General features: G+C 46.7%; 2 protein-coding genes across 2 annotated transcripts; one reads left to right on the forward strand and one right to left on the reverse strand.

Annotated features, from left to right (window-relative positions):
• The first annotated feature begins 1,762 nt into the window (after window positions 1-1,762).
• ISM2 (isthmin 2) lies at window positions 1,763-69,197 on the forward strand. The gene is made up of 6 exons (XM_069637918.1): window positions 1,763-3,453; window positions 28,843-29,097; window positions 31,332-31,650; window positions 48,174-48,314; window positions 52,849-52,926; window positions 65,339-69,197. Exons 1-6 carry the CDS (start codon window positions 3,331-3,333, stop codon window positions 65,854-65,856), a joined length of 1,434 nt encoding a protein of 477 aa, XP_069494019.1. The 5' UTR covers window positions 1,763-3,330; the 3' UTR covers window positions 65,857-69,197.
• Window positions 69,198-82,333: 13,136 nt separating this feature from the next.
• LOC138527215 (golgin subfamily A member 6-like protein 7) lies at window positions 82,334-83,282 on the reverse strand. The gene is made up of 2 exons (XM_069638334.1): window positions 83,031-83,282; window positions 82,334-82,963 (listed from the first exon to the last, which is right to left on the reverse strand). Exons 1-2 carry the CDS (start codon window positions 83,280-83,282, stop codon window positions 82,334-82,336), a joined length of 882 nt encoding a protein of 293 aa, XP_069494435.1.
• Between the last annotated feature and the right edge of the window lie 60,897 nt (window positions 83,283-144,179).

Below are 144,179 nucleotides of genomic sequence, written 5' to 3' on the forward strand. Positions count from 1 at the left end.
ATAATGACAAGCTGGCACTTTGGACTCATCTTAAATTTTTACATGCAGTAATTTCAGAATTCAAGGTTGATCAAGACATAAGCCTCGCTGTCTTCTTTCCAATCCTGACAGGTGTGAGGGTACAGTAGTGAGAGATCGTTGTTATAGACTTTTATTAGAGGAAAAATGTGGTTGTGGAAATGCCATGTTAGCCTTAAAACTAAGAGGGGATTCCCTGCCTCAATGTAAATCTTAAAGGGGTCGTCAGGATGTCAAAATAAATCCACTGTTGTGTCAAAATCCTAACTGTTGCCCTCAAACTAATAACTATATATAAGATGCAAAGGGGTTGTCTGCTCAGCAGGTTTTTCTTCTCAGAGTTCGAAACACAAAGTTCCACAGGGATCAAACAAATGTTCCCCTTCTCTTGACTTCTCACAGTATTTCACAAGTTCCAAGAGGAAGAACCTACTTTCTCTTGGTTCCACTTCCTTAAGATAAGAGAATATCTCCCTTCTTGAAGGTTTGTCACAATGTTCACAATCCCAAGGTTTCTCTTCCTTTTACACAGCCAACTGGGTTTACTCTTCTCCCCAGTACTGTGGTTAAGAGGAGGAGTTTACAACTGTTCTTATATGGGTGCGAGATCCAGACTCTCGTAGCAAATACAATTCTCCTTTCAGCTAGACTTTGTATACTCTCCAACCAAGTACTACCTTCTTCACCAACTGTCCTTTTTATATGGGTGTGAGTGTCAGATTCGCCTGGCTTTAGCCGTTCTCCTTCTAGGTAGACTTGGTGTACTCCTCCTTCAGCCACAGTACTCTTGCTGCTTCCAGTGGCCCGGCTTGGTCTGCAGGGGCTCCGCAGCACCAACTTTCCTTCCGTGAGTTGTGTTGCTTCCCATCCCATGGGATCGCCTTCCGTCCAGTACTTTGGGGGCAGCTCCGGAGCTCTTCTCGGACGTCCTGGCGTTCACAGGTACAGCAAACTCGGTACTCTTCCTCGCGGCTCCTCCAGGAAGGACTGGTTTCTGCTGTAAGTCCTTCTTCACTTTTTATTTGTTTGCCGGGCTCAGGCAGATTGAATAGGCTGCACTGCGTTCCGCAGGTTGATCTTCTGCGCTCTGCATCTTCTTCGTCTCAGTATAAAAAGGGAGGACAGACTTCTGTCGCTCCTATGGTGTCATCTCCTCATCACATGAGGTTGTTCGCTCCCCATCTGATCCTCCGGCAGTGCACCCCCTCACCCCCCCCCCCCCCCCCCAAGGGGAATTATTGAACTGTGGCTGCACCGCCCTGGCTACATGAGAAGGGGACGACATCCAAGGATTGCTCACACAGCCCAAACGTGCTCTGCATGACTTGGACCTCAGGACAATTCCATCTATTAACTTCCAGACAATACTATCTGCAAAGAGGCGGGGGTGTGAGGACCACTAATCACGAGTGTGTGGCTTATGGAACCAGAAACATATCTATGGGTTAATAAAAATGTGTTCAACTTGAGAACAATGCCCTTTTTGGGCAACATAGAACAATAAGATAAATACGAAATAAATCGGCACAGAAAAAAAGTTACCACAACTCTGGCAGAGCTGAAGGCTGAGTCTACTTTACAGGGACCTCGCGTGCAGGTGGGGGACTTCTTGGGCCCCCCACGGGAAGCCCGTGGTCGGAGAGGGGTTAGGAGGGGGATTAGTTTCAGGGTCCTGCATGCGCTTCGGGGACAGATTGCTGAGGCGCGCAGGGGACCAGAGAATCCCTGAACTCGCCATCAGAGAAAGGCAGGCGGCTCTGGGGCAGAGGGGAGTGGCCGGCAGCAGGCCGAGGCTCCCCCCGCAGCGGAGGAGGGGACCCTGCATAGAGAGGAGCGAGCTCCGTGCGGGGGGCGAGGGGCAGGGAGTGACAGGACAGCAACAGGCAGAAGGAGTGAGCGCCCTGATGCACTGACGGTGTGGAGGGAGAGCTCCATTCGGGTGACGAGGGGGACATGACCGGACAGTCTGAAGGGGTGAGCGCCCTGCTGCACTGAATGTGTGAACGGCCGAAGGAGTGAGCTCCGTGCTGGGGAGGATGAGCAGAGGGTGACAGGACAGCAACAGACAGCGGGAACGAGATCCGTGCTGATGAGCAGGAGAGTACTCAAGGAGTGAACTCCGTGCTGCGCTCACTGCAGGGAAGGCGAAGAGAGCGTGAGACAGCACTGCAACAGACTGAAAGAGTGAGCTCAGTGCTGCACTGACTACGCGAAGGGGCGCTCCAGTCAGGTGACGAGAAGAAAGTGACCGAACAGCCACAGGCTGAAGGAGTGAGTTCCACGCAGGAAGGGGGGCAATGACTCTGGAAGAAAAGAGCTCCCTTCAGCGAAGTGGTAGGACCCGGCAAGCCCTGGAAAATAGAGCTCACTGCTGAGGGGGGGCGGGGTGAGTTGAGCACGAATGCAACAGGCTGTGAAGTGAAGTTGCAAGGCCGGGGACCCACTGCGTTGGAAGGTCCCGGGGGTCACAGGAGAGCAGGCGAGAGCGGACCCTGAAGAAGAGGAGTTTTGTGGCGGAAACACGGGAAGGCGACACCCCCGAAGAAGCGAGCTCCCGGGGCGCAGAGGAGGAGAGGACCCCCGCGGGGAGGGCAGGGCCCTTCTCGCCGCATGGGGTGCACAGGCTCCACCCCGTGAATTTCTGGCCTCTGCTTTTAATTTCCTGTCACTGGAACTGCAAGGGATCCAACCCCCTGCAGGGGAGGGGAGAAATGGGCACAACTGTGGAAACGTGAGGAAAACGGGAACACCTGTGCAAAAGCCGGGCACTGGGCGGAAAACTCCGAGACACGCGAGGCAAACTATGGAAAACCCTGAAGAAGTGACGGGAAACGCACGCCAAGCAGTGGAAACAACATAGCGGTTTTGGTTTTCTGCGGATGTTTTCTGCCCAGCTGCCTGAATCCAGCGTGGGGGTTGCCGGAGTGAGGGAGGGGGGCCTCGCCTATAGTGCAACAACGTGTTGTACGGCAGTGTAAGAGCTGGTGTGTGCCCCCCCCCAACCCCTACCCCCTCCCACAAGGGGTGTTTGCGAGCATCCGCTGGTGTCGGGACTACCGATTGTCTGCTATCCACCCCACCCGAAGACTGGACTGCGCTATATCTGCAGCCCCCACCCCCTTGGATTTGTCTGGATTGTATCTGCGGCCCCCTCCCCCGGATTGTTTGGAATGGTGCCTGCTGGTGTCTACGGGCCTTGCCCGCGATTGCTCCTGGCTGGAGAGGAGTAGTCTCTACCCAGGATTGTATCGGGTGATTGCTGCCTCCTCCTACCCCGGGGCAGTTCGGCGCTATATCGGCTCTGCGGGGGACATGTCTCTTCTCGGCTTCTGCCTGCTCTCCCTGCTCACCACCCTGCTGTCCGTGGGGAGGGGGCTGCCAGTGAAGGACTCCCGGAGTAACAGCGCCCGGCGGGGGAGCATTGGACTGCCGGAGGTAAGTCCCTCTCCTGGGCCTATTCTCACGCCCTCTGTGTTATACTCCAATGACCGCACGGCGCGCCGTGTTATCTTGGCCACATCACGCTCACCTTCACGGGGAAACCGGTTTTGTATAGATCTTGTCAGAAAACGGGGAATGCCCACGGAGTTTAGTCAGACATGTACCCCAAAAAGCACCCGTGATGCAATATGTGTTGCTATCTTTTCTGTGGACTGCCCCTTGCTAAGGTCTGTGGGCACAGCGGTCGTCTCCAAGCAGAGAGGGGTTCCCCGGAGCGCCGCAGCGCCTGCGCTCTCAGTTGTTCATTGAGTGCTGCTCGAAGGAGCCGACCTGGTAGTGGGCGCTGATATGACCGCACTGCTGTTCTGTGCGGTCAGTGAAGTATAGTGCTGTCGAGTTATGCTCTTGGAGGGTTGGTGGGCAATGCAGTGCAGGGCTTAAGGGCACACTGCTGCCAGTGCCGTGCAACCCTTACAAAAACTCTCCATAGTCTTGCATACACACACCACACGCCAACCAACCATGGCATGCATGCACACCCATAAAGCCCCGCCACACTGACACCGCACGGCAGAACTCCACACCTCCCCCGATAGCTTAAGGAGCTTCAACAAGGCCAAAGCTCCCAAGGCCTGCCTTACGGACTCAAGGCACTACATATCCATCAACACGAAGAAGGCCCATACAGAGGAACTGTTTTTCGAACTAACCTCCCAACACAGCAGCAAAGCACTCGCGCCCCCTCTCTGCTTCCACTAACACACCCACCCCTTCCCTTACTGTCAGATCGCCAAAGCGCCTGGAGACCATGCGAATGGTTGCGATGCGCTTTATAAATCCCACCGACATAACATAGCGATAGTCTGTAGGCACGGAGGTTCTGTGTGTGGGTGTGTAATCACTGTAGTGCCGTGTTGCGTGAGGTACGGGAGTGCAGTACTGTAGTGTAAATTGGTGCAGTGCGGAAGAGCAACAATGCACCAGCTGCCACCACCGAAGTCTCCTGGGGGCCGAGGCTTATGCGGGGCGAGTTTTAGGCTCGTGCCTTGAGTAACCGCAGCCCCTGAATCTGTGATGGGCAGATGGGGAAGAGGAGTGTGAGGTGCGAGGGAGTGTCCAGTTGGTGCAGTCAGTGTGGTGAAGTGCTGCACTGCGCTTTTACGCTGTTCAGTGCATTGCGTGGGTGGGGGAGTTATGTGCTAGGAGCGAGTCCATGGAGTGGGAGGGCAGCGCAGTGGGTGCTGTTTATTGTATGCAGTGCTGTCCTGTGGATGAGTGCATGCCTAGATTGAAAAGCATGGGCACGATTTGTGGTGTTCTGTGGACGAACTGGGGCTGAACTTTGAGCTCGTGCAGTAGAGCACAGTGCAGTTTAATGTATGCTTGGGTGCGGTGCAGTGCAGTGCTGCAAGTGGCACTGATGCTGTCGAGCAGGTGGGTGATGGTGTGCTTTGGTGCAGTGCGGTGCAGTGCTGCGAGTGGCACTGATGCTGTCCAGCAGGCGGGTGATGGTGTGCTTTTGTGCAGTGCAGTGCTGCGAGTGGCACTGATGCTGTCCAGCAGGCGGGTGATGCTGTGCTTTGGTGCAGTGCGGTGCAGTGAGTGGCACTGATGCTGTCCAGCAGGCGGGTGATGATGTGCTTTGGTGCAGTGTGCTGCAGTGCTGCGTGTGGCATTGATGCTGTCTGGCGGGCAGGCGATTGGTGTGCTTTGGTGCAGTGCAGTGCTGCGAGTGGCACAGATGCTGTCCAGCAGGCGGGTGATGATGTGCTTTGGTGCAGTGCGGTGCAGTGCTGCATGTGGCATTGATGCTGTCTGGCAGGCAGGTGATTGGTGTGCTTTGGTGCAGTGCAGTGCTGCGAGTGGCACTGATGCTGTCCAGCAGGTGGGTGATGTGCTTTGGTGCAGTGCTGCATGTGGCATTGATGCTGTCCGGCGGGCAGGTGATGATGTGCTTTGGTGCAGTGTGGTGCAGGGCAGTGCTGAAAGTGGCACTGATTCTGTCCAGCAGGCCGGTGATGATGTGCTTTGGTGCAGTGCGGTGCAGTGCTGCATGTGGCATTGATGCTGTCTGGCAGGCAGGTGATTGGTGTGCTTTGGTGCAGTGCAGTGCTGCGAGTGGCACTGATGCTGTCCAGCAGGTGGGTGATGTGCTTTGGTGCAGTGCTGCGTGTGGCATTGATGCTGTCCGGCGGGCAGGTGATGATGTGCTTTGGTGCAGTGTGGTGCAGGGCAGTGCTGAAAGTGGCACTGATTCTGTCCAGCAGGCCGGTGATGATGTGCTTTGGTGCGGTGCAGTGCAGTGCTACACGTGGCACTGATTCTGTCAAGCAGGCCGGTGATGATGTGCTTTGGTGCAGTGCGGTGCAGTGCAGTGCTGCAAGTGGCACTGATTCTGTCCAGCAGGCGGGTGATGATGTGCTTTGAATGCCTTCCTGCAATCGGGTTCAGGTTCTTAACACTTGAGTACAGTTTTATGCTGCGCCCTACTTTTCTGTGGGAGGGTGTTACAAGCGAGTGATTGCAGTACTTTAAACTTTTGAGAAACCTATTCATGTAGGCACTGCACCGCACCAAAGCACAAGCTTCATCCCCCCCAGTCCTCCTCCCCCAACCAGTGTCTAGCCGCAATCGCATGGGCAGCGTGTGATGTTAAAACCAGGGATAGATGGTCCCAGGCAGGACTGTCTTAGTATTTCATCATTCCTAAGTGGTTAAAATCACATCTCATCACACATTGGTTAATAGTACCTGTCACAGCGCTTAGAAGTTGGAGGAGTATGTTATTAAGCGCTATATAAGAGCTCACATTATTATTATTGGCTTACGGGTCATGCCAGTTTGCCCTTGAACGTTCATCAGCTCTAGCCAGCACAGCCAGTGGTGAAGGATCATGGGAGTTGTAGTCCAAAACATCTGGCGAGCCACTCGAGTAACCATGCCAGCGTGCTAGCACACCTGCCACTAGCGGCAGCACCCAGAAATGCATGGGCATACTTTTAGGGGGATAAGCGTTTGCCCTGCCCCACACTTTAATGGCAAACCATTTTGTCCCCCTCTTTTGGCAGGGCCCCCTTTCTTTTTCGATTTCATGTCTCCTCTCCCAACCCCCACCCCCTCCGCCATTTTAGTTAACTGTGCATTAACATGCTGTATCAGCAGCATGAGAGGAAGCTGAGCTATCCCATAAGGGACAGCATCCCCAGTGCTTACTCTATAGGTAGCGTGAGATGAAAGGCGGCCGCCTCAGTGCTTATTAACTTACTGTATAGACAGTGAGATGGCATCTAAGCGAGCTCCCCCAGCGCCTATTCATGGTATAGGCAGCATGACATGACCTCTGTGCTTGGAGAGAGATCACCTGTTCATTTACTGTATCGGCAGCGTGAGAGGATACCTGTACTAGGAGAGATTACTCGGAGCGCCTCTTCAGGGGTCAGCACCCTTTGGCTCTGTAGATGTTTCGGACTACAACTCCCATCATTCCTAATCATCCTAGTCAATGGCTAGACATGATGGGCATGTTAGCCCAAAACATCTTGAGAGCCAGCAGGGCCTTAACTTATTGTATCCGCAGCGTGAAATGACATGTTTCCTCCTTCAGTGGCTCCGCCACAGGAGGTCGAGGTTTTCAGAAAGGAAACCCTAACATTCCGTGTACATTCTGGAAGAGGATTTGCGCCCAGTCTTAACACACTGGTATTGCATGACTTCAGTGCAAGAGGCCCGTTGGGTGGCCTGCTCCTGCCCTCCTTATTTCATGCCTGAGATCAAAGTGAAAGACGGGAGCCATTGGATTGGGGATACAGCGAGATATCACAGGCAACCCACGTGCTATCAGCGTGTCGAAATTGGGGATACTTCCAAGGCACCACAATGCTGTCATTTCTTATTTGGGCTACAAGGTGGCGCTAAAGCACCACCCATCACCTGAAACTATAGCATTCGAGTACAAACAGGGAGAAATGGCACGTGAGGAGGGTAACACGGCTTGTAGGTGTTTGGTTATTTACCCACCCATTGCTACGGCTAATCCTTACGGACATCCCCACCGAGTTCCTGTCCCTCGCTACGCAAAACACCTCCCCATGGGAACTATTTAAGCTAGCTTTAATCAAGCCTTACCATCAAACTTGACACTCAAAGTGCCCGCCATTCTTTTTTCAAAGCAGTCTTCTAAGAGTTAATGCCTTCATTGGAGTTGTAAACCCACTACTGGTGTTTATAAAAATGTCCTAAACAGGTCTGCCTCAGCCACTCGATTTGTAAGCACCAGGCGTGTCCTTCACTTAAATCCTGTTAAAAACAAGCACTGGCAAAGCCAACAGTTTTGTCTTGTGTATGAGTATTAGGCATGTGCCAGGCACTACAATTATATGCACCGTTTTACAGCTGCTGCCAGCAATGGCCAGTTCATACCACTGTGGCAGTGCCTTGTAAGTGCCTTTCCCATGCCTACCCAAAAGCTGAAACTGTTGGCCTTGCCAATTCTTCTTAGTTCTGGCGTGGAATTGGAAGTGCCACCTATAAGCCACACTTATTGCATTACAGTGCAGCTAAGAGTGAGCTGGAATACGTGGAGGGACACACATTTTGCAGGTATTGTGTGGGCCCAATCACCATCATCCACTTCCTGCCTCTCCACGCTCAAAATACATCCTTCTGGGATCTCTTTGAGCTAGTTTGCTCAAGCAGTAACATCAAACTGTGTGCTCCACAGTGCCTTCCAGTGTTATTTCAAAGCCGTCTTCAGAGAGTTACTTGCTTAACTGGAGCGGCAAAGGCGCTACTTGTGTAATACACATGTTTTGACCAAGTGTGGCTGAGTGTTCCTTCAGCCAGTTCATTTATTAGCAGCAGGTGTGTGTCCTTCACCGAAGTCTTGTTAAAAAATAGCATTGTCAAAGACATCCGTTTTGGCTTGTGTACCAATAGGCATTTGCCAGGGTCTGATATGATGCCCAGTTACTGGCACCATTCAATAGCTGGTACCATTCATCGCCAGTTAGTACCATTATGGTAGTGCCTGGTCTATCCGATGTCCACACCAAAGCCTAAACTGTTGGCATTGTCAAAGCTTGCTACTTAAATATGATGACATCTATGCAAGACTTTAGTTTCTTTGGGGGTGCCTTTTCAGGTCTAAAGAATATCCCCAAAAGGGGCCTTATTGATTCACGGTTTTGCTTTTGCTCCTTCATCAATGCGCCATGAGGCCGGCGAAATGGCATATGTGCGCTATTGAACACCACAATGCATTACATCTACATCTGATGGCACATATTAAAACGTGGGTTGCCATCTCTTTTGCAAGGAGAGACGTGACCCGCAGTGCACCCAGCGCGTCAGAACATCCCAAACCCTTTAAGAGGCGTCCTTTGCTGGCCCTATAAACATTGCGGGGACAGCGGGGCGGTGCCGTCGCGTCCAAGTGGCGCCAGCGTTTCTGCAGTTTTGCTACGCGACATCTGCTTTCAGCGCGTAATACATGTTACGCGAAACCTTCCAGCAGCCCGGCGCGCGTGTGAGATGCCCGGGTTCCATCTGTTGGCAGGAATGGTGAGTGATGGTTCTGGAGGCGCTCAAGCTGCATTGGTTATTTAGTTAGGATTGAGGCGACCCAAAAGTGCTGCGCGAGATTGCCAGTATTGGGGTGGCAGGGGGCGCTAAAGATCAGGTTGAACGTCCATTGTCAGAGCCGTGCCGCGGCCCCCATTCAGGGACACCGGTGTGTATTGAAGCGTACGAAGGAGGTGCACGAGCGGAGCCCTGCACTGAGAGTTTATGGTTCTCAGTGCTGCCATGAGAGGGATGCCACATGTCTGAGTCGGCATGCATTGGTAGACCCCTCCTCCCCCCGTGCTCGAATCTTTGCCCAGAAATATGCCAGTGGGCCCTGCCGCGCACGGCGATGGAGATGCATTGAGAGGGCTGTGTGTAGGCTCCAGAACTCGGCCAGCCAGGGTACCGCGGGGCAGGATGGAGGTGCACTGGAAGAGCTGCGTGCATTCTATCATTGACGAGATGTTCCCCCTCCCTGGAATATCAGCGAGGGCTCTGTGTGGGTCCCGGAAATCTGCGAGTCATGGCGCTGCAGGGCTGGATTGACGTGCATTGGCAGAGCTGTGCGGGTTTCCTCGCCCTGGAATATCAGTGAGTGCTCTGTGTAGGCCCCGGAACTCCGTGAGTCATGGCGCTGCAGGGCTGGATTGACGTGCATTGGCAGAGCTGTGCGGGTTTCCCCCCGGAATATCAGTGAGTGCTCTGTGTAGGCCCCGGAACTCCGTGAGTCATGGCGCTGCAGGGCTGGATTGACGTGCATTGGCAGAGCTGTGCGGGTTTCCCCCCGGAATATCAGTGAGTGCTCTGTGTAGGCCCCGGAACTCCGTGAGTCATGGCGCTGCAGGGCTGGATTGACGTGCATTGGCAGAGCTGTGCGGGTTCCCCCCCCCCCCTGGAATATCAATGAGTGCTCTGTGTAGGCCCCTGAAGTCCATGAGTCATGGCGCTGCAGGGCTGGATTCAGGGGCACTGCAAGAGCTGAGTGCATTCCATCACGGAGATGGCGGAGGTGTTGCAGACCAGAATTGACGTGCATTGGTAGAGCTACCCCCCTCCCCCCCGCCCCTGGAATATTAGTGAGTGTTGAGGAGCACGATGGGGGTGCACCGAGGGAGCTGCCTGTGGCCCCACGATCTCGATTTGAAGGGTATGAGGGGTGGGGGTCTGCGGGGCAGGATTTAGGTAAAATGGCGCAGCTGTTTTTCCACCCTGATACTGGATTAGCAAGCAGGTAGTGATGGGGGGCAGGCAAGGCAAGGACACTGGATCCGACAGCGTGGGGGGAGTGGGGGGGGGGGGTTGGAGGGTCGCCTGGCCCATACCAAATCGGGATGGCCGGGGCCCCTCTGGATGCGAGCTATGTACGAAATGAGTTTCGCAATGCTTTGCGTGTAGTCCCACAGGAGACAATCATATATGCCACAATTATCCATTCCATTTGGGAGACGCTGATCCAGTCCTGATTTTAACTTTGCACGCTGGATTTCCCAGTTTATAAATGCAGGACTACAAGTCCCAGGATGCAAAATTAAAACTAGGACCGGACTAGCACCTCTGAAAGGGATAATGTTGCCATGTATGGGCAAATCTGGTGTTCTCCTTGAGCTGTATGACCATTTACACATCTGAGTGAAATCTCCACCTGCTGAGTAAACTGCTGAAGAGGATGGTTTATGCACTTACAGAAGGGACTGTTCCTGCAAGATCAGGCTACGGCTTACACCCTCTAGAGTCTAAACAATAGACTCAGCTGAAAAGTAAAAACCATTTTCTCACACTGAAAAACAGCACTTAATTTCAGTAATTGATTGCGTTTTGTTTGTGGGAATGCGATTGTATACACATCATAGATAACAAGTTCCAGACTGTAACAAACTGGCTGTGAAAAGCTGATGTCCCACCTGCCGATCCTAGGAGAGAGCATAAAGGGTACTTGAGTTGGCGCATGGCAAGTGAAAGATGCTCATCTGGCCTTTCGGCTCTCATCGCATTGCTTTCTGGTATTTGTAGTCCTGCATTTAAAGTGGGGAATATAAAAATATAAATACGTACACAGGGATAATGTCGCTGTGAAAATGGCCGCCAATTTGCAACATTTCCCTAAAAATGCACCCACCAGGTAATCACACACTTTCCCCAAATATTCTAGGATTGGAGATAATAATATATAATTATACCCCTCATAGAATATTTAGGGAACAAATTGTAGAGGTCAGGAAAAAAGTCACATGCCTGACGATTTTTTCACGGTGACATTATCACACAGAACTAGAAATAATGTACAAGAATACAAAACGACATGAGCTAATGGCCACGCATTGTACAACGTCCCATTGCTTACCCAGGACCTCTTGAAAGCTTTGTTTCTGCATATTGTTGGTAACATTTGTGTACATGTGCAGCACTGTCAGTGAGTTATGCCCTCATTCCGAGTATGGCGGTCTGGAAATAAGGGTACCGGTAGCAACGTACCGCACCCTTTCCGGACCGCCATTCTACGAGAATGCCGGTAGGGGCACAGATCCCCCGGCAGGCCTGACCTGGTAGGTTTTCAGGTCCCTACCGGCATGTTTCTCACTGAAGCACGGGCACCGTTGGCAACGGTGCTGTCGCTTCAGTGTCTCCATTTCCATGGGACTCCATGGAAATGGGGATTTATTTACCATTCGCTACTTGTGATATCCTGGTGGCACCGGGATATCAGGCAGTGGTACGGCTGTTACGGGGTTGCTGCAAACTTGCTGCCTACCGGCAGGTTTTCTGGCTACCCCCTAATGAGGGTCTTAGTGTTTTGTTTTCCTCACTTCCGACTATTGGGATATTTGGGACTGACCGGGAGTGGGTCCGTTTACTCCTACTTTTTGACAGTTTGCTCTTTTCTGTGCTGTCCCTACTAGCTTAGAGGATGAATCTTGTGACCGAGACACCAACACAAGATTATCCAGAAGTGGACCCCCTGCACAGAAATCTACTTTAACTCTTGCCCGGCTACTTGATATGATAGGTTATTTATAGCGCCCTTAATACCCAGAGGTTTCTAAGCGTGGACCCGGGGTTCAAACCTGTGTTGCTTCGTGTCGTTTGCTTCCCAGGCGAGCACGTGCCGCTGAGCTATCCTCCCGAGACAATACTTGTAGATAATATTGTATGTTGGTGCCAACCTAAAGATGAAATGGCAGACTGTGCAGTCTGAATCCTAAAATAAGGCAAACAGCAAACAGAATCCTGTTGCCTCCGCTACAAGGCTGTCACCCTGAATTCCCAGGCTACCTTGCTGAGAAACTCGGCATCTCCGGAGGCCTGCGATCCACCAGAAGTAAGGACATGTGCGGACTTGACCTCCGCCGCCGGTGCAGGAAAAAAAAGAAAGAACCAGGAGACAGGCCTTCTTTGTCTACGCTCCAAGACACTGGAACCTCCTCCATGTCAACATCAGATTTGCACAATCACTTCTACAGTTCAGGAAAGAGCTCCAGACCATCCTTTTCAAGGATTGGCTCCTCCTTAACACCTAGGTCCACACACCCTGCATTCCCCACCCTACCCGAGACTGTGATCTGCTCCTCACTGTCTCCCCCCTGGTTTCTTGTAGATCCCTTGCTGCCAGTTGCTCACCCTCACGCTCCCCGTTAGCTCCCCGTTCCTTTTTTCTCTGCTTCCCTCACTGTGTTCTCCTCCCTATGATTTTAAAGCTCTCAATTGCTTCTCGAAGCTAGGTCTGCGCTCAATAAATACTTTAATAATATTAATAACCAGGCTCACCGCCAGGCTTCCAAACTTGACCAAACTTTCTGATCCTGGGCAAATCACTCTATGTAATGGGACTTGTTTTCTGGTATCCGCGGAAAAATTTGAATAAAAAAAACAGAGGCAGAAAATGCTGAATTTGTTTATTCGAATTTGTTTGACTTTTCAGCAAATTAATAGACGGGCAGTGGGCTAACGGGGTATATTAGGGTAGGGGGAATGTTGGGGCTGTGAGGGGTCACCCCGCATTTGAAGTCTAAATTCGAATAAAACAATTCAGCATTTTCTGCCTCCGTTTTTTCTATTCAATCTTTTCATGGAAATGCGTCACAATTAGGTAGAATTGTGAAGATTAGTCAAGGTGGTCCCTGTTGAAAGCATGCTACCCTGATCTGCCTGGGAATTGATACCATGAACTCCTTCACCCGGGGCGCAGTATCAACTATGCTTGGGTTGGACTTGCTATTTTTTCTCTCGCCGATATGACCTACGCTCTCCAATCAGATTAGCTCCCGAGCACTCTTAGCTCTCAGAAGGGAGATATAATAATACGATATAATTCAGCGATTCAAACCATAAACTATGACAGGATTACCCATCCACCCACAATAAACAATTACCCGGGTCCTGGAAAATGGGCCGACTGGCACTTATTAGCCATGCGTCCGTCACCTTTAGATAGAATTGTCAAGATTAGCCAAGGTGGTCTCTATTTAAGGCATGCTACCGTGGGAATTGATGCCAGGCACTCCTGAACTCCTTCACCTGGGGCGCTGTATCAAGCATGCTTGGGTTGGACTTGCTCTTTTTTTCATGCAGATATGTGATACGCTCTCTAATCAGGTGAGCCCCCCAGCACTCTGAGCTCTTGGAAGGGACAATGCTAAGATATAATTCAGCAATTCAAATCATAAACTACGACAGGAATGCCCATCCACCCGCTATAAACTATTACCCGGGACCCGGAAAATGGGCCCACTGGCACTTATAACCGAGCTTCAGCAATGGACTGACTCTGCTCCACCTCAAGGGAATATGCTCTGAATCAGGGCAGGAATCGGGCATGGTAAGCTTCCGATAGTGACATCGAGGTGCTGCCACCTGTCTCAACGCACACCAGATCAGGAACACGCTAACCCCCGCTGCATATAACGCTGTCAGTTCAGACACACCACTTACATCACCCCTGATCTGTTGCCTGACCTCCGGGCATAACGAGTACCGGTCTTCATACATAGGATGTACTCATGTGTCCAATAGAAAAGAACGTCCAGTGACCACCAGTTACCGAATCTAGCTAGGACTCGTAAGTCTGATAGAACAGAACCGGATGTAACTGGACAATGAGAAGGTATCTTCCTAATAAACAATGGAAGACTCAACGAAACACAGGGATGACCATAGACCTGCAATTCACTTAACCCAATAAAAATTAGGAATAGGGCCACTCAACACCGATGACACTGCCAAACGGGGAACGTCAAACTCCAGCCCTGTAATCAGAACAAACTCTGCGCTAGACTGAGAATCTCTCCTGGCAAACGAATGCTGCGCACCTTTAGGATAGATACAATCAGCTCAGTGGGCACTGGAAGGTCATCTGAAATAGGGCTCTCCCACTAATCCGCACAGACGCTCACACATACCGATATGCTCACTCACTCCTCCACACCAACAAACAATAGAATGCAGCTATAGCCCTCGATCAATTTCGGCCTAGCTGCACACATACCTACACACCACCAGGAACACCTCAACAGTCTTTAGAATGCAGCTATACCACACGTAAAAATCAGCCAAGCTGCGCACATAATCTCATACATAAGCTCCACCACCGCCAGAATGCAAACTCTGAGGTCATCGGCCTTGCTGCACACAATCTTCTGACCTCACACAACCACGGCACCACACCTAGCATTAGAATGCAGCTACACACCACGTAAACCGCACTGGCTGCGCACATACTGAGTGCACACAAGCACTATTTACTACCCTACTATCTCCACTGACCTAGACTATGGTCCCCAAGGGCGTTCAATCCACAGCGCTTTGAGATCATACCAACGGTATATAATAAGGCACTATACAAATGCAAAATAACATAACATAACAACGTGAGTTCGGTGGGGTTTTCCCGGAAATAGTCCTGTATTGCTGTAGCAGCCACGTCCGTAAGGGCCATGTCATTTAGGATTGGGTGATACAGTCGCCACTGTGGCTTAGGGGGTGGGGCTGGGTCTCCGACTCTAACCTGCATGAGAACAGGGGCATGATGGTAGAGCACCCTGGGGGCAATGGACACCTCGTTGATATATGGCATACGTTGGGGGGACACTAGAATTAGGTCTACATGGGAGGAGGAGTGATGGACATGAGAGAAAAAGGTAAAGTCTCGTTCCCCTGGGTGTACCACTCTCCTAGAGTCCACCACCCCCAGGGACTTGAAGAAGTGAAGAATACTTAAGGCAATCCTGAAATCTCTGGCCGAGGGGTCATGGGTCTTGTCCATCATTGGGTCAGGGACCCTGTTAAAGTCACCCCCAATGATGACCTGACTCTCCAGGAAGGGAAGGACTACGGCTTTCTAAATCTATGTGAAATTGTTCTTGTCCCTCATTGGGGGCATAAATCGAGACTAAGGAATACATCTGGCCCAGTAACATACCTTTAACTCCGATATATCGTCGTCCTGGGTCTCGTATAGTGTACAGCTCCTTGAATGAAGTGCCTTTCGCCAATAGGATAGCTGTTCCCCCAGTCTTTGAACCACTGGAAGCCAGGAAGTTTTTGTTCCGTAGGCAAGGGAAATCCGAAGGGAGGAGTGGGTCTCTTGCAGGAAGATCACTGAACCGTTTAAGTCCCTCAGGCGTAGTAAAATCTACTTTCCTTTCACTGGGGAGTTCAGTCCTTTGACATTAAGTGACACAAATTCCAAATTCTGATGAGGTAATGTGATATCTCCAGGGACGGTGTCTTCCATGGAGGGGTAAGGGGCCAGGTGACTTTCAACCACCATCATGAGTTTGCATACGACTGGAACCATGTGCCAACCAAGGTTTTAACTGGACTAACGAACGTAAAAAAGCAAAACTTCAAAAAGGAACTCAGAAATACAAGTCAGATCGCCCCGACGGCCTTCAGGTGACTTCTCACTTGAGGCCGGGCATGGGTCGCATGAAGCCTGTAATTAACTGAATGCTGATCGGCGCCCCCTCAGTATATGTTACCAATTTCCATTTGCCAGGGTTCTCCATGTGCAGCATTGCCCCTGGTACTACTTCTATGTCCTCCTGTGCTGTGGATTCGGTTCTCCTAGGGACGTGGCCTGTGCCATTTTTAATTATGGTTATTGTGCACTTTTTAGCCAAGAAGTGGTTTTCTTTGCTGGTTTTGCAACTTCATGAACAAGTAAGCATTGAGTGCTTATATGTGCCACAACTGCGTATGAAAGTTACTTTGGTTGCACACCATCTTCCTTCTGTGGGTGCAAGATTTGATACATTTGTACAACTCGAGGGATAAACGCAGAATATCCCTAGTGCCTTTCATTGGTTTTAATTTTAGTTTTGTTCACAACTCTTGGTTTCACTGTAATATACACTTTGGCTATTGTGCAAGGTGTTGGCAGGGACGTCCTCTGGGGGTTGCCAGGGGTAGCAGCTGCTACCCCTGGCTCCCCCTCTGCTTTGCGACCCCTGGGCCTCTGTACAAAGAGGCAGTGCCAAGAGCAGAGATCTGTGTTGCACCTGAAAAGGGCAGTTGTAAATGCAGCAAAATGTGCCACAGCTTTTTTCACCTGGAATCTAGAACTCGTTAGCTGGAGAAATAACAGGGATGCAGGAAAAACCATGAAGCCACCATCACTAACAGGCTGTCAGTCCATTAGTGAAGAATGCCTGAATGGTTGGGTTCAGAGGCGGGGCCTTCTGTGCAGGCCATACCCGGTACTGTAGCAACAGGTAGGGTATGGGGGCTAGATCTAGCATGCTGGGAATGGGTAAGAGCAGCCCGCAGTATTCTGTGACAGCACAGCCTGAACACAAATCTCATCAGTGTTCATCTGCTTTGCATATCCAGTGAGCCACTGGGCATGTGATGAGGGGTGTGCCCCAGTGGCTTCTGCCACCAATCCTGCCTGGGCACTGAGTAACCTGACTCAGATCTGCCAGACCTGCATCACAGGCACGCTGTAGATAGATGCAAGGCGAGATAATTAATTTAACTTGAAGTTGCCCTCCACCTTTGAAGTAAACCACTGGTTGCTCCCTTAAGCAAAAAATGTATATATTTGGTTGGGTAGCCCAGGGCAACACACTTGCTTTGGGAGCAAGAGGATGCAGTGCAACATGGGTTCAGTTCCTGTTTAAGTGCTTAGAAGCTGGAGGAGGCTGACAATAAGCAAGATATAAAGGACCAAAGAAAATAATAAAATGGGCCTTTTCTAGGGGTGATGTTAAATAAAATACCCTGCAATTACTGTGACATGCAACACACCCCTACCCTTTATCTCCCAACTAACAACGAGGGAGGGTCCTTAGTCACTTTCAATGTATGGTGGGGTGCCCGTGTGAAAATGGTTGGGGGATATTCAGACACTGAGTGACTGGCGGGGGTGGGTTGCTGTGCAGTTTTTCCGGTGCACAAGTGGTCCAGGGATGAATATCGGTTTCTAAACCATCAATCAACCCCACACCTCTAGTACACCAGAAGGGATCTGAACAGATTGGAATACAAGTGAATTATAAGACCTCCTTGTCCAATATTTGGTAACGTGGACAGAACAGCAGTCTTATCTCTGCAAGGTCATGGATCATTGGTTAGTTGCAACACAGCGAAAACACAATTATTAACCAACGATAAAAGGGACTGTCCAGTCAAGGTTGTATACAAATATCTACTTTATTATTACTACAATAGACAGTTCTAGCACACCACAATTACAACCCACACTGTAAAGGAACACGGAGGACAGACAGTTTCACAAAGGAAAGGGATGAACTCTGGATACTGATAGGAGGGTAGTTGGTAAAGCAATCAGTGTTAATGTTCAAGGTAATTTGGTTTCAATACCAAGGGGGCAAAGCATTGTAACTGTCGCTAGGGGCCTTCAGAGAAGGACCAGGGGGGCAGATCCACAATGTACCTGGTGCAGAAGAAGTTCTTGGTGCTCACTTGACAGCGCTGAGGCCGTTCCAGGGTGCTTTGCAGCCCCGTGAGATAGTGTTAGTGGATGAAGACAGTTGTGGGTACCAGGCGGCAGGCAGTTCAGCAAGCGAGGCTGGATGGACATCTTCAGGCTGTCCGGCACGGCTGCTCGGGTCCAAGAATTATGGTCTCTGTGCTGGTTGGCGGAACTGCAATGCTGGTCGAGGTGTCTCGGATGGCACTGGTGACTGCGGCGTGACAACAGTCAGCAGTGCAACCGGATGCGTTTCGAGGACTCGACTGTTTCGAAATTGTCCTTAAGAAGATGGGCGCTGGATGATGCTTGTGTGGCACTAATAGTAGCTTCTTTGCAGGGCTCATGTCCTTTGAAGGCGGACGGCCCAAAGCTCATCAGGGTGTTAGCAGGCAGTGGCCTTGTCCTTTGTCCAGAGACTCTCTGGCACTGCCCACCTAGGAAGCTTGTTGTCAGAACCTAGCAGGGAACGCTGTGTGCTGGCTGGATACTGCTTCTGGAGCTGCTGGACGGGTCCTCTGAGTCTGGGAGATGTTTAGGGGAGGAATCTTGCTTCCCTCTTGGAACTCCTGGCCTTCATTCACTGGCAGAAAGATGTAAGGTAGACTGTACCTTCAGCTCAGGTCCAAATGAGTCCTTTTTACTCCTTGCGAAGCCTTCACATGATCTGATCAGTGAGGGGCTCAACCCTCTTTTAAAGTCAAACAGTGCCCAGGGATTGGTGTAGGCCAAGACTAACTTCAGTGAGCCAATCCTGGGTCTCCACCAACAATCTTCAGTGATGCTTCAGGTCAGAACCAGGGCGCTTGGCAACAGACAGAAGGATGACAAGATATACTTCTAAGTCCCACCTTTCTTCCTGTCTGTTGTACATCGACTTGTCTCCCTAATTAACTGAGCTCTATGCAGCGCTTGATCACAACATGGGCCACCTTTGAAGTAGGGGGTTGCAGGCAGACTTTCGTCTCCTACAATTCACATACTTCCCTGCTCTGAAAGGAGTGGTTCCAGACAGGACATATACTTTCCATTCATACCAAGGAGGGGTGTTAGTATCAAGTTGACCCATTGCATTAAAAAGAGGTGTTGGCATTTGGTCTCCATTGTCACTTCCTGCACAAGGCCTTCCTTGAGGCCTGCTAATTAACATTCTTCAGTATTTGCCGCAACCAGCAAGGTTTGACAGCGGAGATGCAAATCTATGGGGCCTTGAAATTATAATCAGGCTGCCCACAGCCAAAGGCTTTTGATGTACCCATGGCTGTCAGGTGTCAGCTACATATGACAGGGGAGGGCGGCGCTGGTAAACTGTGGCCTCCCACAGTACATGACTATTTTTCTGCTGTGCGATGAGCGTGGAAAATATGTGCAGGAATGGCCCCACATATTTTCTGAGGTTTTTCTCCCATCATTCATTCTTTTAAATAAACAAAAAAAAACAGGTGAGCGCACTCTTGCCGTGCAGATGGTCGAATCCCTCACAATCGTCCAAAGTGCACTATTGACAAGAAAATCCCTGTGCTTATTGTCCAAGTGTAAACGCATGAAGTGGTTCACCCTCTGATTGTCTTTTGGCTGGACTTGTGTTGGTCATTTGCTGTTTCCCTTCTGTGGCAAGACACTTGGCAGGCAATGGATGTCTGCGCTTTGGGGTTTAGACCTCTTCGAGATGCTCTGTCTGTTTGCGGATTAGCTCAAGTGATGTCCAATAGTTCCGTTTGCTGAGTTGGAAGTCTGCTTACATTCACCGTAACTTGGTAATATGGGCCTATACACACTAATATTAATGCTACATATGCTGATCCATTCTTGCATGAAATGTATATCATATTATAGTGATATAACCATATTTTTCTTAGTGTACTGAGGAACAATGCGATGTGATGCCACCTCCTGTTTTGTCAAGGGATAAAAGGTTGTGTGCCAGTACTTCCGCTGATGTCACATGGGGTTGGTATCAAATGACATCACTTCCTGTGATATCAGAGGTCAAGGGTCGTGTGATGTCACTCCCACTCCCCCTGGCATTTTGGTGAAATGACAACCCTACGTGTTAGCGCAATATAGTTGGTGTGTGCACTGGGAGGATTGTGTTGCTATTTTGTCTACAAGCAGCTCTTTTACAATGTTATCTGTTGACGTGTGTATAATGCTGTTACTGTATTTTTGTGTTCATGTTACAATTTCTTTTTTGCAAAAATCTTACCAATATTAAATGACAATTGGATATTCTTGTCGTTTCTATGCATGACTCTTTTCACATTGTGTAAACAGTGTGACATTTCAATTTAAGTTTCCAATATTGATCTTGTCACAGTAATTTGTCTGTAATTCCCACCCCCGCCCCCTGCTGTTTTTGTAATTGACCCCACTTGGGTTGATACCTTAGAAACAATCTTGGTGGCTCAAGTTCTGTAGATGAAGTTTGCTAGGGGTGTGGCCTGGTACTCCTGTGTCTTGGCTTCTTACTGCATCCATTTCTATTTTGGAATTTATATTACGCAACGCGCTGGAGAGTTCAGCCGGGCAGAGAATCTGCATCAGGGCGCGGCTGGAACAATAACATTGAATTCTCGCGTGAATACCAGTCAACTGCGTGATGCGGAAGCTGTTATGCAAATCAAGATACGAGAAAAGACACGTTTTAAAATATTTACCAAAAATCTGGAGAGAGTCCAGAGAGCGCAATGTGAGAGAGAGACTGTTGCAGAGCTTGGGACCAAGAAGAGCGTCTGCCGCCACTGGTAGAGTAATGACTGGGGGGACGGGACTCTAAGTAGGAAGCTGATGGATGATCAAGGGAACGCGATGGCTGATAGAATGCAAAGGTGAGAAGGCCTGTCCATGCACACATTTGAACACAAGACAAATTGTAATTGGTTATTTATAACGCACTTAATACCCAGTGGTTTCTAAGCGCGGACCTGGGGATCGAACCTGTGTTGCACTGTGTCGTCTTGCTTCCAAGGCAGCACATTGCCTCTGAGCTATCCTCCTGAGACAAAGGATCTTGAACATGATGCAGGCCTCAACAGGAAGCCAATGAAGACTACGCCTTCCAAGCAAGGTGCATGATTTATGCAGGAGTTTACAAACTAGGCGAAATGCTGCGTTTTGGGCAACTTGAAGGTGGTCAGCCAAATGTTTAGGGAGGCCCATATGCATAGTCTAGTTTTGTATTGATCAATGTATCGACCACGGTCACTGTGTGGGAGGTGAGGAAGGATGTGACGAAACAATTGAAGGCTAAACAAGTCTTGCCTAATGCTGGCATTAACTTGATTCAGTAAGGACATGGCAAGGGTCAAAAAGGACCCCATGATCTTTCACTTTGGAAGCCAAGGTGGTTGGGAGACCGAACATGGAGGGGGCAGACATCAGTCTGGGTTTTGCAAAAGATATTTAGGACCAAGAAACAAAGCTTCGGCTTTGGAGGCGTTTGGCTGAAGATTGTTCTTGGCCAGCCAGGTTTTGATGCGATTAAGGCAGAGCTGAAGCTGATTGAATGAATTATTGGGACCTGAAACATTAATGAGGAGCTCAATATCGTGGCCCTGAGGGATGCCGCGTGCCACCGGTGCAGGGGATGAAACAAAGGAGCCCAGTCGGAAAGTTTGTACTCTCCCTGATAAGAAGCTCTTGAACCAATGTAAGGTTTTTTTCATTGATTCCTAGAGTGTCTGAAAGCCGAGATTGTAAAATGGAGTAATCCACCGTGTCGAAGGCGGCTGAGAGGTCCAACATAACGAAAAAAGACAATTGAGACTGGTCGGCGTAGCGAAGTAGGTCATCCCAGGCAGCGACCAATGCTGTTTCGCTACCATAATTGGGGCAAAAGCCCGATTGGAAATCATGGAGTATGTGATTATTCGTAAGGAAAAGCCTAAGTTGTTTAACAGTTTTCTCAAGAATTTTGGCCATCCAGGGTTAGCCTGCTAGAGGGCGATAGTTCTGTAACCTCCTGGGCTGTGGATTTAACTCTGCTCGGGATGTGGCTTGACACCATTCCATTTTATTAATTCTGTGAACATGGGGTCATATGGCTCTTACTTCCACCTGTGCAGCGGTGGTGGCCTAGAATGTGTTCTGTGTATGTGACCTGTTGCTCCTTTTTGTGGCCTGTTTTGTTATGGCATGCTACTCAGTATATTTGGTGTGTGCTCTGGTACTGCTCCTAAATCATGGTCGTGGCGCTGTGTCTCTATGCTCCTGTGCTGTGGATTTAGCTTTCCTAGGAACGTGGCTTGGTTCTTTATTAGTATCCTCGCCTGCTGTGGATTTAGTTCTCCTAGGGACGTGGCCCGGTTCTGCTCCTGTGCATGGCTTGGAACAGCATCAGTATCCTCGCCTGCTGTGGATTTAGTTCTCCTAGGGACGTGGCCTGGTAGTGCACCTACACCTAGGCTTGGTACTGCATCTGTAAATTCCTATGCTGTGGATTTAGTTCTCCTAGGGACGTGGCCTGATACTCTTCCTCTGTCGTGGCTTGGAACAGCATCTGGATCCTCCTGTGCTGTGGATATAGTTCTCCTAGGCATGTGGCCGTGTACTGCTCCTGCGCCGTGGCTTGATTCTGCATCCATATCCTCCTGTGCTACGTTCATCTTTCTCCTAAGGAGGTGGCCTGGTTCTGCTCCTGTGTGTTCCTTGGTACAGAATCAGTATCCTTCCGTGGTGTGGATTTAGCTCTACTTGGGACGTGGCCTGGTGCTGCTCCTCTCTCGTGGCTTGTAACAGCATCTGCATCCCCCTGTGCTGTGGAATGAGTTCTCCTAGGGGCATGGCCTGGTGCTGCTCCTCCCTCGTGGCTTGTAACAGCATCTGCATCCCCCTGTGCTGTGGACTGAGTTCTCCTAGGGACGTGGCCTGGTGCTGCTCCTCTCTCGTGGCTTGCTACAGCATCTGCATCCCGCTGCGCTGTGGATTGAGTTCTCCTAGGGACGTGGCCTGGTGCTGCTCCTCTCTCGTGGCTTGTAACAGCATCTGCATCCCGCTGCGCTGTGGATTGAGTTCTCCTAGGGACGTGGCCTGGTGCTGCTCCTCCCTCGTGGCTTGTAACAGCATCTGCATCCCCCTGCGCTGTGGATTGAGTTCTCCTAGGGACGTGGCCTGGTGCTGCTCCTCTCTCGTGGCTTGCTACAGCATCTGCATCCCATCTGCATCCTGCTGCACTGTGGATTGAGTTCTCCTAGGGACGTGGCCTGGTGCTGCTCCTCCCTCGTGGCTTGTAACAGCATCTGCATCCCCCTGTGCTGTGGATTTAGTTCTCCTAGGTACGTGGCCTCGTAGTGCACCTACACCTAGGCTTGGTACTGCATCTGTAAATTCCTATGCTGTGGATTTAGTTCTCCTAGGGACATGGCCTGGTGCAGCTCCTCTCTTGTGGCTTGCTCCAGCATCAGTATTGCCTTGTGCTCTGGATAGAGTTCTCCTAGGGGCATGGTCCAGCAGTGCACCTATGCCTTGGCTTGGTACTGCATCTGTAACCTCTGTTAGGGTGCAGAGGTAAGGCTCGGACACAATGGTGGCATGTTTCTGAGTATATACCTCTCATTAAATAAGAAAAGGTTGGAAGAATGCCTCTCTATCCTGAAGCTAGGAGGGGTTTTCCTACCTCAAAGAAACAAGTGAAATTGTCAGGAAATCTGAAAATAAAGAGTATGTCACTGTTGTCTCCAAAACCTGCTTCGGATCCTAACACTAATAATGTAAAGTAACTGCACAAGGATGGTCTCTTCTTAAAGTAATACGTGTTCTTGGTTATTTCAATCAACAGAAAAGTTCCTAGTCTTTCTGGTAATAAAAGTGATGAAATAAACAATGTTCAAACATATAAGACTCCCAGAATAGGGTTGTGCTCCTTTCCCCTGGAGTTCGTCTCAGTTTGCCTCCTTTTGGGCTGCTGAGCCCCTTTTATCTTCTTATGCAAATGGCAGTGGACAATCCACAAGGATTTGTGCTTTTTAAGTTACGTTTGTTTATTGAAACATTGTTTTAGTTGATAAATCAACTTTTTCAATATAAAACTTTACAATAACAAAATCATTACATCATCACGAGACAATTCATAAACAGCTTAATAAGATTAATAAAAGCACAATAAATTATCAGAAAATTCCAGAGTTCCAGGTTATAAACATTTCAGTTCCTCAAGTTCATCAAGTTCATCAAGAAGCACTTCATAAACAGCTTAAGGATTGGTAAAAGCACAATAAAATCTAAACTAAGAAAATTCATGAGTTCCGGGTTATAAATATTTCAGTATCACCGATTTAGCTTCACAATCCTTTATCTTGTCAACTTGATACAGTTTGTTATAGTTTGTAGTATTCTGTTTTCCCAACTCTGGGGTCCTTGACCCTTTTAGTTTCTTACATGGATGAAAGTCCCAGACTAGCCATTCAGTATGATCTATGTTCGGTTCACTCTCCTGCCAAACATGTGACTCCTCTGTTTTATTTATTCTTGTGACATTGTGGGTGTTTGGTTCCCTCTCCTGCCAAACCCGTGATTCTGTTATTGTGGTTCTCCTCTGTTTGACTTATTCTTGTGGTATAGTGGGTGTTTGGTTCACTCTCCTGCCAAAGATATGACTCCTCTGTTTTGTTTATTCTAGTGGCATTGTGGGTGTTTGGTTCACTCTCCTGCCACACCTCTGATTCTGTTATCGTGGTTCTCCTCTGTTTTACTTATTCTTGTGGTATCGTAGGTGTTTGCTTCACTCTCCTGCCAAAGATATTTCTCCTCTGTGTTTCTTATTCTTTTAGTGTCGTAGGTGTTTGGTTCACTCTCCTGCCAAACACCTAATTCGGTTATCATGGATGTTCTCGGCTTCTCCTATGGCACCAGGTCCCAGACTCGCAATTTGTTCTCATATCTGCTCAGTCCGTCTTCGGCCAAACATATGATTCTCGTCCCTTGGGGTGTCTCAGGGTCGCCAACCTTCTTAACACATACTAGCGTACAGGCCTGTGTACAAGGGCCAAAGTGCAGGTTTTCATTAACACAGTAGGACCACCATATATCCTAAGGCTACAGCTCCCTCTAGTGATGAAAACAGGCAAAGTTATGCGAATTGGCATTTTATCTAAATATCCTGAGGCAACAGCTCTCTCTAGCGGTGACAACAGGCGAAGCAACTGCACCGGACAAACATACAGAGACATACATACATCTGGCCTTTTTTTTATATTGTTAGATGATTTTCTTAGCTTGGGGGTTTCCAGGGTCCCCAACCCTCCTATACTGTAATTTCCTTGTAGGTGCGGGTTTCAGACTCGCAATGTCCCACCAGGGTCCCAGACCCCCTTTCTCCAATACTAGTATTCACACTTCTGTGCCTCAGGACCACCAAAGTCTCTTGGTAAACCTGCATACCCATTTCCTTCCTCTTGACAGGTACCAGTGTTTTGCTTGCATCTGCGTTGCTCCCGAGGCTGCAGCAGGCCTCAGATTAATGGTGGGGTCTGACGCGGTTCCGCAGGCACCTCTCTACCCGGTTACATGTCCTGCCTTGCAGGTGGCTAACCAGGGCCTGGGGTGCCCTGTGGTACGTATCGGCAGCAACCCGAACGGTCCCTCCAGCTGGGGCTGCGTTCGGGTTCTCCTTCTCCTCTCTTTGCGGCTTCTTCCCCTTTGGATACGCTCTGCCTGCCCGATGCAGGAGGCCCACAGTTCTACCTCCTCGGATCATTAATCTCCTGCCTCACAGCTGAGTTCCTTTTAAACTCTTGCGTGGGCTAGCTCTATTCATTTGTGTGAATGAGATCTCGAACAAAAGCTAGACCGCTCACTTAGTTTTTTCCGAGTGATCCTCAGACTCTCCACGACCTTCTTCTTCACAGTACTCACTTTCAACTCGGATGCAAGATACATAGTATTCTCTCATATTTTAGGTTGGTCAAGCATATTAAAGTGACTGACCTGGCAACAGAGCACATTTGCTCTACCTAGAGGGGGAAGAGGATTTGGTATTTGTGAAGGGGTTGGATGTATTTAGGCAGGGGAAGAGCGCATTCTCTGAGAATAGTCGTCCCCAATCCCATAGGGGGTTTCCCTCCCCATGTGATCCTCCCTCGATGCACCATCCAAAGGTGACTATTGTACTGTGGACGCACCTCCCTGGCCGCATGGGAAAGGTCTCCCCCTAGGGGAGAAGGGACAACATCCTCAGATTTGTAACACTGTGGATTTAGTTCTCCTAAGGACGTGTCTTGGTACTTCTCCTGTGCATGGCTTGGTTCTCCATCCGTATCCACCTGTGCTGTGGATTTAGTTCTACTATGGACGTGTCGTGGCACTGCTCCTGTGCATGGTTTGGTTCTCCATCCAAATCCACCTGTGCTGTGGATTTAGTTCTACTAGTGACGTGTCCTGGCACTGCTCCTGTGCATGGCTTGGTTCTGCATCCATATACTCCTGTGCTGTGGATTTAGTTATACTAGGGACGTGTCTTGGTACTGCTCCTGTGCATGGCTTGGTTCTCCATCCGTATCCTCCTGTGCTGTGGATTTGGTTCTCCTAAGGACGTGTCTTGGTACTTCTCCTGTGCATGGCTTGGTTCTCCAGCCGTATCCACCTGTGCTGTGGATTTAGTTCTACTATGGACGTGTCGTGGCACTGCTCCTGTGCATGGTTTGGTTCTCTATCCGTATCCACCTGTGCTGTGGATTTAGTTCTACTAGTGACGTGTCCTGGCACTGCTCCTGTGCATGGCTTGATTCTGCATCCGTATTCTCCTGTGCTGTGGATTTAGTTCTCCTAGGGACGTGTCTTGGCACTGCTCCTGTGCATGGCTTGGTTCTGCATCCGTATCCTCCTGTGCTGTGGATTTAGTTTTACTAGGGACGTGTCTTGGTACTGCTCCTGTGCATGGCTTGGTTCTGCATCCGTATCCTCCTGTGCTGTGGATTTAGTTTTACTAGGGACGTGTCTTGGTACTGCTCCTGTGCATGGCTTGTTTCTGCATCCGTATCCTCCTGTGCTGTGGATTTAGTTCTCCTAGGGATGTGGCCTGGTACTGCTCCTCTGCATGGCTTGGTTCTGCATCCCTATCCTCCTGTGCTGTGGATTTAGTTCTACTAGGGATGTGTCCTGGCACTGCTCCTGTGCATGGCTTGGTTCTGCATCCCTATCCTCCTGTGCTGTGGATTTAGTTCTACTAGGGACGTGTCCTGGCACTGCTCCTGTGCATGGCTTGGTTCTGCATCCGTATCCTCCTGTGCTGTGGATTTAGTTCTACTAGGGACGTGGCCTGGTACTGCTCCTGTGCATGGCTTGGTTCTGCATCCGTATACTCCTGTGCTGTGGATTTAGTTCTACTAGGGACGTGACCTGTTATTGCTCCTGTGCATGGCTTGGTACAGCATCTGTATCCTCCTGTTCTGTGGATTTAGTTCTACTAGTGACATGTCCTGGCACTGCTCCTGTCCATGGCTTGGTTCTGCATCCGTATCCTCCTGTGCTGTGGATTTAGTTCTACTAGTGACATGTCTTGGTACTGCTCCTGTGCATGGCTTGGTACAGCATCCATATCCTCCTGTGCTGTGGATTTAGTTCTACTAGGGACATGACCTGTTATTGCTCCTGTGCATGGCTTGGTTCTGCATCCGTATCCTCCTGTGCTGTGGATTTAGTTTTACTAGGGACGTGTCTTGGTACTGCTCCTGTGCATGGCTTGGTTCTGCATCCGTATCCTCCTGTGCTGTGGATTTAGTTCTACTAGGGACGTGACCTGTTATTGCTCCTGTGCATGGCTCGGTTCTGCATCCGTATCCTCCTGTGCTGTGGATTTAGTTTTACTAGTGACGTGTCCTGGCACTGCTCCTGTGCATGGCTTGGTACAGCATCCGTATCCTCCTGTGCTGTGGATTTAGTTCTACTAGGGACGTGGCCTGGCACTGCTCCTGTGCATGGCTTGGTTCTGCATCCGTATCCTCCTGTGCTATGGATTTAGTTTTACTAGTGACATGTCCTGGCACTGCTCCTGTGCATGGCTTGGTACAGCATCCGTATCCTCCTGTGCTGTGGATTTAGTTCTACTAGGGGCGTGACCTGTTATTGCTCCTGTGCATGGCTTGGTACAGCATCTGTATCCTCCTGTTCTGTGGATTTAGTTATCCTAGGGACATGGCCTGATACTGCTCCTCTGCGTCACTCAGATGAGGCCGGCTGCTACCTTGGCAAATGACTGGCTGACTCTGTGCATGCCTTTCTGGTCATAAAGGGGCCTGCACCATATAGACCAGGGGTCAGCAACCCTGAGCTCTCCAGATTTTTTGCACTACAACTCAAATCAGCCCTACTTGCACAGTCAAGGGATCCTGGAAGTCGCAGACCAAAACACCTGGAGAGCCACATAGTGCAGACCCCTGGTACTGACCACCGCACCTGTGGCTTGACTGGCTATGCAGTGCTTCTCCATCCCTTGCGGGAGATCGATTGATGAAGGCTCTCTGCATTGTTGTTCTCAGTATTACCCAAATTGACCTTTTACAATTGACCTTTTGTCCTAATTAACCTAATTATAGTGGCCCTAATTGACCTTCTGCACAATTGACCTTATATTATTTTAGTTATTTTATATATGAATTGGGTTGGTTTTGGATTATAAATAATATAAGGGGATTGAGTGGAGGGTATCGGGGTGTTTTGGATGGGGTGGGGGGTTTCCCCCCCGAATATATCTCCTAATTGACCTTTTAAATTAGGTAAATTCTCCCAAGGTCAATTCTCCTGAGGTCATTTGTGAAAAGGTCAATTAGTATACAACCGTTGTTCTCTACCCATTGACCATGACTACACAATACAGTGATACTCGTTTACTAAAACAGACTGTCTAAACCATTGAAGTATTTGATGTTAATGTGACTATTCTCCATTCCCTTCTTCCTTAGGTCAGTGGTCCATCAGATGGAGCTTCGCCACCGGCAGAGCAACTAGTGCCATCTAACAAGGTGCAGAGTTTGAGCCAAGGCGGCCAGAGGAGTTCAAGTCGGCAGAAGCGCCGCTGGTCTCAACAGGGCGACGGGAGCCAGTCGCGTTCGCTCCACACTAGCCATCCGCAGGAGGAGACTGCCACAACACCCTTTGTGCTGGACCTCGCAGGGTTAGCCAACGTAGACCTGACTGCTCAGAACCCAAATATTCAGGCAAGGCCCAGGGCCGGAGAAGCAATTGTTGACTAGTTGGCATTGAGTGAGTTTTTCTCGATAGCACCTCCGCTTTGTCAAGACTGATCAATTCTCTGGTCCTCAACAAAATGCCTCACTGCACCTCCATCTGTCTTGGCCTATCAGACACCGTCCAACCCGTAGGAAAGGCATTGCAGCTTTCTGCCCATCCCCCTATTTAGTCTTCTCGGATCCAGCTTCTCTGCACTCTACAGACCTGGTAGTCTTGCTCAAGGTTCTTTCACAAGTCTATTGGGATATTGTTCCAACCCACTCATGGCCCTGCTTTCTCCAGCCTACCTAGAAACCTTTCCTCTACACACAACCTCCTTCTTCCACTCCAAACACAGCTCCTATCTAATACTTCCAGGCCCTCTGTGCTAACTGGCAAGACCCATCTCTTTGGCTCCAGGAAACTGTAGCCCCCATTGAAGTGTGTGGGCCTGAGTGATGCACCATATAAGGTGGGGATTGAGGGGGTTCATCTTCCAAAGAAGCACACATGACTAATGATATGGGAATGTGTGAGACTTCATTGAGTGGAGTGAGCCAGTCCATGGGAAAATGTGATTCTCAGTTGGAGTGTATTGGGGCTGTAATGTGTGACACAGGCAATATCCACTTTCATATGGGTTATGCTGCAATGAGTGAGCCTCCTTAGTTGGCCTGTGGTCAAAGATGGATAGGCCCTGGGTTAAGTGCCTACCTCTTACACTAGGCCAGCCTGCACTTCGCAAGTCTGAATCGCAGGCGGGGTCCACTCAGAGCATCATCAAGCAGGGTCCATAAATTGAATACCTTTTAAATTGGGTAGTAATAACTTGTATTATTTATTACAGTGCTTAGAAGTGTGAAGAGCCCTGCACAAAGCACTATATAAATGACAATATTATTACTGACAGGGGAATAAAGGAGAGTTCATAGAGGTTTAAAACATTGGAAATGTTGGAATGAATGAATTTCCAGTACATGTCCAGGACAAAAGATGTAGGAATGACTGGGTTAGCACAAAGGTCTACAGAGGCTTGAATAAGAAATTAGTGATGTTAAGTTGAATTAAGACTGCTTAAATATACAGTGCTAACGAGGGGGCATGACTGACTCGCTAAGGATGTTCTAGTAAACCAGTTCTGAGGAATGAGTGAGACCTCACTGAAGTGGATGATGCCATTGTTTCAGGAATAAGTGAGGCAACCTTGAACTTTTATATATTTAATTTTTAATGGTAAAGTATCATACAAGACCAGGGACTAGAGATGCAATACATACACATAGTGATACATGGAGAGAGGAGTACACAGTGGAGAAGACAGGGAGTGATGCTGACAGACAGTAGCAGGGTGGGTGTACCATGCAGTGTTCTGTGGAGGCTATTTATTTTTTTCATTTATTTTGCATTTTTAAAGCGCTCACACAGGCATCGAGGCGCTGTTAGAGGAATCTTTTTTTTTTTAGTTACGTAATTGTTTTTTGTCTTAGTTGCATATTTATAACGCGCTTAAATACCCAAAGGTTTCTAAGCACGGACCCAGGGATTGAACCTGTGTTTCTTCGTGTCGGCTTGCTTCCAAGGCGAGCATGTTGCCACTGAGCTATCCTCCCGGGCTAGGGTGCATTATGGAGGCAAGTGTACCAATGAGGGTAGGGTGCACCAAAGAGGATAGGGTGTAATGTAGAGTATAGTGTGTGCAAGGTAGTATGGTGAATATGATGGCTGGTGGAATGCGGGATGAAGGTTAGCATGCATGAGGAAGGTTAGTATACCATAGAGCATAGAGTGCGTTATGAAGTATATTGTGCGCAAATTAATATAAGGCATATGCTGGAACGTAAAATACGTCCTAGAGGTTAGAGTGCATGATGGAGGTTAGTGCACTATGGTGGACAGTGTATGCTATGGGGTTTGGCGTGTATAATGAAAGATATGATATGATGGTGTATTTATAACGTGCTTAATACCCAAAGGTTTCAAAGCGCGGACCCCGGGGATCAAACCTGTGTTGCTCAGTATCGTCTTGCTTCCAAGGCGAGCATGTTGCCGCTGAGCTATCCTCCCGAAACAAGGTGCACCATGGAATTCAGAGGGTATCCTTGAAGATAGAATGTTTGAAGGGGATAGTATAGATGATGGAGAGTAGAGCGTTTACTGTGTGCTTTGTTCCCTCCTTGCGATCTCAGATCTTTGTTCCCTAACAGACCCCTCTCTTCCATAGGTGACCATTGAGGTGGTTGACGACCCGCAGACAGAGTTTGAGATGGATCTGCTGAAGGAACCCAGGAACGACTGGTCGATATCGTCCGCAGAGTGGCTGGCTCACAAGGACCTCTTCTGGCCTTTGTTCTGGGACTACGTGGACCCTGCCGAGGAGGATGGCCAAAGCGAGAAGGGGACCACGGACGCAGAGCAGGAGGAAGACTACTTCTCGGAGTACGACGGGGAGGAGGATACTGCTCTGAGTGGAGTGGGAGGGGACTGGGAACGCCAACAGCCGGGGCAGAGGACTGGAGTACCCGCTGAAAAAGATAACTATGGTAAGTTGCGCAAAGCAGGGAGATAGACTAACCAGGTATCTGGCTCTTGGTGCCAACTGCGCTGAGTGGAGTTGGGGTTCGACTGGGATCACTCACAGCAGGGGAAAAGGAGTGGAATAGGTTCTGAAAAAGATAACTATGGTAAGCCATGCAAAGACAGAATGTAGAGTACACAGGTGACTACTTCCGGATGCCACCCACACTGCTCTGTGTTCATGACAGCGTCACCAATATAAGGTGGCACAAAGAGGAGTTCTTGAAATGTGCTTCCTGACCTTACAAAGACCACATAGAAACAAAAGAAAAAGAGGTGATGGCTGGAAGGTTTAGAATGAATCTTAAACATCTGGCATCGCTCGGGCGAAACCCTCCGAGGCCATCGTTCTCCTGCCAAGCCATTACAGAAAGGGCAAAGATCATATGGAAATCGGACGTGGTCCTCCCCCAAAGAGGAGAGTCCAGCCGAAATGCTAGGCCAAATCCCCTCCTCACGAGGCCACAAGCAACTCCAGTTTCGGCCTCATGTGGCATCATCCGTGAGGTGTAGCTTGGATTTTGGATTTTTAGGCAGGCTGAAGAATGATGGTCTGGAGGGTTGCCCACAGCTATGCCAAAGGTGAAGATTAGTTATAAACCTCCCAGCTATCATTTCATTTGTATTGCCACAAAGAAACAAACACATTGCTTACAGTAATTACTCAATTCAAACAAAATATGAATTAGGTCAAAAATATGTCTTACTATTCCATATATATTTTTACTTGACTAAAAGTTCTTCAGTTGGGAATGGGATCTGATTTTTACTCCCCAAATCAAGAAGCATTAAATACAATCCCCTTGCAACAAAATCTTATCTGGGGCACTTGTTGAAAGGTCTGAATGGTTGCTTGGATTGGAATTGTTTTTCAGTATATCACAGTCAACAGGAAGTGGTAATGTTGCACTGTATGCCACGTTCAGCATCGCGGCTTGGGAATGACGTGGGTGTACGGTTACAATGCGCCATTTAAAAACAAATGTTTTATTTGTCATGTGGGATAGTCAAGATCTGACCTTTCACAGTACAACATATATCAACAAACGAAAACCTTTTATACAATCATTAAAACAAAAAGAGGAAAATAAAATAAAATTCATTTTTCTTGTCCCTCATATATACATTTGAACCTCAACCCACTAACACCCAGGGTCACAGTTAGTCTTCATACAGTCTAAAAAATGTAAGCAATTTGTAAAGTTCAAGAGACAGGAACATTTTATGCCCTGAGGATAAGCGATGCCTAAAGTCTCTCGAATTCGGCCACCCCGGATAGCCCACAAATCTTGAGGGCTTGAACTCTCTTTAGTCTAGTTCCTACACACTCTATCATCAAATGGTACAAAGATTGAGAAACATTCTGACTGCATTCCGGACAGAAATGTTTTGTTGCACCAGTCATATTCCTACAAGCTAATATTTAATCCGAAGGCAGCACATTTAGCCAGAAACTCAATATCTCGTTGCAAGCTTTACAATCCGGAAACTGTACCAGGTATTTCGGGAGAGTTTCCAAGCTTTTATCTGTAAAGGAGGGATTCTTGTTGAGTATCAGAGCTCTCATCCAATATGTGGTATTGATCCAGTCCATACCGTCAAGTGCTGATTTGTAGCCCTTCTGGGTTCCGGACTAGATCACCAATGTTTTTTGGTATTGATACCAGGATTCTCTCCACCTTTGTTCTAAGCTTATTGAGGAGTATACTTGATCCTGTGACTGATTCCTCTGCAAGATCCATATATAGCAAATTCTGTTGGGGAGCTCTAGTGGATCTGTACAATTGAAGCAGTTTCCATTAATGGCAGGCTCTTAGGGACTTCCGACCAAGCTCATAGCACAGGGCTACTATAGGGAGTGACTTGGGTAAGTTCAATGCCCTCTTCCATATGCGCCCCTCCCAATAATCCCATTTGAGTTCCCAAGACTGGGATTCAATATCTAGCCCATATAAGATCGAGGGGATATAGAACTTGAGCATTGGTCTTAATGAAAATTTACAAAATTTGGATTTTATATTCAATAATTGCGCCATCAATTGATCTATTTCTCCTGCCAATGCCATTTTAAGAAGGGAACTATTTGGGTGTGCTGTGAGCCTGAACCCCAAATATTTAGTTTCTACTATTGGCTGAACAACAATTGTTTCCAATTTCCATGACAGGAATGGTATATTTATCACCTGTTTACTAATTCTCAGTATAATAGTTTTAGCTGGATTAATTTCTAATTAATTAGCTGCAGCATCCTTGCTCATGTGCATCCAGTAGACTCTGGATTCCCCTTCGTGTAAGTTCCATGAGCAAGAGTCGTCAGCATAGGCTAACCAGCACACCCTTTCTAAACCAATTTTCCGACTAGCAAAGGCAGCATCATTCAGATGGTTTTTGATGCCTGCTAGATATAAGTTAAACAACAAGGGTGCAAAATTACACCCCTGTCATATTCTCCTTCTTGTTAGTATATTTTTGGATAAGTGGCCCCATCCGTCCAACTTCACCACGATATTAGTATTGTTATGTAGGTAGACCCGGATTGCAAATAATCCTCGGGGAATATCCCACCTATCTAGCTTTTTCCAAAACAACATTCTGTTTACCATATCAAACACCTTGGAGAAGTCTATCAGTGCCACATGTAGGGGAGCCTTATTCATATACCAGGCTTGATCTCTGATGGTGTTAACTATAAGCCCATTTAGTGTAGTGGACAGACCTCTCTTAAAGCCAGTCTGGGCCTTTTCCAGTATGTTCTTTTCCTCAGCCCACTTCTCCAGTTCCCTTAAGATTATACCCGTGAATATCTTGCTATCCGCATCCTAGAGGGCAATTGGGCGATAGTGAAACAGGTAATGCCTGATCACCCCTCTTGAAGATAGGATCCTACCATGGCTGTTTTACAGCTGGGGGTGGGAGGGCAGTGTTGTGTTTCAAAGCAATTCTGAAACAGCTTATATAATACGACCGACCAGTCCTCTGCATTCTGTTTAAGTATATAATTAGAGAGGCCATTTGGGTCCACTGATCTGGAGCTCGAAGCCCCCAAGATCATATCCCTTACTTCCTCTCTCGTACCACAACTTAAGCCCTAGGTTTGAGATAATTCCATATTATGTCTAACTTGCTGATGGTTATAAAATCCTCCAAAGTGGGTACCCCACACTTCCTCTGAGACACATACACTTTGAGCTGAACACTGTAATGCTTTTCCCCCATTCATTAAAGATCAGTAGTTCCTGCTGTTGTTAGTTATAACTGCTTCGAACATTACTTCCCCCTGACGCTGATATCTAAGCATTTTATTTGATCTGTTCCATCGTTGACACGCTGCTTGCAAAATCCTATTCTCTATTTTAAATTTGTCGCCTTATTTACTATGTTTCTTCAAAATTCTTATATTCCTCCTAAATTCTCTTTTTCAGAGTAAGGTATTTTCATCAAAATAGTTCTTATGTGGTATTCCTTTCTTATATGCGGCAGAAAGTGGGTGCTCCAACTTTCTCAAGAAAATCTCAAAATTATTGGGTGCACACTCCTGATCTAAGGTTTCCCATTGTTTATTGTGAACTACTTTTTTTCAGTTTTCCATTCAGACCCTTGCCATCCCTTTTAAACTTCACTAAACCGGTTTTCCCATGGTTACATTCTAATTCTTCTGAAAGAATCCTTGATTTCATTACACATCCAAATGCAAGATTTTCTTGTTTTTTTTTTTTCCTTTGTTTTGGTTTATTATAAAGCTTTTAAAAAATCATTGATTAAAAACACATATACAACAGTATTCAAATCAAGACATTTACAGTATGTATCATTAAAATTTCAAAAAAATAAATCAAACCTCTACACAAAAACCACAAATTTTGTTAGAAAAATATAACCAAAAGAACCTTATGATTAGCACAAGTCAAAAAGACAACTTAAGTTAACTACTATGCACGTATAATCACATACATGATCAGATCACGGTCAAATAAATCATTAGCTCAAAACCTTGTTAACACCCATCACATATATTTTCAAAAGTGCTGTTTAACTTATTAGCACAAATCACATATGTTTTTCAAAAATGCTGTTATACGTATGGTCAAAGTAGTAGAATTTTAATGGATCATTCTGTACCATATAAATTCTCTGTTAACAGAGTGAGTAGATCTTATGAATTGTGCGAAATAATCAATCCTATGACAAAGGAGGGCCGGGCATACAAGCAGAATGTGTTGGAGTGTTTCTACAACACCCTCTTCTTTACAATATCTGCACCACTAATGTTTATTATTTGATTGGTCTGCAAGGCATTCATTCTAAAATGCACGAAGTCATTGCGGACCCTCCTACACAGATATTCCGTCAAGTAGCCTTCCATTACCTAATTTTTTTTTTCCAGATCGAGTACGCTTGGTTATATAACTTTGACTCTGATATTTTATTTAGTGTGTTTTGCATATCGTTGCCCTGAAGAATTTGTTTAATTTTAAGAGGTTTATTGAGCAAGGTTGTAACAGACATACCGATGGACCTTAGACATTTGTCAACATCCTTCTTCAAATTTTTCATGAAATCACATGCTACTTCATTAACCACACATACAAAGAGATCTTCGTCCCTTTTAATTGAACATTTTCTCCATAAGGAAAGCCTTTGCTAGATAACCAATGATGCGAGTGATTGAAGACCAAATTCGTATTTTATGAGCTCTAGAGAGGGATGCACCGTGGGAGAAAGAAAAGTATACTTCTCCAGATACTTCCCTCCACGGCTTTCAAATAGTCCATAAAATCATAGGCAAAGAATTCCAGACCATAGACCAACCTAGGTATCACTTTCTTAGTATAGTATTCTCAAATTGGTGGCATGGAGAACTTTCCAAATTTTTTCTCAACCGACCGCATTTGTTGTAAAGCCACTCCTGCTTTTAGTTTCAGTTGATTTTTAATCAAGCTGGGTGATCCTGTACCAGAAAAGTAATACCCCAAATATTTCAGGGTGCTTTGGGCTTTAATATATTTTCCTTCACAGAACCAAGTAAAGGCTCCATGTTGTTTGTTCAGTTTGCCCATACGAATTATGATGGTTTTGTGGCGATTGATTTTTAAATGTAGCTCAGAGGTACATTTTTCGAATTCCTCAATCAGACGTTGCAACCCCACGTTCGTATTATCCAGTAACAAAATGTAGTCTGCATATGCCAACCAAGCAATCGGACGTTACAGAGTTTAGGCGAAACCAGTCCTTTGTTACTCGGGGCTCCTTTGGTTCCACACAGATAAAGATTGAATATTGTGGGAGCTGGCATACAGCCCTGACGAAGACCATTCATAATTGGCAGCTCTGCAGATAGCCATCCTTGAGAGTTCAAACATACTTTTAACCTAGTATCCTTATATAAAGCAATTACTATCTCTAGTAGATGTTTTGGCATACCAAGATCACTCATTTTCTTCCACAGTAGGGATCTGTCAACCATGTCAAATGCCATACTGTGGTCCATTGAGGCAATAAAGGTGGGCCCGGCAACCTTTTTCAGAGCTTTGTCCTGGATACATCGTAGAACTAGACCTCAGCAGTCTGTTCTCATGTTTTTTTAAGCCAATTTCATTTATATCCAGGATTTGCTTCTCAATAATCCATTTGTGAATATCTAATAGCACCATGGATGCGAAGATTTTAGACTCTGGGTCGGCAATTGCAATTGGTCTATAACTCAGAGGGTTGGTGCGTGAACCCTTTTTAAAAATAGGTAATACAATTGCCACCCTCCAGGAACTAGGAATGATCTTGGTTGTCAAAGGATCATTAAACAAAATAAACAGGATCTTTGCCCATAGCCCAGGAATGGACTTCAAGATTGTATTAGACATATTGTTTGGTCCAGGGGCTCCAGAATTTCTTGATCTCTTTATTAAACACTCAATTTTTTCAACAGAGTTGTCAATAGCTCATATTGTATTAACATAAAAATGTGTCTTATGAATTTCGGGTCTTGCTATATTGATACTCAAAAAATGGCCCAACCAGACATCTTCTGAAATAGAATTCAGACTCAAATTTTTCTGAGTCATTGATAATATTCCAGAAGTTAGCTGAGTTGTAGCCCCTGAGGGCCTTCAACATCCCTTCACCGTCTAATTGAGCTTTTCTGACTCTATGGTTAATTAACCAGTTTTTATAATGCTGTTTAATTTTTTTTTATCTCACTCAGCTTCTTAGGATCAAATTTTCCATGTTTGTGTAGTCGATGTATCTTTTTCCTCATAAGGGCCTTTCGTTCATAAAACTCAACATCCACAGCATGCCTGTTTACTTTGGGAGAGATGTACTTCTTCTTAACTTTATTTTCCATCTCCTGGATATTAGTACTAATGTAGGATGTATAATTACTAACTGCATATCTATTTAGTCGTACAGTTAAGTCAGATGTATCATAATAGTTTATCATAGTTTATCATAGTCACTGTGAACTTTGTTGTTTTTGTAAAGGTACATTTGATTCTGTTACCATTGGCGTTCACCCTAACTTCTTCATTGTAAATGCTCCTTTGATCTAAAGTAGTGTTACCTGCCATTTCAATGGTTAACAGCCAGTGATCGCTGAAAGGTGAATCTTTAACCTCAAACTTACAAAGAATTTTACTCATTTCCATTGAGAGGAAGAAATCATCTATTATGGGTGCAAATCCCCTTGCCTTCCATGTGAATTCCTCATTATGTACCAATTCAAGGCCCCACATTTCACCAAGTTTGAGCCATAGAGTACCTCTTAGTTTGGGGTTTCCCCCCTTTGTTGTAACAGAATCCCTATTAGAGTATAACACAGTTCCCTCAACCCGATCAACTGAGCAGTCAGTATTCATATCTCCTGCTACAATGATTTGTCCTCCCTCATTTTCTTCTAGCCACAGATTTATTTTGGTTCCAAGTTTATTCAACTCTGACTCCAGCTCAAAATCTGAATGTTCACTTGGATTCCAGTATACGTTCACTATAAGCAATGAGTAGCCTGCCTCACCAACCCCAACCTTCACAGTAACAACCAGCATGGATTGTCTCATACACCAATCATTCATTACCACAATTTGTCTAGAGTCTTTGCAGGCCAAAATTAAACCTCCTTTAGGGCGTCCATTTTTTCCACATAAAGCACACATTTTGTGCATTGTAAAACCCTCCCATCACATCTTGTCGCATGCCCAAGACTCTTGAATTAAAACAAAGTCAAAAATTGCCAGCTCTTCCATTAAACTCACATTATTCAGTATATGGTAGCACCTACGTGAGTTCCAACTGACTAATTTTAATGTATTCGGAGTACTAAAGCGGCTTCCCCATCAATTTTAACTTGTCAATGGATTCTCTTAAAGTTAAGGCCAGCCACCTCCAGTCTTTATCAATATCACCACCCTGGCTTGACTCAGAAAATGCAAGATTTAAATATAGCTTATTGTGATCACTAGTAGCTGCGTCTATTACACTGAATTCTTGGCAGTGCTGAAATAGAGTACGGGAGATTATCATATAATCTATTATCGACTTTGAGTTGTTACCTCTGCCGGTGTGTTTTGCGGTGCAATCACCTTGGATATTGCCATTGCATATTAGCAATTCCAGTCTTTACAAAAGCGAGCCCAATTAGATCCCCTATCATCTGATGGGTCAGCTCTAATATCAGCATGTCTTGAGAACAAGCAGTTAGTATTCATATCCCCAGCAATCAATACGTGCACATTCTCAGATCTATTTCTACAATACACGTGAATGCGCCAAAATCGCCTATGGTGAGAGTTGGGTGTGGCCAGAGATGGAGCCACGTCTCCATTACAAAAGTGGGCATTTTTACCATTAGGTGGTTTCCTAACTATACCGTGAGAGCTCTTTGTTGTGGCCACATCAGTATTCCTATCATTAAGTTTGAGTGCTGTTTCCTCAACTGAGGGATTGGGTATATCATTTGAGTCGAGTGTCTTGGCCATGGAAGTAGACCAGAGGTCTGCAACCTTTGCCAGATGTTTTGGATGACTAATCCCATAATCCTTCACTATTGAGTATGTTGGCTAAGACTGATGGGATTTGTAGTCCAAAATATCAGAAGAGCCAAAGGTTGCAGGCATATGATGTAGCCAAATACTTGTTTTAAGGTGGTTCATAAATGGCAGAAGGCATTAATTAGTTTTTTTAATCGATGTCGGGAGTGTGAGGAATTCGACCACCCGCTCGTGGGAGAGTGTACTCGACTGGGCTTTTTTGATTTTTTAATAATGAAAATAAATGATGGGAGATCATCCTCTGAGAAATGTGTGAGGCCATTCTGCGCACATTCATCTTCTTCCTGCACAAAACGCAAAGTCACGTGTACTCCGGGAAGACACAGCCTACAGGTGCTGTCTTCCCCTGTCAAAGTCAGCTGGAATGTGACCAGCCATGAGCAGCCTAATTTAAATATTAGATATCAAAGGCTCCATGGATCTGAATTCCTTTTGTCTAATCCAGCTGGTGGCAGAGCATACTACCAAAGATAATTGAGGCAAGCCTGAAGGGGCTTGGTTGCCGAATAGGACAGCAGGAAGGCAGGACTAACACCCCTTTGGTATGTAATGTGTCACCTTGAAGCCAGCTCCCACCCCTCTGTATGAAAGGCAGTGAAATGCATGTGTGGGTCCACTATTTACCCCTTTTGGAGGGGAGAATTATGTGATTTGGGGGAGACAAGAAGTCTGCTCCCACCACAATCTTCAAGGGAAACCTGTGCTTTAATCAAGAGTCACAGAGGGCTTCGTTTATTCGAGAGACACTTTGATCTACAACAGACAGGAAGATAGGTGAGACTTAGGTATATGTTGTCACCCCTTGCATGTCCTGTTCCTGAGTACTGTGGCCATGACCTCATTTATAACAGAAGCTTGTTTGGTGGGGATACAGGATTGGTTCAGTAAGGTAGGCTTAGCCTGCACCAATCATTGGGGCCCATTTGGCTTTAAAAGAGGCTGAACCCCTCACTTAGCAGATCATATGAAGACTTTGCAAGGAGTAACAAGAAGGACTCAGTCGGACCTGGGCTGAAGGTACAATCTACCTTACATCATTTGCCAGTGAAGGAAGGCCAGGAGTTCCAAGAGGGAAGCCAGATCCCTCCCCTAAACATCTCCCAGGGAGCAGAGGGACATACCAGAGTCAGGGGACCCATCCAGCAGCTCCAAAACTGGTACCTAGCCAGCACACAGCGTGCCCTGCTAGGTTCTGCTGGCAAGCTCCCTAGATGGGAAGTGCCGGAGAGAGACTTTGGACAAAGGACAAGGCCGTTACTTGCAATCACTTGCCTGAGCTTTGGGCCGTCTGCCTTAAAAGGACACAAGCCCTGCGAAGAAGCTAGGAGGAGTGCCAATCAAGCATCATCCAGCGTCCATCTTTTAAGGATATTTTCGAGACAGTCGAGTCCTCGAACTGCATCCGGCTGCACAGCTGACTGTTGTCACGCCGCAGTCACAAGAGCCATCCGAGCCATCACAACCAGCATTAAAGATCCTCCAACCAGCACAGAGACAATGATTCTTGGCCCTGAGCCATCACGCTGGATAGCCTGCAAACGTCCGTCCTACCTCACTTGCCAAACTGCCTGCCGCCCAGTACCCGCAGCTGTCTCCCGCCACTAACTCTGTCTCAAGGGCTGCGAAGCACCCTGGAACTGCCTCAACGCTGTCAAGCACCAAGAACTTCTTCAGCACCAGGTACATTGTGGTTCTGACCCCCTGGTCCTTCTCCGAAGGGCCCTAGAGTCTGTTATGACCCTTTGCCCCCTGGGTGCCGAACCGAATAACATTGAACAATAAGACTGATTACCTACTTACCCTCCTGTCAGTATCCAGAGTGCATCCTTTTCCTTTGTGGAACTGTCTGTCCTGTGTTCCTTTACAGGGAGGGTTGTATTTTGTAGTGTGCTAGAACTTGATCAAAAGTAGATTGTGCTCGAATTTTTTGTTGATGGGGGAAACGTGTTGTATTCAAGCAAGGATACTTTCAAAGAAAAAATGAAACACAAACTACCCCTGTCTACCGCGTTGTATCTTACTGTACCATTTCTTCTGATTCTCGTTTCTTATGTAATTTATTCCAAATACTATGTGGACATACACATCCCCAGATTTAGAAAAATATATATAACATTTATTTATTTGTTCATCATTTGTTTCAAATCATTTTAAAAAACACACATTTTGACAAAATTGCTTTGGTGATTTCTGCCAAACAGTTAATAGCCATTTGTAATATTTGCCCCAACAGTGGATAATGGACTGCTGTCTATGTGAAAAGTTCTGTTCTCTTATTTACAGGAATGATGGCATTTTCGTCAGTGTGACGTGGCAGGTGTGTCATTATTAGTGTCATTATTGTCATTATGTGATGCTACAAGGTAGAGCTTTTTTCAGTCTCAACAAATAAGCCATTGTAAGTAAAATGATTACAATTTCAATTTGACAGGGAATAATGTTCAATGTACCAACCACAAGAACCACAAGGCATTGCAATCTAAGACTAACATGGTACACTTCTCACATAATGCTCATTAACATGTTTAAAAGCATAACATTTGTCTTGTTTAAACATTATACAACCAAGATGCAATCTAGATGCTAAAATGATGTACGCAACACGTAAACTAGCATGTTAGCAGAACAAGTTGACAGATCAGATACTGTAAAAGAACTACAAAAACCATACTGCACTACAAATTAGAATACTGTATGAATGTGACTAATGCACCAACATGGTCCTAAACCAAAGGGAACCAGCCAACTGTAACATAGACTCCGTAACATTTTTTGGAAATTATGCATGTACCAATTCTTAAATATTTTATCAAGGAACATATTTTTCCCTCAAACACACGGGAAAGATTATGGATTGCAGCAAATATACGGGCACACACGGCAAACCATCCCAAAACATGGGCGCTGTTTTTTCGTGTTAACAGGAAGAGAGGTAGGACTAAGGTTCTTTCAGACCCAATAGTAGAAATGATCCCGTAACGTAGGCACGAATCCGCCCGACGCTTGAAGCAAGAATGAAATACTTTTAAGGTAAGCCCCTAAAACTCACTGCAAGCCCACCCTAGAACGGGGGCATTTATCAGCTTAAAACTCGTGGCAAGCCCACCCTAGAACGGGGGCATTTATCAGCTTAAAACTCGTGGCAAGCCCACCCTAGAACGGGGGCATTTATCAGCTTAAAACTCACTGCAAGCCCACCCTAGAACGGGGGCATTTATCAGCTTAAAACTCGTGGCAAGCCCACCCTAGAACGGGGGCATTTATCAGCTTAAAACTCGTGGCAAGCCCACCCTAGAACGGGGGCATTTATCAGCTTAAAACTCGTGGCAAGCCCACCCTAGAACGGGGGCATTTATCAGCTTAAAACTCGTGGCAAGCCCACCCTAGAACGGGGGCATTTATCAGCTTAAAACTCACTGCAAGCCCACCCTAGGACGGGGGCATTTATCAGCTTAAAACTCGTGGCAAGCCCACCCTAGGACGGGGGCATTTATCAGCTTAAAACTCACTGCAAGCCCACCCTAGAACGGGGGCATTTATCAGCTTAAAACTCGTGGCAAGCCCACCCTAGAACGGGGGCATTTATCAGCTTAAAACTCACTGCAAGCCCACCCTAGGACGGGGGCATTTATCAGCTTAAAACTCGTGGCAAGCCCACCCTAGAACGGGGGCATTTATCAGCTTAAAACTCACTGCAAGCCCACCCTAGGACGGGGGCATTTATCAGCTTAAAACTCGTGGCAAGCCCACCCTAGGACGGGGGCATTTATCAGCTTAAAACTCACTGCAAGCCCACCCTAGAACGGGGGCATTTATCAGCTTAAAACTCGTGGCAAGCCCACCCTAGAACGGGGGCATTTATCAGCTTAAAACTCACTGCAAGCCCACCCTAGGACGGGGGCATTTATCAGCTTAAAACTCGTGGCAAGCCCACCCTAGGACGGGGGCATTTATCAGCTTAAAACTCACTGCAAGCCCACCCTAGAACGGGGGCATTTATCAGCTTAAAACTCACTGCAAGCCCACCCTAGGACGGGGGCATTTATCAGCTTAAAACTCGTGGCAAGCCCACCCTAGGACGGGGGCATTTATCAGCTTAAAACTCACTGCAAGCCCACCCTAGAACGGGGGCATTTATCAGCTTAAAACTCGTGGCAAGCCCACCCTAGAACGGGGGCATTTATCAGCTTAAAACTCACTGCAAGCCCACCCTAGGACGGGGGCATTTATCAGCTTAAAACTCGTGGCAAGCCCACCCTAGGACGGGGGCATTTATCAGCTTAAAACTCACTGCAAGCCCACCCTAGAACGGGGGCATTTATCAGCTTAAAACTCGTGGCAAGCCCACCCTAGAACGGGGGCATTTATCAGCTTAAAACTCGTGGCAAGCCCACCCTAGAACGGGGGCATTTATCAGCTTAAAACTCGTGGCAAGCCCACCCTAGAACGGGGGCATTTATCAGCTTAAAACTCGTGGCAAGCCCACCCTAGAACGGGGGCATTTATCAGCTTAAAACTCGTGGCAAGCCCACCCTAGAACGGGGGCATTTATCAGCTTAAAACTCGTGGCAAGCCCACCCTAGAACGGGGGCATTTATCAGCTTAAAACTCGTGGCAAGCCCACCCTAGAACGGGGGCATTTATCAGCTTAAAACTCGTGGCAAGCCCACCCTAGAACGGGGGCATTTATCAGCTTAAAACTCGTGGCAAGCCCACCCTAGAACGGGGGCATTTATCAGCTTAAAACTCGTGGCAAGCCCACCCTAGAACGGGGGCATTTATCAGCTTAAAACTCGTGGCAAGCCCACCCTAGAACGGGGGCATTTATCAGCTTAAAACTCGTGGCAAGCCCACCCTAGAACGGGGGCATTTATCAGCTTAAAACTCGTGGCAAGCCCACCCTAGAACGGGGGCATTTATCAGCTTAAAACTCGTGGCAAGCCCACCCTAGAACGGGGGCATTTATCATCTTAAAACTCTTTTTTCAAGAACATGCAACGATGCATGCTCACATTGCGTTTGATGTCAGAACTAGCAAATACTCCTAACCAAAAACAAAGAATTATTTCCAACTTTCCCGTGATGACAAACAGTTAGATTCTGCATGGTCACGCAAGCACACGGACCGCCAAGGAAAATTTAGCATTGTAGAATATTCAATCAAAATTTCAGAGATTCGACCTATTTTCTGTTAAAACAAATACACAAAGAGATGACAAATACCAGTATATGAGAAACCTTTTGGTATTGTGCCTCACCAATACCCTAAAAAAGTTGCCATGTAGTGTTTAAATCAGACTTAGGAGGAACAGAGCTTGTGAAATAATTGAGTACTATGGTGCTATAATGTTTCACAAACAACTGTCAGGATTTTCATTATGATGTTTATTTTTGACTTAGGAGGGATTGAGCCCTTGAAATTTAACATCTGCACGACGAAGTCACTTAGATTGGACACTATCATTAAAAGGGTAAGACTCTTTACATAAACCTGTTTTTTAAAAAGTGGCGGCTACTGCACCAATAGCCGGAAAGCCTAATAACTCGGCACACACAGTATGTGCAGGCACACCAATGTTAATAGCATTCTTAAAAGCTTGTTCTCCTCCGCCATACCCCGCCACCCAAACCACCTCCCCCTCAGGTCTATTCTGTAGCTACACAGGAACCTCACAATTCATCACTACGTGGTTTCCTATCTTTGTTTTCATGGAATCACATTGGGTTACAAAAGCGCACAAGGTGTTATATGTTGAGAATCACTGTTGCTTTATTTGACATGTGTAATGAAATCATACAAATTCTGTATTTGTTTTTATTTTTATTTTTCTTTGTAGGGAACAATGATAGCCCGGATTTGAAAAAGGCAAAGCCCATATGCTGAAACATGTGTCATCCTAAGGCCTAAAACACAAATAAATACTTTAGGCACAAACTTCAACTGGAATCCCTATTTACAAGAGATGGATATATTTTATAGGAGATCAACTGATATTGGCACAACTTAAAGGTGTAGGCACACCTAGGATATAATACAAGTATGGGGGGTGCTGGGGTTTTCCCCCGCATATGTATGTGGTCTAAAGGGTATTGAAAAAATATTTTCGGCCGTCGGACCTCTGAAGGTCGCAGGACATAGATCCTTCCAATCTGTTCAGATCCCTTCTGGTGTACTAGAGGTGTGGGGTTGATTGATGGTTTAGAACCCGATATTCATCCATGGACCACTGGTGTCCTCTAAGTTGATGCATCCCAGGGAGTGAGCCCCTTTTTTTCTGGGAATTTGCCCCACAAGCTGGGTGGGGGCAGTAAAGCTCACAACCTGGGGCAGTGGGAATAAGATCTACCACCTGGGCATTGCAAGTCAATTCCAAAGGCTGACGTCTGGCAAGAAGAAGCCTAGTCTTGGTGGCTGGGGGTAAGTCACGCCAGATGGGTAGCGCATGTAAGCGCAGCAGTCAGGGTAGCTGGTGTAAATTAAATCCATTGTCTCAATGTTGGATGGTGGGAGTCAATCCCAGTTCCATGGTCTGGGCGGTTGGTGCACTGGTTTGTGCCTGAGTGAGCTTCATTGTCCAGTGGGGTGGTTGGAGTGAGGCTCCTACTCATTGATAAGAGAATTCAAAAGTCTGAGTGGTCCGAGTGGGTTTAGTAGTTTGAATGGTAGTTTAGAGTTATGCAGGCGGGTGATTGGTTGGATAGAAGTCTTCACATGAGTCCACGAATCTAACAATTTCCCAGAAGGGGAATGGGGGCCTCCCATGTTACCTTTACTTGCAGTGTAGTGGAAGCCTCAGCTCCATCTCATTATGGGGGGCCGGGACTGTAGCTCAGTGGACTAATGCATCCTCTACAGGGGCCTGTGTTTGACCTCGTGGTCACAGGTTTGAATCCTGGCAGGTCCACTCAGCCCTTCATCCTCTTGTGGTCCATAAAATGAGTACCATTAAGTTGGGTAACAATAAACATCTGTTATCTGTCAATAGCACCAAGATGCCCCCCTGGGGGTGAACAGGGACGTAATATGGGGATCACCAGGGGTTGCAGTTGCGACCTCTGATGTCTCCCTTGCTACCCCTGAAAAAAGACATTACAAACATTTTTTTTTTTTAAATGAATGCTCCTGAGCTGTGGCCAGTGCCATGTGGCTCTTTGTTTCTGGAGTGGCTGACTTTTTTGTTCAGACCTCTTAAAAAAACAAGGGGTTCCACAAGTGTAACACTTTCAGCAGTGACCCTAAATAAGAAAGAATAGTAATAATAAAAACATTTCTTTCTGGAATTCTATACAATAATTGCTAGACTCATTGAAGGTTTATGTCAGGCACACTTCAGGGGGTGAGTCACTGATTTAGTGTGTTCTTAAATACCTCAACTCAGCCGTTCATCCTTCTGGGGTCGATAAATGAGTATCAACACAGGTTGGGTGATATTGGGTGTATATTTGTACTATATAAAGCGCTTAAGCGTAAGTGCTATATAATAATACATCATTATCATTTGGTCATGGACGTCTGCTTGCATTCACAGTAATTTGGTAATATGGGCCTGTACGCACTGATATTAACAATACATATGGTGATCCACTCTTGTATGTAATGTATATCACTTTCTAGTGATATCGTAACCATATTTATGGTAGCGTACTTAGGAAAATTCTATGTGATGCCACTTCCTGTTTTCTCAAGGGGTGAAAGGTCATGTGCCATCGCTTCCTGTGCTGTCACTTTAGGATGGGTTCAAATGACATCACTTCCTGTGATGTTATCAGGGGGTCAAGGGTTGTGTGATGTCACTTCCGCTACCCCTGGCATTTTGGTGAACGGAAATCCCTGGGCGTGAACGTGCGCTGTGAAAGTACACCTGTTATGTTATTATTACATCTTAAAGCAGAGAGAAAGGGCTTTTGTCCAGGAAGCAGCCTTCAGCCTATGCCTTGAAACAGAATTGCTTTTCTGGTTGAAGATGACCTCTCTGTATTTTGCTTTTCTGTTTGAAGATGACCTCTCTGTATTTTGGTCTCAGAACTGATTTCTGGTGCTCTGTCTATCTATTGCCCTTCAATAGTGTTTTGCATTTCTCTTTCTGTAGCACTTCCCTTTAAAGTCCTGGGTATCCAGCGATGCATTAACTTCCAGGAGCTCTCCTGACACTAATGTATGCAAGAGGCCTGGCCAGCTCATCTTTGGCGCTGCTGTCGAGCCACATTAAAATGTGCCGGTCACCTTTGAGAATAAGGTGACCTGGACATTTTTAAAACTAGAGCAAATAAAAACATCATCTGAGCCTTTTTTGAGGGTTTATCAGAACCTACCCGAATTTGTGCATGTTTGTGCACCAAAGGTCAAAACGCATACAATGGCTTGTGGTCCTGCTTTGCAATTTTTCGGCTTCTTGGCCCCTTGTGGGGTTGCAGGAACCCGCTGATGACTTACCTTTGACTCTTTCCAGATTATGAAGGAGAGGCGGAATGGAGTTCCTGGGCTCCTTGCAGTGTGTCCTGCGGCAGGGGAAACCAGAAAAGGACACGTTCCTGCGGCTACTCCTGCACTGCCACAGAGGCCAGGACCTGCGATGCGTCCCACTGCCCCGGTAAGTGACAACCTAGGCCCAGGGCTGTTGCTTGGTTTCATGGAGCCACAGGCCAAGTGTCCTCAAGTGTCCTCTGGTTGCCCGCCCTTCCCCGTGATGTAACCAAAGTTGCTGTTTTTAGACCCGTCTGGTGTCTGCCTGCTGCTGGCGGTGTAGGCCTCCTCCTAAACCTCCTAGAAATGGTTTGCATCGAGTTGGCCATGCCGAGGACCCTCACAAGCCACCCAATGCTTAGTAATAAATCCCTGACCGTTTTGGCCCTTCCACTTCACCTGTTCCTTCTATCCACTGACAAAAGACTGCAACACCCATAACAGTTGCCTTCAGGAGTGGGAAAGAAAGCAAATATCCCCGGTTCTGCCGAAAACATTTATTTATTACAATTTGATTTAATACAACAACTGTTAACTTATAAATGAATGTCATACAGTGTATAGTCTAACACAAGGCGCTGGGTTTTCTTTGAATTTCTGATGTCCCCTTTCAAGGCTGCTTTTCCTTCGTCTTCTTCTTGATGCACCTGTCAGCATCTCTACCACTTCCTCTTCACGATCCTCTACTACCACCTTTGACACTCTCCTCCTTCTGCCTCCACCCTCACCCCAATATTCACTTCCACCCGCCTCATCAGACTCTCCTCCAACCACCTTTGACATTCTCCTCCTCTTCCTTCCACCTCCACCCTCACCCTGACATTCACTTCCACCCGCCTCATCACTCTCCTCCAACCACCTTTGACATTCTCCTCTTTTCACGTCAACCCTCACCCTGACATTCACTTCCACCCGCCTCCTCATACTCTCCTCCAACATCCTCTGACATTCTCCTCCTTTCACCTCCACCCTCACCCTGACATTCACTTCCACCCGCCTCCTCATACTCTCCTCCAACATCCTCTGACATTCTCCTCCTCCTTCCACCTCCACACTCACCTTGACATTCACTTCCACCCACCTCCTAATACTCTCCCCCAACCACCTTTGACATTCTCCTCCTTTCACCTCCACCCTCACCCTGACATTCACTTCCACCCGCCTCCTCATACTCCCCCCCCAACATCCTCTGACATTCTCCTCCTCTTCCTTCCACCTCCACCCTCACACTGACATTCACTTCCACCCGCCTCCTCATACTCTCCCCCAACATCCTCTGACATTCTCCTCCTCTTCCTTCCACCTCCACTCTCACCCTGACATTCACTTCCACCTGCCTACTAATACTCTCCCCCAACCACCTTTGACATTCTCCTCCTTTCACCTCCACCCTCACCCTGACATTCACTTCCACCCGCCTCATCACTCTCCTCCAACCACCTTTGACATTCTCCTCTTTTCACGTCCACCCTCACCCTGACATTCACTTCCACCCGCCTCCTCATACTCTCCTCCAACATCCTCTGACATTCTCCTCCTCCTTCCACCTCCACACTCACCCTGACATTCACTTCCACCCACCTCCTAATACTCTCCCCCAACCACCTTTGACATTCTCCTCCTTCCGCCTCCACCCTCACCCCGATATTCACTTCCACCCGCCTCTTAATACTCTCCCCCAACCACCTTTGACATTCTCCTCCTTCCACCTCCACCCTCACCCTGACATTCACTTCCATCTGCCTTCTGATACTCTCCTTCAACCGCCTTTGACACTCTCCTCCTTCCACCTCCACCCTCACCCTGACATTCACTTCCACCCGCCTCCTCATACTCTCCTCCTTCCACCTTTTTCCTCTCTAGTCCCCAGTGACTACACTTGTGTATAGGTGCGTTATAAATGCTATATCATATCATATCATATCATATCATATTAACCTCTTCCAAAATCTTTCCTCCCACCTCATACAAACATCATCTTTTCTTTCCAACCTCCTGCCAATTAAGTTTGTTCTTCCCAACCTGCTCCAGCTCCTGTCACACGCCTTACTTGAACCACCCACACAGCTTTCCTGAGAACCTGGGATTGTGTAGCCCTGAAACCTCTCTCCCAGTGTAGGCGTCCTGTGGGGGGGGTCTGTGTCTGTGAGGTTAATAACCGAAGGGCAGGGATTGGCTGTTCTGAATTGATTTCCCTGTGTGTATGTGGGATTTTAAGGTTGGGCCAAGCCTTCCTAAAACTAAGCTGCCATTTTGGATTTTATGTCCACCCTCTGTGTGTCCCAGGATTCCCTTCAACATGTCTCTGGTGTGTATGTGCTCTGAGCCTAGGCTTGTAGTGTCTGGGACTTTGTACTGATGATGAGGGACCATTTCCCTCTGTGTGTCTTCGCTGGAGAAGAACGAGTGCAGCATCCTTTGAACCCACGGCCTTGCCACAAGCACTGCCAAAACATTCAATGTGCTTTTTGTTGTTTGTGTTGCTTCCCACAGTGAGCGACAGGGAAAGATTCACTTTGATCATTCGTTCCATATGGACCGCCTGGGCCCTGTCGAGGCAAGCGTGCTGTGCAAGTCTTGTAGAGATGTTTTAAGTGCCTCTGATGTTAGGGCGGCGGATCATGGGAGTTGTAGTCCAAAACATCTGGAGATCCACAGGTTGCAAACCTCTGTTTTAGAAGGACTATCTGACTAACTGTATCAAATCACTGAATAAATCAATGTTTTTTGTCCGAGGACAGGGGAAACCTGGTATAATTGCTTTTAAATTCCCCCGTGCAAGTGGTCTGTCTTTTAAAGGGACAGTGCGCTTGGGCATCTTGTGACCAACACCTACCACGAGAAAGGGCTAATTGGGGGTGACCAGGAGATTCTTCCAGTAACATCTCTGGGCCAATCATGGCCTAGCCTAAGGCAGTACCGTGCCTCGTTGGTCATCCAACTAGATGTGCCCAGACCCAGGCAGGCGACCTGGTCACAATCCTCCTAAGTGTGAGATGCTCACATGACTAGTCCGGACACCAAAGCTTAGCCCAGATGTGGTAAATCTAAACAAAAGGACCCCTGCTAAAGACAGTGATACACCCATTAAAGGCTAACAAACCCTTTAACAGTTTATCATCAAGACTAATTATTCAAAAAGTAAGTAGCAACAACATTTTTAAATACTCAATGTATTTCAATGTCAATACTCTCATAACATAGTTTTCATTGCTTATACCAGGGACCTTTGTCTCTATGTTTAGGACTACAACTCCTATCAGCCCTAGCTATCATAATCAATGGTGGGGGGCCATGGGAGTTGTAGTCTAAAATATCTAGAGATACAAAGGCTGTAGACCCCTGGCTTATATAATCTCATGTATAATGTACAGATCATCGTTTTTATCTGTTTAATTTTGATCACTGGGAAGCTAGTAGCATTCAGCAAGGATTGCATCATAATCAATACAAATTTTTAAAAAAGTAGTCCAAGAATATTATGCAGGCAGAAATGATACACACAAATAAGCTAAATAACTCAACATCACTTTAAAATGACTCCTTGTCTACTCAAGTTTATGGTGTGTCAGGATTGCCATATGTCCTCACGTTTCAGCTGTCTTTCACCCTTCTTCAGGAGAAGTAGACCGGACTCCCTAAAATATATATACAAAACTTTACTGGTTGACTACATGGACCATAGGCAAAAGCAACCATACACCAGCTAATATAATACTGCAGTCTGAAATAGAATGTATTTTGGCACAAACTAAAAACTGTCAATAGTCGCTCGGACTCGCTGCAGGATGGCCACATTCATCATGGTTAAAAATTGCTAATAAAGCACACAACAAAATTCCGGGTGTTATTTGTGTGCAGGTCAAATGCTTACATTTGTAATGCGTTTTATTTTTTTGTTTCATTATGGTGTTCCCTATTAGGTGCTCGAATGTGTTATGTGGTACAGTGTTGTATATTTAGTGATGGCATGTGTTATATATTTGTTAAATAGGACAGGGTGTTTTGGGTTGAGGTGTGTAATAACTGGTATATGGTATTGTGTGCAATGTATGACATGATTTTATGAATTGCAATGCATTGCTGTACTAAGCGGTGCTCATTTTATCACACCACTTTATCCTTCGTATTCCTGTTTGGTAGCCTGCCATGTTTGTTACCCAGTGTCATCTGCTGTGTATTACATAGTGCTGCGGCTGTTGTATTCTGTACTAGGTTGCACGTTGAATGTGTGCTATATATGTCTTGGTGATTTCCATTATTTCATGTTGCCGAGTTATATTGCTTTAAATTGTGTTACTTTTACATGGGCCATCATGGCACCACGGTTTCTTCTGGGTGGGTGTAGTAACATGGCTTCCCATGACTTCACATATGAGGTCTGTGTGTGCATATGGTGACTTGAGTCTGCTGCCTTTGTTTCTGTCTGAAGACACCCTAGGTCAGGGGTACGAAACCTGGACTCTACAGATATTTTGAACTACAGCTCTCTTCATCCCTCACCAATAATTCTTCTGTGTAGGACAGATGAGAGTTGTAGTCCAAAACATGGAATAGCCAAAAGTTGTAGACCCCTGCCCTTGACTATTGGCCAACGTAGGATGTGTATGAGCAACCTTTGAGCTATGTGGTTTGATTTTTGGTATTTGTGTCTTCTGAAGGTACAGAAGGGGATCTGGACTATGGCACAGAGGAAACACCGTTTGGGAACGAGAATACGACGGCTGTGTTCAGCTCAGGTTAGTAGTTTTCTCCCAGTACTTGTTGAAAATTAGTCCTGACCTGGTTGTCTCGGGAGGATAGGTCAGGGGCAACGTGCTTGCCTTGGAAGCAAGACGACACGGAGCAACCCAGGTTCGATCCCCGGGTCTGCCCTTAGAAACCTCTGGGTATTAAGCACGTTATAAATAACCAATCATATCCTATCATATCATTGTGAGTAAACCCTTCTTACCCGTAGGGAGACTGGTAGTGATGGATGGGGATTGCCCACTTGGCAGATCCCAGCAGAGAACGTCCACTAAATGGGAGAGGAGCAGCTCCAAAGCATACCTGATGTAGCCCCTCGCAACTCGAGGCGTGGCTCTGCCAGACTATGTACCTATCTGATTTGACTTTTGCATTTATGGATGCCTGATGTAACCCCCCGCAACTCGAGGCGTGGCTCTGCCAGACTATGTACCTACCTGATTTGACTTTTGCGTTTATGGATACCTGATGTAGCCCCCTGCAACTCGAGGCGTGGCTCTGCCAGACTATGCACCTACCCGATATGACTTTTGCATTTATGGATACCTGAGGTAGCCCCCCGCATCTCGAGGCGTGGCTATGCCAGGCTATGCACCTACCTGATTTAACTTTTGCATTTATGGATACCCATGTAGCCCCCCACAACATGAGGTGTGGCTTTGTCTAATAAATATGTTCATTTACTACTTACTTGCTGTAACCATGCGCTTATCCTTGCCTCTTGAAGATTGTCATACGCAAGTACTGTAACTAGCGCCCTGATGCCTGAGGGTTTGGTGCGCTGCTATAAATGTTTACATAAATTAAATAATTCAGCACTTATGAACTTAATCACTGCTCGGCAAATATGCACCATGCTATCTAACCAGGAACTGCCTCACTTGCTAATCCTTATGAAGAACTATAGCAAGAAACGCCCCAGCACTTATTTGTTGATAATCCCATCTATCCAGGTACATCCAAGTAGAAAACCTACCAGGGATCCAATGTAACAAAATGCCGACCAAGGATAGTGCTAGAAGATATGCAATAAGAACATGAGTTTTTGGAACTGACCTCCCTGTCTCCACCCACCAATCTTCACCAAACAATGTGACCCACCAAGATGGAAGATGCCACGCACTTGACAGGGACTGGAAGCTGAACAGAAACAAGGTGCCCCTGGAAAACACACAGATACTCAAACACACCACTATGCTAACTCTTGCCTCTGCACCAACAAACAATGTGAACACAGCTACACACCCTGAATAATTAGGCCTAGCTGCACAAATACTTACACACCGACACCTTCACCTCAACAGCCTTTAGAACGCAGCTAAAACCCCTCGAATCCGGCCTAGCTGCACACATAAAGTCACCCTCAAGCACCAGCGCTGCAAGAATGCAGATACCGTTTCCATTGGTCTTACTGCACACATTTGTCTGCCCTTACATAGCCACCGCCCCACAGCTAACGCTAGTATGCAGCTACACGTCACCCACTGCACACTGGCTGCACACATACCGAGGGTACCCATGTGAAAACAAGGAAATAATATGAGGCAGGGTAACCAAAAAGGAAACACACCAAACACAGGTTACAAAGGAACATACAAAGCACTTTATTTTATACTGAATCCAGTTACCAAAGAACAGAACAAACTTCAGATAGCTATCGACCCTCAGTACAGCACAGCGAAGTCCGGCGTGGTTCGGTGTGCTCAGTGAGTGCAAATATTCATTGAAACAGTCAGGCTTTTATACATTTCTCCAGCCTGTTGTCCAGCCTTTCTTCAGGTTAACCATTCCATAAATAAGTTACTGCTCTAGGGTCCCTTGCCAGGTCAAATCTAGTTCATCTTAGGTTTATACATTAACAAGAAGAAATGGTAATAATATATGTTCTAGGCCTAACATTACAATGCGGGACTTAATTTATACAATATAGTTAAGCAGGTGTTCTTATTCAATTATAGATCAGTTTCGGGAATACAGGTAATCCATTGCACACAGGTCAGCAGAAGGACAAGGTCTCAGCTCATGACCCTAACAAGTGGCCTGCAGGCAAGTTATACATTAGCTGTACAGAGGTCATGACAATCGAGTTCTGTTCTGAATAACATAGGCTACCATTTTAGCTCACATGGTGACTTTATAGAGCAAGAAAACCTAAAATGGCGGCTTGACCCAAAATGACAGTTTACATGGTTTCTAAGGTCAGGGCCTTGCAATGCGAGTTTATTCACATGTAGTTTATAAGCAGCTTGTTAGCAGCTTGGCGTAGGCCAATATACATATATTCATAGCAATAGGAGGCACGATATATTTCTAGTTTGACAAACCCTCCTTTTGGCCTATGCCAAGTGCTAAACTACTTCTGATCTCCCTGCAAATAACTCCATGTGTCATCGTCCATACACCCTGAATAGCTGTCAGAAATATCTATCGCCATTCGATCTTTTACTAAGATCTCTTTCAGTACATACTCCTTAGAGGTTTTATCCGGGGCATACACTTTATGTCCTATTGTACCTATCGCCTGAGTGCAACATCCCCCTAGCATTGAACATATACTTGGTAGACATTGGATACAACAATAAAGAAATAGCAGAATTCCCAAAATAATCAGCAAGACTGAAAGCACTTTCCAACCCCAAGACCGCAAGAAGTCCCAGAACCAACCGCTAAGATCCCAATTTCCCTCGGGAACATGCACTTCTGAACTAAGAATGTGCAGATTCTGTATTGCCTTAAAAATAGTTGGGGAGGAATCCGGTACGAAAACACAGCAAGCGGACCCCACTAGTTTACATACTCCACCACGTTCAGCCAGAATGACATCTAATGTCATCCGGTTCTGAAGCGCTACCAATCTGATCGCTTTCTGCTCTAAAGTCATATTATAGAGTATATCTGTGGTCCGGTTGATGGTTCTCTCCAGTACTCTCGCTAGTTTCATGATATCCTCGGAATTCGCTATCTGCCCAAAGAATGGAAGGAATGATTTCGCTACATCTCCTAAAACCTATGCTGGAGTGTCGCCATTCTCGTCCCGCCGTGGATGAGCCTTCGAAACCTCTACAGTACTTGCTATAAACACCCCAGGTAACAGGATTCCTAGATAACAAGTTCCCTGCCAATCCCTGGGCAACCATGGAAATGCTACATTACCGCAAACAAAATAGATAGGTTCGCCTACATACAAAGGTCTGTCTTCCCCAGTCAAATTTGCAACGTTGGCACAACCTTTAAAATCTCCCATTGACCGGGTGCCATTCCTCTGTATGCAGAAAGAAACTGAATCGGGGCTATGGTTAACAGTATAAGAAGGAGGCACGGCATCCTTATTGCCAATCGGAGCCATTTTAAAGGAAATCAAAGATTGGAAAGGACGAGACAGTCTATCAGAAGGCCTAATAGAAGCAATATTGAGCTTACTCCTATTTGCGAAAAGCGAGCATCCCAGCGGAGTCAGAACACGTTTCTCAAAACTATTCAAATTAGTGCCATCAAAGTTCCCCGAGATGCTATCGTTCCATCGGCCAAAGAACAGTGCTCTAAGTGAAGCATAACAAGCAGTTGTCAAAGGTAAAGGGTGAATATACCAACCTAGCCCCTTATACCCATGTTGCGGTAAATGCGAGCAGATCCAACAATTGGTTCTGTTAAAGATTGCATGGGTAGCATTCATAATTAGAAGTAGAGTGTTATTTTGATAATTCCGTCTATGCAAAAGATCTCTAGGTGACAAGGTATGTAGTTGCACAGAAGGAGTGGGAACAACAGTTATATTTTCAACAGGTAGGAAATCATTCAAAGGGTACATTCTCTCCAAATACCAAAACCCACAACCAACAGTTACTAAAAGTCCCGTGATTATCACCAGTAGACAACAAAACGTTTTCGGGGCCCAGGCACATTGTTCATTGTCCGAGTTGGTCACCCCCTTATTTATAAGTCCAATACGAGCCGCAGCGGTGGCGGTAGCAGGCATTGTAGATTTTCAATTGACGACACCTCAATGTTTGCTGCTGGCGACACTACGGTTGCGCGTCTTCTTAGTCCTTCCACAACCCCACAGCCAACATAATCCCCTTCCTCAACTTTTTGGGCAAAAGCAAGCCCTTGATGATCCTTTCCTTCCTTGAATGCACAGCCGAACCGTGCCGTATGTCTATCTTTGTGGCCGGAAGTTGTATCTTGTTGTGCCTGGTATTGTTTGATCCGAGAACAAGATGTCGTCACTTCCCGTTGGAAGCAACGTATCAGAGGCAAGTGAAGTTGGAACAGCAATTTCCGGGAGCAAAATTTTTGGAGAGTGCGGAGACAAAATGGCAGCTTCCCCAAGCCTCACGGGCTCAGAAAGATTCTCTGACGCACTCTCAGTGCTACTCCCTGCTTTGGGATCATTGGTTGCAGCGTTAGCGAGGGGTTCTGTTTCTTCTGTAACGTGTGGCACTGGGTGAGGAAGTTTCTTGACATGCGTCGCGTGGATCCAATGCTTCCGGCCTGCGACACGCACCGCTGTTTGGGTGACCAGCAGGACCTGGAACGGGCTCCGCCACCGAGGTGCAAGGCAGGAAGATCGGTCAAAGGATTTGACCAAAACCCAACTTCCAGGTTGTATACTGTGGCCTGGGCCCTCGTATTGCGCGGGTAAAGCGTCTCGTACCTGGTGATAAATGAAATACAGGTTTTTAGTCAACTGGCTAAAATAGTCTGAAAGCAATACATTTTCTACATTCCTCAATGCCCTAGGCTTCGGAAGACCCCAGATATTGGCAGGTCTCCCCATTACCACCTCAAATGGAGAGAGCCCAGTCTTAGTTTGAGGGGTTGTACGCATGGCTAGTAACACGATCGGTAAGGCGTCCGGCCATTTTAGTTTGGTGCCGGCACACGTCTTAGCGAGCTTGTTTTTTATGATACCATTGTGTCTTTCCACTAATCCGGCGCTCTGAGCATGTCTGGCTGAATGGAATTGTTTGTCAATTTGCATTGCCGTACATATCTGTAGAATTACAGCAGCGATAAAATGCGGACCATTATCCGACAAGATAACTCTCGGCAAACCGAACCGTGGGAAGAATTGCTTTAACATGGTCTTTGCAGTGGTCATGGCTGTAGCGTCTTTAACAGGGAAAGCCTCGACCCACTTACTAAAGGCGCAAATGACCACAAGGACATATTTTAGATTGTTACATCGCTGTATTTCAATAAAGTCAAAGTGAATCACTTCAAACAGGACAGAAGGAGGCCCAAAGCTACCTCTTGGAGTTGCTGTCCCCTTTCCCACATTGTGTTGTAGGCAAATCATGCAATTTTGGACATAATTCTGGGCAATTTTTGAAATCTTATAATTTACCCAGACTTTCTCTAACATTCTCGTGATCTGTTGAGCGCACACATGTGTGGGACCTTGTGCCATGGTAACCATCATTACTATATAGGCATTAGGAAGCAACCATTTCCCTTCAACCATGTCCACCCAACACCCATCATCATCGAGTTTCCCCAAGCCCTCAGCCCACCTCTTGGATTCTTCTAATGTGGCATCGGCTTGGATATCCCGTACAGACCCAACACCCTCATCCATTGCATAGGCATCTACAGTCTCCCTTGAAACATACATCTCTGTGAAGAGATCAGAGGCAGTTTGTCTAGCTATTTGATCAGCGAAAGCATTCCCTTTCCCTACATCATCTATAATCTTGCGATGTGCTGCGCACTTAATGATTGCTAACTGACTAGGGAGAGCAAGCGCTGAAAGCAATTGTACTATCAGGAAGCCATGTTGGATCTTGGTGCCATGCGAAGTTAAAAACCCTCTCTCTGACCAAAGTCTCCCAAAGTTGTGAGCCACCCTAAAGGCATACTGGCTATCAGTATATATGTTTACTGTTAGCCCTTCGGAAAGCTCACAAGCTCGAGTCAATGCTATAATCTCTGCGGCCTGCGCAGAGTTATGCGTAATTCTCTTGGTCTCCACAACCGTACTTAATGTAGTGACTGCATAAGCAGCTGTGGATGTACCATACAGTAGTTTGAAGCAGGAGCCATCACAAAACAGCTCCCCTTATGGGTTATCCAAAGGAGTGTCCCTCAAATCAACTCTGCCTTTTGTATCTTGTTCAGTAGTATACAGGCAGTCATGTGACTCTTCGTCACCGCAAACAGTATTTTGCGGGAAAGGTAGGAGTTCAACCGGATTAAGAACGCAGCACCTCCTAATTTGAATGTGGGGAGCAAGCAAGATTAATTCATATCTTGTCAGTCGTGCGGAAGTGAGGTGTTGCGTTTGGGTTTTGTTCAATAGAATATCTACAGAGTGAGGCACCATCAGGGTTAAATCATGGCCTAGGACCATTCCCTCACTCTGTTTTACAGACGCAGCAGCAGCAGCGACAGCGCGAAAACATCTTGGCAAAGCGCATGCAACAGGATCAAGGGCGGAAGAGTAGTAACCGCATGGCCTATTCTTCCCTCCATGTTCCTGCGTTAATACAGCCAAAGCACATCCATCACATTCATGCACAAACAACACAAAGGCCTTCTCATAGTTCGGTGTGCCCAAAACTGGCGCCGAACATAATGCAGTCTTGAGCAACTCGAATGAATGTTGATGCTCCGTATTCCATGGCAATGGCGAAGAAATACCCTTCTTCGTCAAGGCCAACATCGGTTTTATCACTAGTGAGAGGTTTGGGATCCATAACCTACAGTAAGAAGCCATACCTATCAAGGCTCTAACTTCCTTTTGTGTATTTGGGACAGACATGCCAGAAATGTGTTTTATTCTTTCAGGTGTCAATCTTCTTCCCTCCTTTGACAGGAGATAGCCTCAATAGGCGACCTCCTGGCAACAATATTGAAACTTTTTAAGCTGAGCTTTGTGACCATGCTTAGCTAGATGGATGAGCAACAACACAGTGCCCTCTTTACAAGAGCTCTCAGAGTCAGCGGCTAAAAGCAAATCATCAACATATTGAAGCAACGTACAAGTAGGGGGCAATTCAAGGGTATCAAGCTGCTCTTTCAAAGCCCTACTATAAATACTAGGACTCTCAGTATAACCTTAAGGTGCACGAGTAAATGTGAATGAGCGTCCCCCTAAGGTGAACGCAAACAAGTATCTACTATCCTCATGTATAGGAATACTGAAGAAAGCATTCTTTAGGTCCACAACACTGAAGTGAGTAGCCGTAGCTGGAATCATGGTTAATATTGTCGTCACATCAGGCAAAATCGGAAATTGCGGAGCGACGACTTAAATCAATTATAAAACTAAATGGAATTGCATTATCACCTTTTTTGTACACGGGCAAAATCGGACTATTGCACAAACTTCCTGCAATCTCCTCAATCACCCCACGATGCACAAAATCGGAAACAATGCTCTTCAAAGCTCGCTCGCCTTCAACTGAGATCCTATACTGTGGAATATGGGGTAGCTTAATTCCATGTTTCAAAACTATTTTAACAGGCTCAATCTGCAAAACACCGACATCATTGTCATCAACTGCCCACAAACACTCTGGTACATTACTGAATTCTGGCGGCAAAGGTCTAGTCAAGAATTGCAAAACAGAACATTGCTGTGGTGAAATCGTCAAACGCATTCCATCAGAAGAACAATGAATTACCGCATTTAATTCCTTCAACAGATTCAACCCCAGCAAATTCTCTCCACAATTCGAAGTCAAGAGAAATGGACAGTGGTCCGTAAAGGGACCCAAAGAAATAGGTACCGGTGAAGAAACTGGACAAACAACTGGTGTGCCAGAAAACCCTACAGAAACATTGGTTTGCCCTGACAGTGGAATGTTTGGAACCCGAGAATGATCAATGGAGCACTTCTGTGCTCCAGTGTCTATCAAAAATTGATGTTTCCTATTTCCCACTACCATTTCAACGTAGGGACCTTTCTGATTAACGGGAATAGGTGTAGGTTCCAAACCCTGCTTCGGGCAATCCTAACGAAACAAAATATCATCAAAAGGAAGCTCTTCAGATAGATATGCAGCAGAAGGATGATCAAATATGTTTCTAGTATCCACACTCGAAGTCTGATTATCCTGTGAAAAAGGTTGTTGGGGATCCTGCGAAAACTGGCCTCTACCAGGGCCCCCTACACCCAGGCGACCTCTGGATCGTCTACCCATATTTCCAAATGTGTTATTCGACCTCTGTCGAAGGACGGGGAATTGTGCACGCCAATGACCCTCCTGGCGACAATAGGCACACTGGTTAATATTCACAGGACCCAAGGGCACATTCCCTTGTGGAACATACTGACCTCTAATCTGCGAACTACCCCCTCTGGGGCCTCTAACAATTTGCTGTAACAATACTTTAGTCTTCAAATCACCTTTTCTCTTCTCGACTCTATCTTTTTCATTATTGACACGGTTCTCGTAGTACTGAGCCATGTGCAGTACTTCTGGTTGGGATTTTGCCTGCCAAGCGCTCTCAGAAGACATAATTTGTGACTGGATGTCAGGCAGCAATCCACGTACAAATTTGTCCACAAATAATCTTTTCCCAGACTCTGTGCCTAAGTGTTGTGCACTGAAATCCGAGAATACCTGTTCGAACCGATTAAAGAACTCAGTAGCACCCTCAGATTTTCCCTGGACACAGGCCATAAGCTTGTCCCAAATAATTCTCTTTTCGGGGATTATAGTTTTCAGTTTTGCAATGATTCTGTCAGGCAAAGTTAGTATCACCTGAGGTGGTCTCTCACCAGCTGGCCTTTCCCCATCAAGCCTAACTATGTGAGCCCATGTATCTCCCAACCCTGGTACATCGTCTATAGTTCTAACTTGTTTCCACAAATCTACAGGCAGGAGTACAGGGAATAACAAATCAATGTTGCCTAGGGTAAAACACTGAGGACTGCAAAACGGACTCTATCTCTTTATAGAACCCTGTCGGATTTTTCCTAATGTCAGGAATAGTTTGTCTAATAGTATTCACTTCCTGTCGTGAAAACGGGACGTGAACAAACTGCGATACATAATGTGCAGGAATGTCCACAGCAGGTGTACCTGCTGCAGCATTAGCAGGGATCTCAACCTTTGGGACAAATGTCGGAGGAACCTCTCTCATAGGCAACTGAGATGTAGGCAACTCCGAACGCTTACTAAGCAACAGAGCTAAGTCGAGCGCTAAAGCAGTTGAAGAAGTGTCAAGTGAAAAAGCTCTCTTATAAATGCTCAATAACTCTGTGGGACAACTAACCTTTCTCTTTAAACATTCATCCTGCAGGTACTCTACCATTACCTGTATCACTTTCCTCTGCATTTCTAGCTATATTGACTGTATGTGTCATATACCTCAACTGGAGTTATCGATATGTCTGAAATCCATCTAATCGCATCTTTTGTACAAATTCGCGCCGCCTCAGATGTCGATTTACGACACGGAAGAAATCGTTTCTGTGCATACATACTTTCTTCTTTGTCATCCTCATTCCGTAACCTTTCCAACTCCTTTCTATACTCAAATATCCTCTCAACATGCTCATGTACCTTCTCCACAGTGTCTCTTGAAAACGCTAAAGTATTCAGGTCCCTCAACCCTTGTGGGAGGTCTGCATTATTTAATTTACCCCACATTACACATAAATGAATCCCTAAACCTTCAATGAAAACATTTTTCTCAGGAAAATTATCCATATTAGAAAGTGTGGCAAGAACATTAGCTCGATCATCTCTTTCCATACAATGCTTAGCCCATGCAAACAAATCCTGTTTCTTTTCTGTAGGAACAGTATTATGAGTAACAATCCTCGACCCCGCACCCTGATCAACTACAAGCGGTACAGAACTACTTGGGAGTGAGGGTGCAGGCAAATTCAATGGAGGTACTATTACCGGTGCAATGGGAAGAGGCAGAGGAGCAGGAGGAACAACAACCGGAGGAATAGGAACAACAGGTTGAGCAGAAAGAGCAGGAATAACAGCAGGAAGAGGAACATACGGAGGTGGTGCAGAGGCACCAGGCCTTCGTTCATTTAACAATTTGTCGATAAACTCATCAGAAACATGAAGATCTTTAGAAGGATAGATTTTCTGAATACCGAGTGAGAAAGCCCTGTCCATATTCCTAACCGACTCAGACTGTTTGTCCTGATCATATAACAACGCCTTTTCAGCATTTGTTTTATGACGGCGTACATGTTTTTCCCTACTTTTAAGCTGCTGCAACGCTTCTCTTTTCCAATTTTGCAAAACATCAAATGCTGCAGGTCTGGCCTTCTTTTTTAACAAGACTGACTCTAAATATTCAATACGAAGGATCTCAAAACTACCATTGAATGGCCACTGAAATTCGAGGCTTGTCTGGTTTGTCTGTGCCAAATTTTATTAAATACTACACTTCCAATGCCATGCTTACAGTACATAGTACATGCCGGTGACCCCTGCTGTGGTGCCGGGCGGCTAAATTCCAAAGATTGTCTATCGCTGCGGAATAATGCCCTAAAGCAGCTAGACAATTTCCCAGGCATTTCTCAAATACTCGGTGTTACCTGGTCAATAATTGTGTCTGCAGATACAATGCGCCAGGGTTGAATTAAGAGTCGGGTAACGACTCACCTGACCAGACCTAAGGAGGACCGATCGGTTTACAAAGGACTTACCTAACGAATTTTACCTTGTGTATGGTGATTTCGGCAAATCTGCCCGCCTCAAAAAATTGACCCTCGTCAAGATGCCGTCTCAGACCACACGGCTATCGTCCAGGGAACGGATCGTGCAGCGCTGTTGAGGTGTCGCGTCTCGTTCAGTCAGGCCGTTATGTCACACCATCGGATCCCGGTCCGATAGCGTGCGTCAACCTTCAATAATCCGGCATCAATCTTGAGGGTCCCTATTCCGGGCGCCAACTGTGAAAACAAGGAAATAATATGAGGCAGGGTAACCAAAAAGGAAACACACCAAACACAGGTTACAAAGGAACATACAAAACACTTTATTTTATACTGAATCCAGTTACAAAAGAACAGAACAAAATTCAGATAGCTATCGACCCTCAGTACAACACAGCAAACTCTGGCGTGGTTCGGTGTGCTCAGTGAGTGCAAATATTCATTGAAACAGTCAGGCTTTTATACATTTCTCCAGCCTGTTGTCCAGCCTTTCTTCAGGTTAACCATTCCATAAATAAGTTACTGCTCCAGGGTCCCTTGCCAGGTCAAATCTAGTTCATTTTAGGTTTATACATTAACAAGAAGAAATGGTAATAATGTATGCTCTGGGCCTAACATTACAATGCGGGACTTAATTTATACAATATAGTTAAGCAGGTGTTCTCATTCAATTATAGATCAGTTTCGGTGATACAGGTAATCCATTGCACACAGGTCAGCAGAAGGACAAGGTCTCAGCTCATGACCCTAACAAGTGGCCTGCAGGCAAGTTATACATTAGGTGTACAGAGGTCATGACAATCGAGTTCAGTTCTGAATAACATAGGCTACCATTTTAGCTCACAGGGTGACTTTATAGAGCAAGAAAACCTAAAATGGCGGCTTGACCCGAAATGACAGTTTACATGGTTTCTAAGGTCAGGACCTTGCAATGCGAGTTTATTCACATGTAGTTTATAAGCAGCTTGTGAGCAGCTTGGCGTAGGCCAATATACATATATTCATAGCAATAGTAGGCACGATATAATTTCTAGTTTGCACCCATGCACGTTGTACTGCACTACTCTCTCCCCTGAACTGGACTGCAGTCCCCGAGGGTGTTCAACCCAGATCGCTTTGGAATCATAACAATGTTAAACGGTGCTATGGAAATGCAAAACAAATGACGGAACAAAACAGGAAGCTGGTGGACTTGTGCAAAACGTCCACCAGAACAGCCTCTTGGGATCAATGCCTATAGTGCCACTTGCCCGCTTATCTCTCCATGATTACTGCCATTACTTTTCCAGGGGGTTCTTGCCCATTTCCTGTGCTAACCCTGCCCACCTTAGACCCCAGTCCCCACCATGTGGCCACCGGGATTGCCAAAAGAAATCATAAAGAAACCATCTCCACATGGCTGCTTGTGTGGGCATCTGCTAGACTTGTCCTTGTGCTGTTAACATGAATACCTGCTTGTGGTCTGTGTTTGCATAAGCCCCACCCAGCTAATGGTAAACCTGTATACCATTCTGGAGTAATGAATATATCAGCAGATCTTTGATATGATATATGATATGATATTTTATTTGTACCGCGTGCATACACAAGTGTTTCAGCGCGCGACGAGGCATGGGAGGGGAACAAGGGAGGACAAAAACAACAATCTTACTAGGCCCAGTGAAATTGAGAACTCGCAAGTGCAGGGGAGCTCTTTGGCAGAGTTGCGACTACCTCTGTGATGTCAAATCTGTGATCTCATTAATTGTAGCTTTTTCCTTTATCGACAGATGTGGACAGCTGTGAGAAGTGGCTGAGCTGCAAGAGCGACTTCCTGACCAAATACCTGAGCCAGGTGTTGACAGATTTACCTGCCTGCCCCTGCTCCTACCCCTTGGAGGCAGTCTACAGCACCGTCACCATCCCGGACGAGAAGCAGGCACGGCCTTTCCGTTGGAGAGATGCCAGTGGCCCTAAGGAGCGTCTGGACATCTACAAGCCTAGCGCCCGGTTCTGCATACGCTCCATGCTCTCACTGGACAGCACCACTCTTGCAGCACAGCACTGCTGCTACGATGAGAGGCTGAAGCTCATCACCCGGGGCAAAGGGGCGGGTGCCCCAAACCTGATCAGCACTGAATTTTCCCCAGAGCTCCACTACAAGGTGGATATGCTGCCCTGGATTCTGTGTAAGGGGGACTGGACGCGGTACCATGCTGTGCGCCCGCCCAACAATGGGCTTGGCTGTGCTGAAAGTCCCGTGGAAGAAGAGTACCTCTCTCAGCTCGAAGAAGCGAAAGAGTACTGAGGTGGTGAAGTCTTTGCACGGCAATGGGGTCTACAGCAGAAACGCGAGGTAACGAGCGTAAATGGTCACGGTCTTCCAACCCGTGTTTACGAAGGCGGCTTCACTGCCACATCGGAGTCGGTGACAAGTACTCCAGAAGCACATGTTTGCAAACGGGGCATTTGGTTTTGGGAAAGGACCCATGTTATCGATAGAGTTGGCCACCCTTTTGTTATCGGTAGAGTTGGCCACCTCTTGGACTCTAGATTCGCCCTGGTCTTCTGGCACTTTGTTCAGGTCTGGCAATGGCCATGCCTGCAAAAGAACTGCATAATGAATTTCTGAGCGGAACTGAGACCTCTTATACAGAGTCAAATGGTGTGGTGAAGAATCTTCTGGTGGCATGCGGCTTCCAGCCAGACCACAGACTAGATGGCACCGGGGAGGAACCGGGAGCTGCTACAACAAAATGTGAACTTTTTTAAGGAAACAATCATCCATCTGAATGCAGATTATTGGTTTAGAATTAATGGAAAAATACCATTGGAGACCATTGTAGATGGGACCGTATTTTTTTTTTTTATGTACTTATATAGAAGCAGTGATGTCGGGAAGAAAGGCACCACCCGTCCCGGGGCAGGCATGGTCCCAATGATGTGTATAAATGGCAGAGGTAAAGTTTCTCCCACTGGTGGATATGTGGCCATAAGGCAGGGATCTGTAACCTGTGGCACTCCAGATGTTTTGGCCTACACTTCCCATGATCCCTTATCATTGAATATGCTGGCTAGGGCTGATGGGAGTTGTAGTCCAAAACATCTGGAGAGCCAAAAGTTGCAGACCTCTGTCATAAGGGGTCCCCACAAATAAATACCACTGGAAAAATACAGCCTTTTCATAGATGGGGGGCCATTCAATAATTCCAGATTGGTGAGCATCACATATTTCATGGAAATAGAGATTATCTTTGGTGGGGGGGGGTGGCAGATCACACCTTCTCCAGCTCCCAAATCCCTCACCCGCGCATATCATCATACCTGCTGTCATTGGTCCATAATTTGTTCCAGGGGGGAAATGAGACTGAATTTGTACATGTTGTTGATGGAAACGCTACCAGGTCTTGCTCATAATGCTTGGGGAACAATCACCTGAAGCTGCATGAAGCTGTGCAGCCCTGTGGCATGTACTAGATGTGCACGCGGGACCTGCACCATGTGGCGGATGGCTGGCCAGCCTGGTTAGCACTGTCTACCTCTTGCTGTAGAGGATAGGTTTATGTTGAGCCCATTCCTGACGTAACACATTCCTTCGCTCTGGTTCTCACGTCGGTGCAGGAGGCAGTCATGTGGTGACAGGCACGACTGCCCTGGTGATGGTGAGTAAACTAGTGCCAATGGGCAAAGCCGAATATCCCTGCAGTAATTCGGGGTAAACAACCCTTGACGTAGACTTCTCTTAAGCAGATGTGTAGCCAGGATTGTCTAACAAGTGGGGCCTGAAGCTAATGTAGTTGGGCCCACCGCAGTGACATTAACATCTGTAAATGCCCACACAGTGGTGCAGAGCGGGCACTTACAGATTTTGGGTGGGCTTTCCCCGATTAGGCCCTACCCTGTCTACGCCTCTGCTCATAAGCTTCCCATTTAGCATGTGCAGATGCGTATTTTGAGAAATCCATGCGCATGTGGGCATGTGTGTTTCAACGTGTCACCATATGCAATTTGCGCATTTGGTCGCATGCAAAAGCACACATGTCAATTTCATGTGGTCATGTAACCAATCGCTTTTGAGAAGTGGCTTACAGATGTTCATTCGTATGTTAGTGTGCATGCGTTTGAATGTGTTTCTCTGAGTGAGCTCTTTAATGTCTGTGTATGCACTCGTGATTAAGTGGGAGCATGCATAAAGTGGACACTGAGGGTATCTATGCAAGTGTGCATATCTGATTTTGTGTGTGTGTGCGCGCGCGCGCAAATTCAATGAGTTTGTATCCATAAGTGTACATTAGCTTATGTGTGCGCTCTTGGCTGTGAATGTGTACTTCTGAGAGTAAAAACGTGTGGGCGCACAAGGTCTATGGGAGAGCCTTTGCATGTGGTTCTGTGTTACATGAAATGTACGGGGTGCATCTGTCTGACGATTCTACTGAGTATGTATTTGGGGTGCATCCAGCCATGCGTGGAAATCTGGCTTGGGTGACATTACTTTGGGTGTTCGTTTTTATGACAGTGCCCTAGGGTTGTCCAACTCCAGGTCTCCAGGGCCAGATCCATGTCGGATTTTCAGGATAACCCTCATTGATATTCATGAGATAAATTTGCATGCAATGATTCTAAATGTATGCACATTTTTGCTCACAAATATTAATGAGGGATATCCTGAAAACCCATCAGGTTTCCGGCCCTCTAGGCCTAGAGTTGGACAACCTCTCTGTAAGTGAGCCCCACTACTTCTGTTGAGTTTTGCCCACGAGACATGCTCTCAATTCTCTTTAGCCTGAGCACATATGTACCAAATGCGACAAGACCGATGCACCCTCTTTTTAGTGGCGTATATGGGAGCGGGAGGTTATTCTTTTCACCCTGGGTTTTTTGGTTTAAAATCTCACTCTGCCAATTGATCTCCAACGTATAGCTATTCATGTTTGAATAATATGGCAGGGCGCATATTGGAAACTTCAAAATTCAGAGTTCCCCCTCCCAAACAAATTTGGAAGCAAACATTCCCAAAGGACCATTCAGGATGGAGAGTTCAAACATCTTGAAAGATCCACATGTCCTGGACCTGAATTCCAGCTGTTTAGCTTTTCACGTTCAGGATTCACTGAGCCCTGTTGGGTACAGATGAGAAATTGGTCTGGGGGAGGTATGGGGGGTTTGCTAGTACTTTTACCCCCAGTCTATGATGCTCACTGCAAGGTGTCCCGCAAGAAAGTTCCCCAGAAATCTTCTGGTCAAAGCAAGTGTTTTCTGAGCAAAGCCTCCTCGCCCCACCCCCCACATGTCTGTGTTGCTTGAGATTTATGCCCACTAATCTTTCCAGGTATTGTTACTCTTTATGTACCTTAATGGAGGCACTTTATTTAAAATGATGTTGGTGGGACGACGTTGTCGCCTTAATTGTGTATTTGAACATTTGAAAGGGATCTGAGCACAGACGCTCCATATTTTTGTAATGCTGCATAGGTAGTTTTAAGTATTAAGCTTTTTGTATTTTTAAAGTTCCCCCATATTTTTATGATCACTTCCTGTTTATATTCCATGTCCTCTGTCCTACTCCTGCTGCAGTATTTATTGCCTGTGATCACAAATGAGCCTAATGAAATAAAGAAAAAGGCTGAAAAGCATCACTTACACAAGTAATGTGCTGCACTGTCATATGTGGACTTGAGAAATGTAAATTGCAACTATGCTTGGGTAGCAGATTCTTCTACTGTGTGGGGAGGGGTGGAGGTAAGTTCTGCTCCTTGTTTTTGACAATAGGGCTGCTTTAGATGCGTTGGGCAGCTAGCTCTGTATTGTGACCTCCATTGAGTGAATTGGCAGCCATTTTTGTTTCACCACTTGTTCCGGCAAATCACTTGGCGGCCATGTTTGTTCTATCATGACATTGCATTATTTGGTAGCCAGCTTTCCATGGCAGCATTAGTAAACGCCACCTTTGGATCATAACATCCATTCAATTATTTGACAACCATCTTTGAATTGATCACAACTTTAAATGACTAGGACTGGGCTGGGAACTGAAAAGAGGGCTATAACCAGCCTTAGTTGAAGTCAGTGAATGTACCGAGCCAGCCCGACCATCTGCCGTTGTGGTTTGGGTGTTCCCCTACTCAAAACAAATGGGAAAATATGGCACAAAAGGATGCATATTACACACAACTTTCTAAATATCTTGGCTAAAATGCCAAAGGTTTGTGAGGCGGTTCCAAAGAGGCAATAATCAAATACTCCAATACATCATGTTTGCCGCAGGGCCTGGGGACCGCCCCTGCATGGTAGCAATGCGTTGTATAAATCAACATAACATAGCATATCATATCATAACATAACATAGTATCCAGGAACAAAGCTTCTCTGTAACAAGAAATGAGTGCGCCTGATCCAAATCATGTTATGCACCACAGGTAAGAATGTATGCCGAACGAGAGGCAGTCCCTGACTGAACAGCGTGACCGACTAGAAGAGAAAATGGCCGCCCACAATACAGCGTGACGGACTAGAAGAGAAAATGGCCGCCCACAATACAGCGTGACCCACTAGAAGAGAAAATGGCTGCCCACAATCATATGTCAGGAGAAAACAGTTTTGAAACTGTGCCAGAACACAGTGGCCTGTTCCTGTGCCAGGTAGCAGGTCATCAATGCTTCTCTACAGAAAATTACGTATAATTGATGTTACCACATGCATAGTGTTGTTTAAATATTCCAGTACACCATGGGTGATATGGGTCTATTCAAATATTCCAGGGCGCTGCGAATAATTTGTGCCAGCCTGTCAGTGTGTTGCTCAAGTAGGGCAGCGTTCAACGCAAAATGCCAGATTGTTCAAATTGCTCAAATGGGCCAAGGCTTCATTCAAAGTCTAATGCCCGTTGAAGGCCGTGCCCCGTAAAGCACTATTGTAATGGCCATTAGCGGTTGAAGCCACCACAGCAGATCAAGCATTAACATCACTGCTGGTGATCCTCATGGCCTAACAGCAACCATCACCATTGCTGGGGATCCACGTGCCCCCGCCCTGCAACACATAAAACACCAACGCCTTTGGTACTAATCCTCATAGTCCCCACATCATGCAAAGCGCCCCTGCCAGTAATCTAAGTAGCCCCAATCCTGAAAAACGCGAATCACTATTGCCAGTGATCCACTTTCCCAACACAACCTGTACAGCACAATCACTAGTGCTAGCAATGTGCATAGCCCTTAAAGAAGGTAAATAGCCATGCCATTCCTACTGAACACGATTGACATTCCCAGTAATATAAGTTGCTGCAAAAACACAACCACCAATGCCAGTAATCATCTTTGCTAACACAACATGTACATCACCATCAACATTATTAGTAATATACTGAAGAGGTTGGGGAGTTTACCCCCTCCTATAAAATACATGACACGGAAGAAGGCCAGGAGACGCGGCGATCACCCATTTGGACCGATTCCCAGTGCTCCAATGATTTACAAGTATGTCGAGAGGTATCCACTCAGCCAGCCCTACAGACCAGGTGTGGTACAAATCTACACCAGAGGGGACAGGAAGCCCCAGGCTGCAACTAAAGACACCTCAATTGTGCGTATCGATTAAAGCGCCACAAAGCCATGTTGATGACGTCGATAGAGACACCACGACCTAGTAGCGTTAGACATGAAGCACACATGCCCTCCGCACTTCGGGACATAAACACGCACTCAAATACATGAAGAACACAAGCGTACATTTCTATAGAGGACAGATACATATACATACTGTCATTGCTTTTATTATTTTGCCATTAGCTAAACGCAGCAACTGCAAGAAGCAAGAGTTCATGAACAGAGGTTGCAGATGCTTACATGCAAATGACCTTATGGAACCACAGGAGCACCTGTGGGACCTGACAGAACCAAGTGTGACTAACCTATGGAGAATGTAGAATAGTATGAACATTGTAGAAGCCGCATTATGGTTTAGGAAAATTACAGCTGGCCACAAGCCTCTCAACAAGAACCGAGCTGAGCTGAATTCAGACAGGACAGAGAGTAAGATGTGTGGGACAGGACTCGCTGCCAAGGCCACAAGATACAGATGACATTAGCACCAACTGCAGTAAATGCAAATAATACCTCATAATTCAGAGCTGCACAGTTCAGAATCATGGTCTCGGAACACGTGACCTGGCCGAAGCAGAACAATGGGAAAGGTTGTCAGTCTCATATTACCAGACAGTAGATCACAACACATATGTTACAATGTGAGACAAGAGTTACACCAAGCAAAAGAGCACTCCCATAGACTAAGGTGGTACACACAAGTTACAATGCAGACACATAGTCATTCATATTACCTTGAAAAGGTACACTGAGAGCTGTGAACCTTAGCGGATCCCAACCCTGGGGACGTCATCTCTAGCCAATCACAGTTTAGTACTCTGGGGGAGGGTAGCAATGGGCAAGAACCAATGTAAGACCCTCACAGTGCAACATTGTTATAGATCACTATCTATGGACCATTGGAGAGCCAGTAGAAAAAGACATATAGGCGACCATATAGATGATTAGGCTCCTGATGGCCAATCCCAGATGTCAATAGGTTTCTAGAGTAGGGCCCGGGTTGTAACATCACTCTGGCACAATTAGGATACAAAACTGGCCTGCGAGCCAGGAGAAGCTGAGATGTCCACGGATTTCTTCTGTCCCTGTGCTGATTCCTGTTGGTTTTATTTGTAATAAACCGCAGTTTGAACTTGCTGTTGTCTGGGATACCCCGTTTGTCCTGTGGAAGGTGTTGGGCCTTCCGAAAGTCTGCAATCTCCTAGTGGCCCTCTGGCATACCTGGGACTTTGTCCCAACAGTACATAGCCCTTAAGAATGCAAAGAGTCATTACCATTTCTGCTGAACACCATTGCCATTCCCAGTAATGTAAATTGCAGCAAAAACACAACCACCAATGCCAGTAATCCTCTTTACCAACACATGTACAACACCATCGCCATTGCTAGCAATGTGCATCGCCCTTAAAGAAGGCAAAGAGCCATTACCATTCCTGCTGAACACCATTGCCATTCCCAGTTGTAGACTTCTACTTGTAGCCTCTTCCTCATGCAGCAGCCTCACTCCCTCCATTCTTCGCGCATTTCCCTCCCCTCAATGTTCAGTTGTGCAACATACATGGACCCCTTCCTGCAGCCACGCCCTCACTAACAAACTTTCCATACACCCTGCAGTTCCTCGTGGCCTCCTTCTACAGCCGCTAGCTTCTTGCACACCCTGTTCTCCTCAATTCCACAGGCCGATCCCTCCACACCACATTGCCTTCTCTCTCGGCTTCTGCTCCATCCCTGTTCTCTGCCTTAGTCCCCTGTGTCCCCTCTGCCTTCCCCCTCTCCTGTATCCCTTGATTCTCTGCTGGTGCCCCTGATTGCCCCCCACCTTAATGAGCCCATTTCTCATGCAGCACCTCATACCTCTGCTTCCGCCATATGTGGTAAAAGTAGGTGAAATGGCTCGAGGTGGCTTGCTCCCCTACTCCAAGGCACCGAACAGCCCAAAGCAGCCCCCAACCCCTGCAGACCTCCAGGGGAAATCTTGCTTTCCCAGATTGGGGGAAAGAGACAGATGAGAGGGAAAAAATGAGGCCACTGAGAGAAAATCAAGTTCTTTATATGGCCCTATAGACTGAGAGAGAGTCATTATCGCTGGATAATTACCTGGGTGAAGGGTCCTAATCCCAAGCGATAATAACCCCTCTCTGGGTCCACAAGAGTATTTGGACATGGTGGCATTAGCCATATAGGTTTTGCAGTCGTGTTGGGTGAAGTAAACATTTTAATAGTGTGTAAAGCAAATGCATAAAACGTATTAATAACAGGGTCGTCATCAGAAGGCAAGAATGTTCTTTGTACATTGTGCTTATGTAGAGGAGGTTTATCGTGAGCATGCGTTCGTTGTAACTTAAAAGGGAATGGATTGCTCTGTGCTTTAGCTTTCATTTTGGGGTTTCAAATTGACTTCACCTGTCTTGTCGAAAACACAGTGGGAAAAAACCCACCATGATGTCCTATCCCCGGAGCAGGCACTTGAAAGACATGTGGCTTCTTGCAACCTCTGCCATTACAGGAGAAAGGTAAGCGCTTTGAAACACATTGTGTATAGGCGCTATATAAATGAACCATCATATCATATCATTATATATATAGTCACATGATGTTGCAAGTCAAACCTCTGTACCTGGTGGTATGTCTCTTTAGCACTGGCCTTCAAACTGTGGTGCTGGCCCCGAAGGATGTTCAGGGGGGCCGAGAGGCTCTTCCAAAAGGAAATGCATTGACTGCTTTTAAAAGAAAATATAAGCAGATATGGAATGGGGGGACTTGGCAACAACATTTTACTCAGGGGAAGGTGGGGTTAACATAAAACATTTTGAATACCCCTGCTCTACAGTGAGTCAGGGCGTTTTCTAGCATCTTCCTATGGTGTCTTTCCTTAGGATCGAGGCCCCTTAACGTCAGGCCTCAGGCACGTATCATCCTGCCTGCGGGGGCTAGGATTCATTTGGTTACATTGGCTTCATTTGGCCCCCATCCTCCTGCACTTTGCCCCTCTAGAAGGATGCCGGCCTTATCAAAGACTAACAGTTATTCGTGTGCCATCAACATCCCCATCACTGCAATGTCTTAGGCCTGGACTTTCATTTGAATTGCGTGTTTGCTATTGTACTCAGCACAGCTTGAAATGAGCATGTTCCCTGATCATCAAGCAGGCCAGTCAGCCTGTTATCTGATCATCAAGCAGGCCAGTCAGCCTGTTCCCTGATCATCAAGCAGGCCAGTCAGCCTGTTATCTGATCATCAAGCAGGCCAGTCAGCCTGTTATCTGATCATCAAGCAGGCCAGTCAGCCTGTTATCTGATCATCAAGCAGGCCAGTCAGCCTGTTATCTGATCATCAAGCAGGCCAGTCAGCCTGTTCCCTGATCTTCAAGCAGGCCAGTCACCCTGTTATCTGATCATCAAGCAGGCCAGTCAGCCTGTTCTCTGATCTTCAAGCAGGCCAGTCACCCTGTTATCTGATCATCAAGCAGGCCAGTGCCAGTGCAGGTTTTTGAAGCACGCGTCTCAAGACGATTCTATCTTTTCCAATATACTAAGGACACTTCGTTTTTTGAAAAGGTGTTTGCGAAGTGTTTTCCCAGTATCGCAGATTCCCAGCATCCAGAGTCGCTCAGGACTCTTGCCACCCGCAGCTTCGTTCCCAGGAGGGGGCGGAGCTTGGCGGTGCACACGTGAAGCATCACGTGACCAGAACTGCCTGTAAAACACACCCGTAATCAGGCGAGCGGTGCATTCAAAGACACTTCGTTTTTTGAAAAGGTGTTTGTGAAGTGTTTTCCCAGTATCGCGAATTCCCAGCATCCAGAGTCGCTCAGGACTCTTGCCGCCCGCAGCTTCGTTCCCAGGAGGGGGCGGAGCTTGTCGGTGCACACGTGAAGCATCACGTGACCAGAACTGCCTGTAAAACACACCCGTAATCACCCTCGCGGCGTTGAGCCCGGCAGGGGTAGAGGGCGTTGGCTGTTGAGCGGCTGTTCGGCGGATGGTGGCACTTAACAACTTCTGCCCCAGGTAATGGTTGAACTTACAAAGAGGAGCTGCAGCGACTGAGAAGCCAGCGGAGTTCGGCAGTGAATCCAGTCTGCCCAGTCCATCTCAGAGCATTCTCGGCCGATTGCTGTCTGTGCATCCGGGTAGCGCAGAGACTTTACTCTCGGCCGTAGGAGCACACACGCGAAATCGCGTGCGGAAGCAGAATTCCAAAACGGAGAAAGGTAAGCCAAGTGAACATTGCCTTACTAATAACGTGTTTCCGTCGAAAGCTGATCCGCGTGTCACTGGCTGTACAACGCCGGGAAATCTGTCCTCGACGCCGCGTGGAGCTGAGGGGAGGGTCAGAACGGCACAAACTGTAACGTCTGACAAACAGACACTGACAATGTCAAACACCTCCAAACAGCCCCTATCAGTGACACCCGAGCATTCTGGGTTAGCCGAGGTTGAGGCTGTGGCGGAGGTTGAGGTGGCAGCGGTGGCCGCGGCTATCAACACACCCCCAGCACTAGCCTGCAAAGTGGTAAAACTTCCCAATAATCGTAACATTGAATCCGATGCAGCGTCACAACCGCAGGAAAATACTCCATTACAGCATGCACCGAAGTTGGCGCCTGACTTAAGTGTCTCAAGTGTTACACAAGCAAAAACTGAGCATTTACTAAACTACGGTCATGATCATGCTACGTGTGTGCCGACCATTCTCCCTGAAATTATCTTAATCGACTTATTGGAGCCTCCGCCAACAGCATACTTAGATGCCTCTGAGACCTTCCTGTTTGATATAACCGATAACCGATGCCGATTTGTTGGCAATGCGGTCTCCGTCAGTCGGACGCATGAAGTCACCTGTAATGCAAACTTTTTCCACGCAGGCTGATGCTCCATTACATAACATTGAGATGCAGCATGGCCACACTAGTACATGGGAAAAAATGGCGATACCGTCTGACATGAGCCCTGACATACACAAGGGAGCTTCCCATTTGTATGCAAAAACACCAACATCAAAACTAACCGCAAATAAGGTTGCTGAAAGTGTAATAAATTACGCTAAAAGTCGTGCTACACCAAATGTGTTGGTAACCTCTGGAAATGAAATGCCTCTGGCAATATCACAACCATTATCCAACATGACTACATCTATGCCAGTTGACATTGCCGCCCGTGAAGCACGACTAACTGCTCGGCTAAAATCGGATTTCAACCTGATGCGTGAACGCCTAAATGAAAGCTTCTTAACTAATAATGGAAACGTGTGAACTCCTGGGCGCAAAGCAAGTACTCACCACAAGGAAACAAATCACCCACCTCATCAAGTGGTAATTCCATCGAACCCTGGCACCACAGTGGGTCGTATAAATCTAGATGTGTCGGATGTCTCCCACCAAAAAAATTGAAGGAAAAAAACTGACACTGAAAATCAGGACGACTCTGAAGTCAGCCAAACTGCAACCAATCCTGCAGGAAATAGACCAATGGAAAAAAATGAAAGTAAAATATCCGAAACCTCCAAGAACTGCAAAGGAAACATTTCCATTGCAGCAGGAATTCTGATTCATAATAATGTTTTGGCGGCTACTTCAATAGCCCTAATGCCATTTATGAAACTATATATATATATATATATATGAGACTCTAAACGATACTGTACGCGATCAAAATTCTATTTTGGTACTGTTAAACAACAAATTGTCAGCATTAGAAATACGCAACGAACATCTAAGCAATTGTTTGGATCTAGAAGCTGCATCAACTCATCAATGGCACTCTTGTCTAATTGAAATAACCCGTAGGGAGTCTCATGAAAAACTAGACCTTGCTGAAGCCCTAGTAGAATGTACTAAGTGGCTCAGGCACAATGTTGCTACTCATCCACTCAGCCACGTAATGAGTGAGCCTGTAATCGGTAGTGGGCGCTACCGTGATCAGGGTCTGATGCCCCCGCAACAAAGAAGTTGCGATTATCCACCGCGTTATCAAAGGATCCTGAGAAAAACTCTAAACAAAAGGAGACTCGCGGTGTAATAACCACCAAAACGAACGAGGCAACTACGACACCTGAAATCGCTTATCCTCTTGTTGCAGAACCTACCATTGAAGTAAGACCGATAGCGGATTCTTCTACCTTGATTGACAAACACAGTATTCCTACTTCAAGTACTGAGGCATCAGTGGTAGTGTGCAGAGCAGTGACAACTGAAGAGCACCCTTCTTCCCTGAGTGCACTGGTGAACCACGCAGTACTAATAGAGAGAAAAATCTCTTTTGACATATTTTCAGGAACAGCGAAAACTATCAATCAACCAAAACTCCGGCCATATTAAAGGCAAAACAACCCAGCGCTTTGAAAAAAGCAAAGAAAGGCCCGGTACCAAAACGTCCACGAACAAATGAAGCAAAAAAGTTCATAAGAAATCTGACGACTCCTCCACGTTTTGTGGTATCAAAAACCACAGCAGAGCCAAAAAAACTGGATGTTCAACCTACTGCTAAAACGCAATTAGTTCACAACGTAGATAACTCTGCTATACCTACAAAACGTAGAAGAGAAGACATTAGCCCATCTATTGACCAATCTACGGTAGAGTCGATTGATCTTTGCGATTTATCAACCCACTCGGTAGAAGACGAGTATGAAACAGAGGGTGCCTCTCATGGGAGAGACGTGTCGGAAAAAGAAAGTGTTAGGACCAAATCACCAAACAGAGATGAAAGATTCGTCAAATTGGACCGTTACCCAATTGGCCCTGCTGAGTTACGGCCAGTGAGAGTCGAAAAAGGACGTGCCACACTTTGTATGGACAAGTAAGACACAAAAAGCAAACTCCAGAGAGTCTCTGACAAACCGATATTAAAACTTAATCCTAAGTACACAAAGGCGCAAACAAAAAACTTAACACAACACGGTACTCAAAGCAGAGTTGAACAACAGAAACCATTCAAGGAAAGTCTGTATAAACTAGAGCTCGAAAATATTCTTGAAGACATAAACGAAATAAATCTAAACAGATCAAATGTGATGAAATTGCTGCATAACCTACCTGCCCTGAGGAACATCCGATCCGATGATATCAGAATCGTTGAATATAAAAACGAATCAAGATCAGACTGGGTAATCTTGCACATGCGGTCTAAAACAGTAGCACAACCAATTCTTGATGCGAAAGACGACTTATTGTTCTATGGATTCAATTTAACATCTGCGATGAATTCTCAAGTCAATACTAACCAAACACTTAGAAATGGCCAATGCCAAAAGCCGAATATTACAAACAGGGCAGATCTGAGAAACCAACTTAAAACTCAACTATCACACGACACTGATGCAAGTCGACTAAGAAACAACATATAGGATGACACAGGGTCTAGGCATACGACCCAATTGTTAACATCATGGAACACCAGAGGTTTTGTCCATCTTTTCCATGAAGGAAGCACCCATGACATCAAAAGCCTGTTTATTTGTCTCCAAGAAACTTGGCTAAGAAAGATGCCATCCTGTGATGGATACACAATATATCTAAATGAGGCTGGTAAAAACCTCTTGGGACGCCCTTTCTCTGGCCTACTCGCCATGATAAAAAATTCGTCGGGATGGGAAGTAATTGGAATTGAAAATCCGAACCTATTTGTTCAAGCTATCACCCTTGAATTGGCTACAAGCAATCGACAGGGAAATAAACACAAACAGCATTTGTTGTTGGTAAACACTTATTGGAATCCTGTAATGATTTCTGATGAGGACTATTTGATGTCAATAACCACACAAATAGATAGCTGCTATGCTTCTTTTGGCGCGCCATTCATACTAGTTTGTGGCGATTTAAATTTTTCTTGGTTTGACAAAATAAATGAACGTAATCTGAACGATATGCAAGTGATCCCAACTGAATGCTCTGATCGCGGCACGAAATGGGCTTACGAACTAGCATCTCGTAATTGTGTATTGCTGAATGGATGCACTAGAGGGGACATCCCAGCTGCTGCAATGTGGCAGCGGGCAAATTCAACCAAAACCCTAGATTACATCTGGGTATCTGAGAATTTGCACGCTCTAATCTCAGACCTACAAGTAAGAAAAGCATCCAATAGTGATCATAATCCACTGATCTTATCGTGGTATATGGGTACAACAGCAATGCAACAAAGCTACACCACTCAATTAGATATTAACACCTCCCAAAACCGCATAAGGATAAATAATAGGCAGATTGACTCCATGACATCGGATTTCATTCAGGCATGTTCCACAAATCTATATGCAGAATACGCATCTCTCTTGAAACAGTACACTAACACAAACAAGAGAACGATAAGGGATCACATCCACCCTTTTAGTCCTGAACTAAGTGAAGCAAAGAAACTACTTGCAAGTGATGTGAAAAAACTAAAGGCTACTGGCGGAATTAATCTAACACTGCATTTAGCCGCCAGACGCCAACGGTATCGAAACTGGTTGAAGTCCTTTAAAATTATTCGTAATCAAGAACAAGCGGAACTCATGTTGCGCCTTTTAATTCAAAAAGACAGCTCCAATATATGGAAGATAATAAATAGCGGCCACTTGACACAATCAAACCACCTAGCCAATGGTGTGAATGCAGCCACTTGGATAAAACACTATGACGTTGTTTTCAATAGTAGTGGCGGTGATAACACTCCAAAGCCAAAAATAGACGAGTGCAAATGGAATGTCAAGGAATCACTTGAAGATATAACAGAAGCAATCCAGAAGTTAAAGTCATCACGAGCCGCTGGCCCCGATGGTGTATCAAACGTCATGCTCAAAACGAACAAAGAAAACTGGGCAAAGTTCATCAAGGTCCTATTCGATCAAATAGCCCAAACATCAAAAATCCCCGATACCTGGGCAAAAGCAATAATTGTCCCAGTGTTCAAAAAAGGAAACAAAGAAGATCTCGCAAATTATCGACCCATAGCGTTGTTAGACACTATGGGGAAGATCTTTGCTACATTCCTTCAAACGAAAATCGCTAGATGGGCCGAAACAAATGGGATCTACGACGTGAGACAAACTGGGTTCACCAAAGGGGTTGGCGTGGAACTTAATCTGCTTTTACTAAACTTGGCAAAACTAGACGCTTTAAAACATAAAAAAAGGTTGTTTTTAGCGTTCATTGACCTAAAACAAGCCTTTGATTGCATAAACCGCAATCTTCTGTGGCAAAAACTAAAGACGTGGGGATGTCCAAATGATCTACTGGCCCCACTGATGGCATTTCATGCCAAAACCAGCATTCGTGTGCGCCTAAATGCAGAAGGGGACTTAACCAACTAAATAACAACTACAAAGGGGGTAAAGCAAGGGTGCCCTCTTGCAGCTTTGCTGTTCAAACTTTTCATTTCAGATTTGCCTGAAGCCTTTTCACTAACTAGGTGTTTTCCCCCGAAAATCAACGGCACACATGTAACGCATATAATTTATGCGGATGACCTAGTGTTGCTTGACAGCACTGAAATAGGCTTACAAAGATCACTGGTAGCACTACAGTCCTACCTAATAGCAAACCACTTAATGATAAACGTGAACAAATGCCAGGTGATGGCCTTTGGACCTAACACTAATTCAAGAAAAGCGAGGTTCAACTGGAAAATTTACAAGGAGATATTGCTAAGAACTGATGCGATTCAATACTTGGGCATCTCATTCAATATATCAATCAGAGAATGGAGTTGGACAAATGAAATCATCTCGCGTATGCGAATGTTCGCACTACAAGGGCGCAAACTACACACAATCTATGGGAATTTTTCACTTCAACCGGTGACGACTTTCTACTTGCAAAAAGTGACACCAGCAATATGTTTCGGCAGTGAAACAGGGTGGAACATCAGCGCTTGTCTCTGGGCTCAAGTAGAGGGCTGCTTTTGGCGTAAAGTCCTCCAGCTGCCCCAATGTGTCTCAATGGTGGCCTTGAGACACGAATTGCCCCTAGATTCTCTGCATTCAACAGTATTGTGGAAATCTATATTATTGCTAAGGAAAATGAGACTATTCCCACAGACAAAGGCATACTCAATCTTGGCCAATACGAATAAAGATACATCCACCTCTCTGCTAGGCAGATGGGAAGAGAACCTATTAGGTATTCTGGAAGACGCAAATATAAAAATGTCTCTGGTCCTACAGACACCAAAACTGGCAAAAATAAAATGTATGCAATCAAAGTGGATCAAGAACGCGGAAAGACGATCTGCGTTACCCTCTGCAATTGACCTTGGTTTGTGTGAACAAAAAAGAGGCACTTTACCGAAATATCTGGCTAAATTTCTGTCAAACTACCACCGAAATACGCCTCAACCTGCACAATACAAAGCTGCGCATGAAGAGATTAAAAGATCCCATGATTATTGATGAAAACTGCCGCTTTTGCAAGCAGAAACCGGAATCCATTAAACATCTAATAATTGAATGTTCCCAGATTAATGACTTCTCCACCCTACACCTGGAAAGTTATGCCCCTAAAAAACGGCAATATGGTGGAGTGGTGGTCGTATTTGATCACGGGAAGAAATGTGCAGCTAACTTGTAACGTGATAAACTTCATGGATATGCTATTGATACAACCACCATAAACCTGGTCCTTCACCCTAAGAACGCTACCACAGATGGACTGACCAGCCCACGTCCGCATAAGTTTAGTGTAATGAAACTAAATGGAACATTACAAAAACTGCGAACAGTAAAAATATGTAATGATGTGGGTTGGGGAGTGGGAACGTGATTGACAAAAAGTTTGTTTTCTTTTACAAAACTAAAAGTCTAATAAATAAAAAAATAAAAAACATACTAACTATTCACTGCATCCGGAATGCTACTTCTGTACATAGCATTAACCCACCTGAAAGCGAGCACCAGCATAACTGGGAGCTCGGAAGGCGGGACCCCATGCTCTGACTCCCAGCATCCTCTTAGCACCCGTCTAGGAGACACGCGTGGGCTGAGGGTGCTTTAGATAAATGGGTAACGGATCGTATGCACCAGGGTACAAATATTTGTAATTTTTTTTTTAACAGTAGTTGGGCTCCTTGTTCACCACCTCCTTCTACTTGCACACCACCTACTTCTCATTGCACCCCTCCTGCTTCTCTTTGCACACTTCCTGCTTCTCCTTGCTCACCTCCTGCTTCTCCTTGCGCTCTCCAGCTTCTCTTTGCTAATCACCTGCTATTGCTTGTAAACCGCCACCTTCTCCTTAGTCACCGACTGCTTCTGCTTGCACACCACCTGCTTCTGCTTGCTCGCCGCCTGCTTCTGCTTGCTCGCCGCCTGTTTCTGCTTGCTCACTGCCTGCTTCTCCTTGATCACTGCCTGCTTCTCTTTGTGCACCTCCTGCTTCTCCTCGCACAACTCCTGCTTCTCCTTGCTCACCTCCTCCTTCTCCTTGTTCACCTCCAGCTTCACCTTGCACCCCTCCTGCTTCTCCTTGCTCACCTCCTGCTTCTCCTTGCTCACTTCCTGCTTCTCCTTGCTCACCTCTTGCTTCTCCTTGCACACCCCTGCTTCTCCTTGCACACTTCCTGCTTCTCCTTGCACATCTCCTGCCTTTCCTTGCTCGCCCTTCTCCTTGCACCTCTCCTGCTTCTCCTCTCTCACCTCCTGCTTATCCTTGCGGACCTCCTGCTTCTCCTTGCGGACCTCCTGCTTCTCCTTGTGCACCACCTGCTTCTCCTTGTGCACCACCTGCTTCTCCTTGTGCACCACCTGCTTTTCCTTGCGCACCACCTGCTTCTCCTTGCTCACCTCCTGTTTCTCCTTGCTCACCTCCTGCTTCTCCTTGCACACAACCTGCTTCTCCTTGCACACCCCCTGTTTCTCCTAGCACATCTCATGCCTTTCCTTGCTCGCTCTTCTCCTTGCTCACCTCCTGCTTCTCCTGGCACCCCTCCTGCTTCTCCTTGCACCCCTCCTGCTTCTCCTTGCTCACCCCCTGCTTCTCCTTGCGCACCTGCTGCTTCTCCTTGCGCACCTGCTGCCTCTCCTTGCGCACCTGCTGCCTCTCCTTGCACCCTTCCTGCTTCTCCCTGCACCCCTCCTGCTTCTCCATGCACCCCTCCTGCTTCTCTTTGCACACCTTCTGCTTCTCCTTGCTCACCTCCTGCTTCTCCATGCACATCTCATGCCTTTCCTTGCTCGCCCTTCTCCTTGCACACCTGCTGCTTCTCCTTGCGTACCTGCTGCCTCTCCTTGCACCCTTCCTGCTTCTCCCTGCACCCCTCCTGCTTCTCCCTGCACCCCTCCTGCTTTTCCTTGCAACCCTCCTGCTTCTCCTTGCTCACCTCCTGCTTCTCCTTGCACATCCCTGCTTCTCCTTGCACACCTCCTGCTTCTCCTTGTCCATCTCATACCTTTCCTTGCTCACTCTTCTCCTTGCTCACCTCCTGCTTCTCCTTGCTCACCTCCTGCTTCTCCTTGCACACCTCCTGCTTCTCCTTGCACACCCCCTGCTTTTCCTAGCACATCTCATGCCTTTCCTTGCTCGCTCTTATCCTTGCTCACCTCCTGCTTCTCCCTGCACCCCTCCTGCTTTTCCTTGCTCACCTCCTGCTTCTCCTTGCTCACCTCCTGCTTCTCCTTGCACAATCCTGCTTCTCCTTGCACACCTCCTGCTTCTCCTTGCACATATCATGCCTTTCCTTGCTCACTCTTCTCCTTGCTCACCTCCTGCTTCTCCTTGCACACCTCCTTCTTCTCCTTGCACACTTCCTTTTTCTCCTTGCACATCTCATGCCTTACTTTGCTCACCTCCTGCTTCTCCTTGCTCACCTCCTGCTTCTCCTTGCACCCCACCTGCTTCTCCTTGCTCACCCCCTGCTTCTCCTTGCTCACCTCCTGCTTCTCCTTGCACACCTGCTGCTTCTCCCTGCACCCTTCCTGCTTCTCCTTGCACCCCTCCTGCTTCTCATTGCACACCTTCTGCTTCTCCTCGCTCACCTCCAGCTTCACCTTGCACCCCTCCTGCTTCTCCTTGCTCACCTCCTGCTTCTCCTTGCTCACCTCCTGCTTCTCCTTGCTCACCTCCTGCTGCTTCTCCTTGCTCACCTCCTGCTTCTCCTTGCACACCCCTGCTTCTCCTTGCTCAGCTCCTGCTTCTCCTTGCACACCCCTGCTTCTCCTTGCACACCTCCTGCTTCTCCGTGCACATATCATGCCTTTCCTTGCTCACTCTTCTCTTTGCTAACTTCCTGCTTCTCCTTGCACACCTCCTTCTTCTCCTTGCACACCTCCTGCTTCTCCTTGTACACCTCCTTCTTCTCTTTGCACACCTCCTTTTTCTCCTTGCACATCTCATGCCTTTCGTTGCTCGCCCTTCTCCTTGCACCCCTCCTGCTTCTCCTTTGCACCCCTCCTGCTTCTCCTTTGCACCCCTCCTGCTTCTCCTTCGCACCCCTCCTGCTTCTCCTTCACACCCCTCCTGCTTCTCCTTTGCACCCCTCCTGCTTCTCCTTTGCACCCCTCCTGCTCCTCCTTGCTCACCTTCTGTTTCTCCTTGCTCACCTTCTGCTTCTCTTCGCTCACTGCCAGCTTCTCGTCGCGGACCGCCAGCTGCTCCTTGTGCACCACCTGCTTCTTCTTGCGCACCTCCTGCTTCTCCTTGCGCACCTCCTGCTTCTCCTTGCACACCCCTGCTTCTCCTTGCACACCGCCTGCTTCTCCTTGCCCATCTCATGCCTTTCCTTGCTCACTCTTCTCCTTGCTCATCTCCTGCTTCTACTTGCTCACCTCCTGCTTCTCCTTGCACACCTCGTGCTTCTCCTTGCATACCCCCTGCTTCTCCTTACACATCTCATGCCTTTCCTTGCTCGCTCTTCTCCTTGCTCACCTCCTGCTTCTCCTTGCACACCCCTGCTTCTCCTTGCACACCCCTGCTTCTCCTTGCACACCCCTGCTTCTCCTTGCACACCCCTGCTTCACCTTGCACTCCCCTGCTTCTCCTTGCACACCTCCTGCTTCTCCTTGCCCATCTCATGCCTTTCCTTGCTCACTCTTCTCCTTGCACACCCCCTGCTTCTCCTTGCACACCCCCTGCTTCTCCTTGTACACCTCCTGCTTCTCCTTGCACATCTCATGCCTTTCCTTGCTCGCGCTTCTCCTTGCACCCCTCTTGCTTCTCCTTGCACCCCTCCTGCTTCTCCTTGCACCCCTCCTGCTTCTCCTTGCACCCCTCCTGCTTCTCCTTGCTCACCCCCTGCTTCTCCTTGCGCACCTTCTGCCTCTCCTTGCTCGCCTCCTGCCTCTCCTTGCACCCCTCCTACGTCTTCCTACACCCTTCCTGCTTCTCCTTGCACCCCCCCTGCTTCTCCTTGCACCCCCCTGCTTCTCCTTGCTCACCTCCTGCTTCTCCTTGCTCACCTCCCGCTTCTCCTTGCTCACCTCCTGCTTCTCCTTGCACACCCCTGCTTCTCCTTGCTCAGCTCCTGCTTCTCCTTGCACACCCCTGCTTCTCCTTGCACACCTCCTGCTTCTCCGTGCACATATCATGCCTTTCCTTGCTCACTCTTCTCTTTGCTAACTTCCTGCTTCTCCTTGCACACCTCCTTCTTCTCCTTGCACACCTCCTTCTTCTCCTTGTACACCTCCTTCTTCTCTTTGCACACCTCCTTTTTCTCCTTGCACATCTCATGCCTTTCGTTGCTCGCCCTTCTCCTTGCACCCCTCCTGCTTCTCCTTTGCACCCCTCCTGCTTCTCCTTTGCACCCCTCCTGCTTCTCCTTCACACCCCTCCTGCTTCTCCTTTGCACCCCTCCTGCTTCTCCTTTGCACCCCTCCTGCTCCTCCTTGCTCACCTTCTGCTTCTCTTCGCTCACTGCCAGCTTCTCGTCGCGGACCGCCAGCTGCTCCTTGTGCACCACCTGCTTCTTCTTGCGCACCTCCTGCTTCTCCTTGCACACCTCCTGCTTCTCCTTGCACACCCCTGCTTCTCCTTGCACACCGCCTGCTTCTCCTTGCCCATCTCATGCCTTTCCTTGCTCACTCTTCTCCTTGCTCATCTCCTGCTTCTACTTGCTCACCTCCTGCTTCTCCTTGCACACCTCGTGCTTCTCCTTGCATACCCCCTGCTTCTCCTTACACATCTCATGCCTTTCCTTGCTCGCTCTTCTCCTTGCTCACCTCCTGCTTCTCCTTGCACACCCCTGCTTCTCCTTGCACACCCCTGCTTCTCCTTGCACACCCCTGCTTCTCCTTGCTCAGCTCCTGCTTCTCCTTGCACACCCCTGCTTCTCCTTGCACACCTCCTGCTTCTCCGTGCACATATCATGCCTTTCCTTGCTCACTCTTCTCTTTGCTAACTTCCTGCTTCTCCTTGCACACCTCCTTCTTCTCCTTGCACACCTCCTTCTTCTCCTTGTACACCTCCTTCTTCTCTTTGCACACCTCCTTTTTCTCCTTGCACATCTCATGCCTTTCGTTGCTCGCCCTTCTCCTTGCACCCCTCCTGCTTCTCCTTTGCACCCCTCCTGCTTCTCCTTTGCACCCCTCCTGCTTCTCCTTCACACCCCTCCTGCTTCTCCTTTGCACCCCTCCTGCTTCTCCTTTGCACCCCTCCTGCTCCTCCTTGCTCACCTTCTGCTTCTCTTCGCTCACTGCCAGCTTCTCGTCGCGGACCGCCAGCTGCTCCTTGTGCACCACCTGCTTCTTCTTGCGCACCTCCTGCTTCTCCTTGCACACCTCCTGCTTCTCCTTGCACACCCCTGCTTCTCCTTGCACACCGCCTGCTTCTCCTTGCCCATCTCATGCCTTTCCTTGCTCACTCTTCTCCTTGCTCATCTCCTGCTTCTACTTGCTCACCTCCTGCTTCTCCTTGCACACCTCGTGCTTCTCCTTGCATACCCCCTGCTTCTCCTTACACATCTCATGCCTTTCCTTGCTCGCTCTTCTCCTTGCTCACCTCCTGCTTCTCCTTGCACACCCCTGCTTCTCCTTGCACACCCCTGCTTCTCCTTGCACACCCCTGCTTCACCTTGCACTCCCCTGCTTCTCCTTGCACACCTCCTGCTTCTCCTTGCCCATCTCATGCCTTTCCTTGCTCACTCTTCTCCTTGCACACCCCCTGCTTCTCCTTGCACACCCCCTGCTTCTCCTTGTACACCTCCTGCTTCTCCTTGCACATCTCATGCCTTTCCTTGCTCGCGCTTCTCCTTGCACCCCTCTTGCTTCTCCTTGCACCCCTCCTGCTTCTCCTTGCACCCCTCATGCTTCTCCTTGCACCCCTCCTGCTTCTCCTTGCTCACCCCTGCTTCTCCTTGCGCACCTTCTGCCTCTCCTTGCTCGCCTCCTGCCTCTCCTTGCACCCCTCCTACGTCTTCCTACACCCTTCCTGCTTCTCCTTGCACCCCCCCTGCTTCTCCTTGCACCCCCCTGCTTCTCCTTGCACTCCTCCTGCTTCTCTTCGCTCACCTTCTGCTTCTCCTTGCACCCCTTCTGCTTCTCCTTGCTCACCTCCTGCTTCTCCATGTACATATCTTGCCTTTCCTTGCTCACATCCTGCTTCCTTTTTTATTGTTTTAGTTGAAAATCAACATTTCAATAATTAAATCATTCTTATTTACACGTATTACATGAACAAATCCTGATAAGCACAAAATAAAAAAGAAGAAAAGAAGAAGGCAAAGCAAACTAAAAGAAAGTGAAAAGCATATAGATAATCCAAGTACATGTTCTAAAACAGCAATGAAAAAAGAAAAAAACATAAAAATATCACAATATGTCACAGCATAAAATTTGTGAACACAGTAAGAGCTCATCAAAATATCAATCGATTAAATCTGTTAGTTGTCAATATGGACACAGATGATACATTTCGCTATTGATATTTGAATCTTTGTGAATGTGGTATGAAACAGTTTAAGCCAAAGGTCATCAGCTGTCAGTAATCTGAAATCACTAAAATAAGGTCTAAAGTACAAAATGCGTTTTATCGACAAGGCTGGACATTCAGTACATAGATGTTGCATGGTCTCTTTTTGGTCTAGAATGCAGCAAAATCAACAATAGTTTTCTGAGTCCTATATAAGCTTACGACGCACCTGTTCCTGTTTTGTTTTACACAGGTTAAGACGGAATCGTAAAAATGTACGTCTCAGTTTGAAGTCCGGAAATTTTAACAGGTACTTTTGTGTTGTACCCAATTTTTTGTGTTCAAATGGAATTTCTTTGAACGTAATGTACTGATGGCACTGATCTATAGTGTGTATCCAATCAGTTCGTCACAAGTTGGTTTTGGCATTGACAGGATTTTTAATCAGATGTTCCATTACAGAGTGGGTATGATTCCTCCATGCCTGTGGAAATGGATGTTTGGAGGTTAGCATGTATATTGATATTTCGTCTATAAACATATCAGAGTTAGAGACCATGTTCAACTTCCTGTAGGTGTTCAAAACTTGCCATGAATACATTACATAGAGGGAAGGTAAACCCATTTCAAATCTCAACACAGGCATGGGTAAGCTGGTAGGTAGACCAAGCACTCTCTTCCAGTATTTGCTTTCCAGCTTCGACCAAAAATCTTTGCTTCTGGGCACTTTTGTGTAAGCGCCATAAAGAATAATCGCTGTTGCCTTTTGAAGGTAAAAGGTAATTAGGGCTGCATTAGTAAATTTGCCTAGTTTCCCATGGGTAATCATTGCTTGCGAACAAACAGTTTGCGTTTAAGTTTCCAGTTCGCGCAAATAAGGTAGGTCGTTGATATTATTATTGATGTTAATTCCTAGATATGTATAGTAGGTCACCACCACAAGGCTATTCCCGTTCAGTTGCCACTTGAATTGTTGGGGTTTATGTCGAGAGTTGGGATGGCAACACAAGACTTTGCTCTTTTCAACATTAATCTCTAATTGATTTGCCTTGGCATAATTCTGAAGCGTGGTTAGTAATTTTTGAAGTCCAATTGGAATCTTAGACAGTAACAGCAAGTCATCTGCTTAAGACAACCATGCTAATGGTATCGTGCCAAGTCAAGGAGGATCAGATGCTTGTGTTGAGAAAGAGTTACCCATGTCAGCAATAAAGAAATTGAAAATAGTAAAAGCCAAAACGCAACCTTGTTTAAGGCCGCGATATGTGGGCATGGGAGCAGATAACTTGCCGCCTGTTGACAATCTAATCTGTATAGATGTATCAGTGTGAAGCTGCGAGATTAGTGAAAGTAAAGTTAAGTTCGTGAACATCCAGCGATCTGTAATTTTCATAACAATAACAGTCTGCTGACAGAGACAAACGCTGACTTGAAATCAATGAACGCCATATATATAGATTGTTTTGAATTGGCGATTTGTTGCTGAATTGCAGTTATGGTGATTAGCTTGATAGACGTACCTATTCCAGGGACAAAACCTGTCTGATGGGGATCATAGTTTGTTACAGTTGATCCATGAAGTAAGATCTCTTAGGATGATGCGGGAGAATATTTTCACTGGTATGTCCAGAAGAGCAATGGGTCTGTAGCTGGTGGGTAGTTGACGATTGCCCTTTTTTAAAATGGGGCCAATTTTCGATTTGCGCCAGCTTGTTGGAATAAGCTGTGTGTGAATGATGTCACAGAATATTAGTTTGAGGATTTGGGTCCAAGCCTCTGGATGAGCTTTCATGTGCGCATTAGAAAGACCATCAGGCCCAGGAGCTGTAGAACACTTTAACTTGGTAATATAAAACACTATATCATCAAAGTCAAAATTGAGCGTGAATTGGGGCTGGTCGTGATGGCTGATTGTAAAGACAGAATTGTCTTTGTTGGAATATAAATCAGCAAAATGGGCAATCCATGCATGCTTAGGAACTGCATTTATTTGCAATGAAGATTGAGGCACTAAACAGGCACCGCAAAGTAAGGACCACATTTCTCTCGAACTTTTTGACGCAAGCGTACAAAGCAATATTTTTAAAGTTCTGATGTGACGCAATTCTTTTCTAAGAAGAGATTTTTTCTGTTTAACCTCAGGATCAAATTGATGTTTATGTTGAAACATTTGTTTGCTGCCTTTTCTTGGTAACTCAACAAACAGATGGATCATCGAAGCATAATCACCACCAAGTAGACTGTTACTACGTTTAGGGTACAGGTCGGATTCTAGCTTCTCATAGAGTTGTTGTAACCTGTCAGCATTCCATATTAAACAATTTCTTCCCCCGTTAACTGATAGTTGTCCAGGCATAACATCTTTAGGCTGCTGTGCATGATCCATTAACCATTTCCAAGAAAAAATGAGCTGTTCGTGATCACTCTCAGAGTGGTGACGTATACTGAAGTTCTTTACAGATTGAAAGGTGTTGTGATCCACGTACACATAATCTAGAATGGCTTCTTGGGTTTGTCTGTGCCACGTTGATCTCACCGGCACGTCACCCTCTACTGCTCCGTTAAGGAGTAGCATTTGCCTATTTGCCATCAGATCTGACCATCTGGTGGCTGTTTGCTTATACTGTAAGTTTGTATTTGTTAGGCCATGCAGGTTAAGATCACCTACAATAACAGAGGATGTAATACATGGATCAGTTGCAATCAAGTCAAGAATAGTTTGCATGTCATCAAAAAACAAGTCTTCAGATATCGCTAGATAGTTCCAATATATGTTTGTGAGAGCAATAGTGTGAGCTTTGATTGTAATTTTTACCAAATGGATGTAAGGGTTTGGTTGTGCCCAGTTTATGAGTGTTAACCCACTTGAATTTTTAGTGGCAACTAACAACCCTGCCATAGGTCTACCTTTTGCTTGAGTTATAGCAGGATTAATTAGTATTTTGTGGTTATTCCAGAAAGGAGTTGTAGCCAACTAGGTCTCCTGTAGCTCTATGATGTCAAAATAGTCTAGATCGCTATCTCCGTTGTTTAGCAAGTGGGTATGGCCCCGCATGTTCCAAGATAACAAGTTAAATGTTCTGTCTGTATCTAGTATTGGTGGTTATAGACAGGGTCAGACTGGGACAAGAAATAGGCCCGGTCGCCCAAAAAAAAGTGGCCCACCCCTTGCTTCAAAAAAGTGGCCCACCCCTCGCCTCACAACCCTTGACCTCTGATGACATCGCCAGACGCGATGTCATTTGACCCCACCCCAAAGTGACAACCTGGGAAGCGATGAAACACGACCTTTCACCCTTTGACAAAACAGGAAGTGGCATCAAATAGCATTTTTCCTAAGTACACTAAATAACTGAATCCATGCAGTCGTCCAAGGCCAAATGATAATGTTATTGTATAGCACTTACGCTTAAGCTCTTTTTTATAGAACAAATATGCATACAATATCACCCAACTTGTGTTGGTACTCATTTATCGTCCTAAGAACGAGGAAAGGTTTGTTGAAACCAGCCCAGGCATGGCCAGAAACCGGCCCCCACTCCCAGGGACGATTTTGGCCCGGCCACGGGCCGAAATGCAGAGGGGCCAATCCGACCCTGGTTATAGATCCTTATTGTTCATGGTGGAGCCTGATTTGATGTGAATACTGACTGTTGAATTGGTCCAAGATTCTGCTTTCGAGAAGGTTGTAAACTAGTGTGATGTTTTAAGAAGGCTTAGCTGTTTCCTTTCATAGAGTTGTATTTTTCAAACGATTCGTAGGTTAACGTAAAGCCCAAATGGAATATATCAGCTCTTGCCTGCCATATGAGATTTAATATGACACCTGAACGAATCCACAATCTTAAGATGGTTAAATCCTTTTCATGTAGAAAATCAACCTGGTCAATATCCAACGATGTTAGATCCTCCAGAGAGTGTACTTCAGTTAGTATATTTAATACTGAGGTTCTGTTAAGATCATATCTTTGTTGGAGATCCGCTCTGCACTGTATTATCAGTGTGTGAAAATGAGGATCATTTGCAAAATGACGGAGAGATTGTCTCGGTTTGATGTTAGAGACCACACATGTGTTTACGTTCACTGGGGGCAAGTCTGCATGTTTTTTATGGTCTTGTCAGTTAACAGGGCTTCTTGTGCGGGCATAAGTGATTGAGAATGAACATTGTTCCCACTGAAGTGTTATTTAGAAGGACCAATTTTGTCTGAATTAGCAAAAACGTGAAGCACACATTTTTCAATGTCAACAAGTCTTTTTTCAAAGTTGCCGAGTGGTACAACAGAACATTGGTTTGAAGAGTTTGGCAATTGGATCACAGGTTGAATGACAACTTCTTCCTTGGAGGCAATTTTTAGTGCGTCTTGATCTTTAATGGCTTCCAAAAGTTCATCCAAGGGCTCTTGCGTTAAACCCTTAGGAGCTGTTTGCAGCTTGTCATTTTTAGTTTTGTTGTCATTTTTTAAAATAATTTTAGAATATTACTTGGAAATTGCAGCACTTGCATCTAGGCTTTGTTTATTTGGTTTGGGTAAGTTTTTGATTAATTGTTTAGAAGTGGCATTGGCAGATGAGGAAATATTCTTGATGTTTTTTGTTTTTTTGTTTGTAAATGACTGCTGCTTACTTTTGGGCTGTGTTTTGGAGGGTTTTGCAAAGATATCAAAGTCTGTTTTTTGCTCGGATGACTTTGGTTCCGTAATTTGCAGAACTTTTTTGAGTGGGTCATTTGATGTCACCCCATCACTAGATAGAGGATTAACAGTCAGCAGCATTTTGCTGCTTGTTGGTAACTCCATAAGATTCAGAGGTATGGATCGAGAGTCAGTAACATCAACCACAGACGGTTGACCACAAGAAGCATTAGAGCAGGAACAAGGCAATCTAGGGGCCGTCAGCGTTTTGGAGTTTTTCTGTTCCAGGGAATCGAGCACAGAGGGCAGTTGAGTTGGGATGCCATGAAAATCAGCAGCCAACAGTATGTCAGATGTTGTGGGACATTTAGCAGCACGTTCTTTTAAAATAATGTTTGTATCGTGCTGCTGCTTTAATATGGTGTCCAACAAGGTTGCTTGTGAAAGAAGCTTAGCATCCATAACTTCATACAATTTAACCATTGTAGAGAGGGCTAGGTTCATCGCTACAAGTAGATTGAAGGAGCAAGTCTTTCACAGATGTCAGAGGTAAAGATCTCTTCACAGCTGATGGTTCCGCTGTTAGATTATCAGAAAACGTAATAGATAACGCTGAGGAATGTGCCGCCGCCTTGGGAATCATGATTGGAGATTTCGAGAGTGTAGAGTGGAGTGATGCATTGGGTCCAACAGCTTTATCACCCGCACTGCTAAAAGAGCAGCACTAACTGCATGGCAAACAAACCCTTCGACCATCATAAGAGACACATACACCACAATCGCCAAACAATATAAAAATGCCATCGCCACATACAATTCCAGAATCCAGAAAGCCAACACCCAACCAAAAGAGTTATTTGCCATTTACAAAGAACTGTCCATCCCTCCTAAATCCACGCAACCTATAGAAAAAAAAAATGAAACATGGTGCAACAACATCCAACACGCCATGTTAAACAAAATCACAACTCTCCAAAACAAAATCGAGACTCAATACGACAAACTGCCCAAGATCACTCCGCCCTCATCTGAGCCATCAACCCTCCAGTTAGTCCAAGACCCTCCACATTCCACAAACAAGCCTACACTCTTCTCATTCAGGGATGTAACAATCCCTGAAATCTTACTAATCATGAAACGCATCAAACCCTCGCTATGTAAAGGAGACATATGCCCAGCCAATCTAATTAAAGATTGTGCAGCTGCCCTGGCCCCATTTGTCACCGCTTTCATAAATGCCTCCTTCGCCAACAGCACTGTCCCATCAGCCCTTAAGGAAGCGTGGGTTCGACCACTATTAAAGAAACCCACCTTAGACCCAGACTCCCCTAACAACTACCGTCCAATCACCACTGTACCATTTCTGCTAAAGATATTGGACAGAGCTGCCTATATACAGATACAGTCGTACCTGGAAACCCACAACATATTAGGAAAACGGCAATCTGGTATCTGTCCTCGTCAAGGCACGGAATCAGCCGTATTAGACCTCAGGAACCAACTACTAGAAGCCATGGACAAAAGTCAATCGTCACTCCTCCTACTCCTGGATCTCACTGCTGCCTTTGACTTCGTTGACCACAAGATCTTATGTAAACATCTAGCTGACAATGCACAATTCTCCCAAGAGGCCACCGCCTGGATCACTTCCTTCTTGGAGGGCCAAGCTATGCGGGTCTTTTCGGACCAAGCCTCAGCTTCTCCAACTCCGATTGAATACCGAGTACCACAAGGATCCTGTACAGCCCCCACTCTTTACAACCTCTTTACCCTGCCACTTTTCAGAGACCTAAAAGACTTCGGCATAGCTTTCACAAACTATGCCAATGACACGCAAATTCTTCTCCCCTTAGCAGGAAACTATGAACAAGACCTCCACACCCTGCAGCTAACATATGCATGCATTCAGGCTTGTATGGCAGCCAATGGGCTCTGCTTAAACGGGGAAAAAACTGAAATCCTACTTGTAGGCCCCAAAGACGCACTAAAAAAACTGAATGTGAAATATAATTCATTCATTCATTATTGATAATACTACCATTACAGCCTCCACATCAGTGAAAACCCTTGGGGTTTACCTCGACTCTACCCTAACTATGGACAGGCAAGTCAGCGCCATCTCATCCGCCGCTGCCCTCACCACAAAAATTATAAATGCAGTAAAACCCCACCTTTCTACAAGCAATCTCCTTAACATTGCGAGAGCCACAATTGGAGCAAAACTTGACTACTGTAACATCCTTCTCATAGGCACTTCTGCCAATAACATTAACAGACTACAGATTGCACAAAATAACGCCCTCAGAGCCGCCCTCAGCATCCCCAAGAGAGAGAGCACATCTCCCAGGCAAGAAAGGACGCCCATTGGCTCCCAATCAAAGAACGCATAACATTCAAAGCCCTCACCATCATGCACAAGTGCCTCGCCAAGACTGCCCCAGTCTTCCTAGTAGACAGAATACACCAGACTACAGCCCAGACCTAAACGTGGCCAATACTCTCACCTACTATCTGTCCCAGCGTTCAACAGAGCTAAAGCCTGCGGCACCAGCTGCGAAGTATTAGCACCAATAGCCTGGAACGCACTATCTCTCAACTTAAGAAGCGAAGAATCTCTCACAGTGTTCAGAAAATTGCTAAAAGCAAAGTTATTTAACTAATACCTTTTACAAATGTACTTTATCCACCCTGTTCTACTGTAACCCTTGGAACTCTTTCTCTACAATGTCACTGAACATATACCAACCTCTTCACTACCTAGGTATTACCTGCCCTACTGTACTAAGTAACTTGCTGTAACAGCGCCACGATGCCCCCAGGCCGTTGGGCGCTTTATAAATTCAAATAAATAAATAAATAAATAAAATATCCTTCGGAGAATTACAAGAAATGTCAATTGTTGGAGCCAGTTGTAAAGGGGTTAGTGACTCAAGCTCGAAAACTCTAGTGACACTGTTTAGTTGTCAAGAGATCCAAAATAAATCCTGTGCCATGATGTTATTGTTTGAGTTTTTTTGCGCCATATCGCCTACACCCAGTGTTAATTCTGGAAGGGACAGCTTCAAGTTGGTAGTGGAGCTGTGTGTTGCAGATCGGATAGAAGCCGGAATAGAGACCATGGTTTTGTCTGTGATGTCGTCCGGAGGACACATTTGAAAGGGAGCTGGAGGTTCATTATCAGCTACAATATTTCTGCTGACCTTTGGAGGAGCTTATTTGTTAAGCTCCACGGAGTAAAACGAGCGTATGTCCAATGGGGACACACCCGCCTTATCCATCGCAGAGAGAGCACAGGTTTTCAACGTGCACATAGACTGCTTCTCTTTAAAAGGGGTACATTTTAAACGCTGAACATGTTTTAAGGTGTCCAGTTTCAACGGCATATTGGACTTGAGCGTATAAGGAGTGAATCTATGGGCTTGCCACAGAACAGAAAGTCGTGAGTAATGCCTGCTAATGTAAATCGAGACAAACAACCAGACCAACGTTTATAGGAGTAAATGCAATCCACCAAGCAAGCAGTGCACTTGCGTAAGTATATACGATTACACTTTGGAAAAAACTCCAGTATATTGCGAGCAGCTGGCCTCGCCCACACCTCCCTAAACAGCCTCAAACAGCCCTTGACACAACAGGGCTTTGCACAATAGCATGCGCAATAGCGTAAGCACGCTGGCAATATGGAAATGTGGGAGGGCGGGAGGGGCTGCCACACTTAGGAAAAAAAGCACAGCACGTAGCACCTAGGAAAAGAAAACAGCGAAAATCAGCTAACAGTGCAAGTTTCTGTGTCAGCAAAGTCCATGTAACGTCCAGAGGAGATGCATACCGTAGCACTGGAGAAAAGAAACATTTCAGTGAAGACAGCCGGGAACAGCCACAAACAGTCCTTGACACAACAGGGCTTTTCACAATAGCGCACCCTCCTGCCTCTCCTTGCACACCGCCTGCTTCTCCTTACTCACCGCCTGCTTCTGTTTACACACTGCCTGCTTCTGCTTGCTCGCCGTCTGCTTCTGCTTGCTCGCCGCCTGCTTCTCCTTGCACACCACCTTCTTCTCCTTGCTCGCCGCCTGCTTCTGCTTGCTCACCGCCTGCTTCTCCTTGCTCATCGCCTGCTTCTGTTTACACACTGCCTGCTTCTGCTTGCTCGCCGTCTGCTTCTGCTTGCTCGCCGCCTGCTTCTCCTTGCACACCACCTTCTTCTCCTTGCTCGCCGCCTGCTTCTGCTTGCTCACCGCCTGCTTCTCCTTGCTCATCGCCTGCTTCTCCTTTCTCATCGCCTGCTTCTCCTTGCTCACTGCCTGCAAGTCCTTGCTCAACCTCCGGCTTCTTCGTGCTCTCTGTTGTTTTTCTCACCATGGTCTTTTCCTTGTTTCCTTCTTTACTGAGGATAATTGGGTAATGGGGGCACTGAAGGCCAAATTTAGGGGCACCTGTGTCTAACCTTCGGTGTTATTCTTGTATTGGCTAGATCATGTTTTGCCTGCCTCCATCACATGTGTGCCTGAATCCATCTGTGTGCTTTGTTGTCAGCCACTGCTCCATGTGTCAATTCAATATCTAGGCGGTCTGCCATTTTGGGATCAGAAGCCCCTGTTATGAAGACCAGCAAAACAGAAAGGTGATAGCTGGAAGGATTTCAATTAACCTAAACCCCGGACATTGCTCCGGGAAACCCTCCCGACCACTGTTTTTCAGCCTTCCATGCCATTACAGGGTGGGAAAGAGTACAGGCAACTCAGGATTGGGCCCAGCCCTGTTATGTTGGCCCTCTGATCCCGCCATGGGTTCCTCATGTCAGTGTTCATGTGATCCTGCCATGGTTTCCTCGTGTCGGTGTAGTGTTCATGTGTTCTGCCTCACTGTCTTTTCAGCTGGTGACTCGGCACTGTCTCCTCAGTGCATCTCGTTGGGGACTCTTGTTGAGTGGGTGCCCAGAAACAGTTGTATACAGGCTCCTCCCTACCTTGTCTTGTCACGCCCAGGAACAGTTGTACAGGCGCATTAGAAATGACTCTTATCATATCATATCATTGAACATTTTTCTCTCCAGAATAAATATATGACCATGATTGGTCACTTTCTAAATATCTTACCTTATCTTCCTTTCACTCGGCATATGTCTCCTCCCTCCTAAATGCCTGGCTGTGCTTTGCTTCTCTCCTCCTCCCATTCTGGCCTTTCCTAGTCACCTTTTCCAGAACTCACCTTGTTGTTATCAGCAATTCTCTTCCACTCCTTGAAGTCTCTTACTTTCGCTCCTCTGACGTTATCCATACCCTCCTCCTCCCTCTGGTTCTTAGCGTTGTCTCTGATTCCTCATTATTACACCTTTCACCTTCAAATAACTTGTTATCAGTTGTTCTTTCATGCTCCTGGTAGCTCCTCTCACCCTCCTTCGCCTTCGCCCCACTCCTCTTATTTTCCATACCTCCTTCTGCTTCTCCACCATCTCCAGTCTGGTCATTTCACTTTCTATCATCTCCTCTCTGCCTTTAGCCCCCTCACTTCACCACCACACACTTTCCTGCTCCATATGCATAGACATCTTACCACACGCATCTCTCCAAACTGCCTATATGCTCAGGGCATGCAAGGAAGATGTCCGAGTGAACAGCAATGATCTAAAACCTTATACAACAATTAATTATGTATTAGTTAAGAAGAATTATCTCAATGATTAGTTCTGATAAATGGTGAATGCATTTACAATTTCTTTTTAAAGCACTCAACTTTAAAAACATATTCCTTAACAGAATATATAAATTCCCTTAATTTCTTTGCGTGGTGTTTATGGGACCTTCACAGCTATATTATGTACCCTATTTATAACCCAGCTGGCATTGTATTTGTGTAATTGCACATAGCTTGGGTTTTGTTCCATGCATGCTTTATGATTGGATGGCTCGCTGCAGCACTATGCAATCCCCAGATGTGTTTGAGTCCTTTATGTGCAGTACGTTCTATGGCTTCATTGTATCATCGGCCAACTTAGATTCATGCGCTCGTCGTCCATAGATCGGGCTGAGGTGGGTATTCCTTATTGCAAGCAGGTAGCATCCACTTCTTTGCACTGTGCTGCTTTATGCAAATTTCAGTGTGGCAAGTTCGTGGCCATCTCAGCAGGGAAGCTCAATAAACTGTATTTTCTGCCAAGCTTGTGAATATAGGTGTGCCAGAGGGACTGGGGTTCACACTACAAGCTCACCATTAGAGCAGTCAATTCTGCTTTTCTTCGCCTCTCGCACTGAGGCCGTGGCCTCATGTAACCTTACTACAGTTATGCTATGATTTCTATATATCTATACCGTGCTATGTTTCTTATAGGTTAGTACTATTTGGCTCTTCCAGGCTCCTTATATGATCCTGTAGTTCCATACAGTTAGTTGCAATAAGCGCCTGCAAGCTTGCTCTGCATCTCTTCATTACCTTGCGTTCTGCATTTCTGGGTTTGGCTAATGAGAAAAATAATAAAGGCTTTCAACAGTATGTATATGTATCTGTCCTCTAACTACAGAACTGTGTAAGCATGTTCTTCGGGTGTGCACGTCTATGTCTGTGTAACCTCATGCATGGGTGCAAGTTTGCTTCATGGCTTACGTTGCTATGTCGTGGTATCACGAATGACGTCTGCAAAACGGATTCTCGGTATCAGTGAATCTGATCCAGAAAGGTATTTGGATCCATGATCAGTGTTGTGGCACCTGTATCCATAAAGATGTTGACTGGATGAGGTTTGAATGGTTGTATGAGAGAATATCTGTTTGCATATGTAGATCTGTGAAGAGCTGGCCAATCCTGCTCCAGTCTCCACCTCTCTTGTCCCTTCCCAAGCCCTCTGTACGGCCTTGGCTTCTCACTTCATCTCTAAAACCCAGGTCATCCTGTCCTCCCTCTCGGCTTCTCCCTCCACTCTCTCCTCTTCCTCTGGCCCCCCTGTGGCCACTCCCATCCCTTCTCTGCCTTTCCTCTCTTCTCCCCTGATGAGGTTTCTAGAGACAAATCTGATCTATGAAAACCTCAGCTAAACAGGTTCTTCCCTGTTCTTCCAAAACCATCAAGGACCACATTGACACCCTCACTCCAGCCTTGGCTGACTTCTGCAACACTCTTTCACCTCTGGAACCTTCCTCTCCCCTCTGATGCACTCTCTTGTGAACCCTCTTCTCAAGAAACCCTCAGCTGACCCCACCCTTCCAGCTTATTATCACCCGATCTCCATCACTACTTGCCTGGGCAAACTACTGAAAAAGCTGGCCATCTTCCAGCTTAACCTTCACACTGAATCTTTTGGTTGTCTCCATGACCATCAGTCTGGTTTCAGAGCAGCCAGAAGCATGGAAACTGCTCTCCTGAACGTCCCTGAAGACCTGCGCTCTAACCTTGATTCTAATCTTCCCCTCTGTCCTCATCCTACTTGATCTCTCTTCTGCCTTTGACACAGTCAACCATGCCATCTGCTCAATCGGCTCTGTGATAACCTGGATATCATTGATCAGGCTCTGGCCTGGCTGACTTCTTTCCTCTCTGACCGACCGTCCCAGGTCCAACTTGGGTCCTTCCTCTCTTCTTTCTCTCTCTCCATCTGTGATGTTCCCTAGGGGTCTAACCTTTCTCCCTGGTTGTTCTGTTCAACCAATACCTGTTGCCTCTCGCCCACCGCATTGCTGCTCTCTGCCCCAACTTCCAGTGCTATGTGGATGACACCCAGCTCACTTTCAGGCTCCCCTCTGCCGCCTTTTCTCCTCGTTTCATCCCGCATTGGCTGTTTGCAATCTAGGAGTGGTGTGCCGCCAATGATCTCTGTCTGAATTCCAGTAAGACGGAGATCCTCCTCATTAGCACATCTGCACCCCTCTTTCCCGCCATCTCTGGCCGGCTTCCCTTGGACCTCTTCCTGCTCCCACCTTTGAGGCGAAGAACCTCTGGCTCACTGTCTCCAGAGCTCTGGTTCTCTCTAGGCTTGACTACTGTAACAGCCTCTTTATAAATCTGCCCGCCTCTACTCTCCGTCCTCTGCAACTCATCCAGAACAGGACTGCAAGACTTGTCCTTGGTCTCAAGCCCAGGAAACGTATCCCTTCAGCACTGAATTCTCTCGATTGGCTCCCAGTGGCTGTGAGGATCAAGTTCAAGACCAATTACATTGTTCACAAGGCCTGTTGGGGCCTGGAAGCAAAATATCTCAGCGTTCTCTTTGGAAGTATCTTCCTGCTAGAGCTCTTCACTCCTCCACCTCCAACTCCTTGAGGATCAGTCGCTTTTCTGTGCAACAATTTGGGGGCAGATCTCTCTCCGGCTTGCGCCTCCCTCTGGAATAGCCTCCCTGCCTCTCGGAAACTTGAGTAGAACCATCTCCGGTTACGGAAGCAGCTCAAGACTTTCCTCTTTGCTTCTGCCTTCTCTCTTTCTCTTCCCTGCTGATCTCCTGTCTAATACTGCACTGGTTACCTGGCTACCATCTGAACCACGGGCCCAGGTCCCTGCCCTCCCAGTTGCACACCTGCACTGCGTCCTAGCAACTCTGCACTTGGGGCTGTATCCTCAACCCTACACTCCCCCTACCTGCACTTATCTAACACTTGTTGTCTGCACTTAACTCCTGCACTGCCACCTGCTGGGCGCACCTCTTGTTTTCAATCCTCATATAATTGCTGGATTGCTAGTGCGATGTTGCACTATAAGCTTACAGCACCACTATGAGCTGAGGACCCCGCGAGCACAGACGCACCAGACGCACTGCGATTTGGGACCCACCCTGGCCCATTCCAGTCTGCGGGACCCTGAGAGACGTCGGCCTTCAGGACACTTCGGCCCACTCTTATAGTAGCATCCTACTGCTATTGCAGCAGCAGATTCTACGGACAGCACCACAATTGGTGTCCCTCCTGACGAAGGTCAGCACATAGACAGGCTTCAATCAAGCTCTATTTTGGCCGAAACACACCTGTGTCGATCCCCGTGACACAACCGTACCATCCCCCTCTCGTGTATGTTGTGTAAAGACTGTTGTGTACACCTTGTGTGAACCAATCCTGGGACCATCTTAAGTCTCGGGCACACTTCCCTTGCATAGTAGGTTTTTTCTACCTCATCTGTCTTTGGATAATGCCTCCCTGTGGAGTTTTGACCTCAATACCTCTGAGGTTGACACTTACCCGTGTTACCATCGTTCACAATCACTCTTGTCCGTTTGTTTTCTCAAAACCTTCGTGCTTATCAAAAGTACTGTAAAGTAAATTGTATAATCAACACAAAAATGCTCGGTGTCATTGTGAAATAAACATACACACACAGAACAACTTTATGGCTTGTAGGATCTTTTCATCCTGATTATTTTCTTCTTGTATCTCGTATGCAAGACATCCATTTCCAGCCTTCTTTTGTTTTAGTGCCTTGGCTTTCAAGAATGCGGATTCACCATGGGGCAGTTTTAAACTATCGCAAGCGGCGAAAGCCGGGATCAAACCCATGGCCGGCAGCCGAGACACTTAGCCACAAAACTGCCCCGAGCGTCTGATCCCCCTGAAATCTCCTGTTGTGATTGTACTCCACATTACATTTTGAAGTAGAGCTTTTCTAATTGAAAAGCACCTTGATGCTTTGCTTGTAACATTATAGGAAAAGAAGCTCCCTTCACATATTTTCCAGGGGTTCATGATTAATCTTCCGAGAGTAAAATGTTTATGTGGTGGCCAAGAGGGTGAAAACAACTCCCCAAACCTCCCCTCAAGTCGCTGGTGTGACCCCACAGTAAAAGATGTCTATTTCCAACACTGGTCGAAAGCATATCTCTCAACTCACACCCTTTTGGGTGGTGTCACCGGCCTTGTAAAGAGCTGACTCACCCGCCAAGCCTCCTGCACGCCCATTCATTCCAATGGGCGTCTCACCCGCCAAAAACAAAATCGGATGATTTCACCCGCCTTTGTAACACAAATGGTTGAGAGCTATGCAAAAGGGTCCTAAAGGATGTTCCTTGTTTTGGGGTTTTTTAACATTGACTTTCGTGGTGTGTTTCGGACGCACAGAACAGTGATGTCCATGCAGATTCCAATGTGATGTACCTTGGGGAAGCCCCCCCCCCCCCTCAACGCCCTCCTCCAACCGTGTATGTCTTCAAAGTGGCCGGTGAACTTTTTGGGGGTCCTTGTTTTTGCCAAGTCCAGGTCCTTCCCTCCCAGGCCAGCCCAGAGGCACCATTTCTGGGGTATCAAAGAGGAGGTATGGGGATTTATGATCAGGTGGCATCGCTTTCCTTTGGGAGTGACCCCAGTAACCCTTCTCCTCGCAGGAATTCTGGAGCACCACTGCCCCCTCCCCCTGCAATTCGAAACGACTCCTTGTGACCTCCGTGGCAGGCTTCCCCTTGATATTTATAGATGAGTAGCGCCGTCCATTTTGTTTGTCTAAACTTGGATCTAATTCTTATGTTTTTCCTTTTCTCGCTCATATTTCCCCGATTTATTTTCGTTTTCACCTCGTGTATTCTTTTTATTGCCCCTTTACTCTTCCTCTCGTTTCCCCTTCCGGGTCAAATTAATGTGTGTTCTTCAGCGGCTGACTTGCCACGCGACCATTCCAAGCGCTAGGATTGGTCGGACGATATGATAGGAGCTGAGTTGCCAGGCGGCTGCTGGGCAGGATGACTCCTGGCGTTTCGGTTTCCTCCTCTCCAGAAAACATGATTACAGGGTCGTGCTCATCCACACAGATGTTAATGTAGCTGCTTGCTACAAGGCTTAAGCTATGCTATAGGTAATTGCTTGCTATTGGAATGTGTTCAGACTGCAGACCACAGGTTCCATTACTGGCAGAACCACTGAGCCAGCCATCTTTCCATGGTAGACAAACCCGTTGCTGTTATATTGGACAACGTGACAGAAGTTATTACAGTGCTATAAAATGGAAATAGCTATTTTTTTTAAGACAAGTTATTAGTATTCCTTCGAACTTTTTTTTTCTTTTCTCCTTATATCCGTCTTCCTTTCTCGCTCCTCTTAGTTATTGTATGTCCAGCAACCCCTCCCTGTTTCTTTCCCTCTCACTCGGTGCCTTAAAGGGGCAGGTACATGCCATGCCTAAGTGCCCACTCCCTTCAGTAAAGGACACAGTACGAGCACTTCTCAGCAAGAGGCCAATTCGTTTAATGGAGGAGTACAGGCGCTGCCCAACAGAAAGCAGGTTCTCTGGGAAAGTGAGCACCTGCACGTCTGTGTTTCCATGTCAAGCACTGCTTTCCCTCTCTCCCTCCCTCCCAGATAAAGGCCCACACCCTGAAATTCAGGAGTACTTGCTTTACAGGAATTGCTGGCTAACATGATTTCAAGCATCTTCAAAGCCACACTCCCTCTCCGTCTCCCCTCCTCTCACTCCTTTACTGGCTGCACATCTGTCAAAGTTTATGCTATTTCCCTGCAAGTTGTCTCGTCCACATCTGGCGGTACAGATCTTGCCCACCCCACTCTTTTCCCCCAGTGCTTTGATTATTAATTATAGCCTGCCATTAGGGCCCTGGAGTTAACGTCCATCCCTGTCAAGTGGAACCAGGAGCTGAGTGCAAGCAGTGCGGAGGGACTGTGTCACCTCAAAGTGGATGGCGTATACAAACAACAGCAGAAATCAGAAAGAAAAAATGGGCAGCCCCTTTATAAGCAGGGGTTTTTTTTAAAGTTGCCCCGTTCATAGCCCCACCAGTGTTAAAAACTGCCCTGGAGCCAGGACTCAGACATGGTGCATCAAAAAGATGGATGAGTGACAATACTGCTCTTCACCAGTAGATGTCACTATCAGCCATGTTTAGAATCACATTATCAGTTTCAGACATTTGGAGTTAGAGCACATCCATTGCAATGAGAGCATACATTAATTGTTACAACTTATTATATTGATTTGTCTTTAAAATGAATGAATACATATGAATTATGGATTTCCTACAAATGAGCATGTGAAGTAGAACCTGCATCAACCTATTCTGAACTGATTTTGTTTTTTATCTTTGAATAGTTTTATTTTAGTCCAATTTCGGCACCTGATTAATTCAAATATATTAAACTTACCTTTCAACATGGATTTTACTCCCTTTCATAACAGGTTCGAAAGTCTGCGTCTGTTAATGTTAAGGCATGCGTCACGTGACCGTGAGGTACCTGTATTTCCGGAGGATGCCCGTGATGAAGAAGCCAGTCTGGTTGATCAGGAAACCGGTAGATGAAAGGATGACGCAAGGAAACAGCCCCAACCCAGCCCTGATGGCACAGGTATGGGCGGGGACCACCTCCTGACGCCACGAGGACTCTTCCCTGCGGATTTAGGTGACATCAAGACAGTGCAAGCACTGACAGGGAAGATAAATGGAGTTGAAAGCAAGTCCAAGAGTTCAGGTATGCTATTTGAAGACAAGTCCAAGAATTCAGGTATGCTGGTTGAGGACTGAAGAGGAGACCCTCCGTATCCTTGCAGTCAAGTGAAGAGCACACACAGTTCAGGATGTGAATAGAAGGGGAACAGTCAAAACTGGTCTCTGAGGCACTGGAGAAGTACCACAGTCCAGGAGCTGGAATCCAGAAGGAGCCAAGAACAGAGGCAGGAAATCAGGCCAGAGACTGGTACCCTAGTAAGGCAGACAGTAAGGGAACCCAAGGAGGGGAAACCAGGGATGGCAGAGCCCCAGGAGAGAAGGAGCCCCAGGAGAGAAGGAGCCCCCCAGGAAGGTTAGGAGCCCAGGAGTTCCAGGAACCCAGACCCGGGGAAGGCGGGAGCTGGAAAGAGGCAAGCACAAGGCGAAGCAGCGGCAAGTCAGGAACGAACCGCGTTAAAACGCGATTCGTCTCTGCACTCGAGCGCTATTTACACCACTCGGCATGAAGCCGAGGCTTGGAGCGCAGACCGTGCCGCGCATGCGCCGCGGCCCTACTGGAGCGGGAACAAGGCTTGGCACACAAGCTGTCAACCGCCGTGGTCCGCGGTGCATGCATGCACCCGCGCCTGAAATACAGCAGCCAGTTCGGACGTCGGGAGATCCCTCTCCCGGCGAGCCGAAATCTGGAATAGAGCTGCCAGGAGCGATGACGCAGTCCTCCAGGTGGGTGTCCTAACACCATGACCCCCCTCAGAAAGGCCAGGGGAACCCGGCTTCCAGGGATGGCAACTGTAGAATTCTCGCACTAAACGGGGGCATGAACATTGTCCACAGGTTCCCAAGTGCAATCACAGGCGGGATAACCCTTCCAGTCTACTAAAAATTGCAACTTTCCCCTATGATAACAGGAGTCACAGATCTCCTGGACCTCAAATTCAGGTGTAGCCTCCACATCTATGGCAGCAGTCGGGAATGGGAACGACCATAGGGATCGGGTCGATAAACCTTTAGCAGGGAAACATGAAACGCCGAATGAACTCGCCAGGATGCAGGCAGGGCTAGCCAAAAAGCAACCGGGGAAACTTGTTTCGTTATGCGGAAGGGGCCATGAAATCGGGGGGCCAGTTTCAGTGGGAGGTTTCGGGCTGGCAAATTCTTGGAAGATAGCCACACCAGATCTCCCACCTGAAACGAAGGCTCAAGACTCCGACGATTGTCGGCGCTCTTCATCATACTTTCTTGTGCCTGAGCCAGGGTACCAGCCACCCGACGGTGGAGACTTTGGATTTCAGAGACCAGTAAATCTGCAGAGGGAACCATGCTGGAATTAACAGGAGGAATAGGCAGTAACTTGGGGTGAAGACCAGAATAACAGTAAAAGGGGCTAAATCCAGTTGCAGAATGAACAGCATTGTTATAGGCCACTTCAGCCAAGGCTAAATGCGACATCCAATTAGACTGAGAGGCGTTGGTGAAACAACGTAAATACTGTTCCAGAGTCTGATTAGTCCTTTCAGTGTCCCCATTGGTTTAAGGATGGTGACCAGAACTGAGGGCTCGATGAATACCTAAATGTTGGCAAAGCTGACTCCAGAAAGACGAAACAAAATGAGAACCCCGATCGCATATTGGGCCTCATTACGACCCAGGCGGTAAGTTACCGCCTGGGTCGTACCACCACCAACCACCATGTAAACTATGTTTACGCCATGGTGGTTGGCGGATTTACCGCCCCATTCCGAGGTTGGCGGGGCGGTAAGTCCCCAATCCCCATTTACCCTTCCCCATTCCCATTTTTGCCCCATAGGGCATAATGGGAGTGCGGAAGGCGTTAATTACGCCACCGTAAATTACGGTGGCGTAATTAACAACAAGGTCCCTTAGCGCCATGGATTTTAACATCTGCTAAAAGCAGGTGTTAAATCCTCCATGGCGCTAAGGGACCTCGGAATCAGGCGGTAAGGGTCGGCGCTGTTTACGCCGCCGTAAACCCCTTACCGCCTGGGTCGTAATGAGGCCCCTTATCTTTTCTGGTAAACCATGTAGACGGAAGATGTTATGTAGAAAGGATCATGCCATTTGAGTTGCTGTGGGTATCTTCTCAAAGGGAATGAAGTGAGTCATCTTAGTAAAACAATCCACCACCACCATGATACAAGTGTTGCCTTCGGAAAGTGGAAGATCCACGATAAAGTCTGTGGCAAGTGTGTGCCATGGGTACAGTGGTCTTTCCGTCGGATGCAACAGGCCCAGTGGTTTCTTGCGCAGGGTCTTGACTTGGGCACAGACAGGACAGGACTCAACATATTGTTTAACTTGAGTAGCCCATCCTGGCCACCAGAATTGACGAGCTATTACTTCCTGCGTAGATTGAATACCACAGTGCCCTCCTATCTTGGAATCATGTAAACCATGTAACACTGCTCTACGGAGGCCTTCAGTGGGTAAATACAACTTACTTCGGAAGAATAGTAAACCATCCTTTTCGCTTACTTATGGATGTTCCAATAGGGCAGACCGCCTGGGATCTACTGAGGTTTCTTGGGCAACTTTCTGTAGATAGGGTACTAGAGCCAAGAGGAAATGCTTCTGGGCTAACACAGGTTGGTCTCGGCCTTCTTGTTTGATATCATCCTCCAAGGAGCGAGATAACGCATCCGCTTTCACATTTCTGGTGTTAGGTACATAGGTGATATTGAAGTCAAAATGCGAAAAGAAGAAAGCCCACCAAGCCTGTCGTGAAGTCCTGCACTGAAGAGAACGCAGAAATTGTAAATTGCAATGGTCCGTGCGTACCTCCACTGGGAACTGGCCTCACAGGAGGTGGTGGCGCCATTCCTCAAATGCGGTCTTAATAGCCAGAAGTTCCTTCTCTATTACTGGGAAATTTCGTTCACTGGCTGTGAGTTTTCTGGAATAATATGCCAGTGGGAATTCTGCTTCCAATCCCGGATCATATTGTAACAAAACGGCTCCTACTGCAAAGTCAGAAGCATCGGCTTCCACTATGAAAGGCCTATCCTCTTGGGGATGATGAAGTATCGGAGAAGTGCTGAAAGCTTCCTTCAATTGTTGAAAAGAGACGGCGGCCTCGGGCCCCCACTCAAAGGTCTTCTTGACACTGGTCAAACTGGTTAGTGGGGCAGTCAACTTGGAAAAATATGGTATGAAATGGCGATAAAAATTAATGAAACCAAGGAAACGTTGAAGAGATCACCGATCACAGGGGGGCTTCCATTCCAAAATAGCACAGACCTTAGGGGGTTCCATATGTATGCCAGAGGTACTGATTATGTATCCAAGGAATTCGATATGATCTTGATGAAAAAGACACTTCTCGGGCTTGGCGTATAAATGATTCTGTTGTAACCTTTTAAGAACCTCTTTCACCCAAGTTGTGTGTTCCTTAAGATCTTTCGAGCATACCAAGATGTCATCCAAATACACCCAAACAGAAATCCCGATTAGATCGGCAAATAAATGGTCCATGAGGCGCTGGAAGACTGAAGGGGCATTGCATAAGCCAAAGGGCATAACCTGATATTCGTAATGTCCCAACTGTGTCTTGAATGCAGTTTTCCATTCATCACCGGGTTTTATGCGCACCAGATGATAAGCCCCTCGGAGGTCAAACTTGGTAAACACTCGGGCATTATGCAGGGATTCCATAATTGTACATATCGACAGAAGAGGATATCTGTCTTTCCTGGTGATGTTATTTAGTTGCCTGTAATCGACGCATGGTAGTAGGGTACCCTCCTTCTTCTTGACGAAAAATAAGGAAAGTCCCGCTGGAGAATTCGAGGGTGCAATATATCGTTTCTGGAGACATTCCTGTAGATACTCCTGTAGTACCTCCTTTTCCTGTGTGGTTAGGGAGTACACTTTGCCATGTGGAATCACGAAATCCGGTAATAGATCAATGGTGCAATCAAAGGTTCTGTGAGGAGGTAATGGAATATCTTTAGGTTCAGAAAAAAACCCCTGGAATTCGGAATACTCGGGTGGTATTGAAGCAACTGAATAAAGGCAAGGTCTGCCACTTCCATCAGTCTGAGTTGAGGTAGATACCGGCAATAAGAGGAATCGCTACCACAGCATTCCTGGACACAACGGTCAGAACAGAATACTAATGTCCGAGTTTCCCAATTGATGTTTGGATTGTGATGAAGCAACCAGGGAAACCCCTGGATTATGGGATATGTGGGTGTCTTGATAACATCCAAGGAAATCTGTTCTCGATGTCCCTCAACCTGTAGTTGCAGGGTTCTTGTATGTTGGTGGACTGGACCAGAAGACAAAGGAGTCCCATCTATAACTTCCACCACTGAAGCACATTTCTTCTCAAGCAAGGAGATCCCATTTCCGGCCGCAAAATCAATATCGATATAATTGCCAGAAGCTCCGCAATCCAACAACCCAAACACCTCGATGGGTTCTTTACTCGGCCAGGAGACCTTGATACACAAGGCCATAAGTACCACTGGTTGCATGGGTTGTCGATCCAGTTTCTTATCCGGAAGGACTGAAGAAAAGGGAGGAGGGCCTGTCGTTGCCGTCCCTGCATACGACAGGCCATTTAGTTTTCTGACTTCTGGAGTGGTCGTAGAGGACAGGTGCTGAGGAAATGCCCAGAGGCCCGCAGTACAAACATAATCAGAGGTCTCTTCTTCGTTTCTTCTCGACATCCGATAAGGGGCCTCTGACAGCTCCCAATTGCATCGGTTCAGGTGCCGGCTCAGAGGAACCAGAAGCCTTGGATGGTACCGGCAGGAATCGTGGAGTTGTTCTTTCTGAACGACGTCTCTCACTCTGTCTTTCAGCCAACCTATGGTCAATCCTTAAGACTTGTTCTTGGAGGGCCTGCAGAGTGTCGGGTTCAGGTATATGCAACAACTCGTCCTTGTATTCCTCTCTTAGTCCCCTTCGGAACAATGTTTTCTGAGTAACTTCTGGCCATTGAGAGTCGGTGGCCAGTTGTCGAAAACGACTAATGTAGGAAATGATGTCACTTGAACCTTGCTTTAAGTCCATGAGCTGATTCTGGGCTGTCGCAGCAAGAGTAGGTCATTGAAACACTTCCAAAAAGGCTTTTTCAAAAGCAACAAAGTCCTCCAAAATGTGGCTCTTGGCTACCACCAGGGGTGTAGCCCAGGCCAACACATTTCCAACCAAATTGCCCAAAATATAACCTATCTTGTCCTTGTCCTGGTTGAAATGCGTTGGACGACACAAGAAATGGATCCTACATTGATTACAAAACTCGGCCACTCACCGAGGATCACCATCAAATTTCACCGGACTGGTCTGAGCCATTATTGATTCAGCCGAGATACTGGAACTGGCTCCCTGAGCCACCATCTGTCACAAAGTAAGGTTCTCCTGGTGTAGAGCCGTCATCTCGGCACGTAAGGCCCTAATTTCATTCTTTAGTTCTTCGGTGTCTTCCATCTCGGGGTCAGAACTGGTAGTTAGGCGTCTTAATCTGTTAAGGCATGCGTCACGTGACCGTGAGGTACCTTTATTTCCAGAGGATGCCCGTGATGAAGAAGCCAGTCTGGTTGATCAGGAAACCGGTAGATGAAAGGATGGCGCAAGGAAACAGCCCCAACCCAGCCCTGATGGTACAGGTATGGGCGGGGACCACCTCCTGACGCCATGAGGACTCTTCCCTGTGGTTTTACGTGACCTCAAGACAGTGCAAGCACTGACAGGGAAGATAAATGGAGTTGAAGGCAAGTCCAAGAATTCAGGTATGCTGGTTGAGGACTGAAGAGGAGACCCTCCGTATCCTTGCAGTGAAGTGAAGAGCACACACAGTTCAGGATGTGAATACAAGGGGAACAGTCAAAACTGGTCTCTGAGGGGACTGGAGAAGTACCACAGTCCAGGAGCTTGAATCCAGAAGAAGCTGAGAACAGAGGCAGGAAATTAGGCCAGAGACTGGTACCCTAGCAAGGCAGACAGTAAAGGAACCCAATGAGGGGAAACCAGGGAGGGCAGAGCCCCAGGAAAGAAGGAGCCCCAGGAGAGAAGAAGCCCCCCAGAAAGGTTGGGAGCCCAAGGAGTTCCAGGAACCCAGACCCGAGGAAGGCGGGAGCTGGAAAGGCAGGCACAGGAACAGGAACCCAGGGAATCAAGGCAGGAGCAGGCAAGCACAAGGCGAAGCAGCGGCGAGTCAGGAACGAACCGCGTTAAGACGCGATTCGTCTCTGCACTCGAGCGCTATTTACACCACTCGGCATGAAGCCACGGCTTGGAGCGCAGACTGGGCCGTGCATGTGCCGCGGCCCCACTGGAGCGGGAACGAGGCTTGGCACACAAGCTGTCAACCGCCGTGGTCCGTGGCGCATGCACGCGCCCTTGTCTGGAATACGGCAGCCAGTTCGAATGTCGGGAGATCTCTCTCCCGGTGAGCCGAAATCTGGAATAGAGCTGCCAGAAGCGATGACGCCGTCCTGCAGTCCTCCAGGGGGGTGTTCTAACAGTTAAGCCGCTGATTTAGTTTCATAAGCCACACCTCTTTTAAACGTTGCTTCAGTACTTGCAAGTCTTACCAGACAATTCTTTTTTTCTCCAAACTTGTATTTTATTGAAAATTCGACAATAATTCAAACATACAGAAAGCTGACATATATCCAAATTGTAATCTATCGTCGAATTTCCTTTTCTGACAACAGCAGTAATAATGTCCCCTTTCATCCCCCCCAAAAAAGAGAAGAGTAATTAACCACTTCTCCTGGGGAGTGGGCCGGAGAACATTTTAGTATACAGTTACAGTTTCTTGGGTCTGAAAATGTGTCAGTAGTAGTGTATTCGAAGGCAAGACTTTTTAGCACCTGTGGTCTTTAAAGATTAGGTATATTTAGGCGTGTCTGATATCAGAGCCGAAATTCTTTCCATCGTTATGATCTCCCAAACTTTAACACACCAATAGGAAATTTGAGGAAATCCTGGGTGACAAGGGGCGACCGTGCCCAGTTCCCCTCTCATGGGGAATCTGGGGCATCCATTGACCGTTCACCCTCACCTTCATGTTTGGGATTCTAAAGTTAGACATAATGTATATAGAGATATGAGGTTCTGTTAGGAAAGATTTCCCTTAGGTGCAATTTTTCCTCCAATTATGCCCCCCCACCTCCCCAAACATTTTTTTGCTTTTGTTTGGCTAATCTATCCTGACTTTTTCCAGAAGAGTGCAGCTTTCAGCTGCACACCTCTGGGCTTTTGCTCATCTGTTGTGGGGAAACTGACACATCCTTCAGACTGTCAGTACTGGGAAACTGATTCCATTAGTCTTTGACTATGTTGCTATTTATTGGTATTTTTTTATCTATGTGCCAAGTACCATTAAAGTACCGTGCATAGGGGTACGGTTGTCTTATGGCCCTAGACACTCTCTAAGGATTTTTGTTGATTGTACAAGTGTGCCTAGGACGAACTGGTGGCAGCAGTTTACTTTTATAGTATTTTTACTTCTTTTTAATGAACCATATTGCGTTTACCACATTTGGCTCAAGACTGTGGTCAGTGCCGAAAATGGATATCTCACGAAGTCTTTTGTTCTGTCCTTTGGCCATTTTGTCCCTTTGCCTTCCTCCAGGTCGAGCAGACTGAGGATTTCCTTATTTGGGCATGCAGCCTCCCGCGAAAACTGCAACTTTTGCTGGCTTTTGCATGTCACGTGTGCTAGTGCCGAGGAAGAGGATTGGGACTGTCTGGTCCCAATCCACACTACTGGTGCCAGTATGTCTGGTATGCCTGAATGACTGGAAACACTGTAGGCCATGATCGGACCACATCTGGCGTGCATGCAAGAGAGCAGATCTTCCATTGGCTATCCCTGATTTGAGTGTTAAACGTATCTTGGATAAGAGAAGGGCTGTGCATCCATTCCAGGCTGCATCCATTCCAGGTCGATCAACTGAAGTTCTCTCCGAACTATAGAAGGAGCCAAGTATCCCAAAACACTAAAGCAGACCCGTGGAACTGTCAGAGATGTGCTGGAAAATGTGGCACCCTGACCCCGCTGTGGTCCTGTCGGACCCCTGTTTTTGCATCAATCAAAGAAGGCCTGCAAGGGCACTTTGACCCTTTGGAGTAGTGGGGACAACTGCTCGCTGCAACTTCTGATTACACTCCCAAAGAGCCTCATCAGAAGTGTTCCTGGGCCATCCAGCAAACAGACCATCTCGAACCCAGGGTATCGCACAGGAGCACTGCCATCCTGAGTTGATATTCTAGACTTGGGATTCATTAGTTTGCGGTCCTTGGCCCTCTCCCACCACGTTTTGTAGTCCTAGCTCCTCTTGGTCGTGATTTAATGGAGCCTGCCTCGCCGCAAGCATTTGCGGTCCCTGTGTCACTCTGCTGTGGTGACGGTCATTGTAGGAGCTTTGCCTGCCTGCCCCCTGTGCCCTAAAATGTGCTGCACTGGAACTGTCCTCTTTTCTTCATTGTGAGCTGAGAAAAAGCTAATGTCCCGTAACAGACGATCATCCCGTCCCTCAACTGTTGAGAGCCAGAGTGACTTGCAACTGCAGGGGTTGAACCTACAACCGACCTGGCCTAGACTGGCAAAGTTTGGCCCAGACTGTGTTGCGGGTCAGTGAGTACTTGCACCACTTACTGGTGGCCCACTGGCACATCCATTGTTCTTTACGCACACAAAGCCCTAAAAAGTTACTCACCTTAGCTGGGCTAGCCTGTGCTCCCTAGCTATTCCCAAAACTCGAAAGTCGCTCTGCCTGCAAGGCTAGACCCTCCTCGACTAGTGGGACACTGTTCTTCATCACCTCAAGCCCCTTCCTGAACTGCTACAGCTCACTGAAGAGGATCTGCTTTCTCTCAATACACACGACCGCACATTTTTATTTAACGCACTACTGGACTTTTCAGCACAAGGCTCCCCACTTCGTAGGGCTGGACTGCTTAAGATAGGGATCAACTCTGAAGAACTGCCCAATACTATATTTGTGTTAACCTCCCCTTCTGTTGCAGGTTGTGCTGTGTTTTCCCCTTTACTGCATTAAGCGAAACATAACTGTATATATGTTAAATAGTGAAAGGCGTGTGCGGTAACTGTTTTATATTACTGTAGTTTAGTCATGTTTAATTATTAAGGTCTATAATAAATGTATTTTTATTTTTTATATACACTTGTCTAAGCGTATTCTGTGATATCTTTACTGTGTGTGCTCATTGTGGGCTTCCGATCACTCTCACCCCTCCTGAGACTTAGTCTTGACAGCCTGCCAAGCTACCGTGATTGGTCTGGCTTGTCCAGAAGGTTCCCCTGTTCCACTAAACTAAGGTAGCCTCCTGAACTTCTTCCCACCAGGTCAGAGTTTAGAAATCCACCTTAACAAATTGGTGTACAGCGGTGGGATAAGATCAGAGGTACCCAGTGTTGCGCACTGGTGAAATACGAAGGTTACACTTACACAAGAAACAGTGACCTTATTTTAAATTTGACTGTAAGCCACCTAGCTCACTTGTAGCACGGAAGCAATTTGTGAATGTAACTTTAAGTGCTTCCAAGTCTGAGACACTAAGGAAGATATGTGCAGAAAGAGGCTTGTCAGCCTCTGGCACAAAACCTGAAATGATCCAAAAGATCATGGAATGGCAGGAAAGCCAAATCACAGCTCTACGCTCTTATGACAGCGCAGGAGGTGTTGAGGTTGCTCACAGTAACAGTGCTGAAAGAACTGTTGTTGCCCCCATAGAGGAGATAAGGAGGGTGAAGAAACTGATCAGTCTTCTGCCCATAAGCACCACAAAACGTCTAAAAGGGGTAAGTCCCATGAGAATGTTCAGGCTAGTGGAAGTCATCCTCCCAAGCATAGCTCTGGTTACAGTAAGTCTCCCAATGTCCCAAGACCCAGTGGATCGTATGTGGCTTGTGGAGCAAGTGACCATGTGAAGGGGGACCCCAGATGTAAGGTCAACACCTTTGGGGTCCACTCTGAGTCTGGCCTTCCCCTCTCTGAGGAAGAAGACATAGTCACAGGGGCATCCCAGTGCTTAATTTCTAAAAAAAAATAAAAAGAAATAAGTGGAAGGGCCTAAAATATTTTGGCTAATTTATGCCGGCCCAGTGGTGCTGGCGGCCCAGGCTGACTCAGTACTAGATTGGCCCACCACCAACCCAAACCACTGCTGCTCCATGTAACATGTTTGGCGCAGCATCCTATACCTCTCTTCCCCCACTAACGTACCCAACCCACTTTCTTACAGATGAGCGCCTGGAGACTATGCCAATGGTAGCCATGCACAGTATACATCAACTTAACATAGCATAGCAATCTCAAAGCCTGGCAAGCTAGAAAAGTAGGTTCTGCCTGCATGTTTCAAAACAGAGCTTGAGCTGACCGATAGCTCTCCTATGTGAAGCAGAGTCTTCAGCAGGGGGCGAGTTGAAGTTGGAGGCTCAGGTCAGCCTAGTATACAGAGGTAATATTTTGTAAATGCACGAGCCTCTTCCAAAGATGGGGAACAAGTCATGCATGGCCCTGCATGGAATATATAATATATCTTTGACGTTCCAATAAAGATGTCATGGGTTCATTATGGCTTCTAAAAGCTCTGATCATTTTAATCAAACCTTCCCCAAAACACCACTTTCTTTCTCTGTTATTGGTCAGGCCTCAAAATCACATGCAGGGTTTATGTCAACCATGGACACAGGAACGCTGAATTGTAATCCTGTCTTGCATGTGACCAAGCTGTGTGATTCTAGACAACTGCCATCGTAATCCCTTTTCTGCCAAATTTGAAATGCTTAGAAACATAATAATATCCATTATTAACCAATATATAAAAAATGAGGAAGTTGCACCAGTTCCATGAGCCACCCGCCCTGCTCACTATCTTTCAAATGGTTTATAGTGTATATGTCGAATTACATATTTTCGAATGCCATAATGTGGAGAAAAAAATGCCGAAAAAAATGCTTTCGATTCTTTTTTTTTTTAGTTTAGTTTTTTTTAATGGAATTGTTTTTTTCGGCATTCTTTTTTTTGACATCTTTGCATTCAAAAAAATGTTTTCGACATTTTAGCTGGATACCCTTTCAAACATCACCTCTCAGTCACATTTGCAATGAGCTGGAGGTCTTTGTAGTGAGGGGACAGATTCACAGCATCTGATATTGGGGCTCGACAATGTTTTCATCACAGATTGAAAGCAGGTTATGCCCAGGCGTGTGGGCTCCTGTCTCTGAGCCACAATGGCGGGGGGAAAAAAGCAGAGCTGTGAAATACTAAGAGAAAACCTAGTTACTCGCTTGAGCAACAGTACCTGGCAGGAGCAAGGCTGGTGGGCTGGAAACAGGGAGCTGCAAGACCCCTGTAGAAGCAAGAGAAAAGCAGGCCCCATGAGCAGCAAGTAACAACAGCAAACGGGTCTGAACGATGAGCGCAGAGGCCAGAGGACACAACTACAAAGACAAATTGAACTCTTAACGAGAGGAAACACAGCATCCTCCTCAAAGGGGACGTCCAGGGACCGCAAGAGCAGTTCAAACCACGCTGCTGGTTCACCGAGCACAATAATCAAAACAGGACCTGGCAGGCCACGAGTAACCCCAACTAACATAGCCAACAACCCTGTTGTTTGTGCTCAAATGGTTCACGCCTCGTAGTGATGTGAACATGTGTTTTTAGAGAAAGGGAACACTGTGTCTTTGTTTTCACTCACAAGTCGCGCTGCACCTGTGTAGGTGTGCCTTTGATATTTTGTTCAGAGATTCAATTGTTGAAAATGAGAACACAATGGAAGTGACAGAGTCGCTATCATGTGGGTTCTGACTTCTGACAGGATTATGACGGTGTTTTGCAGTGCATGCTTAACATGTGTTCTTGCTGGCAGTAGGAAAGGGTGTGTAGCTCAACGTAAAGGGTGTTTTGGATGACACCAGAGAGATAGGGAGGGGGGTGCGCATGCACTAAAATGACATATAATATATACTTACATATACTTGAATAGTATCAATTAGAATAGTGTATGCGACAATCGTTTGCAGGTTCGTACTGTCTGTGAGGGCTTTTTAGGGGGACGGTGCACTGGGGGCCCTCTCTGGAAAGCTCATTAGAGCATCTGGAATTGTGGAGCTACAGCTGTGCAGTGCAACACCAAACCTCTCAATACTCGAGAGTTCGATTGGTGCACAGGGAGGTGGAAAATAATGAATTAAGATATACTTTTTTCAAGAAACAGTATGACAGATCTGTGTCTGTGAAATGAGGTACAAGACGTCCCAGAATGAAGTGAAATCATTGTAGAAATCAGACTTGATGAAATTTGTATTAGGTTATGAATATGTGTTTGTGCAGGTTAATTGTGCAAAAGGTCAATTGTAAAAGGTCAATTTGGGTAATACCGTGTGTGCATATTTGTAAAGACTCGAAGGCGTGTTCGTCTGTATGTTCACTTCCCTCTCTTTGAGGTTGTGCAGCAGCAGGCTTGAAGATGGTAGAACTAAGTGAGGAGTGCAGAGAGGCAGCATATGTGTGGGCGGTCTGATGTAAGTTTATCACTCCATGCACTCATCTAGGGTCGAATCGACCAACCAGGGAGAATGTAGAGGGAGTGGGAACAGTTTAGATGAAGGGTAGGATTTGAACTTGTTTAACTCAAATCAAAATACACTTTGATTTCCGCTGCAAGAAGGGCTTTCCTTTCCTCTGCTCGTCTGGAGCTTCTTCAGAGGCTAGTGTCCTGGAGCTGAGCCCCTCTTGCTCCTCTTTGCGAGAGATTGGGTTGACCTGTGTGATGTTCGTGAGGACGAATCATTCCTCTCCTATCTATTCCAAGAAAGCCGCACCGGATTATGACCGCGGCAACCCTAGCAACGGTCTCGTTGTTTCCCCGCATTCCTCTACGACCTACTCCAAGATGGCCGCTCCGGGTTATGACCGCGGCAGCCCTAGCAACGGTCTAGTTGTTTTCCTGCCTCGAGCCACGCAGGATGCGGAAGTCGATCGTTCTTCGGCATATCAACAAGGAAGTCCTGGAGACCGGCGCGTTGCTACTCTCTTAGGAGTATACGGACGCTCAGTGAGTATAGCTAGCCCAGCCTTTAAATCTCATTGCCTCCCTTTCTCTCGCTATCCGTACCTTGTTTCTTTCTCAGTCTTACATCTACTTGTTCTTAGAATTCGGAACACGATCAGCGGATCGAAGGTATCGCTTTGGCAACCACTAAGCCACGGCAACTACTAAACCACGTCTCCACAGAACGCGACACATCGCGACATTATCCCGTGTTCCCCTCGAAGGTAGAATTCTTTTCTCATACTCTCAAATCTGTACCATCCGTATTTCTTGATCCTTGAATACTTGTTATCCTTGCTTCCCAGAAAATCCCTTTTCACAATAAGGAGTACTTCTTGAACGGGCTCGAATCCCCGGGCGCCGCATCTACTATACTCCCCGTCTAGATGTGTGAATGGTAATCTCTGTTCTTACAAACTTCACCTCCGTTCCTTATTGTGTTGTTTTCTCTTGACCCTCATGTTTCTACCCTTATACCTCTCCAGCATCTAACCAACACATAACGCTGCCATCGGATCGAGGCCCTTCAGTTTCCTCCTATCCGCCTCACCTGTATCAACGCTCCCCAGCAGCTCTCCATAGGGTTTTCTCCCCCATGAGGGTTTCCCTGGTTTCTCCACGGTCGCCAAGTATTTAACTAGGCTCCGAAGGGTTTGCCAGGGGGATTCCTATTCTCTACTGGGGCATAACATTCCAACCTTTCTTCTTGAAATCTGGTACACCACTGGAAATACGAATTGGTCGTTACTCTAATTCCAGGTAGGAGATTCTACGCTTTCTGTGTTGCAATGCATGAAAACTGTTTAACTGCCGGATTCGGCTTGTAGTGATCATTACAGATAGCAACGCCCGAAACAAACTATTGTTTTTAGACATTGCACCTAGAAACCTAGAATACCCTCATAATGGACCCTCAACAACAACAGCAGATCCAACAGCTGATCGCTGCGGTGCAATCCTTAACCACAGAGGTCCAACAACTCCAGCAGGAGAACACTGCCCTAAAGCAGAATCAACAACAGGCAGCTCAACAGATAGCCCAACAAGTAGCACAACATACTGCTGCCTCACGAGTTCCTCACTGTTCAGAGGTCCCTCCAGGGCCTCTTCCTGGAGGCCAATTCGATGGGAATCCCCACAAGGTGAAAGAATTCCTAGATTCCTGTTACGTTCAGTTTGCCTTCAAAAACGCCTTTTTTCATACTGATCGGGATCGTGTGGGTTACATGGTTTCCCAAATGACTGGCCCAGCTTTAGCTTGGGCCACACCCCTAATCACTAGTAATAATCCTATATTAGACTCCCACACGGCCTTTTGTAATAGTATTCGTACTATGTTTGGCCGACAGGAGATCCGAGTAGCTTCCGAAGAACACTTACTAGACTTAAAACAGGGAAATTCTGACATTCTGGCATATATAACCAGATTTAAGCAAATGGCCAGCGAAACTACTTGGGCCGATGACGCACAGATAACCATCTTTAGGAGAGGACTGTCGGAAGAATTGAAAGATGAAATATCCAGGGTTCCACGTTCTTCTTCTTTAACTGAGTTTATTGCCCTAGTCCTTCAGATTGATTACCGAATGAAGGAACGCATCAGTGAAAAAAGGAAAGGACGGATACCCCGTTTTCCTGTGAATCTGCCTGCTGCTCCACGGGTTCCATCCACCGAGGAACCCATGCAACTAGGTGCAACAGGCAGGGGACCCCTTTCCCTTGAAGAACGGAGTCGAAGGCGATCCCTTGGTTTATGTATGTATTGTGGTTCTAATAGCCACACCGTACAGGAGTGTCCAATCGCACCACCAAGGAGATCAGGAAACGCAAACGCCCGACCGTAAGGGGAACCACGGTTCAGGATCCTATGACCAAGCAAGGTTCCTCACAAGTTGTCCATACCTCCACTTGTAACAATCCAGCGGATACTACCATGGTGGTTGTAAAGGTTTCTCTAACCTTTGGGAAACAGGTCATACAAGATATCCCGGTCCTTATTGACAGTGGGGCTGCCGGGAATTATATCGATGATCACTGGGCCTCTTCTCATGGTATCCCTCGGTCTTGTAAGATAGAATCCATTCCAGTGGAAAGTGTTGACGGCAGTCCTTTGATATCTGGACCCATTACGGATCATACTGGTCCTCTGCTTATGTCTATCTCTTCTCATCAAGAACTCATAATTCTAGACATCATCCGGGCGGCACACCATCCTATTATTTTGGGGATACCATGGCTCAAGAAGCATAATCCCTTTATCAATTGGACAGCTGGGTCTTTCTTTTTGGGTTCCGAATTCTGTCTTGGCCACTGCATAAAAGATCAACAAGAGGTTCTGTTGGACACCAGCGCTTCCTCTCCTGACTTTCAGGAAATCACTACTCTAAATCAAATCACAGGGCTCCCCAAACTGTATTATCATTATAAAGAAGTCTTTTCCACCTCTGAGTACTCGCAGTTACCACCTCATAGACGAGACGATTGTGCCATCGATCTGATACCTGACCAACCTTTACCCTTTGGTCGAATGTACATCCTATCTCAGAATGAAAAAGAAGTACTACGAGAATATCTCAGAGTAAATCTTATGAATGGGTTGATCACGGAATCTACTTCACCGGCAGCCGCTTCCCTGTTTTTTATATCCAAACGGAACACAACGGAACTTCGCCCTTGCATAGATTTTCGGGGTCTCAATAAAATCACTATACCAGACAAATATCCGATGCCCCTGATACCAGATATTCTGGAAGCAGTCAGGGGGGCAAATTTATACACCAAACTGGATCTCAAGGGAGCGTACCATCTGATACGGATCAAGGCCGGAGATGAATGGAAGACGGCATTCCGGACACCATTTGGCCATTACCAATATCATGTTATGCCATTCGGTCTCTCTAATGCCCCGGCGATATTTCAACGCTTTATGGATCATCTCTTCGCTGATCTACTCTTACATAACGTAATAGTGTATCTGGACGATATTTTGATTTTCTCCTATACTCTACAGGACCATGTTAAACATGTGGAAGAGGTTCTTCGTCGTCTTCATCAGAATCACCTGTTCTGCAAATTAGAAAAATGCTCTTTCCACCAACCTCAAGTCACTTATCTAGGTTATGTTCTCTCGGCCAGAGGTGTAGCCATGGACCCGGAGAAGGTTTCTGCTGTGTTGGACTGGCCTATCCCGACCTCAGGGAAAGACATTCAGCGGTTTATCGGCCTTGCCAATTTTTACCGGCGGTTTATTCCGGGATTCTCAAGCCTGACTAAACCACTGACAAATCTGTTAAAAAAGGGAGTATCCTTCTCATGGCCTGAGACTACAGATCAAGCCTTTAGGAGACTTAAAGATCTGTTCACGTCTGCACCTGTTTTACAGACCCCTGATCAGAATCGTCAATTCATAGTGGAGACGGATGCTTCTCAATATGCTTTGGGAGCAGTCCTTCTTCAGTCGGATGGTTCCGAACAGGAACATCCAGTGGCATACCTATCTAAGACTTTAGTACCTGCAGAGTTGAATTACACGGTATTGGAGAAGGAGCTGTTAGCCATCAAAAGGGCTTTCGAAGAATGGAGACATTTATTACTGGGAGCTAAGTACCCGGTGGAAGTTCGAACGGACCACCACAACCTTCGTATATTACAGTACGCCCAGACTTGCAATAGTCGTCAGGCTCGGTGGGCTCATTTTTTTTCCCCTTTTAGGATCACATTCTCCTTCATACCTGGGAAAGATAACGTGATAGCTGACGCTTTATCACGTAAAGAACAGCTCCCCAATGATTCCTTTAGATCTGAACCAATTTTTTCTAGGGTGGCATTAGAGTTACATACCCCCCATGACTTCTTGGCGCGTCTAAGGTATCAATCCAAAACAGCAGGAAAATCAGGAATATCACTCGGGGCGCTACCTACATTGGTCAAGGAAGAAGGATGCTATTTCCTGGGTCATCGGGCTTTCATCCCTACTATCTCCCTCCAGAAGGAAGTATTGGATATGTGTCACAAATCTAAGGTAGCGGGACATCGAGGAATCACTACCACACGAGAGATGGTTTCACGCTGGTTCTGGTGGCCATCTCTACGGGAGGACATAAAAAGATACATTGGATCTTGTCCAGATTGTCTTCAGAACAAGTCTCCCCGAAGGTCTCCATTGGGACTACTGGTCAAAATGCCAATTCCATCACGTCCTTGGCAGATAGTCTCAACGGATTTCATCGTTGACCTTCCCCCCTCGAAGGGGTGTTCGACGATAATGGTTGTGATCGATTCTTTTACAAAGATGGCTCACTTCATATCTCTTGCCAGGATTCCTACAGCGGCCGGTATGGCCCGTATCTTTATCAACCACATTTTCGCGTTGCATGGCCTACCAGATACTATCATTTCTGACCGCGGAACACAATATACCTCTCTCTACTGGAAGCACATATGTCAACATCTTGGGATTTCCCGTGCCCTCAGTTCCGGTTATCACCCCCAATCCAATGGTCAGACGGAACGGCTCAATCAAACTTTAGAGGGATATCTAAGGAATTACATTTCGGCAGCTCAGGATAACTGGACAGATCTACTTCCATTGGCAGAGTTTGCTTACAATAACTCCTATCACTCCGCCATCCACACTTCTCCCTTTTTCTGCTCCTATGGGTTTAGTCCTTCAGCATTCCCGATACTAAAAAGATCGGAACACAGATTTCCTGATGTAGACCACTTAATGAATCAAATCAGACAAGGCCACAAGAGGGCTAAAGATACCCTGTTACAAACCCAGGATAGAATGAAGAAATTTGCAGATCGCTCCCGTTCTCCAGCCCCTATCATCAAAACAGGAGACAGGGTATGGTTGTCTTCACGATTTCTCCCCAGACACCTGGTAACCTCCAAACTGTCTCCAAGATACTTTGGTCCTTTCCGGGTGGATAAACCCATTGGCTGTGCTGCCTTTAGACTTATTCTTCCTAAAACCTGGTCCCGAATTCACCCTGTTTTCCATGTTTCCCAATTGAAACCGGACAACCGTAATTCATTTCATCCATCGATAACGACTCGTCCTCCTCCCATTTTGGCCTCATCTGGTCCTGAGTTTGAGGTGAAGGAAATCTGTGATTCCCGTATTCATCGAGGACATTTACAATATTTGATCGATTGGAAGGGTTACTCCCCTTCAGACCGCACCTGGGAGCCGGTTGACGCTGTACATGCTCCTCGTCTCATCAAATTGTTTCACTCGAGACATCCCGACAAGCCGGGAGGGGATGGACCTAAGAAGGGGCATACTGTGATGTTCGTGAGGACGAATCATTCCTCTCCTATCTATTCCAAGAAAGCCGCACCGGATTATGACCGCGGCAACCCTAGCAACGGTCTCGTTGTTTCCCCGCATTCCTCTACGACCTACTCCAAGATGGCCGCTCCGGGTTATGACCGCGGCAGCCCTAGCAACGGTCTAGTTGTTTTCCTGCCTCGAGCCACGCAGGATGCGGAAGTCGATCGTTCTTCGGCATATCAACAAGGAAGTCCTGGAGACCGGCGCGTTGCTACTCTCTTAGGAGTATACGGACGCTCAGTGAGTATAGCTAGCCCAGCCTTTAAATCTCATTGCCTCCCTTTCTCTCGCTATCCGTACCTTGTTTCTTTCTCAGTCTTACATCTACTTGTTCTTAGAATTCGGAACACGATCTGCGGATCGAAGGTATCGCTTTGGCAACCACTAAGCCACGGCAACTACTAAACCACGTCTCCACAGAACGCGACACATCGCGACATTATCCCGTGTTCCCCTCGAAGGTAGAATTCTTTTCTCATACTCTCAAATCTGTGCCATCCGTATTTCTTGATCCTTGAATACTTGTTATCCTTGCTTCCCAGAAAATCCCTTTTCACAATAAGGAGTACTTCTTGAACGGGCTCGAATCCCCGGGCGCCGCATCTACTATACTCCCCGTCTAGATGTGTGAATGGTAATCTCTGTTCTTACAAACTTCACCTCCGTTCCTTATTGTGTTGTTTTCTCTTGACCCTCATGTTTCTACCCTTATACCTCTCCAGCATCTAACCAACACATAACGCTGCCATCGGATCGAGGCCCTTCAGTTTCCTCCTATCCGCCTCACCTGTATCAACGCTCCCCAGCAGCTCTCCATAGGGTTTTCTCCCCCATGAGGGTTTCCCTGGTTTCTCCACGGTCGCCAAGTATTTAACTAGGCTCCGAAGGGTTTGCCAGGGGGATTCCTATTCTCTACTGGGGCATAACATTCCAACCTTTCTTCTTGAAATCTGGTACACCACTGGAAATACGAATTGGTCGTTACTCTAATTCCAGGTAGGAGATTCTACGCTTTCTGTGTTGCAATGCATGAAAACTGTTTAACTGCCGGATTCGGCTTGTAGTGATCATTACAACCTGGCTTTCCTGCTTTCCATAAAGATTCTGTGAAGTGGGGAGACTGAGGAGGAACGCAATGCCCCTGCCTTCACCAGGAGATGGGGCGGGGTGCATCACATCCCGATTTCTTGGCCCAGTCATCCATCATCCCCCATCAAATAAACATAAACACATGTAACGTTCCTAATCATTATTTAAGGTATCATTCAAATTGGCTCAATGATAGGGGCTCAGCCAGAGTCAGCAGCCTACTGCCTCAGCCTACTCACTGTAGTTGACAGAGCAGGGCACGGTCGCCTCTGCTGTGACTGCTTCCTGGATTTGTGCTTGCCCGCGCCTGTGCGCACCAGCCAGGGTGTGGCTAAGAGACTCGTGAGTCTGTGCCCCCATGCCTGGCTGGGGCACACAAGGTCATGCAGTGACATACGCTTAAATGGGTGACCACCTGGTAGTGCCCTGACCAATGCACATAGTCAGCAGTGCAGGCAAATGGACGGCACCACCTGACCCGGGTCAGGCTGGCAGTGGCGACACTGTGGCAGCCTGCCTGACCCGGGCTCACAGCACGCCACAGCACCCTAGAAAACAAAAACAGAAATAAGCTTCTGCGCCGCGGAGCATGATTGCTAATGCGCACCACAGACAGCGCAGCAGTTTTAGCCTCAGCCGCTCGCAGATAACTGTGAAGCATGATAAATGGGTGGGGAGGGCCCGCCATAACTTTCACAAACGAGTTCATTTAACTAATGATAAAGCAGGAACATAAAACAGTTCCGTGTACTCGGCCATGGTCTGAAAACCATAAGGATGCAATGAGGCGCAAGCGCACCAAGGCCTCTGCAGGCCAAGCCTGCCCAGACACAGCTTATGAAGAGTGCCAGTGCCAAAAAAAAGAGTGCTGGTGTTCACCACCGGCAAACACCGGCACAAATTAAGCACTGGTTCTATTTGGGCTCCTTCCCTAGTGGGATAGAGTCTGAAGTAGTCTTAGTATCCCTGGATTCTTGGGAGCCTAGTGTTTCAAAGCCATATGCTAGTATACCTGATAATACCAAGCACTACTTTAAAGACAGTGGGGCTCATTACAAGTATGGCGGTAAAACAACAATGGCACCGGTATCGCTACCGACACTGTTGCTACCGTACCGCCATACTACAATTTCTGCTTGTGGGTGCCCTTGCAACCACCAAGTCTGACCTAGTGGCTGTACTGGTACCCGCGAGCAGAACATGATGGTAGCACCAGTACCATTATTAACAGTACCAGTGCTACCACCCTCCCCATTCCCATTAGAGCCCTATAGGGCTCAAATGGGAATGAGGATGTACCGGGCCTGGCACCCGTGAAAGGGCAATTACCAGATGCGGCTGGGCCGGAATAGCCCGGTAATTGCCCATTCGCAGGTGCCAGACCTGGATGCGAGTATGGAGGTAGCCTTACTGGTTTTACCGGCAAGGCTACCTCCAACCTCGTAATGAGGCCCAGTCTGCTAGTCATTGGAATTGGCACTCCTGTCCTTAGGGATAGTGGGGCCAGCATAACTGTGGTGGATTCCACATTGGTAAACCAAAATTAGCTTGCCAGAGCTCCCTTGTTGCCCACCAAGTTAGCTGATGGCCCCCTCTTAAGTTCCCAGTAATGCCTGTAAATCTAATCATTAATGGTGCACTAGCAATGATACCTGTGAGTGTACAGAGGCAAGCCCCTGGAAAGGTTCTGCAGCGGAATGTCCTCAGAGACTTAGGTCTTGTGGGGGACACAGCAGAAAGGCCATGCACAAGGTCACAAACAAAGGCTGCCCTGGCCAAGTCCAAGGCTGATCCAAAGGGGAAACCCAAGGCTAAGGGAGTCAAAAAACTCATAAGAGCAAAATAACTTTTTCCCCCTAACTCGCCTGCCACTCTGGTGGAGGTAGATGGCCAAGCACCTCAACCTGACGAGGAAGAGGTGTTGCCTGATGTTCTCAACCCCCATGACCATCCTGATCTATTGGTTGTAGGTGGTCCTGACAAGGAAGAGTTAAGTAAGGGCCAACATGAGTGCCCATCTTTAAAAGGCCCAAGGAGACAGACATGTTCTCAACTTAAGGGCTAAGGGCTAACCTCCTGGGAAAAATAGGATGTATTGGAAAGGTGGGCATAGTCAATCCACAGAGTCTACTGAAGGTGACCATAGGAGGTTGGTGGTCCCCCTTCAAGTAAGACCCTTCCTCCTACAACTGGCTCATGAAGTTCCTCTAGCTGGTCACCTTGAGATCAAGCTAACCATGCATTTCTACTGGCCCAAGATGTGGGGGCTAGGTAGAAGGCCATTGTAGGAGTTGTGCCATTTGCCAGTTTCTGGTAAAAGTGGTCCAACAATCCAGGCTACGTTGGTGCCACTCCATGTGTTGGGATGCCATTTGAGATGGTAGGGATCGACATTGTTGGTCCCCTTGACCCTCGGACATCCTCTGGAACTAGGTTTATCGTGCACTGGTTGACCATGCCACCATATATCCTGAGGCCATCCCATTGAAGACAGTGACTGCCAAGTCAGTTGCTAAAGCATTACTTGAAATCATGACTTGGGTTGTCTTCCCTAAGGAAGTTGTGTTTGACAGAGGCAGCAACTTTATGTCTAAGTACATGCAAGCCACATGGAAAGAGTGTGGGGTCATTTAGAGGCTTTCAACTGGTAATCATCAACAAACAAATGGCTTAGTTGAGAGGTTTAATAGGACTCTCAAGAGCCTGATTGGGGCTCTGTAAGAACCCCAAAGGAGAAAGCCTTCTCCAGAACCACTCTAAAGTGAAAAGAACGCTTGAAGCGATGGGATTGGATAGGGACAGGGGAGGCAATGAGGAAGGCTAAGCTATCAGCAACATTAACACAGCACGCTCTGCAATCTCTGCAACCACCCACACGTCAAAGGGTTCGCGGTTGGAGAACACCCTTAAATGTGCAGATTGTTGAGAGGAATAAAATTGCTCAAGCCACCCAAGGCAAGGTACTCCCAGATGTGGGATGTCGATAGAGTATTGAAGTTATTTTCAGCATGGCCTGATAACATAATTTATCCAGAAAGGGGCTGACGGCAAAACTGACAATGCTTCTATGTCTTTTATCATAAAAGATTGAGTATCTGATGTGAGAGCTTTGGAGGTTACAAGAAAGTCGGTATCTCCAACCGGAGTGACATTCTATATCTCGAAGAGAACGAAGACGGGTTTGAGGACAGTATCGTATGACTCTTTCCCGAATCAACCTAAACTATGCCCAGTTCCATGCTTAATGGCATACGAAAGCATGACAAGAATTTGAGACCCAAAGGCGTATCACAATTACTCATAGCGTTATGGAGACCCTCTGGGGCGGTAACCCCGGCAACCCTAGCGAGATGGGTGATGCAACAAGCGGGCATTGGGGTAGAAAACTATGGTGCACATTCAGTGAAGCGTGCGATGGCCTCGAAAGCTAAAAATGTAGTGGCTTGATTAGAGGATATTATGAAAGCAGCGGATTGGTCGAATGACATTTAAAACATTTTATTACAGACCGATCGAGAGGATTTTAACATTGGTGGTAGGTAAGCTTTGAACAAGTATAATTCGAGCCACCGGGCCTTGACATAGAATTCAGATTTTCAATGCTAACAGAAAGTCATAATTCTATTAAAGACACAGAGGCAAAGGATTATCCCACCCTAGCCATCGTGAATGTATATGCATTGATGTTTCTGTTGTTGTATTATGATACTGTATTGCTATATTGATGATGCTGTGTCACGATTACCCACCCAAATAGACCAGAGTGCAGAGATATGTTCTTATGTTGTAGGTTCCAACGGAGACAGCAAGCCATCAGGGACCTGAGTAGTTGGCTGGATTTGAATTTTTTCGTTCATGTTTACCGATTGGGGTGCAAAATGTTGTAAGAAGGTCCAGCGAAAGAAAGAGGATAAAGACAAGATGGAGTCAGTGTTTATGGGACTACTGATGTGATGATTGGTCTTGACGATCGCGTGTTTGGAGAAAGACCAATAAATATATGAACTTAAAAGACTCTAAATGGGAATTCTAGTTTTTATGCATTGTTACTGTAAATATTATTGTTTTTATATTGCTGCTCGAGAAGTAAAGTTGAGAGAAAGCATAATCCTTTGCCTCTGTGTCTTTTATAGAATTATGACTTTCTATAATGTGTGAGAAACCTGAAGGTGTCTCCCTGTCTAAACCTCGAGGATCTGTCATACAGGTGGCCAGGACATGGCCAACGCTATTGCATCCAGTTCCTGCAGGTGGACCAGTGAGGGAGGATCACCTTGATGGGGGGTTCTCAGGGAGTGGAAGTGGGACACTGATGGGTGAGATGCGGTATCCCTCTTTCTTTGGTACCTTTTCCCCATCCTTGCGTGTAGGACATTCCAAACCACTATTCCCCCCCCCTTTTCTGACTCTAAACATTTTCATACAGCACAAATGACAACGGACAAACACCCAAGCCGTTTACCTGACATGTCCCTATACGAGGGTCAGGCAAAGTCAGGCAATTGATCAGAATCACACACACCTGACGGCCCTTTCCCTTCCACACAGGGATGAAAGGTTGGAGCCAAGGAGCGCAGTACGAGCAAGGCAAGCACGGCAGAAAGCACGACAAGACGGCTAAGACAGTGCAGCAGTTCAAGCGAAGGAGAAACGTGGCAGGAATGGAGAGGGAGGCGAGGAGAGAAGTAACCTTGCCCTTTTCATCCCAAAACCACGGAACCTTCATGTAAGAGAGCCTAAGACCACAGACAACAGCTCAAGTGTTCAGAAGCACTGTCAACGGTACACAGGGCAAGCCTATGCTGATAAGCAGGAGCAAGGGAAGCTCCTGCGCCCGTGGTACCGGCCTTGACTCCAGAGAAGCCAAAAGCCAAGTGAATCGACACAGCCAGTGAGTCGAGGGAAGAATCGATAAGTACTGGGCTGTGATGAGTGAGAATCGCAAAGTGGCAAGTTTTGATCCAAAGCTGATGAACTTTTAATTAACTGTTGTAGGCGTGAAGGGTACACCAGCTACAGAGGAAAAGGGGTACCACATGGGTGCTAACTCGAGAGACTCTGGTCAAGCCCCATATGAGAGAAACTACAAATACCAGAAGGCTGTAGGAAGGCCAGCAAAATAGGTCAAAGTGGCCATATAGAGGGTGAAGTAAAATCCCTGTACAATCGAAAGACTTTGATCTACAAGCACTGTGAAAGAAAAGGAAGTTATTCCTGCAGTAAAAGTGAACATTCTATCTATCTATCTAGGTTCTTGTATTGCGCCACTAACCCAAAGGCCTCAGGGCGCTCACAGAAGAGAGAGAGAGAGCAGACAACAGACAACAATGACAGACAAGTAGCACAAAAAAGACAGTGACCAAGGGAGGCCAGTCATCACACAGGCCAATCATGATGAAGAGAAATGACAGAAGGAAAACCAGATATCAGAGTGCAGGGTCGGAAAAGTTAAGAGTGTCCTAACCTTTATCAAACAAGAAGGTCTTTAGTTGCTTCTTAAAGGTAACCACGGAGTCACTGTTAGCAAAATAGCTAGGGCGTGAATGCCATAGAGCCGGAGCCCAAAAATCAAAACCAACACCGCCAAATCTTTTCAGGGCAAATGGTGGTTGAACCAAGATGATGTTACTGTTAGAGCGCAAAGAACGGGTAACTTGCTTCTTTCTGAGCCTAGCTGTAAGATTAGATAATGCTTGACCGAACAGACATTTAAAGACTATGGATAAACCTTTATGATCTAGGCGCTGTTTAACTGGAAGCCAATGCAGGCTACGCCTAGCATCGGAAATGTGCATATTGCGCTTAAGGCCCATCACAGCCCGAACTGCACTGTTTTGAATAATCTGCATGGTTTTCACGTTGGCCTGCGAAGTACCAATCATCAGACTATTACAATAGTCCAGCTTGCAGTTTACAATGGCAGCTGCGATCAAGGCAAGATTTTCTTTAGACAGAAACGGACGAATCTGCCATAAGAGCTGGATATAATAGTAACAGGAAGATTTAAGGTAATTGACCTGACGGGTAAAGGATAACTGAGGGTCAAAAAAGACCCCTAGAGTTTTTACAGATTTAGAAACAGCAATGACGTGTTGGCCTATCAGGAAGTTGTCATACTTTGTCTCAAGTTTCTTTAATCTCTGCTGGGTGCCTAAAATCAACAGCTCAGTTTTAGCACTGTTAAGGGCTAATGAGTTAAATGCCATCCACTTCTGGATTTCAGCAAAGATAGCATTAATATGTTCTGCATCTTTTAAGTACTCACCAGTAAATTGGACAACAATCTGCATGTCATCGGCATAGTTGGCAAAATAAATGCCCATGGTTGACAAAAGAGCGCAGAGGAGACGTGAGTAAATATCAAAAAGTAAGGGGGAAAGACATGAGCCCTGTGGGACACCGCATAACAATAGGGATGCTATAGAATGAGCATTATCCTTTGTTACCCTCATGTTTCGTGGGCCCAAAAATGATTTAAACCAAGCTGAAGCTTCTGGAGAACATTTACCAATTGTGATTAGTCTATTGGCCAAGAGCTGGTGATCGACTATTGAGAAAATAAGGGAATTGAATCCCGTTAAAGAGAAGAGGGGTCCGAGCCGACCAATGGAGATCCACGGGTGAAACCACACCCAATAACTAAAGTCAAGAGGGGTCTGAGCCCGACCGAGGGCGATCTAGGGATGAAGCTGTCACTCAAAGTTGATTGATAAAGGAACTGTGATATATTTTGAAATACGATATGCAAAGGGTCAGCACCCAGAAGAGGGGGTCCCATGGGTGAAACCATCAACCTATCTGAACTATGGGTATAAGAAACAGGAAGGGTCAGCGCACAAATAAGGGGGACCCAGGGGTGAAGCCGTCACCCTACATGAAACTGTGATGAGAAATTGAGAAGCGTCAGTGCCCAGAAGAGGGGGGTCCAGGGGTGAACCCATCGCCCATTAAACATTGGGAACGAACTTTCATTTGGTTAATGGAACTTTTTTTAGTTATTTGAACACATCAGGCCCTGAATGCAAGAGACTTTCACAGGAAACGAGACTTGGCCATCGAGGATCTGGAGAACTGCCATTGGAAGTGTGGTCTCATGCTAGAGAAGCCCGAGACTGTCCTGTGCTCCAAGCTCTCATCTTGCCCTGTGCTCGAACTGTGGGGAAGGAAGACCCAAGCTACCGTATCCTGACATATTATTTGAGAACACTTCTTTCTTTTCTTGAGAACTATCCCACACCCCTTTTGGTATTAGTTGTGAAGTTTGGCAATAGGTTTCTTAGTATAGGCCCTTTTTGATTTGACACTACACCAGTAGGACTGCCTTATTTTTCATTTGATGGCTGACGCTTACTCCCATGTTAGATTTAGGTTTAGAATAGACGTTTTTCCAACATGAATACAGCATTCATTGTTCAATTTACACCCTTGAGCTGTGATCACTCGTGTCCGTCTTACTTGTTGTCACCATGAGTTTCTCACAAACGTTAGTATTGAAAATCTGAATTTCATTTTAAAATAGGCATTTAACTGAGCGCAAATCTAGCTTTTGCTAAGCAAAGGATGACTTTACATCAAAAGGGGTTACAAGCACACCCCAGAGAGGGACAGCCCTTATAACACACATGTTATTACAGGAATTTCATTAAGGCAGCAGGCCATGGTTAACATTTCCAGATAGTGGGGAGCATCCAACAGTCATGTAATGTTGTTTTAATCAGACCATCCAGCTTATAGCGATTTTGCGATCCCGCAAAATGCCGCGAAAACGGCCGTTTTGCGCAAAATGCCGCAAAAACGGCCGTTCTGTGCAAAAATAGCATCTTAAAAAAAATGTTTTAACTTTTTTTTTTTTAAGTAATTTGTAAAAATTACTGTTTTAAGAAAAATTATACTCAGGGTGCCAGGTTCTCAACTTTTTTTTTTTACACAAGAAATGAAATGCGCTAACGCATCTCATCACTTGCGCCCCAAAAAAGTGCAGCCCAATCCGCAAGGGACACATGAATGGGCACATTTTATATGCGCGCCCATTCAGATGGCCTTTTTCACCTCCTTGATCAAATAAAGTGGCGTTTCTGTCAATTTAAAAGCGCATCCCTCATTTCCAAGCAAGATGCACTTTTAAATGTGTACAAATTGTAGGCAACCCTACGTGCACGGTATGTGGGGCTGCCACTGCATGACAGGGTCTTTCCTGACCCTGTCATGCATTTCTTTTAAGGTATGAACCGCTGCTTTGTCGCTTGCATTTCTGTTCCTCAAACAGGATAAAAATGAATTTTTTGGGTCGCATTTTACAGCGGCAGGCACCTGGAGGGCCTGTCCCTGTGAAAGGCGCTGGGAGCTTGCAGAACACTGTCGGGAGAGCCATTCTATTCAAAGTACTGCCCATTTTGATGACAAAAATCTATCGAATGTTCCAATTTGACCTATTTCGTCCAGTAGTATTTGATCGATTTTTATAAATACTAAACATGTGTTGCGGCGGTGTCACCCGCTCCCCATGTTCAGTATTTTTGGTCTTGGGTGGTTGCAGAAGTGTTTTCCCCTTTTTCTTCAAAATTGGAGGTGGGACAGAAAAAAAGAAAATAATGAAAAAGGGACCCTGCGGAGTCGGATCCAACCCGCGTTAGAGGGACAGATCTGGCACCGCAGGGCTGCAGGGGAAGCGGCAGCGACCAAGCAGTTAAGTAGGGGAGGGGGTGGGGTGGTGGTGAAAGGTACATTTTGGGTTGTTTGGCAGAAGTGCAAATCAATTTGCAGCAAAATTGACTACAGTCAATTCCGCCACAAATAATTACACTTCGGTCAAACAACCATTCAAGGCCGCTAGCCAGCGAACAATTTGCGCTACAGCTCAAGCCTGTGGAAATGCGCCGGTCACCTTTGAGAATAAGGTGACCTTCTCATTTCCAAAAATGGGTTGTCTAAAAATAGCATATCCTCCGTTCTTTTTTTAAATGCCCCATTATTTGAGGAACTGGGTCAAAATGTACCATTAAAAAAAAAATGGTTATGAGAGAGAGTGATGGGTGAGATGTGAAGTGATAGGCAAGAAAACAGAGGGAGAGCAGTGGGTCAGAGGAGGAAGCGCTGCACAAGAGAACAGAGGAAGCAGTGATGTGGTGGGCCAGAAATCTGAGAGCTAGCAGAGGTGCAGAAAGTAGAGGGAGCGTGTGGTCAGTGAGCCAGAAAGCAGAGAGGAAGCGGTTGGCCAGAAAGAGGCAGTGAGCTGCAGATTGGGAAAAAGGATGAGGGAAGAGTGTGAGAGAATGGGAGAAAGGATGCAAGATGCAGAAGCAGCACAAAAGAATGAAGGACTGTATATTGCGGGAGGAATTGTAGAGTGTAAGGTGTGAGTTGGGAGTATGATTTGGAGTGTGGCAGGGGCTGGGCAGTGTAAATTGTGACTTGACAGTGTGACACAACACGTGAGTATTTGTATGACAGAGTGAGAGGTTAAGGAATGCAAGTTGTGATGGAGAGTTGGTGAAATGTGTGTTGGTGAGAGAGGTGTGTGGGTGTTTGGGGATTGGAGAACATAGAAGGGGAATATTTTCAGCATTACAATTGATAATGATCAATTTAGTTAATACTATTAAATAGGCATGAACATTAAACCAGAAATGTAGCCAAATCAAACACTGTTCTGCCAAGCCAGAGACATCTGGGACTCTTCCTATTAAATTAATACAAAAGATACATAATAATGATACCCTGGCTCACTTGTAGCCTTGCACTATGCCTATTTCCTGCAATGTGGCAATCTTACACCCTCCAGTTAATACAAAATGTCCTGCAAAAATGCGGCAATAAATAAAGGTTTGTGCCGCAAAATTTGCCATTTCATGCCGCAAAATCCTCGAAGGTCTATTTAATAACATGTCTGTTCAGACTGCAGGCCCATTGATTCACCAGAATCCCCCCACCCCATACAGCTTTGAATTCATAACAGTAAGAGCAAAGCGCTGTGCAAATATAAAGTCACATATTAACAAAACATACGCTTTGACGGTCCTATTACTGTTGATCTCCTACACATACTATCGATGGTCCGTTATTTGGTTCTCTATAGCGCAACTCCTTCCATTGTCATGGTTTCTCAATACTTAAATCATGTAAGGTGCCCAATCCAGACCATCCCCCACCCCTGCCGCCATTTTATGACCCACTCAGTGCTTCCCGCTGCCTCCTCTGATCAGAACCCCTGTTATAGGCAAATTGCGTCGTTGCCTTTGATATTCTGGGCCATTCCGACAGGAAAGCCAGTTCCAAGGCTCTGGGGTAATTTGTTAATGACCCTCTCATCGGAACTCATTAACCCCTCCACCCCGCGGCAGCAAGGGCCTTTGAAATGTGGAGCCCGGGAACCCGAGAGGGAAGATGAAGCAAGGAAAACAAAAACACGGCCGGATGCCTGGGAACGTCGGAGACATCCTGGGAGTAGAGGAGCCGGCACAGGCCGCAGGGCCCCCTTTACTGGACTCATGACATGCCAGAAATGTTTAGCTGCTAACAACAAACGTTAGCAATTAGCTGATCCACTTGGAAACACTTGCCAGCCCGCCAGGCAGGAATGGGCTTTTTATAATCAAAGGAGAATGGCGAAAAATTGCAATTTTGCGGAACTGCGCAAAACAATACATATCGTGTTTTTCTGTTGGTATCCATTTATTCAATGAAATGGATGTATACAACACTGCGCATTGGGCTGGGATGCGCCAAAAAAAGTCTGCTTTACAACCAATAACCATACATCCTGCGGCCTGCTTTACAACCAACATCCAGGCATTCTGTGGCCTGCTTTACAAGCAATATCCATGCATTCTGTGGCCTGCTTTACAATCAATATCCAGGCATTCAGTGGTCTGCTTTACAACCAATATCCATACATTCTGTGGCCTGCTTTACAACCAATATCCATACATTCTGTGGCCTGCTTTACAACCAATATCCGTGCATTCTGTGGCCTGGCCTGCTTTACAACTAATATTCATACATTTTGTGGCCTGCTTTACAATCAAAATCTATGCATTCCCTTGCCTGCTCTACAACCAATATCCATGCATTCTGTGTCCTCCTTTACAACCAATATCCACGCATTCTGTTTCCTCCTTTACTACCAAAATCCATGCATTCTGTGGCCTGCTTTACAACCAATATCCACGCATTCTGTGTCCTTCTTTACAACCAAAATCCATGCATTCTGTGGCCTGCTTTACAGCCATAATCCATGCATTCTGTGACCTGCTTTACAAGCAATATCCATGCATTCTGTGGCCTGATTTACAATCAATATCCATACATTCTGTGCACTGCTTTACGACAAATATCGATACATTCTGTGGACTGCTTTACGACCAATATTCATGCATTCTGTGGCCTACTTTACAACCAATATCCATGCATTCTGTGGCCTGCTTTACAACCAATATCCAGGCATTCAGTGGTCTGCTTTACAACCAATATTCATACGTTCTGTGGCCTGCTTTACAACCAATATCCATACATTCTGTGGCCTGCTTTACAACCAATATTCATACGTTCTGTGGCCTGCTTCACAACCAATATCCATACATTCTGTGGCCTGCTTTACAACCAATATCCGTGCATTCTGTGGCCTGGCCTGCTTTACAACCAAAATCCATGCATTCTGTGACCTGCTTTACAACCAATATCCACGCATTCTGTTTCCTCCTTTACTACCAAAATCCATACATTCTGTGGCCTGCTTTACAATCAAAATCATCTATGCATTCCCTTGCCTGCTCTACAACCAATATCCACGCATTCTGTTTCCTCCTTTATTACCAAAATCCATGCATTCTGTGGCCTGCTTTACAACCAATATCCACACATTATGTGTCCTCCTTTACAACCAAAATCCATGCATTCTGTCGCCCACTTTACAACCAATATTCATACATTATGTGGCTCGTTTTACAACCAATATCCATGCATTCTGTGGCCTGTGTTAAAACCAATATCCATGCATTCTGTGGACTGCTTTACAACCAAAATCCATACATTCTGTGAGCTAATTTACAACCAATATGTGTGTGCATTCTGTGGCCTGTGTTACAACCAATATCCATACATTATGTGGCATGGCTTGCTTTAGAACCAATATCCGTGCATTCTGTGGCCTGACCTGCTTTACAACCAATATCCATGCATTCTATGGCCTGCTTTACGACCAATATTCATGCATTCTTCGTTAGGCAGACTTGCATGCAATACCCTCTGAGACCACCACATACAATTAGGACTACAGGTGTAAGCAAAAACAAACCTTTGGTGTAAGTCTGTACTACACAGTTTTGTGGATGCGAGCTGAGCGGCCAGGCTTATCTCAAGAGGGAATGTGAGCAGTACAAGAGTTTACACAGAGGTTTTACATCACAGTGGTTCAAGTAGACACTTATACTCAAGGTTTCTTGGTAAAAAACGTATTAATTTATCACACAATCGTTTAGAAAACGTTCACTAGAAGGAGGCAACTTAGTATTATCCACAAACACACTTCAATAGCAAACCAATACGTTTCTGAACAAATTAGGCTTCCCTGAAATAGGAGCAAAATGGCATTTCAGTTACTTTCAAAGGGAACAAAAAGGCACAAGTTAGCAGAATAGATCACAAATACTTTCTTAGGCAGTGCAAACTGTTAAAGTTCACTAGAGGACTCGATTCAGTTCAATAGGCATAGGCCAAAGTCAATGGACTAGTGTCTTGGATAGGAAAGAGCAGTTCTTGAAGTAAACGGTAAAGTCTTTGCCAAAGTTCTCAGAAATAGTTTGTACGAAAAAGAATCATATGTTGGGTCACAAGCTGATTAGGCCGGCAAGTTGGGAAAGTTCCACAAACTTTCACAGTGAGAGAAGCGTTCTCTCATTAATCGGGTTGGCACAGTACCTTAGTATGAAGCAAAAGATGCAGCTGAAGACGTTGGTTCCTGGCAGATCCTCCAGATCTCACTGTTCCTCAGCCTCAGTCGTGCAGACAAGAGGGAGGATGTCGGGGGACTCCTACACTACACGGGATCGTCAGAAAATGCTGACAAAATGGAGTCACTTCAGTTCGAATAGCTGTTCATCAAGCACACAAGCTGGTGTCCTTCCCCCTGGTTAATCCTAACCAGCTTCGAGAATGGTATCCAGATGGCTTACGAGTTGATTGGTCCCACCAACTCAAAGGAAAAAGTCGTCCTTTAAGGGGCTTCTGTGTCGAGATGAACTTGGCAATTCGGACCTGCAGCAGGGCTTCACCGAGCAAACCAACAGTCCAGGAGTTGTAGCAGCCGTCCTCTTCCAGCTCGCCTTCGGTTCTTTCGTTCCAGTGGTCGACTCTGCTTTCCAGTCCAGGAGACTCGCCTTTTAAACAGTTTTCACCCACTCATTCCAGCCTAGCTGTCACTCACCCAGCAGGGTGGCTTTCATTGCTGGACAGTCAGCCAGCCAATCACGCCAGAGTGCAATTGGGTCTCCTAGGAGACTAAGCACAGGGAGTTTCAGGCACCTCCCTCACTTCCTGCCCACTCCAGACACTCAGACGCCACAGGCGGTTTTCAGTCCTGAAGCCCGCCAAAGGCATGGAAACAAAGGGACCAAACCTGGTTTGGCGCGCAGAGACAAATACTGGAAGGACCATTCCAAAAAGAAATAGTGACAAAAGAAGACGAGACCTGTTTAAACAAAGGGGCTTAAGGCGCCATCTTGAAAAACATGGATCCTGTGATTTTTAGCTACCGCTGTTCGGGGTCGGGAAAAATCATGGTAGTTTGTTCTAAAACCACTGCCACCAGCCATTTCTATAGAAAACAGTAGCATTTGACTGCTACATGAGTTTCTAGACACAGGGGATACCAGGTAACCCCTCCAACACTCTATAGGAAGATAGTGTGTGCTGGGTCTAGGAATTTAAAAAGACTAGTAAAGTCAATGTAACCTTACATTCTATGGGAAACAGTACTTTAGCACAGAGACGGTATTTAAACCTCTGGGAAGTCTAAAAAGACATCCCTGTGTCACTGCACTGAGGGTGCTATGTAACAGACATGAAAAGATGATGCCTTTTGGAGTTGTCTAAAACTCCATAACCAAAAGAAATAAACACAGAAAACAACCAGATTTAAAAAGTACAGAGTCCCAAAGTCCAGCAAAAGAGCTGGGCGTCTCTAAGGTAGGAATGAGCAGATTTTGAGAATTCTCCCTAATATTCTGTGGCCTGCTTTACGACTAATATTCATGCATTCTTTGGCCTGCTTTACAACCAATATCCATGCATTCTGTGGCCTGTGTTACAAACAATATCCATACATTCTCTGTGTGGCCTGCTTTACAACCAATATCCATGCATTCTGTGGCCTGCTTTACAACCAATATCCATTCATTCTGTGTGTGGCCTGCTTTACAACCAATATTCATGCATTCTGTGACCTGCTTTACAATCAATATCAATGCATTCGGATGCCTGCTGCCAAACTTATACTCTAAGGCAAAAAGAATCAAGGAAACTGTCTACAGGAGCAGTCACACATGTATTGATTTGCATCAGGTATCAGTGCTTCGAGCAGTCTGAATTCCAGTACAGTTAAAACTTAACAGGCCAAAAACCAAGACCTAACTCTAAAGGCATAGAGGGTGGTGGGGTTGTGGGGGGCTTGCTTATTGCTCCTCGGTGCTCACATCCTAAGACTACACACGTCAGGGGCGCAGCAAAACCTACATTTCGGGCGGGCTAACCCTTCATATGTTGGAAGAGGTGCTAAGTTCAGAGATGGTGGGGGAGGGGCAAATGTATTTGTGTAGGGGCATCTAACTTCTTTATGCATTCTAATGAGTCTATTCTAGTGCCGCGTCTATGTGACAAGCAGATAACTCTCTCCTTTAAGTCTGAAAGCACCCACTTAAGAATTGTTGTGAGAATGAGCGGTCTACTGTCCCTCTCTACCCTTCCAATACCTCCCCCGGCATGCAAAGCACTAAACCCCACATCACGATTTCAATTGCCTAAAAATGTATGCATTTGAATGCAGGTGAAATGCTTTACCTTAGTGATTGCCGGGCCTTTGTTAAGAAGGAAGTCCAGGTGCCTTTAACATCTGTGCCCTGTTCTGTCCGGCCACAGCTCTGTGCAGACCATCCAGCTTATAGCGATTTTGCGATCCCGCAAAATGCCGCGAAAATGGCCGTTTTGCGCAAAATGCTGCAAAAACGGCCGTTTTGTGCAAAAACAGCATCTTTAAAATAATAAAATGATTTTGCTGTAGCCTCCTTTTTTTTAACTGTTTGAACCTGAAAGAAGGTCATTTTATTAATAATATTGATCCGGAGACCATAGCTTTATAGTTTGAAATAACACTTCTTGCGTTTCTTTTAATTTTCTTTAACAAAATTAAGTTATATTCTGTGAAGTATGAGTTTGTGATCAATTCACCATGTAAGGCTTTTAATGTACAAGTTTGTTTGATTAAGTGGTTTATTTGTAAATGTTATACATGTTTATATTCATTTTTTAACATTGTTAATTTGGTTTTGTTTATTTAATGATGTGGATATTTTTGTAAAGGTTATTTAACCACAAACCATAAAAAAAGGACCCTTTACCCCCTTTTGTTGTGCCAACGCCTTTGGCTGCCCCAGTCCAGTTTTCCCCTCCTCTTGACCACTGGTCCCATTTAGTCCCTTTTGCGCCCCTTAACCCCCTTAGCTTTCCCCAGATCTGTTTTGCCCCTTCTTTCCTCCAGTCTCCTTTAGCCCCTTGTGTTGCCCCTTGACCTTCCCCAACCCCGTATTACCCCCTTTCTTGATACCCAGTCAAATTTAGCCCTTGTATTGCCCCTTAAATCTTTTAGCTGCCCCAGACCCGTTCTGCCCCTTCTCTTGACCCCCCAGTTCCATTTAGCCCCTCGTGTTGCCCCTAACCCCTTTAAGATGCCCCAGACCCGTTTTGACCCTTCTCCTGATCCTTCAACCCCATTTAGCCCCTTGTGCTGCCCTTAAACCTTTTAGCTGCCCCAGACCCGTTCTGCCCCATTCCTTGATCCCCAGTCCCATTTAGCCACTCCAGACCCGTTTTGCCCCTTTTCTTGACTCCCCAGTCACATTTAGCCCCTTGTGTTGCCCCTAGCCCCTTTAAGGTGCCCCAGACCCGTTTTGTCCCTTCTCATGATCCCCCAACCCCATTTAGCCCCTTGTGTTGCCCTTAAACCTTTTAGCTGCCCCAGTCCCATTTAACCCCCTTTGTTGTCCCTCAATCCCTTAAGCTGCCCAGGTCCGTTTTGAACCTTTTCTTGAACCCCAGTCCCATGTAGCCCCTTTTGTTGCCCCTCAACCCCTTAAGCTGCCCCAGGCCCTTTTAGCCCCTTTTCTTGACTCCGAGTCCCATTTAGTCCCTTTTGTTGCCCCATAACCCCTTCAGCTGCCCCAGGCCCGTTTTGCGCCTTTTCTTGAACCCCCAGTCCCTTTAGCCCCTTTTGTTGATTCTCACTCTGTTAGCCCCTTTTCTTTCCCCCTTTCCTGTTTAGCCCCTTTTCTGGCTCGAGTCCTTTTAGCTCCTATTCTTTCCAAAGCCCCTGTTCTTGCCCCCTCAAGCCCCTTTTCATGCCCCAGTCCATTTTAGCCCCTTTATCTTTTCCCTTTAGCCCTTTTTGTTGAGCCCCCAACCAGGCCCCTCCCCAGTTTCACGTGGCCATTTCCCAGGCTCAGCTCGTGCTTGACCCTAAGACCGAGGCGAGATCCCCAGGCTTGGCCCTGGCTCGGCCCTACCCATAAATTCCCCGGCTCTCCCATGGCTAACCAGCCCTTCCCTCAATTCCCTTCTACTCATTGGGACCAGGTTGTTTCCTTCAATGTATAGAACCACCAAGTCCGAGTCCGGCAGCCGATGCCGTAAGCCCATTCCCCCTCTTGCGATGAAAAACACAGACATTCCCAGTGTGGCCGGTCGATTGCATGCTCACCGCTCCATCCTCGTGACGAACGAATGGCCCACAACCTACACAACTCCGGCTGGTGCCTTCTTCTACAGAAAGAAAAGGATACATGTGAGATAACAATCCCCCTAAGCCCTTCTTGCCACCCCCCAAATGCCCCTGGGCCAAATCTCAACATAACAAATGGAGGCGTATGTACCCCTTGAACGTGTTAGACTTCCAATGCCCTAACTTCATAATCAATTGATGGTGAAGGCCCAAACCGGCCGTCGTAGTGGCAGATCCTATCCTGAAGGAGTGGGGGCAAAACCCAGCCCCTGAAGGCCCACAGCTGCCAATGACCTGTCGAACACCATTCTAAACTGGAAACAGGACAAGGCAGGGCAATCTTGGTGCATAAACAAAGGCCCTACCACCTCCGCTCTGAGATCTGACATGGCCCGCACCGGGCAGATGGCTGCATACCCGTGCCGACGCAAATTCCCCCTCGCCCCACGTCCCTCCTGATCCGTTTTAGAGCACCTGACCCAGAACTGGAGTACTGTGCCTTTGATTATTGCCACATCTATGCTCAGACTCTGTACTATCAGTCCCAATTTAATCAGGTTTAGTGGTCTTGTGCCCTCCTTTCCAGACCCTTGGAGCCTCTTCCTCCCTGCCATGGCCTTTCTTACCACAAAACCCTCAGATGGGCATGCCCGCCCCACTCCCACATGCCCACAAAAAACCGTCTACAGCAATGTGGCTGCTGGCCAAGGCACTAGATGTGACATGCCCGCGAAGATGCCCAAAGTAGCTGATAGGTGAATTCCTATGGAAAATATTGAATGCACCCTGTTCCCTACAAAACCCCCACTACTATTTGAACGGCTGATCAGATGCTCTCTTGGTTTTCTCTGCCAGCGAGCCCCCTATCTTAGGTGCAAGTTCTGGGCAGCAAGCCTCCACGTGATCTCCAGAAATTAAGTCATCTTCTACTCTGCTCCTTGGAGCCACCACTGGAATTCCTGCACCTCACAACAAGATAAAGCATCAGCAGCATTATCATCAACACCCGGGAACATCTCATGCAGGAAAATAAATATAAGACTTCAAACACAACAACACCAGGTGTGACAAGAATCTCAAAGCCATGGGGCAAGATGCCTTCTGGCTGTTTACAGCATGCACTACAGACCTTCTGTCAGACCAAAAGATCACCCTCTTACCCTGCCGCTCCCCTTCACATTTGATGAGAGCCACCACCATTGGAAAGAGTTCGAGGAATGTCACATTCCATTCCAAACCACACTCAAACAACTAAAGGGCCACTGTGCTCCACACCATATGTTACCCAGAATGGCGCCGAATCCCACACTGCCTGCCGCGTCTGTATGGAGTCCCAGATGCGCACTAGAGTACTCCCCTGAGGGCCAAACCAGTACCCATTAAAATCAGCGAGGAAGGCCGCCCATGTCCTGAGATCCTCCTTCTCCCCTTGGGAAGGGCGCCCATGTCCTGGGATCCTCCTTCTCCCCTTGGGAAGGGCACCCATGTCCTGAGATCTTCCTTCTCCCCTTGGGAAGGGTGCCCATGTCCTGGGATCCTCCTTCTCCCCTTGGGAAGGGCGCCCATGTCCTGAGATCTTCCTCTCCCCTTGGGAAGCTCGCCCATGTCCTGGGATCCTCCTCCTCCCATTGGGAAGGGCACCCATGACCTGAGATCCTCCTTCTCCCCCTTGGAAGGGCGCCCGTGTCCTGAGATCTTCCTTCTCCCCTTGGGAAGGGCGCCCGTGGCCCGGGATCCTCCTTCTCCTCTTGGGAAGGGCGCGCGTGTCCCAAGATCCTCCTTCTCCCTTTGGGAAGGGCGCCCGTGTCCCGGGATCCTCCTCCTCCCCTTGGGAAGGGCGCCCGTGTCCCGAGATCCTCCTTCTCCCCTTGGGAAGGGCGCCCGTGTCCCGAGATCCTCCTTCTCCCCTTGGAAAGGGCGCCTGTGTCCCGAGATCCTCCTTCTCCCCTTGGGAAGGGCGCCCGTGTCTCGAGATCCTCCTTCTCCCCTTGGGAAGGGCGCCCGTGTCCCGGGATCCTCCTTCTCCCCTTGGGAAGGGCACCCGGGCTTCCCAAGGGGAGAAGGAGGATCCCGATCCTCCTTCTCCCCTTGGGAAGGGTGCCCATGTCCTGGGATCCTCCTTCTCCCCTTGGGAGACAGTCTTGTGTGATGATGCTTCTCTTTTAAGCCGCGTATAGACCCAACAATGGACCAGGAAAATGACCTTCTCATAGGGATACATTCCCCCTTGAGGGAGTCCATTTGAATTCCTAGAAAAGTCAATGAGGTGACTGGACCTTCCATCTTGTCCCGGACCAGAGAACCCCCAGCATCGCTGTTGTGCTCTGAAAGGCCTGCAGTGCCAACGCACACTGCCTCGAGCCTGACTGCCCCAGAAACAAAATGTTGTCCAGGTAGCATGCTCCGGCCTTTGCATGCCCTGACCGTGGCCCATTCCAGAAATGTGCTAAACTTCTCGAAGCAACTGCAAGACACTGAGCACCCCATTGGCATACATTTATCATAGTAGTACAACCACCCCCCCCCCCCCGACCTGAAATCCCAACATATAGTAATCTTCAGGATGTACCAGCAAAAGCCGGAAGGCAACATCTATGTTCGCCTTGGCCAATAGAGCTCCACTTCCTAACTTAAGTAGCTGGTCCAGAGCCCAATCAAAACATGCATAGTGCACTGAGGACACCTCCTACTTGATAGCATCACTCAATGATGCCCCTTTAGGGAATAATAAGTTACGAATCAGCAGGAAT

Source organism: Ambystoma mexicanum, chromosome 14, assembly GCF_040938575.1.
Source record: "Ambystoma mexicanum isolate Mex_15411 chromosome 14, UKY_AmexF1_1, whole genome shotgun sequence".
Classification (NCBI taxonomy): Eukaryota; Metazoa; Chordata; class Amphibia; order Caudata; family Ambystomatidae; genus Ambystoma; species Ambystoma mexicanum.

Bases quoted from the DNA above. Each gene is read 5' to 3' on its own strand.
- ISM2 (XM_069637918.1), top strand. From the start codon at position 3,331: ATGTCTCTTCTCGGCTTCTGCCTGCTCTCCCTGCTCACCACCCTGCTG. The intron at 31,651-48,173 runs GTAAGTTGCGCA...GACTCTTTCCAG, and splicing joins CGCTGAAAAAGATAACTATG to ATTATGAAGGAGAGGCGGAA. The intron at 48,315-52,848 runs GTAAGTGACAAC...TGTCTTCTGAAG, and splicing joins CGATGCGTCCCACTGCCCCG to GTACAGAAGGGGATCTGGAC.
- LOC138527215 (XM_069638334.1), bottom strand. From the start codon at position 83,282: ATGTGCATGGAGAAGCAGGAGGTGAGCAAGGAGAAGCAGAAGGTGTGC. The intron at 82,964-83,030 runs GTGAGCAAGGAG...GGGGTGTGCAAG, and splicing joins GGTGCCAGGAGAAGCAGGAG to GAGAAGCAGGTTGTGTGCAA.